Source organism: Pseudopipra pipra, chromosome 2, assembly GCF_036250125.1.
Source record: "Pseudopipra pipra isolate bDixPip1 chromosome 2, bDixPip1.hap1, whole genome shotgun sequence".
Taxonomy (NCBI): Eukaryota; Metazoa; Chordata; class Aves; order Passeriformes; family Pipridae; genus Pseudopipra; species Pseudopipra pipra.
In genome coordinates, this window is record NC_087550.1 from 108,275,162 (window position 1) to 108,419,340 (window position 144,179).

Sequence of the window (144,179 nt, forward strand, 5' to 3'; positions counted from 1 at the left end):
TTTGGGATCTCAGCAGTGGGACCAGCAGCTGGCCCTAAACTCACACCCAAGGTGCAGCATAAGATGGTACTTTTGTGGGGACTTCAGAGACTTTGAGGAATAATTTTGCACCATGCTCTCAACTCACCTGGGGTCACACCAGGAGTCTGGGATGCTTTTGCTCGGGGCTGTCATCGCAGGACCTAGACAGATACATGCAGTTTGATCAAATTCCAACTCCTTAACCAGGATGGCAGTTGTGGTCGGCTCCCTCTCAGCCATTCACTTCATGTCAGATTTGCCCAGGGGACATTTAGAAACCTGCCAGGAATCTTGGAAAAAATAAAACCAATTTAAAAATCCAGAATGTTGCAATTGCACGTGTTTATCAAGTTTCTCAATTAAATTGTGTAGAGGAAGTGGACTTAAAACACTACAAAAGTTTTAATTAAAATTTATTTCAATCTGTAGAAGGAACCCACCAACTTTTATAATTAAATCTTGGCAAAAGTGTTTTAATGGAAAATGCCAGTGCGCAAATTGCAGTAGTTCTGTAAAGCTACTCAATACGTCTTTCTCTGCTGCTGTTCTGACGAAGTAGGAAGGAGAATTAAAAAACCATGCCAAAACCTCTCTGCACAAGAGTGGATACTAGTCACTTCAAATTCTTTCCTGTTTAATAGAATGCATTAGCTTAACTTTCAGAGGGAGGAAAGTAATATTCTCAGTGGTGAAAAACAGCTGGGTATCATTAACAGCTTCAAAGGGGAGGTGGTGCTTTCATCAATTCCGTTTCGCTTCCCTCCCTCCTCCCTTCTGCCCCCTTTTCAGAGCCATAGCTTTCTTTTCCCTGTTCCCACTTAAATGACTCCCAGTTATAGCTTTCTGGGAAAATGTAGCTGGATTTTTTGAGATTTCCTTCCGTATTTTGACAAGCAAGGCACTGGTGTACAATGGTTAACAAATTTTCTTTTCCTTTGAATTATGTTCCTTTCCTTTGTCTGAACCACCTGTGCAAAAAACAACACAGTGAGAGAAGCCACCTACACCATGTGTGCCTGAGCCCCCTTTCTCCTGGCTCCTCCACAAGTGGAGATGCAATTTTGATATCAAAAGGACGTACAACTTTTATTATGTTCCCTCCTTTTTCCGTACACAGCTCTTGTCTCCACAACTGTGGCTGCCGCATGCTGTGCATTCTGCTCTGGAGAGCCCCTGTTCTCCCCTTGACCTTCTGGAGCAGAAGGCAGGCTGTGTGCTGGCCTGGCTCTGCCACATCCAAGCTGTCAAAGCTGCATAATTTGAAAAATAATCTGATTTTTAGGGTACCTATGAGAAGGTGGTGGTGGCCAAGCACATTAAAATTTCACAAAAGGCTTGTTTTTCTGCAAGTGCACTCTGACCTCCACCCAGACCAAATACCACTGGTCACTCAGTGGTCACCATTGGTCTCATCCCTTGGCATAACGTGGCAGAAGTTGTCTGGCACTGCTCTGGGAAGCACACAAGCTGCACCTGACTAAGGGCCTGGAGTACATATTTATTAGGCTTAACCCCCTGCTGGTCTGTGATATGTCACTGATAGGGCAGGCAGAAACGGGAGATCAGGGGATAATGGTGCCTTGGGGATAATGCCCTCCACAGTGAGGACCCCTCTTGGGCTCACCAGGTTGCGGATAAAGTGTTGCACTGGGTTTATTTACAGACATAGCAGGGAAAGGGAAGAAGCAGCTCCCCATTTAACATGCTGGGTTTAACAATCCATCTCTAATGCTTCCTTTTTAATGCACAATTTATACAAGACTGGCATCATTTCTTTCTAGGCAAAGAACCTGATTTAATGCAATTAGCTCTGTCTTGGGTGGAGAGGGCAGGTGTGACGAGGTGGGTGGCCACTCACATCCAGCTTCTGCAGGGACCATGGCACACTGACAGCTGCCCTCCAGTCCAGACCCTTCTTTGCTTTTTCACTCAGTCTCAAGAATGGTCAAAAACCCCCCAACAAATCCAAGGGGACATTTTCCTCTTCTTAGCCCAAATCTTCCCCTCTGTGTTCTGTCGGCAGGAGGAAGGACAAATAGAAATGGTTTTTCTGTGGTCTTGCTTTTCTCCCTACTGCTTTTCTGTTGTTGCCTTTGCAGACAAAGAAATTTTGGTGGTTTCTGAGAAATAAGAAAGGCTCTGCCTTTTGCAACTGCTGCTGCCTGTTGCTTTCCCCAGGAAAGAGATGTTGGCAAGCCAAGAGGAATTTATTTGGGGCAGTCCGGTAGCTGAAGATCAGATTTTGCAGGATTAGCTCCAGTCAGAGACAAAGTGCCATCATTAAGGATATGTCTGGAAAAGGTCACTAAACAGAATTGTTAACCTGTTTCTATTTCTTCCCTCATATGGTCAGGACCCAGTGTTACCTGTTCTCCCATACTCCATCATCCAATGCACATATTTTTCTCCTGACTCCTGCTTATCTATTTGGCAATACAAGACCCTGTTCTTTATTCATGCATTAGGAAAAGCCCCAGTGGCACAGTGGCACTTCTGGATGGTCAGTAAATGAGTTACAGCTAGTGGCATTTGATTACTTACATCTATACCCAAACAGGTTTCAGTGATTCAGCCGTGGGTCTGTGGTGGAAGGTAAAGCTCTTCTTTAGTAAATTGCTCTTCCCAGGGGGTCAGGGGTGGATGTTTTTCACTGCCACCAGCCCCCCTGTTACTCCCAGCATTTTAGCACATAAGAAAAGCCATTACATCTCACCACTGCCCCAGGGACGGTGTGTTTACCAAATGAGGAAGGTGCACATCCTAAGGAGCACGGGCAATAATCAAGATTTATCCCCTTCCTGCAGGGGACTACAGCTGGTTTCACAGCTACTGGTTTTTTGCTTTTCCACTTTCTCCCTCCCTGGGGATCACTTTTCCACCTAATGGGATTGCCATTGTTAACTTTAATTATTTTAATACAAGTTTCTCTATGCTTAGAGCCCTGGATTAAAAACATTACTTCCAGGTATGGTTGTGTGTATATATATATATATGCATATTTTAAAGCTTCTAGTTTTCATCTCTTCTTAAGTTCAAGGAGAAGATAAAAATAATTTTTTTTTTTCAAATCATGTAATGTTTGAGTCGTTGGACTTGGCAGTATGTTTATGTCCTCTAACTGGAGTTTGGAAGACAACTCTCATATAGGTCTGTTGGGTCTACTAAAGATTATACATCTTTTTTTTTTTTTCTCTGTGATGTAGAGTAGTGTGAGTACATCAGGATTATTCCACTTGGAGTTAATTATTTTTCCATTACCTCCCTTCATGAAGTGTTACAAGAGAAACGCTATAGGGCTTCATACATTTATAATATGTCAAATAGCTCACTTTTATTTTTTACTCCCTTTTTTAAATGAAATGGTATTTTCTGCTTTTTAGGATTTGATCTGTAACATGATGAATCATTGTCTTAATTGTAGTTTGATATTTTTTTCTGATGGGAGCAGAGGAAAGTGAATATGGCAGTTTCATTATTAGAATGCAAGAAGGTCACAAACTATTCTAAAATCAAAATGTTGAGTAGGTGGATGAATATATAAAATCCTTGTAATTATTGTGCTTTCCAGACTGGATGGTGGAACTTGTATTATTTATATTCTGTCACAGATCTATTACATATTAACTGTGATGAGCCATCAGCTCCAGATCAAGTTTTGAGCCAGTGTGTTTGTTTCCTTGCGTGATCATTTTAGTTTCAAAATAACCTTCATTCTCTTTCTGCTGCTCTTGATGGGGGTAATGAGCAGAGCTTGTATGAAATACCCCAAAGGCAGTTAAAACCCCAGAATTTAATTGCTGGTGAAAAACTACTTTTGCTGGAAACATTTCTATTCCAAGCCCTGACTAGTCATTGAAGATCACCCAAGTGATGTTTATGTAACTCCTCAGGATAAATATTTTGTAGTGGGCTGTTGATTGAGTCTCTAAATGTCTTTGGGGTTTGCTCAGGTCTTCTTTGCTCGTTAATAATGTTTTCAAACACTGAAATTTCATTGGAGAGAGCAGGAATAAGTGAAGAAGTTTTGGGGCTGTGGGCACATCCTTAGATGTTGACTGGACCATGACTAGATCTAATGAGATGTTTACTCCAGCAGTTACCAAGACTATGAATTGGGATTGAGGGAGGACAGGATGCTTTCTCCTTATTTTCATCAACAGTAGGACCAGTTTAGCAGCACCCAAGGACATCTTTTTTATCCTTCCCATAACTAAAAAATAGACAATTGAGTGCAAACAATGGAAATAGAAGTGACAAGGCTATCCATTGGGGGTTTAGTAGCTCAAGGGAAGCTGTTGCCAGCGGCCACAGGCACAAGATCTGCTGTGTGGCTTTTGCCCAGCACACGAGTCACTCCTGGGCTGCTGGGACCTGGCATGACTGATTCCCTTGGCACTTCCCACTGCCTGGCATCCTACAGGCTCCATCAGGCTGAGGAGAGCAGGCTGTGGGGGTGTCACAGGATGTGCACACCCTGTTTCACCATTTGCTTTAGAAGTCTTGGCAAAACAGAGTTGAGGGCTGCTGGGGAGAGTAAGGTAATGGTTTGATGACTATGAAATGAAGAAGCCATCAGTCCCTCTCTCCAGTTACCCTTTCTGCCTGACATGGACCTCTCCCAGCAGCAGTGCAGACAGGATTTACCCTGCTCCTGCCTGAGCACAAACCTCACAAAATTGCTACAAATTCTGCACATATCAGGCAATACTTTTATTCTTGTATTAACTTGCACAGGGAAAATGTTTGCTTGCTGTGTTCTTAGTAAATGCCATGTGAAGGATTGGTATTTTGATTTTAAGAAAAGGAAAGGTACTGGCATTTCATCATGGAGAAGGATCAGGGAGACCTCTGTGTGGCCTTCCAGTACCTTCAGTGGGCTTTGAAAATGGAGGGAGAGTGATTTTTTTATACAGGCAGTAGTGACAGGACAAGGAGCAATGGTTTTGAACTGAAAGAGGGCAGGTTTAGGTTAGATATTAGGAATAAACTCTTTACTCAGAGGGTGGCGAGGCACTGGAACAGGTTGCCAAGAGGAGTTATGGATGTCCCATCCCTGGAAGTGTTCAAGGCCAGGTTGGATGGGGCCCTGAGCAACCTGGTCCTAGTGAGTGACATCCCTGCCCATGGCAGGGGGAGTTGGAACAGGATGATCTTTAAGGTCCCTTCTAATCCAAACCATTCTACAATTCTATTACTTTAAATTCTACAAGATACATCAACACTTTCCTGACGATATTTAGGCTCCTTTCACCCAGCACTGAAACATGGCTGAGTTTTGCTCTGGAGTGCAGCTGGAGTTTAAAGCCAATGCATCAGTTTGCTGGTATCTGCTTCTGAATCTCTATTTGAAATTGAAAGGAGAGTATAGGTCAGTGTGCTGGGATATCAGCAAATGTGGTCCCTCTCATTTGTAATTGCTACAGAACTTTGACATGAACTTTTGGAACTTTCATATAAATCCAAAAATGTACGTGTGGAGTGCAAAATACAGCCTGTCCTTTAAGTTGTTTCTTGTCTACGTAAGCTGACTTTTGTGTAAGTATTTAAAGGGTGAAGTGTCAAAACTAGAGCAGATATCATAATATGCCTTTCTGAGTTGTGAATCCCTGGCACCTTGATTTTGCAACTAAACAAAACTGCCATTTGGTAGCTTAAGAGCCTTGTAATGAAACAATGAAGAAAGAGTTTATCTCTATTTTATTTATAGCTGAACCATGATTTAAGATAAATAAATATTTGTAAAACAAAAAATGTCTAGTCATTACTTTTGTTGCATTTCCTCTTGTGCTTTTCCCATCTTTTAGTTGAAGGACAGGAAAGGGTTTTAGTTTCCCCTGATGGTGGATTTTTTTCTTTGTCTTTCAGGATAGGCAAATGAAAAAAAAGCCACCCAGATCAAAGTGCTGGATGTAATAGCTCTGATCCAGAGAAATGTCTTTGTTCAGAGAAGGTTTTTAACTGTATTTTAGTGAGAAAGAAGTAGATGTGTTCTGTGTTTCCAGAGTAAAAAACCAGCTTTGACCAATTTGCAGCATTAGTCCTTCTCCCCAGGAGGGAGAGGAGGTCTGGGTTCCTTGATGAAGGAGAACAATGAATATGCAGATCCAGTACAGCAGTCTCCTAAAGGATTGTCCTTTCAGGAAACAGTAAAATGAACAGAACAAATTGAAATAAGGGAAATCTTGGTTTGTATCTCACATCACAGACTTTGAAATACAGGGTGCCTGAACCAAAGTGAAACCACTAAATGTAGGGACAGGACAGCAACACTGGATTAAGAATTTTTCAGTGGAAAAAAAAAGGAGTTAGAAAATTAATAAATGTTTCATTGTATTTAAATCTAACAGGAGCTGAATCAATAATGGGAAAGGTACCAAAAATTTCTGTATCTCAGTATTGATTTTTATGTTATATTTATCCTTTGAAAGTCACTAGCACGTCATTACTGAATTGGATAGAAGAGCCCTGGAAAGTTAAGGGCTTTTACCAGCCTCAAGGTATTTGTTACTCAAGGTTACAGTGACCCTTTATTTTTGGAAAACCATTAGTTCCACATAGTATGCAAGGAAGAACAGTCCCAGCTGTCAGACAACAAACCTGAAGTCTCTGTTGCTGTCTGTGAGGGTTCATACATCATCCTTCATGTTTGGAAAGAAGGAGTTTATTTTTCTAGCCTAACAAATAATTTATTAAGTTTGGCTTTTCAGTTAATCATTACCCAGCATTGCACCATTACCTGATTTGTGACCCTCATTATTATGATTTTCTGTTAAACCTGTGGCATTTACAGGTTGGACCCCTGTATAAATAAATTCTGGACTAACCAAGATTCTGTAAAAGAAAACAAATACCAGATCAATGCCTAAAAATTCCCCCCTCCCCTGAGGACACCTGACAACCTCTGCATTTGTATGCGTGTTTTCAGGGCTTGGGCCGTTCACTCCCGAGTTTCCCACACAGACCCTCCAGCCAAAGGACAACGTGCAGCCCTGTTGTAGCAGCAGTAGCCAAAATTCCCACTGTGCTATGCTTATTTTACAACTTATCTATATGAGATTGCCAGTCAGCCTTCTGTTTAATTACAGTTTAAATTTAAATGCATGCTTTTACAGTCAGAAAAAAAATTTCTCTATCCTTTTTCTCTTTCAATATCTCGTTTCAGTGCCAGCTTTTCATTTCCCCCTCTGCTTGATGATTACACTTTCTCTTATAGTTAGCTCTTTTTTTTCTTCTGTTGCTTCATGAAGAAGATATCTTCTTTGAATACTAAACATACAGTAGGACATAAAGAACCAGGAAACCCCCAAGTTAATCCTTCTATGTAGTTATGCTTTACAGTTTCATTTCAGTTTTTCCTTTAACAGACTACCAGCATCATAATAAACTGCTCCAGGTAACCCTTTTTCCTCAACAGAAATTAAATGCTTTTGTTGGGGTAAAAAAGGGAATTGTTCAGGGAATTTTAAATTAAAGCCTTGACATTTCATAATAAATTTACTAGAAATGCTGACTGTGAATGAGATTAAGGGGAACATGGCAGGAAGGGCTGTGCAAACCCCTGACACTGCTTGGCTTCATCCAGTGAGGTACCAGTAAATAGCTCCACCTGGATCCTGTGCATAAAGCAAGACTAAATTGACTAAATTAATTCTGTGTTGTTTTGGGGAGTTGTGAAGATTAGGGGAAAAAAAAAAGCAAACCCCAAACCCCCTGCCACCAGTGGTTTATTCCTCACTGATTCTCCTTTTCAGCAGGTAAAGGATGATCGGGATGTTAAAAATAGCATGGTATTTATAATTTATTCAGTTGTTTTTCTTTCAGGTTTTGGTGCCCCAGTTAATAGAAGTGGTGTTCAGGCTTTCTTTGAAGAAAAATAATTTCAAACTTTTCCTACAGTTAGGGATTTTTTGACAAGGGCTTTGTGCTGAGTGTCTGCTTCAATAATTCTGTAAACTGCAGTAAAAGAGAGTTACACTGAGCCTGAAACTCAACTGCAGCATCTTTTATATTCTTCCAGTGTGTAATGTCTATAATTTACAAAGAATCTGCTGTGAAGTTTTTTTTCCTCTTTGTGAAAAAAAAATGCTTCTTTTGCTCTTTTAATCAGAGAACTCTTTGCTGTTTCTTATGTAAATTGATGGGTTTTGCCAGACAGAATGGGAAAAATTTAATTTCTACAGTTTCATTTCTTCTCAATTTTGAAGGATGTGATTATTTCTGTTTATCTTTTCTGAAGATTGTAGGTCTTCAGGCAGGGATCTTTAAACAGTAATTATTGCTGTCAGAAGGAAAGGGAGAATAAATGGACTGCTAGGTATTTGCTATTACCTTTGAGGATATTCAGCCTTGTTCTAAATGCCTTGTCATTATGTTTACCAGACAAAGTAACCTCTGTGTTTTGGCACCAAATTCTGCTGCCTTTCTTAATGTACATAGTCTGAGCTGCCAAAACAAGAACCAAATAGATTGAAAAGGATGCACTGAGATCTGTGGAACACGTGGACAAAAAAATGCTTTTTCTTATTGAAAAGAGAACTGAGGACATGAACCAAAGAGACTTTTTCTATTAATACTCTTCACTAAGTTCCCATTTTTGCAAAGGTGTTTTAGTGCTGAAAATCAGAAATTGCACTAATATTAGAGCTGTTTTATTCCATATTTTCCTGTGAAATAAAATTGACTTCTATAAATAGATAAAACTGCATGTTCCAGGCTAATACATTTTTACTCCACGTTGTAATGTCTGTAAGTACTACAGTTCAGATGTTTCAAGAACCCACATCAAACACTGAATGCTGGACGCCACAGATATTGAATTCTCCTAAATATTCCTGTAAAGTACGTTAAGAGAGGGTGTACAAGTATGGGGTGAGCAGTGACACTGCTACTGGCAGAGGATGTTGGCTTCAATGCTTCCTCTTGGGAAGAAATTCTTTCCTGTGCGGGAGGTGAGACACTGGAACAGGTTGACAGAGAAGTTGTGGATTCCCCATCCCTGGAAGTGTCCAAGGCCAGGCTCAATGAGGCTTTGAGCAACCTGGTCCTAGAGAAAAATGTCCCTGCACACAGCAGGGTGGTTGGAACTAGATGATTTTTAAGGTCCCTTCCAACCCACAGAATCATCCTGTGATTCTATGATTCCCTAGTCACAAAACTTGGAGTGGTAATAGGAAAAAGGCCAGCTTTGGCTACATTTTTGTATAATTCATAAGATGCTGATTTTTCAATATAACTGAGAAAGATATTATAACATTCAGTAATTTTGGAGTTTGTCAATATGAGAAAAAAATAAATTAGTACAATTGGAGCAAAATAGAAAGCTAAAAACAGTGAGGTTCAAACTGATAAACATTGGTTAGGCCTTCCAAATAAATGGGTAAGAAAAGCACAGAAAACTGTGCTTTCATATAACTGTTGTGTATGATCAGTATTGCACCTCTCTAATGTTGTCAAGAGGAAGATGCTTGTATTTCAAATTTCCTTACTCTCTTCTTTTTGAGAGGAGTGGCTTGAACCATGAAGGATAACCACTACCAGCAAAATGTTAGTTGCAACGCCTTGAATACAGTATTTCATGTAAATAACTACACAAAGGTAAGAACATTTCTTTCTCTTGTTTTCCTCACTATCATCTCACTCTTCTCACACCTAAATGCTGAATATTGTAAATAAAAAAAGCAAGTGGCTGTACTTTCTCACAAATTCTGTCACTAAAGTCTTAATCTGCCAGAACACTCTTACTTAAGCACACACACATAGAGGATCCTGTTTTGCTTCAGCAGTACCTATAGTGTGCACAGCTATAGAACTGAGCTCCCAAATACACCCTTCTGACCAGGTATGGAAAACAGGCAGCAGTCAGCTACACAGCACTACACAGGCAGTACCTGACATTCAGATGTCTTTAGTGAGAACATGCTGCACTTTGTGCAGTTTCAAAATGGGTACTTCAGACTGGTTGCCCCAAAGTCAGAGACAGAAGGACAGAGGCTCCGAGAAGTGACCAAGATCATGACAGGACCCTGTGTCCGAGGTGGTGCTGGGATTTCTGAATCCTAGTGCAACAGCACAAGTGGGGATGTCTTTCCCTAGGAAAGTGGCATGACAGGTGTATCAAACACATCCAGATCACACGTGTCCGTGTGTCTGTCACACACTGAGTCTGCAGCATCAGTGACCTGCAGGAGCCCAGCGAGGCCTTTGCCTGCAACTGCCAAAGGCAGGTGGAAAAACATGACAGCTGAAGTGCATGACCTGAAAACAACCTGGATGAATGCAGAAGTTAAAAAAAAACCAAAACAAACCCTGACAAAACAAAATTTATCTCTGGGAGACAGTAAGTTATTCCTCTGGATATGGAACAGGTCCCTCATTTGTCAGGGCAGAGAATTTCTTTCAAAGCAGTTTCTCTTGTAGAACAAATCTGATGTCAGTAGAATTTGTGAGCTGGAAAAATAGCAAAGTGGTTATCTTTCACTTTCAGTTTTAAGGAACAGCTTTGAAAACCACTGGGAGACATTTACACACTCTGCATTTATTGCTGTAATAAACATGCTTTCCTTTTTAAAGCCAAGTTTCACCATGTGGGAATTCCACACACTTGGTGATTTCTAAAGCTCATGAAAACATCTCTATTTCCCTCCGTGGTGGATAGATGATCTGAGTCACAACCAGAACACATTTAAACAGTGTAGCCATATTTAGCATAACACCTTGCCATTACCCTGTTGTCACTGGTATCATTCTGGCCCTTCCTGGGTTTACGTGCTCCATTCTCCTCAACAACTGCACCTTCCCAAGTGCCCTTCTGTGGCTACACACACCAGTGGTGTGGAGTTGCCAAACCCTGCAGTCTGCGCCCCTAGGGCAGATCAGGAAAAGGTCTGATCCCATGTTCCCCACAGGCACGTGGACACAGGCAGGTGGGATACACAGGTATGGATACGTGTGGCTGGGCACAGATCCATGCAGGGAACACACTTCACAAACACAGATAGTACCAGGGGTCTTGTCCCAGTCCCCTCCAGTGGGCCAGGATGGAGGTCTGTCAGTGGGAGCACACACAGATACACCTCCCGTGTGGATCCCCTGGCAGCTGGGCTGACACAGGGTGTCTCTGGGATCTGCCCCAGCTCCTCACCCTCCCCAGCTGCTGGTCCCTGTGCTTGTGTGCACTTGTGTTTTCCTCCAAAGGCTTCTCAGTCTCTTTGGCAGAGGTAGGGGATCCATCCATCCTGATCTAGAAGAACAGCCTGGATCCCAATAATCTTAACCGCTGCAGTGTGGATACCTTGTCAGTGCAATAAGCCAATTCCATTTCATTCCCAGTGAGAGAGAGTATATTTGGAGGGCACCAGGACATGGCAGAGATCGATGACCTGAGTGACTGGAGTCTCAGCATTACCAATGATCCAGGCAGATCAGAAAGATAAGAAGGCACAGTGACTATTGCTTCTCAGTTCTACATATCAAAAACGCAGAGCTGGGATTGTCAGCCTGTCATGACACAGAGTTGAATTCCTACTAAGAATTTATCAGAAAAAACAGACACTATAACAAATCAGAAATTCTCAGACTTTGCACCTCAGTTTCAGTGAAGGGTTTCCCCCCATATTTAGGGATTAACCAACAGACTAGGAAAGAGTAAATAAAAAAAAATATATTGATACAGTTAACACATTTCTTCCCTAATATTAAATTCAGAGAGAACTTGAAGTTCTACATGAACAGTAGCACCTACAAATTGCATCAGCCACCATTCCAGATAGAATAACATCTCAGAATACTGTTTCAATAACGGTTATTTTTCATGACACATCCTGCATGCATACAGCTGTTCAACACTCAGAGTTGACTTTAAACATTCGTAGTTAACCTATTTCACTTCTAAGAGTCTCCTTCGTTTACAGAAGTGCTGCTGGAGAGAGGGCAGTGCTCACTCAGTGAACATCCACACCAAGAACTGTTGTTCGTTCAGAAAAATTTTGCTATCCATCAGATAACCTCAGCTAAGGAACCATCAAATACCTGGGGAACCTCCTTGGGTTAGGATATATTTCATCTTGGACTAGAAGTGGAAAACAAGCAACTGGGAAAACATGATAGAATATTTAAAGGGCATGTTTGGCAAGTTTAATAGTGCTGAAGTTGAAAATAAAAAGGATCTTGTTATCCCTCTCTTGAATGATGGCCCTTAGTTTTAACACCGTAATACATGGACTTCTAAATGGGTGCTGTGCATACAAATCACTTCATCATGGCTAGGCTTCACAAACAAAGATTTGGGAAGGGCTCTACCCACGTTATACAAATCACTTGTCACGTGAATAAAAAGCTAAGTCCAACATACACATTTTAAAAATAAGCCTATTTCAAATATCTCACTTCACCATACAACACAAGGTATGCAAATTTTGCTGGCAGTTGCTGTTTTACCAGAGATAACAATTCTTCCCATCAGCATTGGCCTGAGTTTCCTAAAAGGGCACCAGAGTCAAGGTAGCCAGTCTGCTTCTCAGTTACATTAAAAAGCAACGGTAAAGCCTGCAGTAAGTTTCAAAATTACATGTGTTAAGATCTGCTTTACAGATTAATAAAGTATTTATGTGGTTCTTTGTCTGTGATACAACACTGACCTGAGGTACCAGTGTTGTGAAGAAGAATGTGAACGTACACACAGCTTGTTACCCACTGACTGCAGCTTCGAAGTTTTCAGAGGCTGAAGGATGATCAGGGGCAGCTTTGTGGTCATACATTAGTCATCATTATTAGCCAAAAAAAAAAAAAAAGGAAAAAGGATAAAGGAACATCTGCTTGGCTTACGAACAATCAGTCTTGAGACAAATGGAGCAGGGGAATTTAAAATCAGTTACCTGGAACAGCAACCAAGCCATCAGGCTTCAGTATCTGCAGTGGTGAAAGACGACTAAGGCTTTTGGCCACCACAGCTGTTCATCATAAAGAAAGCAAATCATGTACACAAACTTAATTAGAGGAAAGGATTCACAAGCTTCCCTAAAACCACAAGTCATTGCCTGCAAAGTTCTCTCAGACCCTGCTTACTCTAAACTCACGTATATGCCTGGAAAGTGCATTTGACTGTCATTCTCTGCCTCTTTGGGGGGTCAGAGGGCTACACATGGATCTGGATTGTGGGCGGACACTGGGCCCTCTCCAAATTACACAGGGTAATTTGCAAAGAGACTCACTTATATTGCCAAAAGCAATTCCTGCTTTGCCAAGTCATTAGAATTAATTGAATAGGCTCAAAAGTAGAGAAGAGTAATTTCAGGTGAAATGAAATATAACCCCCCCATGTCGGGAATATGCAAGACTGGCTCAGGACACTCAAGAACAATCCAGCAGAGTCCTTGAGAGCTTGGGATGAATATTTATCAAGCTGTGACTTACATCTTTGATGCAGGGCAGGGAAGCCCCAACTTTCTCCGACTCAAACCCACAACGTTCAGGCATCTCCCAAACCACCTTGTTCACAAGGGTGGGGAGTGTTTGGTCCTGATTTTTGGTTGGTGTTTATTCTTTCCCAAAAGGCCAAGGATCTTTCCTGCTGTGGTAACACCTACCCCTCGGATGCCTCACCTGCAAGCAGGCCCTGTGAAGCAATGGCCAGTGGGCCAGTGCACCAGTGGGCCGTACCAGTCTGCAGCCAGAATTATCGTTTTCAAACCTATGGAAACCTCCCTCAACTAGCTATTTTTTTTTCCTGAAGTAGTCCATATTTTTCCTAAAAATATTGCCACATGCCTAAACTTCTTTTCCTAAAACACTTCCAAAAAAATAAGAAGCCTTTAAGTCAAAAGCAAAGCAGCACCTGTGTTGCAGGTCTTTCATTCACAGGCTTTGTTCCTTTGTTTCTAAAGCAGTAACAGAAGCCTATCTACTTTTTTTTAAGCAAACCTGGCAAGAGAGCTTTTAACTTCAACACAGTCCCAATGGTTTGGAAATAAAAGAAAATTAATTTGTCAATATTTTCGAAATGGAACTCGTAAAAGCAGCAAACAGATGCCAAGTTTTAAGCCTTGCCTATCCAGAAAGAAAGTATCTGCAGAGTAGAGTTTTTATGAATGTATTTTCACTTTATAATTTATTCTTTTTAATCAATACATACTGTTTTCTAGAGACAGAACATTTTGTGAAACAAAGAGGCGCTCCTGCAAAACAACACGCTACAATCAGAGACCCTCCAGCTAAAAATAACAGAGCCCCTTCTCTAACAATTTCACAAGGTTCCCACAAAACATCAGGTAACCTATTCAGAATGTAACACTTGGAGTCCACCTGTTCAATCAGGTATCTAAATCACCTCCTTCCAAAAAGTGCACTTACAATCAGAGAAGGTGCAATTAAAGAATTTAAAGCACTTACCCACCACACCACAGATCATCTTGACTGATCAGAAGCAGCAGCACTTAATTCCAGGAATACTTACCAGATCACAGGGCAAATCATCTCTCAATGAGCCACAGGTTTAAGACATGGTCCACTACTGTCAAAATCAAGCAATTCTGAGGAATAAATCAACTAGTTTTATGCAATTCAGGCACACCCTCCTCCTCCTCATGACTTCAGGGAAAAAACAGTGAGCACTCAGCTGTTAGACTAGCACCTTTTAGCTTTGCGTGGTCTCCATCAGCACAATACACTTTACAAGTACCTTAACTTCTTCACAGTTTTTTTAAAAAATTGACTTTCAACTGCAATGATTTCTAAAGAATCAATGATTTCTAAAAGAATCAAATGCCTGATTAAAATATAAACCTGTCCTGAAATTGTGATAAATCCAATTCAGCAGAAGGTATGCAGAACTAAATTCTTACCTATGTTTACTGACCAAAGCCCAAACCCGAGGCTGCAGCAGATTTGTTAGACGAGAACGTGGTGAATGACAAACTGTGTGAGCAAAACAGGGCTGCAGCACAGCTGTGGAGCTTCCAAGGTTTAGATCATGCTGAGCTGATACAATCGAGGTAACTGAGAAGACAGACCAATGAAGTGTCTATTTGTGCATTTCCAGTTCTCCACCCTCTCCCAGAGCAGCGCCCTTCTGTGGAGGTTAGAGCAGGAGATGAACTTCTGTAATCCAGATACTCAATATCACTGCTAATAAGCAGGAAAGTCTGTCAGCCAGGCTACAACCCAAAGCAGGTAAGGTGACTTCTTTAATAACAACTTTACATTCAAATATAAGAGAGAAGTGGTAAGCTCAACTTCACACTCTGGACATCCCAACTGTTTCCATACCAGAAGCCGCACAGAATATCCATCATCTAAAAGGGGCTCCTGCTTATCCACATCCATGGGAACAGGATTTGGACCCCAGTTCATTATTCAGCAAACGCCTAATGAGCACCTAAACAAAAATCCCAAAAAAGCCCTGAAACAAATGTTCAAGTGGGAGACAAGAAACAAATCAGGCTATGAATGCCAAAAATGGCTGTATTTTTTAAATGTTTCCAACTACATACAAGAACAAATGCAGGATGTGATGTTTGCTTAGTTTTATTAATTTATTTTTGCAGGAATCTGCAACTTGGAGTATGCACTTTCTGGAGGTACCATGCATGCATAGCCTCTGAATGCTTTTATACAATTGCATCTCTTAGTAATAAGTTCATTCACAGCATACACAAATCTAGAATGTAGACACCATATATACAGGATTAAACAAGATCGTGTCTCCTTTCTTTAATGAAAAAATTTAACAGGGTTTCACACAGCAGGAAGTATGGATTAGATACACTGGTGCCACCATAAATAAATAAGTTTCAAGAACACAGTTTTTTAAAATTGGTTTCAAAGGTACTGGAAATCCAGGATTATAATATTGCATTAATGCCACTGATTTCTGATTATTCAAATCCAAGAAAAATATTTGCATTTATGGACATGAACAGCAATGAAAGGCCCAACTGAAGAAATGTGGCAAAATTCAGTTATGTCTGGGTTCACATAATATTGACATTTTGAAATGAAAACAAATGCAGCAGCACATAGAGACAGTACTGACTACAACATGTGATATCTGTGCCTTCTTTCCTTGTGGGATTTGGAGTCATGAAGTATAGAGCACGTAAATTCTGGGGTACCAAACGAGCTCTTGAATGGTTTGTGTCCAACTGTCCACGTCAGGATAGTCATTTTCACATTCTAAGGTACACCACTGAATTCTAAAACAAAAACTATCATCCTGAGGACAAGCTTGTTTTTAACATATTTAATATTCTCACATTCTTTTTAAAACATTCTTTATTGGGTTTATTTTGTCCCCATTTCAACTCAAGTATTTCTATTTCCGTTTCAAGGGATTTTACAATCAATAAAAAAAGTATTTAGGAATTGAAGTGAGAGATGTATAGCTGGGACAGAAAAAGTAACTGAAAGAAAAATTGGATTTTTTTAAAAAAAATGTGATTCAGTAGCATATCATAATCAGAAAGTACTGAGACCAGCTCTTTTAAGAATTATTACACCTTTTCACCACACCTCCCATTTTTCAAGGGAAACACACACATACCACAGACACACAGATACACAATTCAATCTGATCTAAGACTACATTTTACAAAGTACTTCCTTTTGCTTGACTTCCCACCCCTTTCCTCTTCACCCAAACAAGACTAATAATTACATCAAATGAAAAGCAGATCCAAAGTTCAGGATTTCTTTTGGTTTACTATGTTCTGAATAGTTTTCCACAAGCCCCACTCTAAATAAACTTTTAAAGAACTACAGTAGTATCCTATAATTAAAGGGAATTCATCTTAATAGCACAGTAAATATAAAATAAGCTTTATAAAATTTCAATGAACAGTGAGATCATTTTGAATAACTGAATGTCCAAGTCAGTTACAAACTCTACCAATCTAGTAGCATGGTTGAGGGAAAGCTCAGTCATTAAGGAAAAAAGAAAACACAAGTAGTGCATTAACTCAACACAACAGCATCAGCATCCCACCATTCTCACACACACACAGGTTGTATACAATACAGTGCATTTTGTATGCCAGCTGACATTAGGGTTTTATGTGCATTCAATAAATATTACATAAACCAATCTTTTTGGTATAATCTACAATTCAGTTGGGATGTGAATGGCATCACCTGCTTTCAGAAGGAAAATGGATCTTCCCATATTCAAAATACAATTTACATTCTAACAAACCAGCAATATTGAAGCACCATGTAAAGTCTACTATTCATGTTTGAGCATGGGCATTTACAAGTAAAAGAATACAACTGAGAGGTGTGGGTGTTGGTTTTTTTCTTCTTTTTTTGTACAAGCAACAAATGAGAGTAATTGAAAAACTGGGGTAAAATTATTGGTACAAAGGAATTCTTTTTCAATTTCGCAGTGCTTGCTCACTCTTCCAAAAAATATCTTGCTGTCGTGGCAGCCCTTCCTTCTCTTCCTCTGGTGAAGCTGGACTAAGATTTGCAAGTCTCCACATATGGTTATTGCAGCTTAGGGAATTAGTGGACTGGAGGTATATTTTCACAGCCCCCCCCTTCAAAAGTAGCATCTATTCTGTCTGAAAATGGCACAACTATATTTTTGCTTGACGCACCTACTCTCATTTGCTGACTGTCACTTCAGTTGCTATCTTTTTGTAATTCCAGCAAAAACAAATGGTTCTAGAACTTCAACAGAAGTACAAATGAACATAAAATTGAAATAATACAAAGGCAAAGGCATCAGGATAGAAAAGTCATGAAGTTACTGGTATTGTTTTGGGTAATTCATTATACAGCTGATAACTAGAAAACAGATGAGCCAGAAGCATTGCTGTTATCTCAGTTTTGTCAGACTGCCCACTGACATGCACAAAATTGGTATCTGCCTTCTGATTTCATTTGACAGTAATTTTTTTACTGCTTTCCACATGTGATGAGCTCCCCTCAGAGAATTATAAATTATCAGGAAGGAAGGAAAGCTATCTCTGATGCCTTTGACTTTGTTTTGCTCATCAGTGGTGCACACTGATTGCTGGATCTCTCAGCTTATTTAAAATTATCCTGAAGATTTAATTAGTGCAAGAACATATTGAAAAACGCCAGATAAAATATTGGTTCCTCTTCTAAAATCAATAGTTTGGTTATTGTTGTTTTTATAGACTGTGGGGAGAGAAGACACCAGATTGAGCAATGCAGTCAAGATGAGTTTTCCTCCACCCACCCCTTGGCAAATACTGCTTTATTTTAAATAAGGATTCAGACACATGATTGTTCTACCACAGCTTAACATGTTATCACACATCAAGTGAACTGTGGTAATTGACCATATGGATGTGGCTGCCATGAACTAAGAACAGCTTAAAAGGTAGTAATTTAAAACTGCCCTGGCAAGGTTTAGCTGGCAAACTTTGCCTTACAGTCAGAAAGTCAATTACCATAACTCAGCTGAGGTGCTTGGTCACGTCTGAATTGTGATGAAGTTACACCATAAAAACTCAAATGCACTGTACCAGTCTCTGACCAGTACACAGGAACATCTCACTCAGTCACACAGTTCTGTCACAGTCATTCAGCTGCCCAAACCCAAGTTTGAGTTCACAAGTATCGAGTGTTTTATTACAGCAACCTGAAGCATTCAAACAGATTGAACATCACCTTTATAATACAGTATATCATATGCAGAAAAGTACCAATATGATTTTCAGTTGCAAGTCTCGTGTTCTTCAACCTACGACAAGTATTTCCTGACCACAATAAAGAGAATGCAGTGTGTAACTTTTCAGGATCTGGCATCTGCTATTTTGTACAGGCTGGTTTATTACTAATGTGCAAATAAATCTTTACTGAAGAGCTGATTAATTATTTTTCAGCTAACTTTGATCTGGGGCACAAAGTACCTTCTGTGCTGTAAACATCATGAATTCTTCACAAATTGGAGGCTGAAAAGGCCTAAGGAACTCTTAGGTACAAACTCTTCTCATACACAACCATGGCTGAGCTCAAGTCTTGCAAACAGAATTTGGGGTAGCCTGTGTTTGGCATATGTCCCCGTGCTGTTACACAGCACAGGCTTAGAAGATTGTTGTATATAAAAGCATACTTTTAGCTTTGAAACACGACGGCCCAATGAAAGCATGCAGCAGTATTTTCATCTGTAATGTGGTAGAATTCATTCTCGGTTTATTACCAGTGTTGACACAGCCAGGTGAGCACTGTACAAGCAAACAGGATTGTAAAAAATTACCTCTGATTAAACTCTCTGTAACACTCATACGGTTTCTCATTTAGTCACCTCAGGTTACTATTTCAAACAGCAATTTTTTGTAGACATAAGTTACCCTGAAAAAAAGCAGCAATTACAAATACCCTTCTCCTTGTTTTTTTTTTTGTTTGTTTGTTTGTTTAAACATTGCAAATTTTATCATTGCATTTACCTGTCTTCTTTTTCAGTAGCTTACAATCTAGAAGCACAGGGAGCCTTTGTTTTCCAGCTAGCTGGGGCCAGGATAAGTCAGCTCTGGCTCTTCAGTTTTTCTGATTAAGTGTAACACTTCACACCATTACTAAGAGTCCTATAATTTTTTTAAAAAAAACAGTAGTTTTGGGTTGGTTTTTTTTTTAGAGCCACTAAGCAGTAACTATAACCACAGGACTAAACACCAGTAGTTATTTGCTTTCCTGCATACATTCTTCTCAAAATTAATCCTTGTACATTTTCAGGTTTCATTTTCTGCTCCGCTCACTGCAATGGGAAAGAATTTAACCCTTAATTTATTTATCTTTTAGTGTAGCAGAAGCAGAAACATCTTAACACATTACTCCCACCCCTTGCAATATAAAGATTGTTGACTGGCAAAGGCCGGGCAGATGGACTGAAAGGTTCCCCATGTTTCCTTCTCCTACAGCTGTCGGCTTGAGAGCCTGTTTTCAACCCAATGCAGCCCCTTCCTGAATTTCAGGTGTATCGTGGCATCTCACACTGTTCACAGCGATTCAGTGCTGGGTGATTTAGAAAGGTGCAGCTACCACAATTCCATGGAGCCCCTTCAAAGTCTTCATCTCTTGGCTGAGTCCGTGGAGTCTGTTTGGAGCTATTTTGATGCTCTAAAGAAAAGCCAAAAGAAAACATCTTATTTCAGAAGAGAAGGATTATTGTCAAGATCATACCTCTGGTTGGTCATCTAATTAAACAGTCTATTTTAAAATGAACATGGAAACCTTAACATTAAAGGTCTTTTCCTAAAGCACTTCTAATTCAGTTTGTGAAATCTGAATATTTAAAGTATTTCACTTCTGTAAAGAGTCACCTAACCATAACATCTTAAAAACAAAAAGAGCACTGCTGGGTCACTGATACTGCTCAAGGTTTACTGGCTTAACACATACAATGTTTGTTACGGGCACTGCAACACCAACCTGTTAAGGAATGACTTCACAGGTTTACATAGAGCAGTCCATTACCAAATTTTAAATTCCAATAGCCCTACTTTACCTGAAGAGAAAAACTACTTCTAACTTAGATTCTTCAAACAGTCTGATAGATGACACTTTTTCTGCATCTTTTCTAGCATTTATCCAAGCTGAAAAAAACACAATATAAAACGATAGGCCTGTTTCAAAATAAGACAACTACTTTTCTTCCTAATGGCTTTGCAGCAGGAATGTGTGTATGGGAAACAGCATTTAAGTCTGCTTTCACTCATAAAATCGGCATGTATGCAAATCATACATGAGGTCTTAACCCACAGAAAGACTTGGTTTTCCACATCTCCTACCACCACTTCAAGACCTCAGGTTATCTACTAAAAGCGACAAGTACTCCCAGGACGTAAGAGCACAATGTTGCACAAACTGTTAATATTCAAAACAATATTAACACATACCTAGAAGGTAAGGTTAAGACACTCATCTGCTAAACAAACATCTGTAGAGCAGCTTTATTATTATTAAAAGAGAACTTATGTACAACAAAGGTCTGCGATTTGCAGTTGCACACAAATTTGCAGCTGCACACAAGGAGCACATGTTGCTGCCTCATCTGCTAAAAATGCAGCAGACAGCTGACGACAACCTCAGTGGAAATAGTACTTAGGTTTGTCTTGATGCCTCAGAGCTTTTTGGATTTTTTTTTTTAAATTTTGCAGATTTTAGTAGTAGCTGTGTAGTGAGACAAAGGAAATAAAAGTGACCTCCTCACTCAGATGCAAGCACTCTCCAGCCCAGACGCTGTGCAGTCACATTAACAGTGCCCGACCTCAAACTCCTCCTAAGCAAGGGGCAGTGTGGGCACTTGACTGGCCAGATGGCAGCACAGAGCAGACCCTTGTCTGCCCACACTCGTCTGCCCGCCCACTTTCAACAGTTGAATGTTAAAGAATACTTGTTATGTAAGAAAAAAAAACAAACATCTTTTTAATGTCATCATGTTAAAAGCCAAACTCAGAATACAGTAGGCCAACCCTAAAACTGATCTCTAATAAGCTAACAGGCAAAACTGGGAAGGTAGTTGTACAAATCCTTACAAGGCATTATCTTTCCAACTGCCAAATACAATTAATTTGATGCAGGTTTTGCACATTAGTTTGCTTTGAAATAATAAATCAAATAGGTTAGTGTGGTAAGAGAATCCCTTCAAGTATCACAGCATAACAGCTCCTTAAATCAACCACATGATCTCTGCAATTTAACATGAATCCAGGCAGTTGCCTTCACACCATGGCTCACCTGCTGCTCTCCCAGCTTTCCTGGACACTACCACCAATGCAGGTAACTCATCCCAGTATTATCTTTTCTCTGAACCACAAACAGCAGTTCTGGGCCTTTTCTTTCTTTCAAAATTTCCACGCAATAATAATTTTATTACATTGAGGGGTAAAATACTTGCTTCAAAAGAGGGGGAAAGTTTTGTTACTTGAATTCAAAATTCAACTACAGAAACCTTTGTGAAGTGCTCATCAGCAACCAGAACTTATTTACAAAATTCATAGTGTCAAGAAGTCTATATAATTACTGATTCAGAAGAGTTACTTCTTTTCCACTAAGGAGTGCAGTACATGCTAGTTACAGTAAGAGGAGACACAGTACTATGAACCTTATCACACAACATTTTCAGAGAAAAGAAAATGTGTCAGAGTATAGAATCCCAGGATGGCAACTTCAGCAGAGAGATACAACATGTCTAAAAACTTCCACTAATCTTTGAAACCATTCTTTTAACAGATTTCAGGAAGAAAAATGGTCAAAAAATATCTGAGACAAAAGGTAGAGTTCTGATCTGAAATCACCACTAAACAGAGTTGAATTCAGAGAGTTACTGAGCTACACAGTGACTGTGTGTCTGCTTGGGATGTGTTGAGTCACTCTGGTACGTATTGACTGAATCTCCACTGGACAAGAAGTGAGACTAAATTACGTAGCTCTTATGCTTACATAAAACTGAAGTGTCCTGAGCTGGATATGAATCCTGATACTACATAATTAGCACTGAAAATTAATGAACCTATACAAGTGGGACACATCTCTTTTGACCAATGTGAGGAAGTGTCCTTCTTGGTCCTTAAAAATATCTGAAGCTCTTGCTGTGCTAAAACTTCAGGGCTACTGTGAAATTCATACTGTGCACAAAAATATAGGTATAAAGTGAGACCAGGTAAGTTAAAATATAATTAAGGATATAAACAAAAATTTAAAAAGCTGCTGTGACCAACTAAACTTGTATAAAAGACTCCAATTAAACTATAAAATCCTAACAGCACATATTAGAGGACAACTAAACAAACCTGACATAGAGCTTTTAACCTAGAAGTATTTAAAAAAGAAAAAACATTAGGAAGCTCAAGTAAACATGTAAAAATTTGTATATTTTCAACTCTTTTTCTAACAGTGAATAACAGTATTTATAGTCAAGGTTTTAACACAACATTAATTTGCAACAATCTGTCTGAGGAAAACAAGTTGTTGTCAAGATTAGTGCACTTATATAAAAGTGTTCTCATTTGATTTATATAGAAAGAAAAGTTAAATAAGTAGAATTACTTCCTGTCACCAAAGAGATTTTTTTAAAAACAAAAAAATTCGCTCAATGCAGATTAGGTAACTGGATGCATGTTTGTTAACCTACCCTTTTTATATGGCTTTGGTGGCACAACAGGACCAGGCTCTATGTTATCATAGAAGTTACACGTAGCTTTCGGATCAAAGTTTCCTGTCAGAAAAGTAAGAAAGTGTAACTTGAAGGTTATTTGAATTCCTATACCCATGATATGAACATCTAGAGGCTTCTGATTTTATACATCTTTTTATTATGACATTATATCTTAGCTTTTTCACAAGTTTTGACACATATTTTCAGTTTTGTGTCAATCCTAGTAATTTTTAGCAGGGTAATCCCATATTGAAGAATCAGCTCCAGCTCAACGTTTCGTATTGTTCTATGAAATGTAAATCTTTCTATAGGATACTTCCTTGATAAAAAAAGGAAGACTGTGCATATCCTAATCTATTTGATTCTATTTATGACAAGTTTCTGTTGCAAAAAAGATTTTGCAACAGATTTTTGTTGGCCAATTTGTTGGTTGCAACCTCCAGTTCTGTTCGGTATTACTTGGCCACAGCCTCTGTCAGCAAAAAGTTTAAATTTTAAGTAAAGGATCTTCACAAAGGAGTAATTTTTTTTTCAATATGGTCCTGACAAAGTCTCCACTTTCTTGGTAATGTAATTTAACTTGGCCAATGGAAATACTAGCAAGTCAAGTTTATTAAGTTGCAACTGAAAAAAACCCCACCTTTTAGAGGTAAGTTGTCATTGCTAATACAAATCGAAAAAAACTCCCAAGTATTCACATTTAAGCACATACCATATGAGAATCATAGGATCACTTAAGCTGGAAAGGACCTATAAGATCACTGAGTCCAACCATTACTCCAGCACTGTCAAGTCCAGCAACAAACCATGTTCCCAAGCACCACATCAATGGGATTTTTAAATACCTCCAGGGATGGCAACTCCACCACTTTCCTGGAGAGCTTGTTCCAGTGCTTGACAATGCTCTCCCAGAAGACATTTTCCCTAATATTTAAACTAAACCTTCCCTGACACAACTTGAAGCCATTCCCTCTCATCCTGTCACTTGTTACTTGGGAGAAGAGACCAACCCCCACCTGGATACAGCCTCCTTTCAGGTAGTTGTAGTGAGCAACAGAATCTCCCAAGCCTCCTTTTCTCCAGGCTAAACACCCCCAGCTCCCTCAGTCCCTCCTCACATGACTTGTGCTCCAGACCCTCCACCAGCTCCACTCCCCTTCTCTGGACACGTTCCAGCACCTCAGTGTCTTTCTTGCAGTGAGGGGCCCAAAACTGAACACAGGATTCAAGGTGTGGCCTCACCAGTGCCGAGTACAGAGGGACAATCATTGTCCTGGTCCTGCTGGCCACACTAGTGCTGATAAAGGCCAGGATGTCATTCGTCTTCTTGGCCACCTGGGCACACTGCTGGCTCATGGTCAGCCACTGTGAACCAGCACCCCCAGGTCCTTTTCCTCTGGGCGGCTTTCCAGCCACTCTGCCCCCAGCCTGGAGCATTGCACGGGATTGTTGTGATTGATGTGCAGAACCCAGGACTTGATCTTTTTGAACCTCCCACCACTGACCTCGTCCCATCGCTCCAGTCTGTCCAGATCCCTCTGCAGAGCCTTCCTACCCTCCAGCAGATCAACATTCCTGACCATATCCAAATTATCTTTTTTTTAAAAGTATCAAGTCAATACCTCTAGATTGAAGGAGATCAACTTCTTTCAGTGTACAGTCAACATTTATTTGGAGTTGTCTGTTGAGGCTTCTCAATCTGGTCATTTCCTCAGGCTAGAAAGAAACAACCCAAAATAGTCATTGTGGGAAAATCAGCATCTTATTTGAAACAGAAATAACATTGCTATATCTTTGTTAACAGCTTTATTAGAAACTGAGTATAGATAAGGCACTGAAAAAAGCCAATTTGCCCTCAAAAAACATTCTATTGGCATGTGAGGAGGAAAACAAACAAGTTACTTAATACTAAAATTGGTTAGTAAGACAACATAGCTGAGATCAAGTTTATAAAACCACACACCTTATAAAACTCTATAAATTGATGGCTTGCTACCTGAGTTTGCATCAAGATAATTAGAAAACAGAATACAAACTGCAGCCCACCTTAACTATTACTTGATTAAAACTAAGGTCAAAAGTTTATTTATTTGCATCACCCCAAGGAGCTTCAACAAGCCAAAACTTCTAGCTCAGTATATTTAAGTCATTTGATGCTGAAGGATGGTAATTATCCTTAACAGTAATCAGTTAAGTCCATATATTTACATATCATTAAGAACCCCTAAGTTACTGGAATATAAAGCATTCTTAATACTAGCAGCATTGATTACTAACACATATGTAGGAATAACTCTCTTATCTCAGGATGCATTCTGGCATCAGAGTCACAAAATCACAAAATGTCTGAGGTCAAAAGGAACCTCTGGAGGACACCTGGTCCAATCCCTCTGCGAAGATTCCAACCAGACTTTGTGCCACTGACAAACACTCTTGGCCTGGCTGTTCATCCAGTTTTCAATCAACCTCACTGCTCACTTGGCCCACACTTCATCAGCTTCTCTATGAAGATCTTATAGGAGACAATGTTGAAAGCCTTATCAAAGTCTAGACAGACAGTAATCACTGTCTATCTAGGTCATCAGGACAGACTTTTCATCCTAGAAGTTTATCAAATTGGTCAAGCTTGACTTCACCGTGGTGAATCCATGTTGATGACTTTCTTGTCCTTCATGTGCCTGGGAATGGTCTGCAGGATTAGCTGCTCAATCACATTCCCAAAGATCAAGGTGAGGCCGACCAGTCTGTAGTCCCCTGGGTCTTACCCTTCTTGAGAACAGAAGTACTATTTGCTCTCCTCTAGTCTTCAGGCACTTTCCCACACACCATTAATCAATCAAAGATTATCTAGAGTGGCCTTGCAATGACATCTGCCAGCTCCCTCAGCACTTACTGGCACATCTCATCCAGGATTATGACTTCATGTATGTCTGCTTTGCTTAAGTATTCCCTGACCTGATTATCTTAACTAAGGGTATACCTTCTCTGCCTCACACTTTTCCCAGGGTCTCTGGGACTTGGGATTCCTGAAGGACTGTAAAGACTGAGGCAAGGAAGTCATTCAGTATCTCAAGCCTTTTCCATGTTCTGTGTAACCAGGTCCCCATCTTGCTGAGCCCATGTTTTCACTGGGTTTCCTGTAACAAAAGCCCTTCCTTTTGTCTTTGACATCCCATGCCAGATCCAACTCCAGCTGGGCTTTGGCTTTCCCAACCTCATCCTTGCACACTCAGTGCCTCTGCATTTCTCCCAAGGATATACCTGCGAAATGCTGCCCTGACACAGGTGAGACATATAGCAGTCAGCAGCTCCTACTGTGCCTTCCAACCCACACCAGTGTGCACTGCTTATGTCAACATAGTGAGTAAGTCTGAACTGATTTGGTTAACAACTGCACACAGTGGAAGCTGTTTTTCAGCCACATAAACTCCCTTATCAGAGCCATACAGTTGTTTGAGCTAGAGTCACTTGCAGGTGGAAGTCACACAGATAAGAAGAATCAACAAGGAAAACAGGAGAGGGAGGTGCCAACTATTTGAGCCAACACTGCCAGTGAGAAGTCACTTGGCACATCCTGCACATACCAGATGAGAAATACCATCTATGAGATGCAACTACTGCAACAAATAAAATACCTTTAAAAAAAAAGTTAAACCCTCCTGCATGAACATCAAGCACTACCATGGCTCAGGCTCATTGAGTAGACCTGGATATACTTTTATAGGTTGTTAGGAAAGCAACTATATTCAGTTCTGTAGTCCACAAAAGCACATGCATACAACTTTCAGAAGTTCTGTTGTGAACACTAAGAAAGCTGGACACGTTTCATAAATTACAAGATTTACCTTATGGCAAGTCAAGAACTTACAATAAATTATCACCAAAACCTCAAGATTTTATACTCAAAAGTTTTTGTACAGTACTTCATTAGAAAATAAAAAATAAATCTGTATGTTGAATTAAAATACTAACAAATTGCTTACTGTTGGAATTGCAGTTGTACAGCTCACTCTTCGAAGCCGCCTCTGCATTAGATCATGCTCCATACCATTGACTTCGGTTTTCAGGCGTTCAAGCTCTTCTTTCTCAATCTTCAGTTCCTTTGCTAATCTCTCCATCCTTGCTCGTTGATGTAACAGCAAGGCTAACGTTTTACATAGATGAAATAGTTACTAACACATAAAAACTTTGAAAACTGAATTCTTAATTTATGCATAAGATTCATGAGTGACCTTTCTGGGAAAAAAAAGTGATTGTAAACATGCAGCCAAGTATCAGTGTGAAGATGCTTTCATGCCAAATGAACTACAATTTAGAACACAGTTCTTCCAGAATTAAAAATACATTTTTAGACAGTAACTTGAAGTTGATATTACCATTTTGGTCAAAGCTTCTTTTTTTGCATTTGGTCTTTCTCGTCTCAAAAATACAAAGGCACCTGTACAAGGAGACAGCTTCTCAGGATGAAACAGCAACCTAGTCATTTTAATACTCTACTGACAAAAAAAAAAATAATAAAAATACCAGAGGTAAGATCAGAAGGTAACACACACTTCATACCTGCTGCTCAACAGCAGCTGATACATCAGCCTTGAGACATCAGCCAAATGTCAGTCCTAAATTGGTTTTTTCCCATTGCTATTACAGAGTATGCTATAGCAACTTTAAGTAGTCTTAGCTTTTCAGGAATCCTTTAAGTTCAGGAATACTTTAAGTTCCCCAGAGTTCAAAGGCAAAACTATAGAACTTCAACAAAATAGCCTAGAGAATCCAGGAAATAAAAAGTGGGGTCAGCCTAGGTGCTTCAAACTCTAATTCTACAACAGAGCTGATTCCTCTCACCTCTCTCTGCTGTTAGTCATGCTCTCATTTTTGTCTTGGTACTGAAATTTATGATTGTCACAAGTTGAAGTTGGGCTCCCAGAGAACCAAAGAAAGCATTCTGACTACCTAAAAGATAATACTCAGTTTCCTCAGGAAGAGCATTTCTCAGTATTTCATCCTGATGTAGAACTGGCCAAGTTAGTGTGATGCTTAATCCTTTCTGATCTGGCTGGTTTTACCTGATTGAAGTCTGCTAGGATAGAGAAAAATAAGACATTTGATGTGGGTATTCAGACAAACAAGCAGCTCATGTAACAGTGTTCCAGCAAACTGTTCAAAATAAAGATGTTGTTGAACCTTCAAAATGCAGTTTTATAAAAGGCTCCAGCCAGCACTTGCTCTTTTCTTCATCCCTATCCAACAAAGGCAAAGTACATAATATCACAAGAGTATTTGCACGTGAGCCAAAAAGTAGTTAGAAAAATAAACCACATGACAACTTATTGCAGAACAACAAAAAAAACCTCAACCAGGAGCTTTTAAGGGGTTTTTGTCAGATGTCAGTATTCTGCACAAAAATGTACCACTATACTTTGGATTTTATATGGATCTACCAATTCACAGCCAAAGAATAAACACTGAACATCCCATCCAAGAATAACATCAGGTGTTTTTATACTACAGGCACCAGTACTACTGAACAAAATTGTTCTCTCCTTTTTTTAAAGTAGCATAGTCATGCAAACAGAATTAAGAAAAGACAGTGCAGATACCAGGCTGTGTGATTTTCTACTATTATTACCAAACCTTGTCTTTGTGTGATTCCTCCAACTTAACATGGTATGACTACATTTCATAGCTTCACATTATACTCTCAAAGTACAACTCAAACATGACTCATACTACAGAGAAACAGCACAAGTACAGAGAGCAGAAGGAATTTTTGGTAACGCTTTTCACAATGATTCGCATGAAAGAGAAAATTATACAAACTTGTTCTACGTATTAAGCTGTTAAATATACTCTTCTTTAGGATTCCTTTTGTTGCAGTAAAGAACATAATGTTTATTCTTCTACAACTTATTTCTGTCAAGACTTCGCAGTGCAGCAATACCAAAGGCTCTGGTAGGTATTGCCCCAAATGCAAATGGCCCAGAAAGCATATACTAACTAGTTCTATTTAGTTTGTTTTTCAAATACAAAAAACTAGTCAAAGGCACAAAGGTAAAACCCGATTTTTACATTTCAGAACATGTTTTTCAAAGCTATGTGAAGCTACTTGTAGCTTTCTCACATAAATGACAATGTTCACTGAAGCTGTAATAGGAACATTACCAAACGTGTTTGGTTACAGATCTACTGGCAATCTTTCTTACTGAAGAACTGGGTCTAAAGAATTTCTAATTGGGTCTGCCAGGTACAAACCAGCACTATTTCAGCTTTCTAAAGTTAAAAATGGATAGAAGAAACAAGAGAGGAATAAACTCTCTTTTCAAAACACAAATTTGGAAAATAATTGTTGCTGGTTGTCATTCTGTCATTATCCCAAATGACTTGCAGACTGATTAATTTGCTCAGTTTAAAACTTTTCAAATCTACAAAGCAGAAGACTCCAAGAGAAGTAGTTTTCAGCTAAAATTTCAGTTAAATTTCACCTTTTTTTTCTTTACTGATTTACTGAATTCTTCATTTATGTACAGCATTAAAATTATGTTCTATCCCTACACAGCAGAACACACATCTTAAAATTTGTCTGCCAATCTCTTCCTCCTCTTTGAAAACTCCAAGTGGGAGAAGCAAACTTTGGATTAAGTTCTTCAAAATAATTATTTTCATACCTTTCAAAACTAAATTATTATTGGTATTGACAAGGTTTTTTTAGCTGCAATCCTACCTCCTGCCTCTTGCACTTAATATTCTTCAATCTTCACCAAATAAATTGGATTTAAATGCCAGTGCTTCAGGTCTTATAACACATTTGAATAAAGAACAAATACAAAAAATTTTAAAAATGCACATGGAAATTTATGACAATTCTTCAAGGCAGAATTTACAAACCAGACACACAGTGTATGAAGACCACTTACTTTTAGCTGCAGTGTTTTGTTTTAAGGAAGTCCTCTAACACCAAAAGCATAGCAACTTTTAAGATACTCAGAAATTCTTTATGCATTAGACTGAAAATTAGCAATTTTTAAAAAAAATCAGAATAAACTCATTCCATGATTTTTGGTGCAATTTCTACTTTTCTCTGTACAGGTTCCAAAATTCTCACTTCGTAAGTAGTAAAATCAAGCTGAAAATGCATTTTACAACACCACGATTCGCAGGGTTAAACATTTACCTTGAGTGTAAGCATAGTCATCCGATCCAGAACTAGAACTTCTCTGATATTTATGGCTTCCTTTTTCTCCTCCAGATCCTGGGATTACAGAAATAGGCTGAATAGGTTCTGGTGCTGCAGAACGCTCTTCTTGGTCCACTAAATTTAAAAGATTCTCAGTCGGTGCTCGACCTACTGTGATTTTAAAAATGGTTGGGTTTGGCTGAGATACCATTACCCGAGGAGACTGTGTTGGTGCACCTGTAGGTCCAGTTGGTTGAGTGTAGGTAATATATACTGGATTAACACTAAATGGAGGTTTGGGTTGCCCCGACATACCTCTTGACGGAGAGCTTGAAGGAGGAGTAGTGGGTGCATACAGCGGGTGCTGGTTTCGTTGAGATGGTTGATTACTTATTGGTGAAGGGCTTCTGTTCATTGCAGTCCCAGGTCTTTGCGGTGGCTCAACTGTAATTTCTATTTTATTCATGGAACCTTTGGATAAACTAGGTCCAGCAAAAGGAGGAAGGTACGACACAGAGTGACTGCCTTGTTTTTGAAAAGTCTGGGATGCTTGCTGATATGGATGGGGTGGGACAGTTGAAGGGCTAGGAGGCATGAAAACATGTGAACTCTGATGACTCAGCTGAGGAGGCTGAACTTGGTGTTGAGGAGAGCCAAAGGGAGAGGGACACTGGGATGCCGGTGGCGATCGAAAAGCCGACTGAGGGATCTGGGGCTGTTTCGGAGAATACTGAGAAGGTTGGTAGTTCTGTTGATGTGGATATACAGGTAGAGGACGGGGAGTATAATGTGGAACTGGGCCCTGTGGCGATGAATGCCACTGTGTATTCTGAGGAGTCTGTCGTCCTGAAGAACTTTGAGATGTTTGTCTTATATAAATAGAGCCAGGAGTCCCATAAAGATTGCTTGGAATCTGTGGAAGAATTTGTAGAGCTCTGGGTACGCTCTGTCCAGAGGGGAGGTTTTGTGATACTGTAACAGTAATGGGATTTGTACTGTACCGAGGTATGTGCATATACGTGGGAGGAGGGCCTTGCATAGCAGACGTGTTCATTCCTGGTTGTATGGAAGATGGCTGTGGAGGTGGCTGTGGAGGAGGAGTAGCTGCATTTCTATTCTGGTCATTCATGAAAAATGGATTGTAACTAGGAGAAGCTGCCACAACAGCGGGAGCAGAATGTGGTTCTTGAACTAAGCAGATGAGCTGTTTACCTGCTGTGCGCTGAGGGTCAATGTGTCCATCGCTTGAGCTGTGTACCAGTGTACGACCACCATTAAGTTGAGCTCCATCCCCCGCGTGATAGCTGGTATGAGGATGAATACCCAGATTAATGTGCAAAAGGCTATTTCTGTTCATTCTGGTGTCATCAGGGCTGTGGTACTCCATGTACAAGTATTTGTTGCTCTCCTGTGCAAGGGCTCGACAACAGGCATCGAGGTTGTTGTTGTTCTAGGAGTAAGAAGAGACATCTATTACTGTCACATAGCACAAGGAAAAGCCACTGCTCAGTGTTCAACAAGCCTTCAGCTGATGCCACAACCAAGCCCCAGCTTGAACACAACTAGGGAGAACATTTGATACATAGGAATTTTGAAATAAAGGTAGTACCTGCTAAGTCACGGTATGCAAGTCGTACATAGCTCACGTTGCATCTGGAAAAATGCTCTGGTAACACGAGCTACACTATGACATATTAAAAAAAAAATCAAGTCCACTTTTGGGGAAAACAATGGTTAGAATTCTTCACATGTTCTTCAAGGACCAAGTCGGTACAATTAGATACTTCTAGTAACAACACAAATCAAATTAAACTAGATCAAAATTGGAAACTCTGGAAAAGCAAAACAAAAATGCAGATGACATTTTAATGTTTACCCAAGTGGTTACTGTTTTCATTTTTCTTTTACTACTTGAATATTTCTCTTTACCTGAAATTTTAAAAGCCCAACATTTTAGGCCAGCTTTTATTGATAGAACAGTATTTAATGACTTAAAGAAGCAGTCCAAGTCAGTACTGCTTAAAGAAGTACTGCCAATTCCATAAAGCACCTTAAAATTCTAACAAAATTTCAACTGCCTTTAAGAATTTCAAGCTTAAGGCTAAAAAAGGTTTATTCACACATCAGTGAGGAAACCAAATAACCCCATAAATGTTTGATTTGTTCTTCAGTGCTAGCAGTTGAAACTATACAGACAATAAATTATGAATCAAATGAGAAATCTAACGGGGAATTCCCTTTCCCTTCTTGCCCTCTCCCCTCATTTTAGCTTAACCTCGTCTTATTAGAAGAACAACACAAATGATGGCTTTTCCAAAGGAATAAAATCACTAGAAGGCATTCCAGATGGTGGATTTTTTTTCTCTCCACTTTCTCATATAACAGCCTGTATCAGCCGTGGTTCAGATTTTAATTTAAACAGTAGTTAAAGAAAACAAATTTCACCTTAAATTCAACTCAATCTGATCCTCAGCACCCAACCTTTGTTACCTATAATCCAAGACTGGTGCCTTCTGTGACAGAGCACCTTCTTCCAGAACAAGTGTGTACATATTTATAGACACATACACCCCCACCTTCCTCAGTGTGCTAAAATTACCATTCTAAGGAATATACATTAATAATGGTTTCACTTCTACTTTAAACACTATCCCTATATAAAGTTTTATACATAATAATACACATATAGCCTTGCAATACAATTTTCATGTTACATTTCTTTTCTAAGGGACCAATAGCTAATTAGTCTTAATACTAGAGTGAAGATAAATTTCATGATTTCACTAACAGATGAATACACGTAATTCAGCACTTTGTCATATGAAGACTTACTACTGAAGATAACAGAAGACAGAAGAGTCCAGCACTTAAATATGAATGGCTCTCACTCTATGGATACTTCTCTCTGACAACTTCCCTTCACGTTAAGCTCTCCTTCTAGATCCCAATGGTCAGTGGGAATATCCAGATATATCACCAAAAATTTAAGATCAGAATACGTGGGCACCAGATCCTGTAATAACAATCAGCACCACAGTGCTAAGACAGCAACCTCAAAGTTCACCACTACCATCAGCCACTTGCCATCTGAACAGAACTTCATAAACAGAGTCCTCAGCTTCCTCAGGTCACTTGGTCAGGGCGCAGGTAGAAAGAATGTAGACAGGACAGGCCCTAACCTGATTTGATCAGGGTATGGAATATATTTGTCGTTTCAAAGGACCTTCAATTTTTGACAGGTCTAAAACTCAACCTAATTTAAATCTTGAGTATTTATTGGAAAAAGTTAAAGAAAACCAGCTCGTGCATCCTTAAATAAAAAGTGGGTTTGGAAACAAAATCTACACTTTAAAAAATAACAACTATTTGCCATGTAATGTTAACCAGCTACCCAGAATGCCCTATTACAGATACAGAACACCATATGCTTCTGCAGCATTAGGGGTTCTTTAATTTTATTGTTTAAAGACGACTATGACAAACACAGTTCATCAAAATGATCATGTACTTAACAGTGCAGAAGAAATGACTGTCAGGACAAATAAAGCTTTAAATTACTGGGCTTCCCCTGCTTTACATTTGTGTGAAAGCAATTAATTTGTATTTGTATGGTTTAGAAGACACATAAGGCAAAAATTACAGCCACTGTTCTAAGCAAGCCTGCTCATCTGCCAGGGACAGGGAGGATGCAAATACAGTTTTGTTATGTTAGCCATGGCTACAAGAAGGCCAAACCAGATCTTGTATGTTTCTGTTCCATTCCTGAATCTTCCCATCAACTGAAGGTATTCCCAGATGACCACTACTTTGCAAAATGATTTATATGTGATTTTAGATGAAGAATGGAAGGACAAAATGGAAAGGAAAAGGTAGGGAGAGGAGGAGGGGGGAGAAGAACCATCACCACCTGACTTGGAAACAGAGAAGTAAAACTAAACCTTTGGAGAGCCCTGGCAGAAAGATGACATGAAGATGAAAAATCTTAAGATTCCTAGCTAAGGCCAGCTCCTCATCTTCCAAGGAGAGTCACTGTTTGCTAAAATCTTCTTCACTATGTTATTTATGTAGCCATCATCAATAAATATCCCATTAACCACTTCCCTTATTCCCCATATGCATAACCGTCGCAGGTTGCACAGACAAGGAAAAACTATCAGTGGAAAAAAAAAAAATCACAAGCCTAAATGAAGAATGACAAAAAGTTTTATCCCTAAAACACAGGACAGAAATGCAATTAGTGGAATCTTCCAATCTTTGAAAATAAAACCAGGGGAATGGAAATCTGTGCTCCACGTACACTACTGAAAAGGGTTTTCATGCTAAAGCACAATCCCCAGACTGTACCGTACCTGAAGCATGCACTGAGATACCACCCCTTCGGGTATCTCAGGGAAACGCTGCCGGAGATCATGGAGTACCTGCACGTCAAGTTGTTGACTGCCCTGCGCCATGCCAGATGGATGATGTTCCAGATTACCAAAGAATGGAAGTCAACAGGCTTTCCAGTGATTATGGTCTTCTGAGGCTTCTGGCATTTTCTGTAAGAAACAAAACAATTATCTTTTAAGCCATCATAACTTTTCCTCCTTCCCAAACTGCATGTGTAGAAAAACTACTGCATTCGATTTTTAGATCTAGCTATCAAGAGAGACAACAGGTTAAACACAGGAGTAGGAATAATCATGTCTCACAGTTTTAAATTAGAACACTCATTGTTCCACAGGTAGGTCCTATATGACATTTCACTGGAATGTGCTACTTCAGGTCTTTACTCAGTCTCATTGTCGCACCACATACACATAACTTTAATTCATTTGACCCACATAAAATGGAACTGTTACATATTTACTCCCAGTGATACCCTGAACAGTTTGCAGGAAAGTCTGAAGTTATCACAAAGCACAGATGTCTGTTATTTACAACATGTTAGAAATAACAGGTTGGAAAACTAAGTAGCACAATTATCCAAAATACTCCTCTACTAATAGGGCTTAAACTCTTTTGTCTTTACATCACTAGAAATCCAAGAGGTCAGAAGCAAATTTTGTGAAACATAACAAGAATTAAACAGAATTTAAAGAGTTCTTGTTAAGATTATGGGGAGAATCTATTTAATATTTTTGTAAAGCACCTGTTAAATTCATGCTACTGTGATTAGTGACAAAAATAACCCTCTTTCCATTTCAGGATTCTTGCATTCAACATCAAAAAGATTCTATCTGAATTTTAATACCCACAGACTACTAGAAGGCAAATACAGTCTGAGTCAACAAATGCTTTTCTCGCTTGTGGCTCATCATCACAGCAGTAATCAAAAGGCAGCTGCAATCTAAGCAAAGATTCACAAAAACTTTGCATGAAGGTGGTGTATGACACAGCCCTTCTAACACATCCATCATTGCTAAGCTTCAAAAGCCTTTCCAACAATACTGCTCAGCTGAATTCTTAACTGCAAGAATGCAGTGCTGTGTTCAAAAAGGAAATGAGAGTCAGATACCAGCAGAGTCGGTGTTCAAGTAATATATTAGCTACCCAAAATCCCAAGCTTAAATCATGCTTATCTCAACCTCAGTGCAACTGTGGTGGCACACAACACAGGTATTCCAACCAGCTTTCCACCTGAGCTCAACTTCCAGCAGCAGTCCAGAGCAGCACAAAAGATTAGCAATCATATACATCTCTGTGCACTAATAGATTCCAACAGCTTCCCATGTCTTTCCTTTGAAAATCTCTTAGTTTTCAGAGGCAAGAAAACAGAACACAGTTCTTCAAAGAAAAGTAAAATGTCAGGTTTAGGGTAAAAAAAAAACCAAATCAACTTTGGTAAAAGCTTTTAGAGGTAAGAACAGCAGAAGTCCACTCCCGTCCACCATCTGGGTGTTTCGTATGTGGACAACTCTCAGCTGCCACCAGCACTCATTAAACACCACATGTGCTCAGGGTTCCTCCCTGTCCTACCTCATATTCCAGTATCCAATATTACACCTGTCACATCACAAACCTTTTCAAGATAAATGAGACAAGTTTAAAGAACAGTGAGATATGTGAATCATCTTGCTGTGACTTAAGAAATACTGCAATAAACTTACATTGTATAATCACAATGCATTTTTGTCCACTGCAGTAATGCTGCAGACTCCTTTCATTTTAAAAGGAAATGAGCTTCCACTGACTATAAGAGCCAGCTGAAAATTCCTATCTACACTCACAGTAGGGATTTTTTATAAAACTTAGTTTTTTTGTAAGTGACAAACAAACATCATAATCTGAAAGGCAGACCATCAGCACAATACTCAAAGAAAACCCGACAGCAAGCAAGGTCTATGTGGTTCTAGACAACCCTCCTTTTCCCAGGAGGAAGAGGCTGAAATGTAGTAATGGAGGGGTACCCTACCAGAATCAATTGCAGTTAAAACCCCTTTAGAATAACAAATGACAGTATCTGAAACAGAAGACAATAATTTTAAGAATTTCATTTGCATGAGCAAGAGCTTTTGCATCACTTCTCTCTTCAAATAAAAATTCCAACATAACATGGGTGAGCAGACTGGAGATCCATCGTCAATACGTGCGATGTTTTTCTACAATGGTTTTAAAATAAAGTTCAATTTTTTTAATGTTTTCCAACACTTCCTGAATATGTGTGGTGAGCAGAGGCATAATACAAAGTAATTGGCAGTTACTGGCGAACTACGAATTTTATCAGACTTCCCAATGCAATGCACAACAAATTTCCATTTTCATTCTGAAGAGTTGAAGCTTCCAGCCTTTACAGTTACACATAGAGCCTTGAAAAGAAACTCAAAACAACTGCTGAGAAGCATGAACAAACACACAATCATTCAGAACTCCTTGGATTACAAGGCTGAACTACTGTGGAAATTTGTCAGGTTTTTTTCCCAGTCAATACCACAAAATTCACTACTGTCATTATCTAGCAGCCCAGCCTTTTGTCCTGTGTATTGTCCAGCATTTTGTACTGCAAATTCTGCTTGACCTGCCTACAACTGCACATTTTCCACTCTAAGCAGGCACAAACTGGCTGGAATACAATACCCACTTCCCATGTTGCTCCACAGCACGTGGCAGGCGGAGAAGCAAGTTATTCAGAGCCAAGAGCTTACAGCACAGGCCACACAGCTAAGATGCTTGGACAAGAACTCCTGCTGAGCCACAACAGACTAAGAAAGCAATCCTTCAAAGACTTTCTTCCACAGCATCCACAGGCTAAGGGACACACTGAGGTGCATTATATTACCAGCCTTATAATTACTGAAAGTTCAATGCGTCAAAAACCAACCCAAAGTCACAATGAAAGCAAGATCTGTAATTTTCAGAAATGAGCTGAAGGTGCCCAAACTCCAAATGGAAAGTATTTCATGAGGATGGAATAAATTAACACTGCCACAGACATGGCAATTCTAAAGGCAAAACCAAAGCACATTGTCACAGAATTGGTCCTGCTGTGTTAACACACAGACGAACTCAAGAGCCACTAGTGAATCTTGTGGATTATGCAAACCATGACTCAAGTCCTAAACAAGTATAACAATCAGTTTTTCACACCTTTTACATGCCCAAATTAGATGTACAGGAAAACACTATCTTTAAATTTAATCTTCTTTCCTTAAGCCATTTGTGTACCTTCCAAGTTAAGAAAACAACTAACAATTCCATCTATCAACCAATGCCACTTCTCTGAAAGATTGAAAAAATAAAAAAAAGTAGAATTACTGTAGTCTTGCTACACCCCACAGATGTGTCCAGATATGTACAGAAGGAAATTTATTTCACTACTGACATTTTTTAAGCGTTAAATCACCTCAAATGAAGATATAGAAATCATCAGGAATTAAATTCAATTGAAAACTAAATTAGATCAATATACACTATCTGAAAATTTATAAATTGTACTGATATGCACTTATGCAATTACAATGTATGGAGCAACTACAATAATTCCTGAGTGAATTTCCAGAAAACAGGTTACCTGAAGATAGTTTCTCAGGCCTCATCAATTTAAAGTTGATTGTTAAGAGTTTTATAACAACAATCAGGCAGTGAAGTGTTAAGAGATAAAACACAACAAGACAAAACACAGCAACAAAAAAAAAAAAAAAATCACTTTAGAGAATCATAAATATTCTGAGTTCAAAAGGACCCACAAGGATCAAAGTCCATCTCCTCGCCCTGCACAGGACACCCCAGGAATCACACCATATGCCTGAGAGTGTTGTCCAAATGCTTCTTGAACTCTGGCAGGTTTGGGGCTGTGACCACTTCCCTGAAGAGCCTGTTCCAGCACCCAACCACCCTCTGGGTGAAGAATATTTTCCTGATATCCAACCTAAACATCCCGTGACACAGCTTCATGCTGTTCCCTAAAGTCTGGAAGATGACCCAGAGGGCTGGGCAATCACCACCCACATGAAGTTTAACAGAGACAGTGCTGGATTCTGCACCTGAGACGAAGCAACCCCAGATGTACAGACTGGGGAATGAGATGCTGAAAAGCAGTCTGCAGAAAGGGACCTGGGGGTCCTGGTCGATGGCAAGTTGAATGTGAGTCAGCAGTGCCCTGGCAGCCAGGAGGGCCAACTGTGTCCTGGCAGCATCAGGCAAAGCATCTCTGGCTGGTTGACAGAGGGGATTGTCCCGCTCTGCTCTGCACTAGGGCAGCCTCACTTTGAACATTGTGGCAGTTTTGGGCACTGCAATATAAGAAAGATATTAAGTTATTAGAAAGCATCCTAAAAAGGGCAACAAAGATGGTGAAGGGCCTTGAGGAAAATCCATACAGGGAGTGGCTGAGGTCACTTAGCTTGTTCAGCCCGGAGAAGAGGAGACTGAGGAGAGAAATCATTGCAGCTACAACTTCCTCATGAGGGGAAGAGGAGGGGCAGGCACTGATCTCTTCTCTGTGGTGACCAGTGACAGAACCCAAGGGAATGGTCTGGTGTTGTGTCAGGGAAGGTTTAGGTTGGATATCAGGAAAAGGTTCTTCACCCAGAAAGGTGGTTGGGCACTGGAACAGGCTCCCCAGGGAAGTGGTCATGGCCCCAAACCCACTTGAGTTCAAGAACGTTTGGACAATGCTATCAGGCACATGGTGTGATTCTTGAGGTGTCCTGTGCAGGGCCACAAGTTGGACTTTGAGGATCCTCGTGGCTCCCTGTCAACTCAGGATATTCTATGATTCCATTATATACACTTCTATAAATTGAAAACCATTCAGTAAATTACATTTTTGGTAATTTCTGGAATGACATTATCCCTTCATAAAGGGCTGCTTTAGGGTAGATGTCAATTTAGCTGTAGAAAAATAGATGTAGACAAACTTCCATCTGGACACAGGGCTACAGTCCTACAAGGATGCCCAGAGTCATGGCATAAGAGGCAGCATGAAATAAAAGTGAGATCAATAGTAGTTACCACTCATATACAACTAAACAGCTTTCTGAATCTTTCTTCCCACTCGACTCAGCCAAACTAATTCAACCTGCTAGAACAATTTAAAAACAAAACCCAACACTTTTTACTAGCTTAGTAAGCTTACCCTGCACAACACATACCCACTGAACATCACACTGCTGTAGAAAGGAAGAAGAAAGGTCCAGAGAAGAGCGACAAGGCTGGTGAAGGGACTTGAGCACAAGTCCTATGAGGAGAGGCTGAGGGAGCTGGGGTTGTTCAGCCTGGAGAAGAGGAGGCTCAGGGGAGACCTCATCACTCTCTACAACTACCTGAAAGGAGATTGGAGCCAGGTGGGGGTTGCTCTCTTCTCCCAGGCAGCTATCAGCAAGACAAGAGGGCATGGTCTTAAGCTCTGCCAGGGGAGGTTTAGGTTAGATATTAGGAAGAAATTCTTTACAGAGAGGGTAATCAGGCATTGGAATGGGCTGCCTAGGGAAGTGGTGGAATTCTCTGTCCCTGGAGATTTTTAAGCTGAGACTGGATGTGGCACTTAGTGCCATGGTCCGGTAACCACGGCAGTGTTGGATCAAGGGTTGGACTTGATGATCTCAGAGGTCTTTTCCAACCCAGCTGATTCTATGATTCTATGAAGAAAGGTAGAGGTTAAGGTGTGTAATTATTGTGGTACTTCCTACAATGACTGCAAGCACATAGCAGAAAAGCTCTTAAATAGCAACAATTTTTTAAAAATTTGCATAAAACCGTGACATTTGAAGATGAAGATTCGAACTGAGTTTCTTCGCACAAATCATTAACTACACAAAAACATGTTTTTTAACATCTCATCCCACACATACCTGCTATTTAATAGGCATCAATTATAACCCTGTAAACATGCCCAGCACATGACCTGGCTGCAGATGCAATCACGTAATCCCACCTCTAATCCTTGAGCAGCCTCTGGAACCACTGCTACCTTAAACTCAAAGGGGCCTGCCTGCAGTAGAACATTAAACTGGCTGTAATTGCTTTAAAGGCATCACAACATATTAATTCCAAAACTGGAAATAATGAAGAGAACAATTTTGTACACTAAGTTTCCATTTATTTAACCGTTAAACAAAACCAACTAACCCATCCCACAAATGTCAGAATACTCACATCAATCCAGCTAAAACTTTAGATTGCTCCTTAAACAAAGGCAAGCAAATGCTTTTATGGTATCGTGACACCTTTATAATGATTTGCTAGCTAGATGATCTTAAAATCTCAGAAACACAAGAAACTAAGAGTGGTATAACAGCGCCAAGAGCAATTTTTCCTCACAATCATCTTCAGTCACACGCTCACTCTGTTTAAACACGAAATATATGACAGAAAAACAAGGATTACTTTTCCCTGCAATAGTCAAACTAAAATAATTTTTAGGATTACAAAGAGCTAAGAACAACTCTCCCACCTCAGAAATCACAATGCCCATTTCCTGGAGTTTTCTTTATTTACAGGGTGATCCATCCCACAGCTTTGGGACTGTATTGCTTCACAGGATAAGAAAGAAACAACAGAATTTAAAGACACTTTGTCAGTTCATACAGACATAAAGTTCAACTAAGCAAAAGAAAAGCAGTCAATATTTAAAGTTGAGCTCAGCATGCTGCTGGCACTTCTCTGAATGACTGGCTACGTCACTAAAACCACAACTTCATGGTTTGGCAAGCTGTCTGCTGATGAACAGTCTTGTGTAAGTGATCACAAGATTCATAAAGCCCCTGGGTGGTAGGAAGGTGATGTGAACCACAATAAAGAGGTATACAGCAGAATGAAACTAAAAGTAAAGCTGATAAGCAGCTTCATCTAAGTCTCTGCGAGGCTGCATCACATTCTAGTAAATACTTCTCTAGGAATTTATGATTCTCTCACTCCAATGAGCAACAAGAAGCGTGTCTTACTACAGAACAAAGTCACAAAAGAGTAAGTTTTCCAGGCAGTGGGATAGCTCAGGAATGATGCTACTATGCCTCGAGTACCAGTTTCCAAAAGGGCTCTGCAGAACAGCAGGTGAACCCAAAGCTGCAAACACAAGTGAGTTTGTACTGCTCACAGGTAATCCTGAGGTTACCACAAGTATCATGACAGTGCCCAGAGCTATGAGGACAATGAACTGGCTTTCTTACCAGGGCATATGATCTATGATTTTTGACTGTTTGTGAAATACTGTCTGTGACTGGGAAAAATCCTGCAGTGAACAGTGCACTGTCAGATTTCCTAATTCATCAACTTCAGCATTGGCCCTGCTAAAAGCAGTTTTATGACGATGCAAAAATTTTTTGGCAGTTACATCCTATTTTGGGAATCAAAATGAGCCAGAAAGGATACAAGAAAACATGAAACTGAGTACACACTACAAAGTATTGGAAAACGTCTACTGCAAATCCACCGATCATAAACTTCAGCTTTTTCTTCATTTTAAAGTAGAGTCTGCTATTCATATTTCCAGGTTTAACAACTACTAGAAACTGAGGTTTACACTAGAGGGAAACTGAGCAAACCAACTGCAAAAATACTGGATTATTGCTTAATACATAATTTGTTCCAGAAAGAGAGCTTCCTTCTCAGAAGCATGAGATTAACATTTCTTGAAGAAGAAATATCTCCAAGTATTTCTATGGATGGAGAGTTATCTGCAGGTCACCAGTATGAATCTCGACCAGCTCAACAGGAATTTATTACTGATCCAGCCTAACATATGTTTGATAGCTCCCACAAAAGTGATCCTCAGCATTAGCTCCTGCTCCAGCATCACGAATTCATTGCCATGCACTGAATTTGCTTGAGGTACATTTGGAACAGGCTTTGTTCCCAAGATATATTTATATTGGCCAAAACACAATCAGTCCTTCCACGAGACAATTCTACAAAACAAAACACTGTATGTACTTTTGCAGGAGTTCAGATCAGTAGGAATTCACTAAAGCCACAAGTTTCAAAATGCCTGAAGACCTATTAAAAAAAAAAAAAAAAAGAACCAAATTGTAATTTGGATTACCCACACAGAACTTGTGATGGCTCACTGTAGCAGTGTTGTAAACAAGTTTTAAATAAACAGACTAGTACAATTTCTCTGTTAAGCCTCTGATGAGTTTTTCTATGACAAACCCTGAAAATATTCTATATTCAATGAACTGACTGAATCAAAGATCCCTATTTTATTGAAAACTGTATATATGGAAGAGCTTTACAGGATGCAGATGATTTTTGTAACACACCTCATCATCACCATTTACATTTTTCTGCATCGAGAAAATGACCCCAAAGCATATTTACACCTGTAAAGAAGCAGCATTCCTTTTCCTGCAGAGATCAAAGGAGACTCTAACTAGCACTAGTTTCAAGTTAAGTGACCTGCCTAAGTTTATCAACATCCCATGTAACTGATAACTCTACAAAGTCTATTGCACAGACTGCCCACATACTGTATTCACATCTTCTGCACCCAGTATGACCAGTTGAAATAGGAGAGAAAATGGGAGGTGTGAACACCCATGCAACACTGGCCTGATGACTACCAGCCTCTCCTCACTTTGGCCATCTTGAACTAGAAGAAAAACCCTAGATTAGAAAGAAGTGGAGTGAGGGGATAACAAAACCTCCTTTCAGGATCCCCAGCAAACACAAACTGATGGAAGATATGACTCCACACAGAGGAAACAGAGGAGGGAAGCAGACAGGCACATGTAAACGGGAACAAAAAGTAGAGACACACGTAAGCAGAAAAGAGAAAAACAAGAAACAGCCAGGAGTCAGGGGAGAACAACAGCAGAGAGAAACATGAAACCACACTCCCTACACACCAGAAAGCATCAACTTCCATTTCTGAAATTTTGAGTTAAGCTTTGGTGTCCTGACTGTGTAAATTTCTTTGACATGACTAATTGCTATAAAATACAGTGAACACGTTATGCAGCGTGCCTGTCTTTTCTATCATTCCAGAAGAATTTGTTAAGATAAGGAAATGTAACACAAACCTTGCTGATTCTGTGATATCTTCTGACAAGTCTCTGCATGAATACCCACTCACAAGGGTGCCACAAAAAAGTCATATCAAGAGGTTACACACCTCATTAATGTTATTTATGTTTTTCCAATATAACACATTGAAGTTATCTGTAATCATAAGGGTACATGTATAGATGATTGAGTATCTGCTATAGTTGAGGAACTGCTGTGCCCAATTTCCTAGCAAGACAGAAGACACCTTAAAATAAAAACATTATCTGCAAACAATATATACACATGTACATAGCTATATATATATGTATGTACAGAGATGTCATATAAACCCTAGTTTACCCTTTTTATATCTTTTTCTTTTGAGGGCAGACTGCCTTAAAATTAGATTTTTGTTTCTGCAACATATTTTATTTTCTTTTAAGACCACAATCATCTTCTACTAACATCATTTTATCTCAGCTTAGCCCCAGACTGACTTTCCAGGGAGATGTGCCTTAGATACTATACAAGGCAGACATTTTAAAATGTCTTCATTCTACACTCAGTTTAGTATTCCCTATTAAAAAATATTAATAGGACACCAAAAAAAGGCCTGGTGGAAGGAAAGCTGGGAGTTTCCCCTCCTTCCATAAGCAAAGCCTATGTTACAACTGTTGCAGCAAGAAACGTTGGTCTGTAAGGTGATGATTAAACAATCAACACTCAGATAAAGCTGTAGCTGTCCTGTCTGTGGAACTGCTGGAACAGCAAATCTCCATAAGGAAGTCTAGATATTTCAGATTCACTTGCTCCATAATCTTGGACCAGAAATAGGACAAGCCAAAAGAGATAATGGAAAGACTAGAATACAATTGTTCATCCTAAAATGCACTGATGCATTCCTGCCAAAATTCTTTTACAGCTTTAAAGGACTTGAATGGTATCCAATACCTTTACTTGATCAAAGCTTTAGAGTATCCTCTTCCTTACAGAGAGCTCCAAACCAGGTGGGTTTAACAGCAGAGAGTGTAGGCTGAGAAACTACAGATAACAGCAGGAGAATTGCTGTCATCTACACTGAACTTTTCCATGAACAAAATGAATTTCTGCTTTGAGTCAAAGAATGGTTTGGGTTAGAAGGGATCTTAAAGATCATCTAATTCCAACCCCACTGCCATGGGCAGGGACACCTTTTTATTGGTTTTCTTGAATTAAAAGTCTACTTTTAATAGCTTCTCAGTAAATTCCTCTGTTTCCAACTCAATGTAGTATTCAAAGTCTGTACATTTGAAAAACCAATACTTACAGCTAATGAATATTCTACTCTAACAATGCAGCATTCTTAGTATTGTCAAATTACTTTCCTGCTCTTCAGTGTGCTCTGGGCAGAAGACACAATTGGAAACTGATTTTTTCTAACAATTTAATACTTAATTGTAAGCTCAATGATTCATTTGTAGGTTAGTCATAGCTATGTAACAGCACAAACTCCTCTTAAAAATAAAACACACTTTACCTCTTCTCTGAGGCTTTAAAGTCATGACTTTGGTAGGTTAACCAAAGCTGTGTCTGCAGTCTGGACACCTTGGTTACTCAACTCAGTGACACTGTCTGCAAATGCAGGCTGTCGGTATTCAGGTCATCAGTCTTAACATTTGTTTATTTTTGTTGGTCTGACACCAGAAAATTTCAAATTCAAGTGATGAGATTAATGCAATTCCTGGCTGGAGCATGCATGACTTTTTACATACAGCTGAGTATAAAAAAAAAATAAATTCAATTTTGTGATGGTGGAGCTGGATGCCCCTTTCACAGAGCCTGTGATTGCACTATATTCCTCTAACAGGAAAATGTTAAACAACTCTTTGGCTTTATAGAATCAGCTTTACAGTATAGAAAGTAAAGAGACAAAAATCGTGCCAGTCTCTCCACAGTTGACACTGCATGGCTGTCTGACAGTGAAGTTATAATCAAATTTCACTTTCATCAGTTACAGCTACAGGAAAAAAAAAGCTATAAATCTGAATATGAGACAAAATGAATGAAGCACGCTCTATGAAACTTTCAGGAATAAGTAGTATTTGGCTTTTCAATGCATTTCACCCAAAAGTCTCTATTCACAATTTCAGTTTTTAGAATACCTTATTTTTATTCTACATGACAAATAACCTTCCAGATGTAAGTCAAACATGCATATTAAACACTTTAAGCAATCAGTATGTCTTTAAAGCCAAATCATTTCCACAGTGATCTGCCTTACTGTACTCCATTTAAGGTTGGTAGGATAAACTGCACTGATTTCATTTCCCTTTTAGGAAGCTATCCTCATAATCCTGCTTTAGAAGAAGAAAAAAAACTAGGGCTCAAAGGCAGCTTCAACTTAAAAGTTACTAACTAATTCTACTTTCTAAGAGGTTTGGATTATTTCAGTTCTCAAAAACAAAAAGATGCTGTCCAGCAGCTCAAAGCAGGTGCATCCTCCAAAATCAATGTTCTCCTTCACCTTCACAGACCTTTGTTCTCATCAGATTTATGGGGTCTTATGGATAACTTTGTAAAGCAGTAGCAAAAGAACTTGAAACATTCTCTACACTACACTGAACTTGCCCTGTTATTTGTGCTGTGCTCAGGGCTCTTCACCTCCACCAGAAGAGTGGAACTGACAGCCACTCAACAGTCTGAGTGGCTGCAGATGTGCTGCCAGGAATGCAAAAGCCTTCCTTTCACCTGATGTGACACAGTGCTTTCTTTGCTTAGATGCTGCAGCACAGGAGGAAATGTGATATTAAGTTAGTTCTTTAACCAATCTCCCAACTTCTTTACTGTTAAGAAGTGGCAATGTCCATATGTTTTGTAGAAAGGAACAATATGGAGCATGCCCAGCTCTTCAATTAGAAACCAAGAATTTCAATCTGAAACACAGATCTTTTGGGTTAACTCCCTGCAGTCTTAAAAGAGCATCATTTACTGAGAACACAGAGGGGGGGAAAAAAATAAATCAAGGTCATGTATCTTCCCATAAATCTAGTGCAGTCTGGTACACAACAGGAGGTTAGACAGCAGAAAAATCCAAAGTTTAAAATAATTTGCAGTCACCCCCCCGGGCCAGCCAAACACAACTGCCACCAGAGCATTCCCCTGAGGCCAATAACTGACACACGGAGCCTGCCCTGGGCAGGCAGCACAGAGGGAGACACTTCTACATTTCTGAACCACAGAAGCAGTTGAAAGAAAAAATACATCAAAATGACATTGTAATCTGATGCCTCGATTCCAAAATCACAGCACAAGTCACATCCTCTGCTTAACCAAACCAATGACTTGAGAATTCTCTCAACATTAACACAGACAAACTCACAGCTCTCAGCATTTACATGATCCGGACTCAAGTGCACACTTCGAGTTCTCTCTGCTTTTAGAGGAGAGGGAGAAGGAAGGACATGAAAGTCTTTGACATTTTTAGTGTTGTTTAAAGCACAAGCTTTATTCTATGCTGTTCTGTGTCATTCTTCCCCTACAGGATGGGAAGCAATGCTACACAAACAAACACTATTATTTTATTTAGAAACAGAATTCAAACCTATATGAAAATTAGATATTAACATACTTCTAAAATGTTGTGAATAAGCACATTTTAAGAATAGCTTTGCTAAACAGCCTTGTGTATTTAAAACTTTGTTTTCAATACCTTAATGACCTGACGAATACTGTAACAGGTCTGTCACTTGTTAGACTATATATCATATACAGTTCTCTATTCCTCCCAATTGCTGGAGAAATATGCAAATTAAGTAGTTAGATACTTCTAAGAAGCCTGTTCTTTGTTTCAGCATCAGCTTTAAAAAATCAAAGGTAATTTATCTTTTAAAAAAACTCTGATAATACAAAAATAATTGTATTTTATTTTCACGACTACTTCAGATCACCAGTTTTCCACTATGGTGAACTAAACTCAGTACTGTTTAAAGACTGGATTTCTTCTTGGCTGAAAAAGACTGGACTCTTCTTATTAAATACTTACTCAAGAAGCACAATCAGAAGAACCCCCCGTTACCTGATTTACATATATGTTTTAGCCAACTTCTGCCAAGAACAGTTACTGGGAATTCAGGGTATACACGAAACCTTGAATCCTTGAGGGCCACTAATTCTCCATCACTGTCTACATAGTTTAACCTAAGGAGTTACTCTTAGTTCAAATATCTTACTACATATTTTGTCTAATTGTCAAATGGATTAAAAATAAATTCACACCAATTTGAAGACTTGTAAAAGAAAATGTACATTCAACTCTCTGTACCTATTGTCTCACATACAGGATCTCTATTGCTTTATTTGTCAGATTTCCATACCCAACTTAGATGAGAAGTGCAACTTACTACATATTTGAAAACTAAATTAACTGGACACAGACAAAACAGTCTAATGAGAAAATGCCTTTAATAAACACATTTCCAAGTATGTGTAAGAGTAAATACATTCTTTCTGTAGTTATACATGCTCAATTCAACTGAACTGAGTCCAGAACAAACAGAAACTACAGAAAAAAAACCAACCAAAATAAACAACAATAAAAACACAAAAACACCCCAACCAACCAAACAAAAAACAAACAAACAAAACAAACAAATAAAAACAAACAAACCAAAAACCAACTCACAAAACCAGGCACACAATTAAGCTACAAGTTAATACACTGTAGTATTGACTTTCTACTTATTATTGTCCAAGTATTCACTATGAAAAGCAAACTTCCAATAACTGAACAACATGAATCATAATAAGCATGCCTAAATTGTATTAAAAATTCTCAACCTGCATAATTTATTACAAAAAGTGACTTTTAAAACTCAAATTATTATTTTCAAATAAGAACCAAATATTTAAAGGAAATATCAGTACTAGAAATTGAAATTACATGTGCCAAATGCCCAGAACTGTTCACACAACTGCTTTTACATCAATAAAACTGAACTCCAAATGTATTTTACATTTTAAGTCAGTTTTTAAATGACTAATGTAAAACAAACATCTCTAGTGAAGACTATATAACAGACAATCTAGACTAGTCTAGGAGTCAGTAGAAAGACAACTTACTACTGAATTTTGTAATATTAGAACTGCTTATTAAGATGCTGTTGAATGTTATTTTTGGGGGGGGAAGAAAATAAATTCTTAAACATCAGAAATGCAAAATAATTAACAGAAGGAAAAAAAAATCACCAAAAATTACAAATATAACCACACCCAAATATCAAGCTTCTTACAAACTTTTTTAACAAGGAATACAGGGCTGCAATCTAATTCCCTTCTATGCAGAGACACAGAAATACAGTTACAAGGGAAAAGAAATACTGAACATCCCAATCCACCCATTTTCTTGTCCAGCAGACAGTGTCACAACTGAAAACACCAAACAAACAGCATTTCCAGAAAAAGAGCATTTTGTTATTGTTGTTGAATTCTGAAAAAAAAACCCCCAAAACATTAAAAATCAAAACAAGTCAGCATTAGGCACTAGACATTAACTTCAGGAAATAAGTTGTGGAGGGGGAAAAAAAATAAATCTTTGTTCAGGGAAGTATTTATCATCATAAAATGCTTAGCGACAGCACACAGTCTGCGTACTTTCACAAGAGAAAACTGTCACAAAGGAAGTCTCATCTATTTCATAATCACCTTAAAACAGTAAAAATACAGTATTTCTGAAGAAAGAATTTGCTTCTCCTTTCCTTTGAATGCTTGCTCCTCCCAGCACGCCACCACAAATTTAGAGACAGCAAAGTGGACATTACTAAAGTTAAACTTTGATTTGCCAACACTAAATACTGGCCCAGTCTGGATCAGCTCCATGATTCACCTCAAAACTCCACAAAACCTTGTGTCACAGTCAGACACAACACTGAGACAGCAGCAGGCAGCCAAGATGAGAGAGAAGAGTTAGATCCAAGTGTCACGATAGGATTTGACCAGGAAGATCTCAAAGCAGACTCTCCCTTCAGGTAAGACAGAAAAAACTATTAGAAATTAGACTTTCCCATTACAAAAGCAGTCCAAGTCATAACTCTTCAATTACATTTAGCAGATTTCCTTCTGTGACACGGGCACCTCAATAGTTGCAACAAACCATGCAACCAACAGCTGTGGCTGCAACCAGTATATCCAGTTGGTCACTCTTTACTTAGTGATTTAGATGCTGAAGAACAGGTAACATTCCTACAAGTCTTCTTTCCCAGGTTAAATGATAGTATCCCTGTGAAATCCAAATGATCTACAATCAAGCAAGCCAGAAACCTAAACCTTGGAGAAGCAATGATTGTTCTGAACTCTGTGTTTGAGTCTTTGAGTCTTCATTTTCTTTTTTATTTGGAAGAATTGGGAGAAGCTCTTAACCTTGACCACAGGAAAAACAGCAATCAAACCAGAATAGTTATGAATTTTGGGGATTAGCAAATAAGAATAATCACAGAACAGAGAAAATAACCCAAAAAGTAGGCCAAACTATACAAAATACCTACACTGAAAAATGTTAGTATTTTGAGATGCATACAAGTGATAAGTTTAATCTAGTGTTAACAAAGAATTAAAACACACACTTAAAGAGAAGTTTGCAATCCTCACAGATCCCTCCTGAAAAGTTACTCTGCAGAAAGATTTACAATGACATGAATAAACTCAGAAGTTACTAATCTTTGACTATCTGTAACTATTTCATAAAACTAATACAGATTACATGTACTCAAATATATGCATAATAAAAACTTATTTGAATCCCACCTTGGGGTTTGCACCTTAGTAAACTCATTTAATTTTTAAGCATTCTTTTTTTCATAGCTAGTAACATCATTAACCATTAAAGGAATTGCAGTTAAATACTGCTTCATACAAATGCAATATAGCTATTTTACTGATTTTCAAGAAGACATTATTCAAACAATCACCACTACTTCCTGCATATTGGGGAAAAAAAAAATCTACCAATTTTTTGGTAGAGTATTTGTCTGCTGGAGTCTTCTAAGAGGATTCTGTCATGCTGTACTTACTATCAGGTAACCAAACAACCAAGATGATAATACTATATAACATGGTATCATAACATGGGATCATCACTACTACTGAACAAATAATCCAAACCACCAAGTTTTTCTGATTGCTTGACATTTATTATAACTTAATAAAAATTAAGATTATTTATGGTTACGTAACAAATTCTGGTATACACAGAAATAACTCACCCTACAAGTCTATCACACACTTGCTGGGAACACAAAACAAACACCATCCTCATCCCCGGAAACAAAACCAACTGTGGTTAAAAAAAATCAAAACAAAACCAAACTCAGAAAAGCAGACAAAAGAAAGGTCTACGCAAGTCTAAATGCATTCCCCTTAAGCATAGAGAGTTTTCATTTTCTGAACAGACTAAATAGCCTGTACCATAAATAGTTTCACTTAAAAATGAGTGCAGCTTACATAAGCATGTGGCATTCAACCATTTTTACTGATGGCAATACAACCAACAGTGGCAAAAAAGTAGTACATTAAACATGCTCAGTTCAGCAAATAGCATTCAGGAAGCAATTCAAAATAGTTGTAGCCTTTACTCTAAGGCTAACTAACTAAGGCTAGTAACAAAGCTTAAACTCAAATATTCCATGAATGGACAAGTGGATACAGTAGTCCAATGACTATGCTCAGGAAAAGTTATTCAGAATAGCCCCAAAGCAGAAATTTGCCATGCTCATGAGGGCACAACTCTTCCCATAAGACAAATTCGTACTTTCTGGAATCTGTGTTTTAGCACACAATCAAAACATAAGAACAAAAGATACCAAAATGTCAATGTCATAACTACTTTCTTCCCTCTTGAATCAGACTATAAATCAGATAGAAACACTTAAACCTTTTGTGCTTTTTTTCCTCTTCTTCTAGCACTCTAAGTACTTATAAAAGCCTTACTTTTCAAAACTTCCAAAACCAAGAGACATTAAGAGAATTCTTTAGACTTCTTTACAGAAAAATGGACCACACAATGACCTATGGGGTAGATTTTAACAAGACTCAATGGGGGCGAAGCAGATAAGGACTGTTTGGTTTTGTGGGAGTTTTTTTTACACTCAATTCACAGAAAACAGTCAAACTTCTGCTGCTGTCCTGTCAGCTCCCTGACACCACTTCCCTTTCATCTAGTTCCTGAGCCATTAAGTCCAGGAACTGCAATCCCCACAGGGACGGATGGCTTCAGTAAGCAATACAAAACTTATTCCACCTCCCCCAACCACCAGAAGAGTGAGCAGAATTTTCTTTTTCAGGAGATATGGATTCCTTAAGAGAAGTAGGAGCTCTTCCTTCATCTTTGCTGAGTTTCCAGGAGGGGAATCTTCCATCAGACAGAAGACACCAGTCCACTAATGCTGTGTTTTGAGCTCTCAGTAACAGATGTATATGAGAACAAACTGCACTGGGACTTCTGAAGACAAAACCCTAAAACTGAACTGCACAGATAAGAACCAAACAGAACAAGCCTCCATGCCCTGATCACATCTTGGGTAACATATGCTCTTAGGAGATGTGTCATGAATTTTTGCTACAACTTTTGCAGAAAGATGTCTCAGTTAAAGAAAAGCAGCTTTCAAGTGTCTGGTGTTCCTCCAGAAATAGAAGTACTGTTTATCACAGTACCAGGAACGTCTGTGTTGTTGGTACTAGTGCCTTACTGAGTAACAACAACAAGGATCAGTGAAGATGCCTCAATGTCCACATTACTATAGAAACATGTCATCCAGCTGATGGGACTAAAACCATCAAGACCTGCTGTACAGAGTTGCTGAGAGGACTCTTTCTTGTCTTTGGAAATCTTAAAGTTGTCCTCTACAGTAGCCATGGATTCATCTCCCTCTCACAGACCACTTACTGTCAGATAAAGGAACTATTTCAGCACTTTGGTGATTTTTTTTGACTCTTTTTCTCTCTCTAATTTTTTTACTTTTTTTCTTTTTTTAATACAGTAGATCAGCATTTCTAAAGACAGAGCAAAATAGCTGATCTTACTTAGGTCTCTCTTAGGCCTAAGGGTACCTTCAGCCTCATTTACCTCAACTCCCAAATCTTGAAAAGGATTGGCAGGTAGAACATTTACTCGACTTGGAAATTTCTTTAAAGGAAAAGCAGCATTTACTGTATTTAGAGACATGGCTTCAGAAGCAAAGAGGCAAATTTCATTTAAGAGGGGTCTACATTCTGCCATTTATAAACTTATAAAATTCAACTGCAACACATGTGATAGAAACTGCTTTCTTTGTCTGGCCTCTCTTACTTTAAGCTGGATATTCCAAGAAAATAATAATAAAAGAAAATATTTGTTACAGGAAGTGTTAATAAACTCACATTGACACAGAAGGAAGCTGAATGTGAACAGGGATAATTATCTCACTGTCACTGCCTGCTACTGAACCCAGTACATGGGTATCGAAGGCCAACATCTCCAGTCCAGAGTCAAGACAAAGTACAGAACTGCAAACATTCCTGAAAAATTACTCAGAGAATTTCTAAACTCACAACCCATGAAGCACTTTCAGACCAACAATGAGATTAATTTTTGAAACACCTGTGTAAGCCACTGATGTTCATGAAGAAGGAACAGCATGCAAACTTTTATAACCGCATTTTCAGGATGTTACCCAAACAGCGGGACATGAAGCACAGACAGACTAAAATAACTGCGACCCCATGCTGCCCATTTGAAACTTAATGAGTTGCAAAACCCACGATAATGTACAAAATCAAATTGTATTTTAAAAATGACATTTTTGTCAGTGCATAATCTTATGCACTTTGTTCTTACAATCTCATATAAGTGTTCCCAGTCCAGCTGCAACACTTACTTAGCAATTACTGAAGTCACATTTGCACACCACCAGATCAGCCAGCAACTAAAACTTGATTTTTACCAGGAAAAGACAAACTGGCATTTCAGCAGAATACCCAGAAAATAACAAAAAGTTTTTAACACCTTCAAGTCAGCAGTGGGAAGAAAGATGATATTTGATGTAACACTTGCTAGCAGAAATTTACCCTATTAACATTTTTTTTGAGCAAGTATGAAGCAACAGAGTGAAATTATACCAAATTAATACTTTGCCTTATCTAGACACATCATTTCTGATCCAACATTTAGCAGGATTGTGAGAATTACTATTCCATCAAGATAATCTTAAGAATTTCAGGAAAAAAGGCAAATACACTTCAAGGCAATGCTCTGAAGAAGACCTAGCGTCTGGTTTACGATTTCTGCAAGCTGATCTTCAAGAACATCAGCATGAAAACCAAGCTCTACATTTCTTTCATAACTTGCACAACACCCAGGTAAAAAAAAAACCCAAACAACCACCCCCTATTTATCAAGTATTACTAGTCCTATGCCCAATGACAAAAAAACAAAGAACAAAACAAATCCACAACTCTTTCAAGTGCTAGGAAAAAAATGTCCACATTTTAAGTCAAGCCAAAGTATACAAACTCCCCACAGAACAAAAAGAATTATACTTGAGGATTTATACCAATGCAACAAATGACACACATAGAACAAACCAAGCCTTTCCCCAGCCATTGTCCACCGAGGCTGTGACACTGTAAACCAGTAAGAATTGTTCAAACAGATGAGTCTTCGGGGCAAATCACCTTAGAACATAACCAAGCAAGGGAAAAATGAAAGCTTAAAGCTGCAACAAGATTAAAATACTGGCACTGCTACCAAATCTGATAAGAAACAGTCAACACTGAATAGAATTTAGAAAATCATTCAAGATTTTTCTGCCACAACATCCAAGACAAATACTGATAGTAACAGATTTTTTTCCTAAAAATTCCATTTGTTCTTAGATAAACCATGATTTCACAGAAACTGATCCACTTTTCAAATTAATACACACTTCAGTGGATATGCAATTTCCTTTGAAAGCAAGTATTTCATTATGAATGTGGAACACAACTGATTGAATGCAACCTGCTGAAAAGTGTTTTTAAGAAAACACCCTCAATGATCCCCCAGCAAATCCACAAGCAGACAGAAAAACATCTGTATTTCAGCTGTGACAGCCAGGTTACTGAACACCACTGTAGCAGAATGACCTCTTTCTATCTAGTCTGTGACTTTTCTGTTTGCTTACAAAGCCCCCTGTTTTAAACAACTCTCTGAAAAGAGCAAAAGTAGAAGTAATTTTCCTTACAATACAGTTAGATTAGGATAAAACCTGATAATTCATTGAAGATGCTTTTATAATACAGCTACTTTGAATTCAGACTCTGAATAAAAGGAAACCCACCTGAATTTCAAGAACTAATGCTTCTTGAGAACACAAAGCTGTATATAATCTTAACAGAGGTGGCATTTTTCCCTTTAGTGTTATGCTGGCTATTGTGAAACAATACTTGAAAAGAGAGAAACATTTAATGTAGTAATCAATGGGGTGTAAGAATATTGAAATGTTAGTTCTACTCTGACATTAAACTGAGACATGCAGACAGTGTGATCTATCTAGTATAATTAATCTTCAAAAAGAGATAAAGAACAAGAAAAATGCTAAACAGTGATAACTCACTGCACAACCTGAGCTGTATGGTTTATTAGTAACACTGTGGTTTTTATATACTGAATTTTGTGAGATGTATTTCAGCTTTTCATGTTGATAAAAAAAAGCCTCAGTGATGTTTCTGCTGGAAGTTGTGCACATGAGTCTCCTGGATACTAATACCACAGTGCACTGACTGACACAGCACAGAAGTTGTTGACCAACTCTCCATCTCACACAGGATGAGAGATACTCAGTACCAGAGAACCAACTACACTGTCAGGTTGAACTCACATCATCTGTCTGAAGCTGGAGAGATGTATCTGCTAAGTACTACCAGCACATTCATAATGTGAAAGCCTTTCAAAGGACAACTTTGACTGACACTTCCAGGTTTGGCAGAGTACAAGAACCTATTCCAGCAATGTTTTCAACCAACACCTTCAACATTTGCATACACGAGTCTAAACAAGTATTTCAAAACTCTCATCTTTCCATTTAGGAAGAATGTTTCTCACATGGGAACTGGCACCACGACATGACCACACATTTAATCTCAACAAAATGATTCTTGGTCTTTCAGGAGAACAAGACAGCCAATATCACCCCTCAGACAATATTTTACTCTACTGTGCCCATACATAAATAGCAGTCTGCAGAAAATTTGTATTATCTACATAGCTGAAGAAAAGCTTCAACTTGCAAGAAAAAAGACAAAAACAGAAAAGTTTGTCAGGGATTTGAAAGTAAATCCCTAATACCAGTTTACTGTACTATGCAGCACCAACACTTTTCAGTTTGGCTTTTTTTTTCTGTTTGAGTAAGGGCAGCAACATGGACAGGAAAAAATGTTGCAAACCCACAAGCCACAGATATTTCTACTGTGTAATTTAAAACACTTGCAGTCAAAAGTAGTCCAAAAGGTGCTTATGAAACTGTTTCAGGCTTTGTATGAACTGTCTCTTAATTTCACACTCCATTTGTCACTTGCCTTTTTAACCATGAACATACCATGTAACAGAAGTGACTCCTTCACTGCAAATCCCCGTACTTGCACTTTAATTGACCTTCTGTGTGCACACACAGGTACAAACACAGCAGGCACTGCTCCTACTTCAGCTCCCAGCAGTGGGAACAGCAGCATCATACAGATGCTCCTGGAGCAAAATGTGTCATACCATAGTTCAGGTGGATGACTAAGCACACAAGACAGACTTGACATTACCCAAAATTTACTAGATTTGATCATTTACTCAATGTTTCAATCACCTCAAAAACACCTTTGGTGTCAAAGAAGTAAATCAAAGGCTTTTGCTTGTGTTTTTAATGATTTTGCTGAAACACTGCAGCTGTGGAAGTAAAGATGTGAGCTATCATCCCACATGGAGATACAGCTCTTTGAAAAATAACTCAATAAAACATCTGAGTTTCCTATACTTCAGTACACAACTCTTGCCCTAACCAAGAATACTTTTGCAGGTCATACTTTGAGGCTACTTATGCTATTTAAAAATACATACAAAATGAATCATCACAGGTTTGAAGTCAGGAGGAAGCGACTACAGACCAGTGCAAACAAAAACTGAACTTCATTTCATTGCTACATAAATTTTGAGAGGGGACAGAAGGAGACAAGCTACTATGGGATAACCTTAAGAATCACATTAATGTATTCTCTTGGATGACTTCAAAGGAATCCTTTTCCATTAGGATGACTCTTTACTCTGCAACTCAACTGACAGACATCAGCACAGACATATCACCAAAGCTGAGTGGAAAAGAAGACACGTTTTCACCACATCTATTCAAGTTCTCTTGTCTTCCTCAAGATGACAACTAATGGAAGGAAAAAAGAACCTCAGTGAGATCCAGGAAAGAACAAGAATGGCCACAGATCTCACAATACTCTCTTTACAATTATCTGCAATCACTTATAGCAAAGGTTATGACCCAAGCCAGACGAAAATACATCACAAAAGTATAAAATCATAGCAAGAATTCCTCACACTTATTCAACTCACTGTACCTAAACCAAAATATTTAACATTAAAGGGAGACCTATATGCTGATCTTATTATCCTTTGATAAAGTGTGTAAAATTTGACACCTTGGTAGTTTTATGAACTGAGACAGTCCATATATATATTAACACAGGCTGTTATGGCATTCTTCAGATTGCTGCTATCAAGAGACACCATTCACAACATAGGACAAAGGGCAAGCTTTAACAAACGTTGTGAAACACTTTATTTTTAAAAATCCTGTTCCTCTCTCTCTACAAGGAGGAAATGAATTTAACATTTCTTCTTTTTAAAAGAAATATGATAACTGAAAATATACTTTCAGAGAGGCAGAATAAAGTATTGCTTTTCTCACAGATCTGGAAAACAAAATTAAAGTTACCAGAACAGTGACTGGTCTTTGACCACAGAAGCTTTACCTGTAACTTTTAAGAGTTCTGTTAGACAGAGCGCTCTGAAAACAGAAATGGTCAAGTGGACCTGCCACAGAACATGAGCCCATAAAGAAATACTACTCGACTTTGTCACAGCAAACACCTGGACTAAAAATAACAGACACATATCAATACATCAGCAGGATGGGTTGACCTGACCACTCTCAGTATTTACTCAGAACACAATAAGAGGGGAAAAGGAAAAGCTACTCTGTAACATCGAGCTTAAACATCTTGAAATGTACTTATTATAAAAGCAACCACAAATAGCCTTTAGCCAATTTATTTAACTAATATTTACTGCATTCATTAGCTATAAAGGTATCAATAGACCACTAATAACATCTTCAAATTGGTTACCACTGAGACCTTCCAAGACAGTTTAATGCATGTTTACCTGAACATAGTGTCTTGCTTTAAGTTTTCCCACTACTTTCCAACTCTGCCTTATCTGAGCCACTCCACTTTTTTGGAGGCAGGGAATCTCTACCAAACCCTGAAGTACTGTTACTCCCAAGCCACCAAAGCAATTGCCTTTCCTCTCCTTGTTTTCTCCTTGCTAAAGTAAGGGAAACAAGAGCCAATATCACGTTACAAGTCATGTCTGAACAAGGGGAAAGCACAGTGACTGCAGCCAAATGTTAACACTGAGCAGTATCAAGCCCTAAATACAAGGTGCATCCTTCCATCACATCCACCTATATTAGAAAAACAAACCAAAATGAAACCTGAGCTCTTTTTCCCCGGTGCCAATACAAACAAGTGATAAGATCTCAAACCCGACCCGAAGCCAAGACTCTGGACAGAGCAAAACCGAGGCCTCGCTACCTCTGGGGGCCTCTCTATCCCCGGAGCCAAGGCTCGGCAGCAGCATCATGCTGCTGCAGTCACGTCCGAGAGGCAGGGGCAGCCTTTACCTGTGAATCTACTTGCCTTTTATTAATTTATTTTTTTTTTAAACTGCAAGAGCAGCATCGGTGGCCCAGCAGACACCACGGGGGACACCTCGCACAGGAGGAATCCCCGGGCTCCAAAAACAAAGACCAAAGTTTTCCCTGCTCGGCGCTGCGTGGGAGTGCGGCAGCAAAACAGGAGCCAGGATCAACACGAGCCGCCTCCCGGCACCACACCCGGGCCCACGCAGGGCAGGACACCCCCCGCTCCCGGGGCTGGGAACACCTCCCGCTCCCGGGGCAGCTCCAGCCGCTCCCTCCCGGGCAGGAAGGGGACACGGCGACACTCCCCGCCCGGCGGGACGGGGGGAGCGCGGGGTGTCCCCCTGAGCGCCCCTTCCCGACCCCCTGCCCGCCCCCACAACCCCACCCGCTCCCTCACCGCCCCCCCCTCACCGTGCTGCGCTGGGGGCTCGGCTGCGGCTCCGGCGGCTGCATTCCCGCCCCTCGGCTGTGCCCCGGGGCCGCGGCGCAGGGTCCTCCCCGTTGCTCCTGAGGGGAGGGAAGGGGCGCCGGGCAGGGCCGGGAGCAGGACGGGGCTCCCGGGACAGGGGTCCCGGCGCGCGCGGCCGGGCGGCGCTTCCGGGCTCGGGGCGGCGCGCGGGGGCCGCCGGGCGGGGGGCGGGGCCCCGGCTGCGCGAGCGGCCCTACGACACCGCGCGGCCCGCGCGCGCCGGGCGGATCCGCTCTCGCGAGACTTGGCGAGGGCGGGAGGCAGGGGCGGGGGAGGAGGAGGTTTGAACGAGTAGGGGCGTGGTCACGGCTAATGGGGCGTGGCCAGGGAAGGGGGCGGGGCCGGTGTGAGGGGGGGTTCGGGCTCCCGCGTTCCAGGTGTCTGCCGTTCCTGTGTTCCGGCGTTCCCGGGCTCTGGTGTTCCCGGACTCCGAGATTCCCGGGCCCTGACATTCCTGGGTTCTGGGATCCCGGGCTCTAGGATTCCTGGGCTCTGGCGTTCCCGGGCTCTGAGATTCCCATGTTCTGGCATTCCCGCACTCTAGGATTCCCGGCATCTGGCATTCCCGCGCTCTGGCATTCCCGGGTTCTGGGATCTCGGGCTCAGTTTCCCGCATTCTGGCAATCCCGGGCTATAGGATTCCCGGGCTCTGGCGTTCCCAGGCTCTGAGATTCCCATGTTCTGGCGTTCCCGGGCTCTAGGATTCCAGGGCTCTGGCATTCCGGGTTTTGGGATCCCGGGCTCAGTTTCCTGCATTCTGGCAATCCCGGGCTATAGGATTCCCGGGCTCTGAGATTCCCAAGTTCTGGCATTCCTGCACTCTAGGATTCCCGGGCTCTAGCATTCCTGGGTTCTGGGATCCCAGGCTCAGTTTCCCACATTCTGGCAATCCCAGACTATAGGATTCCAGGGCTCTGGTGTTCCCGGGCTCTGATATTCCCTTGTGTCCCCTCTGCAGCATCACACCGCAAGTTTTTCCTCAGCTCCTTTAAAACAAAGGTTTCCAGGAGCCGGCGGGACACAGCACTGGGTGTTCGGGGGATGTGGACCCGCGGTCCGGCCTTCCCCCTGTCCAGAGGAACCTCCTGAGCAAGGTTGGGTGGTGGATAAAACTCATGGGTTGTTTTCTGAGTACTGGCAGCGACAGTAAAGTGTGCGGACACAAAGGTTCCAGGACAGTTCACAGTCAGCGGTTCAGATTGGAGGGGACCACAGTGGGTCATCTGGCCCAACCTCCCTGCCCAAGCAGAGAATCACAGAATCAATTGGGTTGGAAAAGACCTCTGAGGTCATTGAGTCCAACACTTGACCCAACACCACCTTGTCTACTAGACCATGGCACCAAGTGCCACATCCAATCTCTTCTTAAACACCTCCAGGGACACCTACCATCTCCCTGGGTAGCCCATTCCAGGGTCATCCCAGAACACATAGCATGGGATTGTGCCCAGACAGCTCTGGGATATCTCCAGTGAGGGAGACTCCACAGCCTCTTGGGCAGTCTGTTGCACTGTGAGTTCTCACACAGCACGGGATGTCTGTGAGCAGGAAAATGCCCTTGTGCTGTGCTCCTGCCTAAAGGGCTCATGATCCTGTGCCATTCCCAGTAGAGTTTTTGTGTCCCTCAGTTGGCAGGATACACTTGAGGCTGTGATTATACGAATTGATCCAATGTGAACTTTTCCTTGACATCCACGGGGGCTGAAATATTCCTGTTGAGGCAGAGCCTTGCAGATGGTTTAGTGGGTGTACATTGATTTTTCATCCACAGACTGGGCCTTCACTTGAGATTATGTTCTGTTTGTGTGCCCATGTAAGCTGGTCTAAAGCATCTTTTCCCAAGTGATAAAGACCGTGATTTGTGTTTTTCAGGGGGGAGGCGGTGGTGGTGGTGTGTTTATATGCTTTTCTTTGTTTAGTTAGCATCTATCTTGTGTAGATTTTTTTTCTTTCTTTCTTATCACATTTCGCCAGAGCCACAGAAACACCATTGCACTGATACCAATGAGAGCAGATGCAGAGTTCTGTAACCACCTTCTGTTTCTCTCTGGTAAGGAACTGGAAGTGCAGGGAGGATGTGTATCTTGTATTGTCATTACTGATTCTCCACGTCATCTTCCATGTGCAGAGGCCTCAGGTCCTGTGTCAGAGGTTGTGTGAAGTTAATTAAGGAATTCCTGTATTCTAATCTCTGCATCGGAAACAAGCCAAGCCTTCTGGAGAGGCCAGATGCAAAACTGGGAGTAAACAGGATCTCAGTGCAACAATACTGTTATCTAACAGACATCGATTCTTATCCTGTGATTGGAACTGTTATCAAGATGCTGAATTGCAAAAAACCATAATTTCCAAATAAAAACTCATGCTGAATAGTTCCAGCAGCTGTATGTAGTTTCTCTTAAAATGGAAGAAACAGCTCTTGGTACATGGGAGTCTCTGTGCCCTAGGTTACCTGTACTGGCCATTGCTTCTTCAGTGTTTTTTGTGTTGTCCAGCTACTGACTTGATTTGTCCTGTCTTTTGTTGCTTCTAGATTTTTCAAATCAGCATCTGAGTCAAACCTCTCCTCTACTGTTTCTCACTGCCTCTCTGTAAACTCACTGTCCTACAGCTCCAGTGTATCTTGGCAAACCATTGTAGCTTCATATATAAGTGGGCTCCACGGCTCCGTTTCACTTCAGCAGCAGTCAGTGATTTTTGTTTGGAAATTATGCTTTTCCTCCACAATCCTCCGCAATGGACTGTAATGGATGACTATAATCTAGCAGTTGCCTGACTCATATCCCACTTTCAAAGCAGAAGTGTTCCAACAGAAATTGCAGAGGCTCAGAATTTTTCATCTGGTCTCAGCTAGTCATCGGTTTGAGAGCAGGATTGTGATACTAGGAAATTAATCAGTCTTGAAACTTCACAATTAATCACAGCAGAGCCAGTGCTCTGCTCAAGAATTTAGGAGAAAAATCCTTATGGGTATTAGGTGCCTGATTACCCCAGAAATCAAAGATTGTGTGTGTTCTGACTTTGCTGAACACATCTCTGAAAGGAGATCATTTTATTGCTGATCCAGCTTTTTCGTCTCTTATCCATATGACAACTACGAAAATTGATTATACACAAAAGTAATATTAGGAAAGTATTTAATGTATTTTTAGCTGCTCCTAATGGGATTTAGCAGCTGGAAACAAGGAGAGCTGGCACTGAGTAGTAATCAGGTCAGTTCTTAGACAGCTGTGTGAGAACCAGTGTGTCAGACTGGGCTCTGAAATAAGTCTCCATTTTTTTCTGTATTTTAAAAAATGTAGTATATGCTATGAGGAATCTGAAAACTAGGCCTCAATACTTGCAGCTCAGACAGTTAACTCGAAGTCAAATGGAATTCATTGTTAAATCCAGGCCTGTAATAACTTCTAGATGAAAATGCCTCTGGGTTCTGTGTGACGTTTTTATTTTTAATTTAATGCTTATGGCACTTATTACTATCCATCTTTGAAAGGCCTCAGGTTTGGATTTAAATTCCATGCTGCATTCATTTTTAAGCAGAACAAAAATGTAGTTATTTCTGCTCCCCTTTTCTCTTTATGAGCCACAGTCCAAGAGACCCATTTTCCTATTTTGGAAGAAAGCAATTTTCTGCATGTTTGTGCCAAGGGATTGCAATCAGAAAAGTAGCTTGAGAAAATGGCCCTTCCATAGGTTTTCTGTCTGAATAATTCCTATACTCAGTTAGTTCCATTTACAAATCAAAAGCATAATTTTCCAATGTAAGCACTGTAAACAGACTCTTGAATCTAAAAAAGGCTGAGTTCTTTCTCACTATTACATCATGGGCAGTGTGTTGTTACTGAAACACACCAAAAGGTTTATAAGTCCCCCTCACTTTTTTGTGTTTCATTACATTTAAGGCCTTTCCTCATCTTACAGTGAATTCTATGCCCTGAAAACAATTTCTAGAGCACTATTCATCTACTAGATTCCAAATTTAGTTTTGGACCTATACATAACCCTTTGTACTTTTCCTTTTGCTAAAGGTATTGTGAAGCTGTTTTGACTCTGCTGGGTACCCTGGCTGTTTTTCGATTTCATACTGGTGTCAGCCATGTCACTTTGAGAGAGCAGTATAAAATGATTATTGTTTTAGCAAGGATCATGGATCAAGAAGTTGAGTTCAAAATGAAGATGTCTTGGAACTTATCAGTAAGCACAGCAATACTGAAGTTGAGAAGTCAAAATAAACCTCTGAGGAAATTGCAAATATTCCCAAGAGCAGCCAAAAATGTTACTACTTTGTGTTAAGGTGGAATCTTTGCTGCCTTATAAGGTGCAGATCTAAGCAACTGCAAGAGTTTACACCCTCTGAAGGGCCACCTAACACAGTTTGGGGAACCTGTTGGTGTATGTGTAAATGTGTGTGTATTTCCAGGAAATGACAAGGCATAATCCCTCACTATTACCTTTTCTGTCTCTTGTGTTCTCCACTTCTGACATACAACACTGGGATCTGTACATGTTCCAGAACATTTTCAAGGTGTGCCTTTGTACTCTCAAGTTATGTGAGTGAGTCCAACAGGCGGGAACAGAGCTCTGCTGCAATTTGGGAATAGTCTTCTCACCCACAGAACAGCACAGGCACTGGGAAGAGCAGTAGAGCTCTGCTGGCCTGCACCTCTTAGTTGGCTTGCACACAGCAGTTCCCATTTTTATTTTGCAGCTTCCGTAATTAAGTTTGCTGCTTTGCAGATTAGTCTGTAAATTGGAAGACCAAGATTCTACAGAAACACAGGTTCTCCATAAGCACACTTAAAGACTGAAAATGTTCCTTCGCAAGGTCTTCTTAACAGCTGCAGTCCTGGCATAGCTGTTGTCACTAGAGCTATTTAGTTGGTGCTGAAAGACTGATGAATTGAATCAGTAATAACATATAAAATGTTGTGATTTTTGAATGTTTGAATGGGATATTTAGTGTGACGAAAGCGAAAAGACATCCTTGTATGCATGCCTTCATGAGCATGCATTTTTGTTGTTAGGGTTCAAAGGCTTTAGTAATATAATTCAGAGGAAATTTGTGTTTTTTTGTTTTCCTAACGTGATATGAAGACTGTGCTTCTCTCTTGGATGATATATAAATACAATTGATTCCCTTGGGGTTATTTTTTCATTGCTATTAGCTGTGGCCCTCTGGTCAGATCCAGTTTCTGAATACCTCGAGTTCCCCTGTGGTAGCAGGAATTTAAATGAATGATGTCACTTGCTCCTTCTGTGCCAGTGCTATTGTGTGGAACTACTGTATTCTGTAAAATGAGCTTCTTATTTTATCTTAGGTGGGGCTGCCCTTCTACAGTGCACACAATGCCTGTGGTTTAAGTCCATCGTACCGTTTATGTGTCATGTAGATGCACCTAGACTGGGGAGTCTCTGATTTTTAATATTGTTTTTAAGAATTTTTAAAACTCTTAAGGATAAAAGAAACACATTTGTAAATTATCTTGATAGACGATTGTGTGTACTTTCCTTAAGATGATTTGGTGGTTTGCAGTTTGCTCAGGATGAGAGTGACATTTTTGCCACAATTCCTGTTGTCAGATCTAATGGTAACAGGGTGTTTTTTCCAGTTCCCAGATTTTTCACTCAAGTGTGACGTTTGAAAAGGAGATAGTGCTTTTGAGTTGAACTGACTGCTTGTCTAAACTCATCATCACATGCTGGCAGTGGCCCAGTCATTGCTTAGTGCCAGCTTATCCTGTGAGCAGGAATACGGGCAGATAGCAGATCACCACATCACATCAGATATTGCTGCTAGTAAAAGCTATCAGAATGATTGGGTCAGAAAAACCCAATCTGTAGAAATGAAATACCCATGCTTATGGGAATGCAAGAGAGTTCTGTGCAGCATATAGAAAGCACTACTGCCTGAGGATCAAATGTTCCTTACACTCTTTCTTGCTTTCCTGCTCATCTATTGGGCAAGAGAGACGCAAAGGGTGTTACAGCTGTGTGAGTTGTTCCAGAGGGAAGGAACAGTGTGTTTTGACTGTGATGCAAATACTTCCCTTTTGATATCTGTTGTTATATTCCTGGAAAGATGTAATAGAAAATGATTTTCAAACCATGCTCTGTAATACCACGCAAAGGTGCAACCGTGCTGAAGGATATGAATAAAAACCAAGTACTTACATGAGGTTTAGGGTGGTCCAACTCGTTATATAAAATACTGTTTTTATATAAAAACTGTGACTGTTTTGATTGTTTTATAGGCTCCTATGGAATGTTTAGTTTCGTCTCTACTAAAATATTTTGGGGCAGAAGTAAGACTGCTTTAGTAGGCAGTCTTTTAAGTGTGGAAAACACTTAAAATTCAGTCTATTGAGCCAGCACTTACAGTATCTTTACTCAGTAAATGGTGGTGCATAACCAAACTAGGTTTAATCTAGCTAGCATGGAGTTCAACAATCATATAAATACAGCACTGTAGGTTTTAGTGAGGGTTCATAAACTTAATATGTATTTTATGTAGGGTTTTCTGCAGGTTTGTACAGTCATTGATGAAGTGTGGGCTGCTGAGTCTGTATTACTCCTGTTGGTGTTTCTAGCTAAATAAAAGTTAATGTGAGTGTGCCCACTACACTGGAACCAGCTCTTGTGGCAGAGGCACCTGCACAGAGGCTGCAGTGGTGTCATAGTACAGACTGGGTTAGAGGCCAGAGATGAATGTAATTTATGACCTACATGTGTTGCTAACTAGTAATGGAGAATTTTATCTCAAGTCACTGGGCAAAGCATGTAACTTCTTGGACCTTGAAAAGGAAGCTTTAAGGTAGATCTCTATAGTTAAGTAGTTGAAAGTGTCTTGACTGTTGATTTCCAGTTTACTACTATCTTGCTAGTCCTGCAGAACACCTTATAGACAGGGTGCTTCTGTAACTCAGCAGCACCACTTCAAGAGGAAGGGTGGGGTTGTTGAAGGGCACTGATACAGTAGAGTTGGGACCAAGACATTTTTTAAAACTCAGCTTGTGCTGCAACACTTCATTGAAATAGTTTCCCTCAGAAGGCATCTGTGACTGCATTTCCTGTTCCAATCTCTCACCCCGGGGCAATAATCAGTAAAGTCCCAGCAGTCTGGAATGTCTGTGAGCTTTGCAAAGGTCTAATGATAATCTAAGGCCAGGGCAGAGCACAGGACAGTGTTGGTGGCTCACAAGGGCTGTGCACAATGTGACCTCGGTGCTTCTGCAGCCGTGGCACTACGGGCTGTTTTAGCAGGAATGAGATTTTACAGTCACTCACAGACATGTCTCATGTGGAACTGGGCACACACAGCTTCTATTTTCAAAGTCATACTGGGTAATATGTGGTGTTTGAGATGTTATTAAATTTGCTTGCTGAGTTGCACCAGTTTCCAAGCACGGCACTTCTCTCGTCTCTAGCCAGCTGAAAAGCACCATCCCTTCTTCCGACCTGATGCTGGGGTCAATACTAGCAGGGACTTCAACACTTCTGGTGTGGTTTACTCTCATGGAAGTGAAATGTAAGAACAACTAAGGAAAAAACCTAAAAACTTCTTACATGTGTCTCTCTGTTCACTTTCTTTTGCTTTCAACTACGTATTCCCTGGTAATAACTTTAAATTAATTAAAGTATCAAGCCATAAGCATAAAGTATCTATGATTGTCTTTTGATCCTCAGACCACTGTTTTTTGAGGGAAAAGCTAAATACAGGACCTAATATAAAGCATATGAGAACTGGAAACAAACCCTGTTGTCATCAGGCAGAGTTAGATAAAGGTTAGACAAGACCCTTTTTGGGAAATTCCAGATGGTCTATGGAAAAGTCTTTTCACTGAGGTACTCACAGTAAAGATTCAACACCTTCCACTCTGCTTAAAACTATATACTCCTGAAACTCATTCCACCATTTTTCTCCTTAATGAATAGAAGTAGATTTCTCTGAAGACAAGGAAGAACTTCCTACTGCTGGTTTTGTATGGAAGACTTAAATTTTATTGAATTGGGCAACTATCCTAAAATGCATAGCTTACATACATTTGTTCTGTACTATTCAAGGCTTTCACAGTCCAGCCTTTTGTGTTTTTCTCTACACAGGTTAGCAGAGCATGGAAACAGGTTCTTATTAACCTTCTGTCAGGTACTGCAGGAATAAGAGCAAGCAAAAGGACAGAAATTCTAGCAATTCTCCTGAATTATACGACCAGACAAAGTCAGGGTGGGTGTTTTCCTGCAGGTCAGTAGTTTGAAAAACTAGGCAAAGTTCACAGCACAGAGGGGAAAAAAATAACAACAAACAAACAAACAAAAAAAGGAAAGTATGAATGCTGAGTTTTAGAGAGACATAGCTCAAGGAACTAACACCTTTTTAATAAGCCTTTAATCTGACATGCAGCTTTCTACCACAGAAATTGAATGTCCTTTCCAAGCAATGTATTTTCCTCCCCGTCAAATCTGTGCCAACACAATGGTAAACACAGTGAATGCAAGTCAAAAAGAATGAAAATATCCATTATTACAATGAAATTATTGGAGAAGAGAAAGTGAATGCTTCATATTTCAGACAAATAATAGGAGGGGACTAGGTGAAACTGTAAACAAATACGGGAAATATTTTGCTTTTCATTAATGATAGTGTGACTATCAAGAATCATGTTTTTCAGCCTCTACTGACAATTAATTTCTTCACCCACACTTTCAATTATATGTAAAATGAGGTAGCTAATCATTTTGAAAGACAGGTAACTATGTATTTTTAATTTATGTTGCCACAAGGGGGTCACACAATCCCTTATTGCAGTAAAACACAAAGCGTGTTCTTGGCATGGGTTACATTTTTCACATCAGACAGCAGCTGATGGCACTATTATTGCAGAGTGTGCTTTAAATGGTCTGCAGCTATGGAAAGTTACTTTTTTGTCTGCCTTGTCCCCAAGGGAATGTTTTGTTTCAGAGTCTGCATATGCCTTTGAAAATGTACTTTCAGCAATATAATAGCTGGAATAGTGTTATTCATCCTTGGACAGAAGGATTCTGCTCCAAAACTGTTACCCGAATTTAACAGGCTATGTTGCATGTGGTTTCAAGTGAAAGCCATTCAGTTTTACAGTAATTAGAAAGTGAAGTCTAAAGAAATAGCTGCTCTTTAAAACAACCTTCCAAACCTCACTCACAGAGGGTCTGCTACTTGTTGACATTCAAGTCAAGGCAAAATTATTTGCGCTTCCTTTGGCACAGAAGTTAATCCTCCTGCATCGTTTGCATGGGAAGGCAGCCAGATCCAAAGCCTAGACAAAACTCCAGGAGTATCCCTGGAGCAGAGGGTTTGCAGGACTCCTGGCCCTGCGCCTTTCTCAGCAACACCATAAATCTTCTGGAAGCCATTAACATAGGGGGGTGGCTGAGGCTGATCTTTGCCGCTTCTATTTCCTATCTCATTGCAGTCTTTCAGCCAGAAGATGTGTCTGCCAAGGTGTACATAGAGGGAGCTGGTGTAGTTCCAGGAGCGAGTTTGCGCTATTGAATTCTGTCAGCCCTGCAGCTTCACTCAGATAAAAATGTTAGTGAAGTCAATAAGCTTGCAAGGACTTGCAAAAAGCTGTGTGATTTGTTGTTTGGTTTTGTTTAAGGATGAGGCAGGTTTTAGGACAATATTCGAATAGGACCAGCATTGATTATTTTTCAGGTAACAGTAGAAAAATTGCATCATGTGCAGAAATTAACTCTTAAACCCATCATAGCTGGTTTTATTTTTAGGCTTTTAAGGAGCACACTTGAACCTAACACAGCTGAAAGATTTCCCACTGAGTTTGTGTGCATAGGCTCAGATCCTTAATATCTGAGAAGAGAATCAAGAGGAAGACATACTTATTTGAAAGAGAATTAAACATGAATATCTTTCTTCCTGGAGGTAAATTATTTTTTTCTGGACTTTCTTCTCCATGACTTATGGCCATGTGCAAATTTTCACTTCTGTGTGTGTTTCAGTTATTAATGGCAGGATCAAGGACATCAGAGAAACCCATACTGTCAATTTGTATTTCCATTTCAGCCCTCTCAGTTGTCAGTGGAAGCTGAGAGTTTTATCTATATTTTAATGTGGCAGGCTAATACCCCTGAAACCAAGTGACCACCCAGAATCTCTTACAAGAGCAATACACTCATTAAAGATTGTTAATAGACCAAAGCAGCAGTTGCTTTCCAGGTCAAGGTCACCAGAGGCTAAATTGTTTGAAGTTTGATTCCACGTAGCCTGAGAACAGGAAAAGTCTATAATTATGTCTGTTTAGATCCCTGTCCTTTTGCCATTGTGGGTGCAGTGTGGAAACCTGGAGTCCTAATAGAAATGAAGGATTTTTCAGCTCGGTCGAGGTCAGTGTTTACAGGATGAGCTTTGTAATTAAAATTCAAATCATAGTTCTAGTCTAATATTTTATATATATATATAAATTTTGTCAAATTCTTGGTTTCCACCTGAATTATGTCTTCATCTCTCTCATCTTTGACCATTTATGTTTTCTATGTTACACTGCTCCCATGGTGCAGAAATCCCCTCACCTGTGCAAACTTGTTCCTGCTGATTTCTGTGAGGCCTTAGCATCTCACTAAGTTTTGTTAGATGCCAGTTCTGTTTGTTCTGCAACTATTTCTAAGATAAATGGAATGGTTTATTAACATTGATGTGCATGTAAGCACTTATAACCTTGCACCACATCTCATGTTTTGTAATGGTGAAGAGCACAGTGAAAGTGTGTTAGGGAACACTCTGGGCTGGAATAGTAGCATTTCATAGCCATTTAATGCTGACAGAAATTGATACACAGGTTTTTTTTCTTTAGTGTGCAAAGTACCTGCCTCAGTTACATCTCTGCGTCTTCCATGGCACCAGAACATTCATAATACATGACACCAAGTCCTGAACTTGGCCTAGAAATTGAGAAGCAGTTTAAATTTTTTCTTGCTTGTGATTTTGCCAGTACAGTTAGATATAGTTTTATTGAGACATTTGCTCTCCAAAATACAAACCACCTTTTTTTGGTTCTCCAAGTGTTCATTTAAAACAGACAGTTTAGCTCATACACCATGATGGCTTCCTGAACAATGGAAATATACTTCCCTAACAGATCTCCTATTCATTTATCCTTCCCAAAGTATTTTACATAGATAATTAACATGGGGTAATTAGAAGTATCTTCAGTCTGTGTAATTGTACAGTCTATAATTTTTCATAGTAATGTGATTCATTTTATCTGAAGTTGTTCAACACATATCTTTGTAACAATTTAATTTGCATGCCTGGTTGGTACCGCCTTCCCTCGGTTGCCTTCATTTTGTGAGATGCTCAATTAGTCACAAGGCTAAAGAGACAGATTCAGGCAGATTCACAGCTTTGAGTACCCTTTGCTCACTCACATCCTTTGTAGGACTTAGAAAACACACTATCCTTAGGGCTAAACCTCCAGCATAGCAACACAACCTTCAATTTATAGATAGCACACCAAAAGGGAGCAATTCCATGGCCATTACTTCCTAGGAAAAGGAGGCAAGCATCCGTGAAGATGGAGGGATCTGTTAACCATGTGTATCTTTTTCCACAGCTTTACAGAAAGCTCAGGATATTGACATTTCTGTTCTCCCCATCATGTGCTTCTGTGCATTCTCTGGAAAAACCCTGCCTCTCACCACCCCTGCTAAGATTGGGTCTGCTTGCTCTGGGCCACAAAGCTCAAAGGTCTAAAGCCATAACTGCATAAAATTCAGAATCCGTGTAAGAAAAATAAAACTTAGCAGAGCTTGGCAGTAATGTACAATGCTTTAGTCATGGGGTCAAAAATCACTTTTGATTTTATTTTTGGTAACTCATTGCGATGAACTGTGTTACCCAAAGAGAAGAAAGGTCCATTCATGCATGTGAAAACAAAACTGTTTCAGCCGTGACTTTCTAAAAATGTCTTATATTCTGTGCCAGCTCCTGCATATGAGATGATTCCCCAGGCCTTTCATACTCATGAATCATTTCAGTAAACCTTATTCTTTCTGGCTTTATTTGATTTTTCTTTCTTAGGATGTATCATAGTAGATAAATGTGCCATTCTTTGTCCAGTGATCATTTCCTCTCTGCTTTAGAAAATCTTTGAATTTGGTTTTCTCTTCCATTAGATCGTGTAGTGAAGCATTTGGATCCTTCTTAAGCATCATAATTACATCTTTTCAAAGTTTCTCCATCACATTATCTCCTACACACACGTGTTTCTTTCCATGTTATTGCTAATCCACTGTATCTGAATGACCAAAGCTTAAAGTGTCAATGAAGGAGGTGTTGCGGAGGATTGAGAGGAACAGTAGCCAAGAAACTAGCTAGACTTCCACTAAAAAGGAAGAGACTGAAATACCAGCCTCCAGTGTAGAAAGAGAGACATCTCTCGTGGAGATCTTAAATGTTTGCAGGGAAAAAAGATTGGTTTTTGTTTATTTGTCATCTCTGTCAGCCTCTTGGCAACTAGATGTCCTTCATTTTGTTTATAACAGCTCATGACTATTCTGACAAAGACTGGAGACATAATTAAGAATAAAATATAAGGTTCTTTTTTATAGTGCATTTTGTCCACAAGAAGGGATGCCATGGACTGAACATCCTAAGGCTGCCTATGATGAGTTTTATAAAAAATCTGTGGCATGGACAAGAAGCAGACTGAGCACATTGTTTCTTTGGCTTTCTCTTCCTTTTGGCAAGGGCTGTGTGAAATTTTCACTTGATAGAGATCCAACAAAAGGTGAGCATTTTTGCTAATTTGCTACCATTTGCTAGTGATTAACAAAAAGGTAAATGTAAGCGGCTGAAGTGTTCATTTCCCAAGCCAGATTGGGTGGCTTTACTAAATCAGAGGACTGCATTTTTGTGAGGTCTACAATGTGGACAGAGTTTAATAGAACTTTTTACTCTCAAGTGCTGATAATACTTCTGACAGAGTCCAGAAACAAATTCAGAACATGTTTTGATGCAACGTCACCACCACCAAAATAACCCAAACTTCCAACAGAATGCATCTGAGTGGCACTGTGACTTACACACCCATGACTGTCAACAGATTTGAGTCAAATTTCATTCTCAGTTACTCAGCTGAACTTAGAGATTTGGTATACACCCGTTTGGACCCGTTCCTGCCAGCAGTCTCTCCCAGTTCCAGAAACACACAGTTATAATTTCCTCTTGTTGTAGGGAGACTTCAGGTTGTGGATGCGGGGCCATTTTTAGGGACTGAATCTGTAGCAATCAGCTGACTACTTTCTGATCCTTTCATTGATATAACAGTCCAATGCACATGGCATCACATCCACATGACAAATCTGGAACAGAGCTGGCTTCCCTGCTATCATTAACTTTGGTTCATCACGATGCTTCAGCAACCTGCCAAGCGCTCCAGTAGTAATGAGATAAATATAACCGGCTGAAGCAACAACACGAGTGTAAGCAGCAACTTTATCTTACCATTTCAACTTTGCACTTGGAAAAAAGAATCATTGTTCTGAACAACTATCACGGCAGTTGCTGATATTAGCCTGAGCTGTTGATGGTGACAAGGTTGCCAAAGGAGACTTACAACGTCCCAGTGGATTCACGTTTTATATACGTCAGCTTGTAAATGGTCAGAACTTCCTCTTGGCGTTACAAGGGATCAGCAGTAAAGAAGCTACATAAGCCAAATTCTCTCTTGTTGTAATTGATGCAATTGACTTTTCAGACAGCCTGGCCCCGATTACACATTTAATGCTTTCAGCACTGGGGTTTTTTTTGTTCATTTCAGTGGAAAGGCTTTCTCTGGTTTGCCCAGGATTTATATGGATATAAATGTACAAAGGATACCAAATCTGGTTCCTGAAAGTGACCATCAAAGAGCTCAGTACTGCAGAAGAAGGGCTAAAATTTTATCTCATCTACACTGTTGTAAACCCAAATTAATACCAACAAATCAAAATAATTTAACTTGACAGGAAACTATGATACCTAATACAGAATGTATATATCCTTCAGCATCCACTGTGATAAATCTGTGCTAGCAAACAGTCCACCTGTATTGATGAGACACTCACTTCCCCCTTTAGTATACAGGGGAAGGAGGAACAACCAAAAAACCTGGTTCTAACAAAAGAGTACAGGAAACACACCTGCAAAGCAAAGGGAAGTGAGTGAGGGTAGATTACAGTCATTGTCCAGCTTGAGCAATTCTACTGACTTCACTAGTGGAACTGAGAGCAAAATGTGTCCACTATATCTTTAAGAGGCCAGCAGCCTTAGAACAGCAAATGAACCTTAGTCTGCAGTCTGTATTTTAAATCAGTCTGACTGTTTAACATATTTCCTCTGAGAGTGCAGCTGCACATAGTGTGGGTGTATCTGTGCTTCTCGTTACTCCTTCAAGGATGACACCTCCTATGCTATGCTTGCTACTGTTGTACATTAATCTGCTTTAGAGTTTTATGTCAAATACTTTTTTGAAATCCAAGTAGATTATGTCCATTAATCACTTTGCCCAGTCTGTGTTCCTTGTGATCTCATCTCTTATTAATATCTTTAGGATCTTGCCTACCACCAAGGTCAAACTGGTCTATAATTTCCTAGCTCTACTCCTGGCCTTTTTAAAGAGGGTTATGTTTGTGTAACTATGTCCTTCAGTAGCTGCTGCCTTTTCAGAAGGCTGTGAAGAATCTTTCACCTGGTTTGTACGGTTTTGATTTCTAAAGTTTTCTAGAAATCCTGAAAATGTTTCTTTGTTTTAGTTGTGTTAGTTTGCCCTAGTGGTGCTTAGGGGTATGTCTGGACTATTCAGTCCTAGAATCTTTGAACATTTGGTATCACTTCATCTTCTTATATAGAAAGTAGCTCACTTTATTTTTCATTTATCTCTTTATAGTGCAAGCTTTCTAATTGCAAATTGAAATGTCTTCATCTTTTTTTTTTCACTTTTGTGAACATAGCGATTCTTTTTGCTGTCAAAGTGTGGGCAATATACAGGATTGCTTGGGCCACACAAATGTTCTTGATTAGATTCTATTTTTCATGGGTGAAAATCCAAAAGAATTCCTAGGAAAGCAGTAAAACTTTTACTAATCCACTGAGGTCATAATCATGCCTGCCTGGCTCTCATTGTATCTTGTCTTCTCTGTATATATCTTCCTAAATATCCTGTATATATTCTCTTTTATATGTATATATATAAGTAAGAAAGAAGGGTTTTGGAGGGAGGACCATTTTATTTTGTAGCCTTGAACATGTCCAAGCGTAGTAATGGAATTTAATAAACAAAATGAAAGAGAAATCACGGAACAGTAAAGAGTGATATACAGATTACAGGCTAAAGACTTCTGATGAAGAAAAATTAACAGACAGAAGTAATGTTTTAGTACATTCTGCAGGTAAAGACTTTGTCCAGATTGAAGTAATTACAGTTGTGTGGATGAAAATGATCTCTAGAAAGTTAATTAAATAAATAACATCCTCGCCAGTGGCTTTAACAGAAATCTAAATAGACAAATAGACTTATCAGCAGCAAGTACCATACCTTTGATAATTAGAACAAATGCCTTTGGTGTGGCTTGGCAACAGTAATGAGACACAGAAAGAAGTTTTGACTTCCTTTTGTCAAGTGTATGTGTGACATGAGAGTAAGCAGGAGATTTCACTGGAAATTCTAGTTAGGAGTCCTTCAAGAGAACGTTAAAATACGTTAAAAAATAAATCATGGGAATTTGTTTTTTTGATTTTGAAGGCAAACCTCTTGCTGCTTTAAAGTTTTCCTACCCTGATAATTTAAATCAGTGATATGACTAGAAACATGTTTTCCTTGTTTTTGGTTTGGATTCTCTGTCTGAGTGAGATTGCCCATTCATTCTCTATGCAGAGCAGTGCAGATGAGAGCACAGAACATGCCACGTACATGGTGTCAGCATTCTCAGCATGTAGCATAGCTTCAAAGGCATGTCACAAATTAAGATCATGTTTAAGGTACTGTTGTCTTTGCTGATGCTTATGAAATTTGCCACTAGTGTTACAGCTTTCTTTGTTTTTTTGTTTTAGAGCCCAGCCTCTCCTGAAGGAGTTTACATACGTGACTTGGTTAAGGATGCAGCATAATGGATGTACCTTTTGAAAAAAAAAACTTTTTTTACCAGCAGTAATTAGCAGCATGACGTGAGAGGGACCATGAGTGGTGTTCCCAGTCCTTCCAGGGAGAGGGAAAGGTCTGGGCACAAATAGATGCCTTCAGTGGATTGACACTTTGTGCATGGCTGGTATTGCAGACAGGAGTTTGGCTCCTGCACATGCACAATTAGGAGGAGCAAGGACTTTAAAGCAGGAGCAAGGCCCACCTGACAAGGTGTGGCAAAATGAGTGCCTTTGGGAGTCTTCAAACAACCAACAGGTTGTAGGTAAGCTGATGAAAGTTAAAGAGAAGTTAAGGCACAAGGAGCAGTGGGGAAGTGACAGCACAGTGGGGAGTGTCTGGCACGTCTCTGTGACGGGGCTCATTTCAAGTGCCCGCAGGCCAACACCTCCTGCAAATAAAGACAAGAAATTAGAAGTCTATGCACAGTTGGAAAGCTGGGCCTTCTTTGGGACACAATGTGGTGAGATAGTTTATAGGACTGGAGTGCTGCATAGGTGGGTATAGGATCTTCAGGAAAGACAAGCTAGGAAGCAATGAGGAAGGCTGTGCAAGGGGATGGCTGGTGATGGACTCATTGGGAGCTCATTGATAATACTCAGAGGATGTTTTCACTGGCAGGGTGGTCAAGCACTGGAACAGATGACCTGAAGAGTGGTGGGATCTCCAACAAGAATGTACTGGACAAAACATTTTTGAACATGCTTCAAGCAGGGGCTTGGACCAGGATGACCTCCAGAAAGTCAGTCCAGTATAAGTTATTCTATGATCTTGTGGAGAGCAAGCATACAGTGTTTAACCTCCTGATACTCCATGTTTAGACTGATTTCAGAGAGATCACACACTTACTTTAGCTGAAGAATTAGTAAGAACCAACCATACCAAAAATTAAACCTAAAATCCTTTTTTTTCTGCTTAAAGAGTAGCTATATTTTTTTTCCTTCCCTTTACACAAATACAAATAACCACCTGGAAAGAGGGCATAAACAGAAATTTATGTATTCACATAGTATTCACTGGAGGAGCAGAAAGAGGGGGTTAAAACCCTCACACTGAGCAAGGATAACACAATAAAATCAGTGAGTTCCAAGAGCTGTTCTAACATTGCACCCGTCAGAGGGCAGCAGAACCTGCAGAACAGGCTGCTTCCTTACTTTTAATTTCACATTCAGGAAGAGCCAGAAAAGAAAAGAAACACTTTAGAAAAAGAAACACTTTAGAAACACTTCTGGTAAAAGCTAGCTTGATGCCTAATTTTAATAACCTTGAAGTGGTCTAATATAATTCTGAGCACAGCAATTTTCAACAAAGCGATGTACCTCAAATTACCTGTTGGTGAGAACAGCTATTCTGCATATATTGTGGTAGAAGAAAACCAGACTGTTTAGGAAATTAATGTTTGGTAGCATGGAATTTTGGATGAATGTTTTCAAATAAGAAACAGAAAAATGTATTGCAATTTGCTACAGGGATATAGAGCTTTGTAGCAATATTTTATTCAAATAACACCTCGTAGAAAACAAAAGGGTTATTCCCTAATTTACAGCAATGTAGGGATTTCCCACACTAATGCATTTTCAGAGATTGTATCCACAGTAATAAATGAATGACACTCAGCAACAATGAAAAGCTAGAATTAACATGGGATACAGAGAAGATAGTCAGCATAATGATCTCTCTAAACGTCTACTGTGTCATACAGAAGGATTGAAATTAATGGCAATAGTTTTTATCTGTAGATGACACCTTGAATTATGTTGGGAGTAGCAAGTGAGTATAAATAAAGGATGCATTTTTCTCTCTCCTTATAAGTTATTAACAGTATTTTGAAGTGCTTCATGTAATTGTTGGAAAGTAAATAAATCCACGAAGGTTACACTGAAATAAACAATAAAAGTATTTATTTGAGTAAAATGTTGTTACTATGCCAAAGGAGGACCCTTGCAGAAAGGGATGGAAACAGGAGCAGAACCCACTTTCCATACCTCTGTGGATTACACAGACATTTGGACACCTAGTTTATCCATTTATTGGAAATTCATGCAAAGTCTCACTCAAATCTCATCTGCTTTCCCATTCAAAGAATTTTCAGTGTATAATATAATACATACAGGCTGAGTCCTGGTAATGGCACAGAAGACTGTTCAGGCAGCTCAAAAACATGGAAACCAGTGAGTTGAAATCATTCAAGCAGCCTGCTCTTCACTTCTTCCCCCAAGCAAAACCACAAATCAGAGCTCAAGGAGAAAAAAGCAAGAGATCCTTCCTCTGAGACAAAAAAGATCTGTTTGCAGAGGGTTTCCAGTCCATCCTGCTTCAGGAGTATGCAGCACACTCGTGGCTTAGCTGACCTTGTTTCTTTTGAATATCACATCCATCACTGTAAAGCCTTGCATGCTCTTTGCGTTGGATCAGGCAGGTGAATTCACCCTTCCATCAAAGACACATCGCAGTGATCTCTCAAACTAAGAAAAATGCAGAATATTTTGACAAGGGGCAAGGTTTTGGTGAAAAAACCACTAAGGCATGCCAACTGTAGAGTTTCTGAATTGAGCTTTTTCTTTGGATTTTTTTTTAAATATATATTGAGAATGTGTAATACTTGGGGTTGAGGCAGAAGTGCATCTAAACCCAATTTAGCAGAAACTGGATTTCCACAAGAAATGCTATTAATTCTTACAGAAGCTGTCCAGATTCTGTGAATTTAGAGGGAGGGAGATTTCTGCGTGTGGGGATTTTGCTTCTGGTGAAAGGCAGGAGCTGTCAGTTCGCTCTTCCATCTGACTGCTTACATCAGTGAGAACTAGGTGACAATTGACCTTGTTAACCATAAAAGCAAGATCCACTTCAAAGACAGCTGCCAATAAACAGTTAATTCAGTTTGGCTGATGCTTTTTTGCCTCACACAGTGGTACATCACACTGCTTTGAATATTTATTGCCTTCATTTTCAGCCCTGAATAAATGAATACACCAGTTTTCACTCTCTGTAATTCATGTAATTACCTTTGTCATTTGCATAAGATTTAAGCAGATAAAAGGTTTGAAGAGAGGATAAGTTTTTTTTTCCTTAAAGTTTTAACAGAAAAAGTCAACCTATGATTTTAGTAAAAGAAAACAACAAACATCTTTTGTCACACTTGTGGGAAGCTGCTACAGTGCTTTTCACCGGACACTGGAAGCAGAACTAGCAAGTCTTCAGTGCTGTCATGAGTGGCAGAAAGAGGAGCTCGTGGAATTATTATTCCCCTGAAGTCACAGAACACAAATTAGTTCAAAGCTGATTATGCTTAAGTTTTTTTCTCAAGAGGGTCTGAAAAATAAATAGAAAGCAGGCCTTGGGAGGCAGCATTTGTTCCACAAATGACAAGACACGTGTGGTAGATATTGGTAAAGCATCTGTTTTACAAATGTCTTCTTACACTGAACTAGTGCCTTTTGCATCCAGTGATGATTTTGCATGCTTCTAGGGCCATCTAAAATCAGGTTTGTATCATTTCACCTATTTCTACTATAAAAACTCGAATAGCTATAGTAAGTAGCCTCCAGTGTAAATACTTTTTTAAACGAATAACAGTGATTAGATTAGCATAAACAATTCTCTCATGGAAGAATATTGCTAACTCAGCACAGCTAAACTAATATGAATTTTCTGTAGTGGAAAAAGCATCGAGGAGTGAAAGGAGGTACCTGAGGCAGTGGTACCTTCAATCCTTCTGCAGTCCCCCTCAGGGACTATTTTACTGCCAATCCTCACTCAGTGTCTGTCTTCCCTCAGTTTACTGTGAAACCTGTTGAGTTCACTGACCCAAGTACTCCTGGCAAAGAATTCAATATGCAATTTGCTTTATCCAGATCTTAGTCATAATAAAGCTGGTTGTGGGATGCTAAACATCTCTGCTACCCTTCTCTCAGCATCTTTCATCAGAACCTTCTGATCAGTCAGTCGCTGGACACAGCAATGTAAGGCAAAAAACAGTGGGGAAGGGGATGAATCAGAGAACTAAAGGAAAGAAGTGAGAATGAAGAAAGAGAACAACTGTAGCTTGTGAATTTGTTAACTTTGCTGCCTAGACCTTAAAACTTAAAACTGAATGTATTTTACATCCAATACCTAACAAATGTATTCCTTTTACTGCCTTGTCATGTTCCCTTATTTTCTCACAGGTCCCAAAGCTTTGCTCCTGAAGAAACTTGCCTCTCACTTTTAAATAACTTTGTAAATCACTAACTACTTCATAGATCAAAAGTTGGTAGGGGTTCGAAAATGTGTACCAAGGCCTTTAATTTCTTCATGGTTAAATGAGCAGTAATTCATTCAGAGGCTAAAAATGCAACATCAAAGGAGTCATCACTTCAGTGGAAGGGTGTTTAGTCATGCAACAGATACACAAATACAAAGCCTATGACAGTTTTTTCTCTTAGGTTCTCAGGAAAAGCATTTTAAAAGTGAATACTGCTTATGACAGAAAAGGGAGCAGGTTAATTTTTTTTTTCTGTAATATCAATTCTCTGCTTTCAACACAGGCAAATATTGCTGTTGATCCTGTAGTTCTGAGTTCACTAGAAAAGGTAATAACAGGGAATTAACCCATAAGACTCACAGGCACAGATTTTCTGGCTTTTTATTAATTCTCCAATTGAAAATTTTTCTGGAGTTGTTGTTCTATGAAATTGCGTTGTCTCCCTCTAGTGACTGATTCTGTCTCTCAGCTCAGGTTTAGCATGGCATTTTCAGAGACAGGACATCTTTTACACTTTGTGTTGCAGTCTGTTACTGCCCCATCAATGCCCAAGCACTCGTATTGTGGCTGTTTGGTTTGCAGTATTGCTACCGCAGCTGTTAGCGGGGCCAAATCAGCTGTAAACTTCAAAAATTCCACCTCAGCAAAATCCAGCACTATGGTACACTAGCAAACCTTGAGGGAGGGGGTGCAGGTGCCACATGGAGCAGGTGCTCTGAAGTCTCTGGATTTCTTTTAGGGTTAGGGTTAATGTTTGATATAAAGGACCACACACTGCCGTCCAGCAGACACCAGATTCTGTAGTTCAGAACATGGAAACCCAAAATGTTTTCATTGTGATCTTTAATTGCAAAGCGAGTGTTTGACATCTGCTTCTCACACAAGAGCCATAAATTAACGTTGGCATTTCAGCAGGTAACACTTGCTCTTTTTACTCCAATGATTTTAACTCTTCACCCTCTGGGTCTCACGCCCAGCTTCTTGGTATCTTGCTGCATTAATATTGGTGGTTGTGCTCCCATATCTATCAGAAATTTTATTAATCGTCGATGAGAACCAACTGGAATCTGAATGTATAGGCCATTATTATGTCTGCATTGATAGAATTCCACTTGCTGGATTTCAGTCTTGCCTGACTTATGGCCATAATGCCCTTGCAAATCAGCCATCTGAATTGGATCGAATTAGGTCGTTTTCTGGGTGTGGTCTCTCTGACCACCCTGAGCTTTTGTAGAGGATCGGGCTTTATGCACAGGGGGATTTGAAAGAGATAAAGAATCGTTTTCCTCTAGTTCATTATCACAGGGATCACCCCTTATATTTCCATCCTCTTCTTCAGGGGATGCAATTAATTTTCTAATCCGTAGAATGCCGAGTGGATTAGCAGCCTGCTTAAGCATCATCTCCACCTTTTCTTCCAATTTTTGTTTTTTCTGCTTTTCTTCCTGTAACTGTTTCTGCAGTTGCTTCATAACAGTAATAATTCAGCTACTGTCCTCCCTTCTGTTTCCTCTTCAGATCTTCTTTCTCTCTACTATGCATTTTCCTACCTAAATTCTCCAGTAATTGTCTTTCTGTGCCCTCTGCTGAAGCAAGTAGAGTCCTAAGAGGATCATTCTCAGTCATAAGCTTATCAATTTGGATTCCCATTTTTTACTCCTACCTCCCTTTCTTGATTTAACTGATCCTGCAGTCCTTTCACCAAATCGTCAGAGATCTAATAATTTCTCCCTCTGCCTGTTTGTTAGTATAACCTCTCGTTTTGTGTGGCAATTAAAGCTCCTCCCAAAATTGCACATAAAATTGCTTTTCTTTTTCCCTTTCCTATCTTTTGTTCATCTTTATCCAATTAACCACCACTTCAGGGCTCTACCATTTTTCATTTGCCAGTTCTGTGCCTGGTGCTGACGGGAAGGGGTCATATACTCTCAATTTCTCCAAAATGAGGGAGCAGTCAAGCACTGACAATTCTCAGTCGTGATTTGCTGCTGCTCAGATCCCTCCCAACTTAGAGATGAAGGATCACTTCACACCATTCCCTGCCCATCATTCATGGGTGCAGTGATGGTATCCCGTACAGACTCTTTCGACCGCACTTGCATACTGTCCATGTCACGTCCCATTCCTAAGAGGAAGGGGTGCCCAAGATTCGTAAATGCCTGTGGTTGAAAAGGAACAACAAATGTCAGAGAGTCCAAAAAAAACTTAGAAACCTCTTATATTTGTAGCACTAAGTCTGATGAGAAACTTGTTTGAACATGTCTTAGGATGGCTCTTTGTGGTCTCTTTGTAAACACGTGTTTCTTCTTCCCAACACCCCCCACAGCAACTGTTATCTCCCATGCAGGAATGTCCTGGGAAAGGTGTCCTGAGGTGTCCCATTGGTCCTTTTGTTAACCCCTTCCTATTAGCTGTTGACCCTTTACCTGATGTTTTTTTCTGTGTGACCCTGAACTTGTGATTGGTTTCCCTTTGACCCTCCTAAAAGCTTTATAAACCCCTTCCCAACAATAAACTCTCTCTTGCCTCCTCTCCACGCCCGGTGTGCTGTCTCTGTACCAGCCATGGGACCATGTGGGTGGTGGGGGGAGGGGAGGGCACCTCTCCCCTCCAGGCTCGGGGCCTGAAAATCCCTGTCGCTGGAGTCCCCTTTCCCCGTCCCCTCAAGACGTCGGAATGGCTCTTCAGATGGAGATGGAACTAGAACTCGGCTCCCCCACGTTGTAGGTGGGGAAAGGGATCCAGATATATTGAATTACACATTTGGCATAGAAATTGGTGCAAGCTACTACCTTATCTTCTAGTAGGAAGAGAAATAATGAAAGAAGGAATAGAGAGAGAGAGAGAAAGAGATCAGACGGGAGAGGAAAGGAGGTCATCAGTTCTGGGTACAATGCTGATCTAGTCAAGAGGGTGTCCAAAGTCCAGGGGGGCACCACACAGGCTCTGTGAGGGTATCTTTTTAATCATAGGTTTTCCTCAATGTTGGGCTAAGTTTCTCACTTCTCCTGCAAATGAGTTTGCATGTGCAGTCCGTTCTTCTAGACCTTTCTGGAACTGAGTCACAGGGATTTAGGGATATTTGGTGGTCTTGACTCCCCCTTCTACTAGATTGACCTTGGCCCACTTTTGTGGTGACCCTGTCTTTTGTTTGCATGTCTCCATGGACCCAAAAGAGGAGGCTGTTGCAAGAGAAGTGCTGCCCTATCTCCACATGCCCCCCCCTTCCAGCCACATTCTACCCTGTTCCTTTGTTATCGGTCTTTGAGACATATCAGAGAATTAACTCCTTGTTGACAGAGTAAAAGTCACACAGGGGTGTCCCCAGATGCCCCATCTGACAGTGTCCCCACTGCATGCAGCCTGAGGCAGCAGTGAGGGACAGGCTGGGTGAAGATTGCATCGAGCAGGGGCCAAGGCAGAAGCACCAGCCCTTGGAGAGCAATTTCTAAGACTAGGGAGAGGGTGCAGGGGCTGTGGGGAGTGTCTTGGGCAGGGCAGGTGCTGTCCTTGGGGCAAATGAGCTCAGGGCTGCAGGGATGCCCCCATCCCTGCAGCGCTCCCCAACCTTCTCCTTGCTGCCTCCAGGCTCCTTCATCTCCCTTCACTCCAACTCATCCCCCGGCCCCTGCATCTCCTGCCCCAGCTGTCCCAGCCACCGTCTCCTTGCCATCCAGCCCCACTAAGCCCCTTCTCTCCCACCCACTCCTCAAGGCCATGGCTTGGAGTATCACCCAAATCATGACTGTGGATAAAACATATGATGGAAATCGAGTTAGAATCAATTTAGAATGAATTAGAGACCAAAGATGTTAAAGGGTACAGGAGACCATCCCATTGGGTTACCAAGTTGCTGAACAGACTCCCTTTCTTTTTAAACTCCTGACAGAGCTTAGCTGGAGAGAGGTCCAATCTTAGTCACAGATCAGGACAATGGTGTGTGTCTAATGGAATTAACTACATGGATCCCATTGGTATTGATTTAGCATGCTATCAGCCACTTACCGAGGATCCATTGCCCAAGCAGCCTACTCTTCACTTCTTTCCTTGAACAAAACCACAAATAGACACTGACATGAAATTAGTGTGCCAGTTGCTCTCAAAATCCCACAAAGACAGAATAATGTCATGGTGTTACGCTGGTTTACATGGATGTAACTGGATGAACGCAAGGAATTGTGGATGAAAGCAAGGAAATGAAAGAGGTACAGTCCCTCCTGTGGGCTCCTGTGCTAAAAAGACAACTCTGAAGGTGCTCCAGCCCTGCAGTGGCAGTCGGGGTGGAAAAGAAGACACAGAGCTGTAACCTCACTGGCATTTCTCCATTTTTAACCTGTGCTCAGCGCTCCAAACCTACCTAGCTCTGAAGAGCAGAAGGAATGTGCAGTGTTGATGAGCTGACCTTTTTGAGTTCAGGTGTGTACAAAAACAAATTAGAAAATCAAAAAGGCGACAGGAAGCACTGGATTATTGGTTGTGTATTGTTGTGATCTCCACTGATTACTTCAGTGTATTGGAAGAGGAGAAAAGTAAATGTCAGATATTGAAAAAGAATATCCTTGCCTTATCTTTAGAAAGTTCATTTTAGTGAAAGGAGTCATGAACTGAAAGGCATTAGAATTCATGGATAGTTCAGTAGTCTGAGGTTTCATTGAGCAAATCCCCCTCCCAGGGGCAGCACTAAGCCAGCAGTGACTCTCAGCACTAGCTGTGTGCTGCAGGCATGAAAACAGAGTTTGGATGACTGCCTTAGCTGCTTTCATAGCTTTTGTACTACTTTTTAAGAAGCATATGATTCTTGAATTACTAAATAGAAAGACATTAAGCAAAAAAATAATTTGGCATGTGTTATCTGATACTGTCTTCATTTTACCTTTTTTTTATTTCTTTTTTGTTCGATTTGGCTGTCTTGCACATGGTCTCATCTGAAAACTGTATTAGAAGACAGTTTTAACTTCCTTTGTTAAACTGGTGCTATTTATTTTGCAATACATGTCAGTACAATGCAGTATCACATACATCACCATCTTCTGCCACCTAGGTGCTTCTGACCAGAATGTGTTCAAAATGGTGGCATGCAGTGACATTTTTCAGACACTTTTAATAAAGGTGTGTAAATCATTTGTATATCTTTTCTTTCAGAACAAGATTAAGGAAAAAACCTAACACAGGAAAGCATTTTTACTTCGAGGTCCAGATTTGTGCATGTTAACAGTAGTTATATTTCTAGCATGTATCCAGTTCTGAATATTTGGGGACAGAGTAGTATTTTTGGAACAGTTCCACTCATTTGTGGAAATTCAGTTCTGAAAATTGTCTCACAGAATTAACAGAGATTAAGGCTGAGGCCAGTTGCCACATAGACTCTTTTTGAACTGTAGGATGAGTGTGTTTGGCCATGCCTTCCCCCATGTGATGGGTGGAGGCCCAAACAGGGTGCACTGTTGCTTTCTCCTTGGCCACACATCCATGTGTTCATTTCTCAGGTTCCCCAGTTCAGGTATATCAACTGTGAGTGTCAATAAATAATAATAACTTGCTCTTACACAGCAGTTTCACGTGGAAAGCACTTTGCCAAAAGGCAGTACTGCCCCAGTTTCACAGGTAAAAAGCCAGTGAGGGCAGAGACAGGCCAGTGAGAGTACGGTCTGGATTTCCTGAGCAAGGCAAGAGATTCACTCCCCAGTCCTAATGTGCTGTCTGTGTTTTTCTATGAAAAGGTGCTGGCAATGCCTTCTGTGCTACACAGGGTCTGATGTACACTGCTGAAAATCTTCACATCTGCTCACCTCTAAGCAATCTCTTGACAGAAGCCAGAATGCCAAGCTCTGGAAAGCTTTGTGAGTCACTGGTGCTATCTGGCTGCCTCGTCCTGCTGGACCACATCAGTATGTTGGATTAGCTTCTGGAGCAAGAATTCTTCCCTTTATGAGGAATCATACGAGTAGTTTCAAGAGTTCTTTCCCTTTTCTCTGACACCTTGAGGCTAAGTTTGTGAGTCTGTAGCACAGTTTCCCACGAATTGAAGTGAAATACAAGGCAAGACCTGAAGCATTTATACAGTCTGTATGTTCCCCAACTCTCTTCTGTGTTTATAGTTTTCCTGTCAGGTTTACTTGGTGCTTCTGACTCTTTGTGAAAAATAGTTTCTCTCCAATAAGAGAAAATCTGGCACCAGACTGAGACTCGGGAGTTCTCAGCTATGTGGTGGCAAGTGCCATTGGACACACTGGATGATTGTGAATGGGCTTCATGTGAGAGACTGAAAACCTGAAGGAACTTATGTAAACCTGGAAGAGTTAATGCTTCAAACACTGAGCAGAAGAGAAAGGGAATGTTGCTATACCAGTGAGACAAAGCAAGGTTAGAAGAGAGGGTCTTGTGGAGGAGGCAGGATAGCGCTTTTTTAGGGCTAGCTTCCTTATCTTGGCTGACTATCTCTAAAAACAAGTTTGAGACAGCACTGTACTTGCATCTCTGATGGGGGGGAGGGGGTGGAATTTAAACCACGACACACCCCAGCCCCACTCTGAAAAGTTCAAGAATAACAAAATGCACACATGTAGGACTATTCTATGAATAGCACTGCTGAGAGGGGCTCTGTGCCATCTGTGCATCCACCATCCAGAAGAACTGGACCAGACACAGCACTGGAACCCTGAGCGGTGACCCAGATTCTTTTCTCTACCTCTATTTTCCCATCTTTCCTTCTTCCTTTCTTCCTCTTTTTAAAAATTTAAATTGCTGCTGCCACAGGCTGTTCAGCCTGTCTATCACAAGGTTAAAAGTTTAATTCACTGCTGCCACGGGCTGTTCAGAAATGTTTAAATTGTTTACGCCACAGGCCGTTCAACCTACCATAAAGTTTAAATTGTTGCTGCCATAAATAAAACTTTCTAATTAATCTTTTGGTGCTGTTTCACCTTAATTTAGCCCAAGAGTATCCCAAACATAGGCTACCACAGAGTAGGCAGTCCAGGATTTCCCTCTTGGGACCTGACATTTTGGGGCTATCCAGGTGGCCCAGGACCTCCATCTCAGGGCCCAACAGTATGTCACCTCCCTGTGCTGCCACTTCTCCTTTTGTGGAAAAAGGGGATGATGATCCTGACCTTAGTTAGGAAAGTATTTCAATCTGGCAATGTTAAATGCTATAAAAGAATGAGACATTATCAATTTAAGCAAGAAAGCATTTTACCTTGTCATACCAAGGTCTTAAGCTTCACTGTCCTAATTTGCAGCTGGCAACCTTAATGGCTAACCAAGGCTCTTTGACACTCATAATTAATAAGAGGAAGATCTGGGGGTCTGCTGAGGCAGGTTGTCACTTCTGACACAGAGAGACTTAATTCTGCATAGGCAAACCTCTGTCTTTACTAGCACAGGAATATTTCTTGCATTTAGCAGAAATTAAAATCCTTAAATTTTTATCTCTAATAATCAACCTATCAGAATAATAGTGGCTTTCCCCTTCCTAAGAGCACCTCTACTGATGATTAACACTTCATCTTCCTAGTATCCATCTGTTCAGCTAGAATGGGAGTTATGAAGTTGATTTCCAGCTTCCAGCTTCAGAATACCAACCTCAAAAGTGCACAGGACACTTTTCAGCTCTCATCCATCTGCAGAGAATCCAGGCTGCCCTGTTTGCCAGCACGTGGGCAAGGAAACTGGTGATGGTTCTAGAGAGTAAATCATATGAGGAGTGGCTGAGGGAGCTGGGGTTGTTTAGCCTGGAGAAAAAGAGGCTCAAGGGAAACTTTAGTGTTCTTTACAGCTACCTGAAAGGAGGTAAAGGGGAAGTTGGCTTCTTCTCCCAGGTAACTAGTGACAGGACAAGAGGAAATGGCCTCAAGCTGTGCCAGGGGAGGTTCTGGTTGGACATTAGGAGGAATTTTTTCACTGAAAGCGTTGTCAGGCATGGGAAGGAACAACTGAACCTGTCACTTAGTGCTATGGTTTGGTTGACATGGTAGTGTTCAAAGGCTGGATGTGATAATCTTGGAGGTGTTTTCCAACCTTAATGATTCCACGTCTGATTTAGAAAAGTGCTTGTCCAGAATCCACTTGAGGGGGTATCTTGCCAAAACTGGGACGAATATCCTATTGGCAGAGATCAGTGGGATTTCAGAGGTAGACATGATGGGGATGGCAGTAAGTAAAGTTGTTCAACATTTTCAAGTGCTCTTCATTCAAGTGTCCCCTCTCTGTTAGGCATTTTATCCTTGTCTTTTCCCTGACTTTCTGCCAATCTGGGTCCTCATAAGTTGTGTTTCCAATGGGTGACCTTTGCTTTCACCTGAATCCCTGAGTGGCAGCAGAGGCATCAAGGGCACCACATGGCAGCTGGAGGGAGGACGAGCGCTGGAGCATTTCTTGTGCCTCTCTGACTTTGGGTGGCCAGAGGAAGCAATCAAGCTGTAAACTGGTTTAGCCTTGTCACTTGGTGGGAAAACGTGGTCAGTTCCTCGCTGAGGAGGGTAAGTAGGTAAGCACAAAGCTGTGAGATGCTGAAGTTCATTTAGAACCATAGAATCACAGAACAGTTTGGACTGGAAGGGATTTTAAAGGTCATCTTCCAACCCCTCTGCCATGGACAAGAACACCTGCCACTGGATCAGGTTGCTTGAAGCCTCATCCAACCTGGCCTTGAACACCTCCATGGATGAGGCATCCACAACTTCTCTGGGCAGCCTGTTCCACTGTCTTACCACCCTCACAGTGAAGAATTTCTTCTAAACATCTATGAAATTCTTAGGTACTCTTCTGAAAATTCACTGTTAACCCTCTAGCAAGTCTTACTAACTATGAACAAACCCTGCTTTTTTGATGCTCATAGGACTTAGGACACTTGAGTGGGTAGATTTTCCTGACGGTGGTCAGGACACACTGCTGACAGCAGCATGATCCCCCTCCCTCTGTTATACTGCATTTTTTTCACTACCAACACTTTCCCTTAATTCCCTGAAACAGCTGGAGCACTTTGACTTAAAATCAACAAGGACAACTCAAAGCAAGCCTCAAGTCTGGAAAGTTTTGGTGCAAATGCTAAAGCTTACTAAATGCATCTGAAAACAAGACAATTAAGTCTGGCAACATTAGCTAGAGGAAGGACTACCAGGCACAGTGATGACCTTGGGTTTCAGTACCCAATTCATACTTTAAAAAACAGCAGTTGCAATGAACTTGTAGTAATTAGCCTATTCATTACACCACCAGTGGAAACAGCTGGGGCAGAATGAAATGGGAAAGACCAAGGAGAGTGTTAAGCCTGAGAGCTCAGTACTATTTATCACTTTTGGATCCCTGCTTGGTGATCTTTTCACAGAGACAAGTTTCCTTTGAAAAAATGTATTAAAAATGGAGGAGAAATGGGGTTGGGCATTTTGCATCAGGGAGTGTGGTCCTGGATAAGTAACTTAAACCAAATGCAGATAAGTGATTAGAAAGACCTCTGACCAAAACAGTTATTATTCTGTGAGCACAAGGAGAATAAATTAAGCTTCCTCAGGCAGCCACAGTAAATACAAGTTATGCATAGATTAATGTGCTAATGATTTATGTACCTGCCCTTTACCTGTGACTCCTTTTCTCTGGGATTAACTCAAATTTTCAAGGACTCAGCACATATAAACAGACTTTCTTCATTACTGATTTTACATTTTTTTCTCTTTCTCTCATACCAGCCTCTTTCCTCACATTTAAAAAGGCAATATTCAGTCTGTCACTATTCAAAATTTTAAAACTCAATGCTTTTCAATGCACAATGTTTGAAGTACAAGCACCAGAACAGGGATATTTTCACTTTCTCTCTGTAATAGATAGCGTTTATTTCTAGGTCTAAAAATGTCTGTGTAGATCTTAATGTCATCAGACTCTTGTGCTCAAAAAACCTGTTTCCATCCCCTTTAGGCTAGATTCAGTAAGTAAAGGGTGGTTAGGACCATGCCCTGAAGATCCAGTGTCAGAGGGACACTTCTGCCTGTGCACATTGGCCTCCCCAAACTTCTTGCTCCTGGTCAGGCATCTATGAACAGCTGGACAAAGCTGGTGCCATGGGTTTTGCCAGTGGGCTGAGATAAGGTTGCACCTCAATGTCAGCCTGTACTCACAATAGTATAGTAAAGCACCAGGGGATATTTTGCTTTCTATCACTTAGATTTCCTTTACTGGAGACCCTCCTTTGGCATTTTGCATGGCCGGGACAACAAGGCCTGGGACAAATAGAAGTATTTGCTTTCTAGGCAGAGAGATAAAAATTTATTTCAAAAATAACTTCAACACATTATTAGCATTTTGCTTTGGTACCTCCTTTTGGCTGCTTCGAGGGTAGTAGTACCCAAAACATCTGAAATAGGCACAGAATCATGGCAGTGTGATGCAGCAAGGCACGTGGATGCTACATGGTTCTTGACTAGCACTGAGATGAGAGCATCATCTAAGTACTCAGAAAGAGTACATAAAAGTTTTATTGGCACTAATTTGAGATGACCTGAATGCTGTATTTCTCCTGGCATGTCATAGCATGAAAGCTCAAATAAAAACTTTATATCCTGCTATCCCCTCAAGACTCGGATACGTATTTTCAGTTAAAGATGAGGAACCAAGTGTCAGTAGAATAGAGAGAGCAAAGGTCACATTGTCAAGTATTACTAAGATGCTGATTTATTCTGTCCTTTTGTCTATATTCCTTCTCTGCTTTAACCTGTACAATGTTTACCCTACAGAGATTTTTTCTATAATAAGTATCAGTGAGACCGGGCTTCACATCTGTGACACGAAATTCCTCTGCTGCACTACGGGTTATATTAGATTTGTTCTTACTGTTCTGAGCAGCAATAGTGTAGTAAAAAGTATATGTTTGAGTAAGCATAGCTTTGCATAGGATGTGCCAAAAGGCAAGTTCATAAAGCTTACTTCCACAAGGAAGTATTTTGGGGAATGCAGATTCAGAAGGGAGCACTGTCACTGCTGCAAACTATTCCAGGGGCTGCTAACATGTAATGGGAATGGGGTTTGCATTATACTGCAAACACCTAAGCATTGCAGGGCACAAAATATTTGCCAGTACTTCCTATTTGGGAGCCAAATATAACCAAAGCAGGTGTAATGTGTCCAGAAAAAGAACAGGTCCCTTGCTAGGTCCCTGACATAGCAAGGCATGTGTTAGATGACACAGAAAACCCACAGAGGTGTGGCAGCTTCTCCTGCAATAAAGAAAGAAAAAAACCTCATCATATAAAAGTTTTTTCCATTTTTTGTTTGTTTGTTTGTTTTTGTTTTAGTTTTAATTAAAACCTCTTAAGTTTTACCTACATCTAAACATTTTGGGGCATTTGATCTAACCTCTCAGTAAAGATTTGGACACAGTTAGTGGGTGCTCCTGCTACTGTTATAACCACCAGGGGACACCTCAGAGCTGGCATAAACCAGCAGAGCTGCATGGAGAGCTGCAAAGCAACACTGCCTTCAGGCTTCCTTAATTTCAGTGAGTGCTTTAAAGTGTCCTTTCTTTTATTTATGGCAACTTTGATAAATAGGGATTCAACATCGGGAATTGCTTCTTGTGCCCTAAATTGATTAATATGAAGTTTATGCAATGTTTAGTGTAATTATTTGCATCATAATTAAATATAAGGTTATTACAAAGAGTAATCAGGTCAGTCAGAAGGGACCGTAAGGGATGTAAGATTTTTCTTATGTTTTGTTTATGCTTGCTCGAATGCTCAAAGTTTTATTTTCATGCTTTCAGAATAGTCAAATTGCAGTGAAACAAAATAGGAAAATTTTTGTATTCTCATGGTATATACACATGTAATAAATTTGGTGTTCTGTCCTAAGCTGAGAATACAGTTGCTGTACTCATTTATCTGCAGAGCAAGTGATTTCAACAAACATTAATATATTTACATTGTATAAAGAACAAATTATCACAAGTTTTATTTAAGACTGGTCTTTTGATTTTCCTACAGCTTTTGAAATAAAATAAGAAAAATAGAAAGTAAAAAACTAAAAATAAAGGAAGGTAGGTTAATTCAAATCAGAAAGAGGACACATTATAACTCACAACACGTCTGGTTTTTTACCTCAGAGTTTTGAACAGGGGTGTATCACAAACCAGTTGAGCTCTCTAAGAGAACTCCAGTTCCTTCAGATCTGTCCAAGAAATGGACATAGCTGCACTTCACTGTGGGAAACTCTCAGTAGGAAACCTCTAAGTTAGTGTAAAAGGGGTTTGGAAGTTTTACTTTGCTCTCTGCAACCAACCACCGGGTTGGTGTTTCATGGGATATATTCTGCTGCCTTGAAAAAAAATTGTCATTCTGGCCATATTTCCTTGTAACAATATTATCATTGCCAAGGCATAAGCCCATCTCCTGAGCCATTGCCTGTGGAAGGTGATGGGAAGTCCCTGCCAGTCTCACTGGCTTCTCATCAGGCCCTCAGGGCTCTGCAGAACCACCACAGTCAGAGCTCCCAATGTCGGAGTATCACTCTTGTTTCTGCAGTGAAGTCGATAATATTTTATACCTTTTTTTTTCACATTAAGTGTATTATACTCAGACAGATAAATAAACATCAGCATGGCCTCATGTAACCCCATTTCCATTACACACACACAGAGGTTGTAATTGAATTTATTATTCAGATGTATTCAACTATTGAAAGCAAGCTAATTGGCATAACATGTGCCTTGGGGATTTTTCAATGTTGTTAAGTCAAAATGTATTAAATGACAAAAGTAACAGCATTTGGCATGTTTTTCCAATGCGAAACTTGATTTAAGGGCCAGATGAGTAAACAGGTCCTAAATTCGCAAAATTTGTAATTGCCAAGTATTTTTATTCACAGGACACCCCATCAATCTCAATAGTTCTGGTGCTTGGAGAGCTGTGTCTGTCACAGCATAGTCACTGGTGAGTTCAGTGCTGCACCTCCTTGTAATGCTGAGAGGTCTGCTGTCAATCCTGCAGTGCCCTCTGAGGCTACAGGGAGCTGCGTTGGGGTTCACGTGGTTTTGCACCTGGTGAGATAAGTACATACACAGAAAAAGAAATTTCAGCCTTTTGATTCAAAAAGAAGAGTCAAGTCAACTTCTTGCTTCACAGTGTCTGTCTGAAGAAGAATGGGTAACCAAGGCAACTTCCCCGAATTTTAGAAAAAAAATAATGCAAAGCCTTTTGTCCTGGCATTCTATTGTTGTATACCAAGAATCAGATGAAATCCAAGTGACTTTAGTCCCCTCTCAACTGTCTTTCCACAAGTTCCTTCTTAATCTCAAAACACTGCTGCTCTAAGTAGACCAACTGCAGAGCTGCCATGTGGAAAAAGATGTATCCTCTGCCACACTCTTACCTCCTCCAGTACTGCAGTAGTTCAGCAGGAGCTCTTTAGTGTCTCCGCTTGAAAAGGAAACCATTATTTTGGTGCTTTAAGCATCAAGATTTGATGTGCAGTTCACATATTTTGATGTTATCCCTCCCCCAATTAGTGTGTCATCACATACCTGCAGAGAGGGAGTCAGCTGAGTAATATTCAGATGGGTGTGTATGAGCATGAGGTATGGCATAAATGTATGGCAACATTTACATACCTGATGCTGAGCCACTACCTCTGCTCATGGTGGTCACATATCAGAAACCCAGTGTCCAATGAAATTGTAGTGAACCTTATCAAAACTGCTGTCCTTTTCAAGCAGCAAGATCTTTAGCTGATTTCTGCTGGTACCCTCTCATGAAAGGAATCACTCAGCTGGATGAAGAACAAATCAAACAGTACTAAAAATGCTTGAAAACCATTAATCTTGCACAGAAGGGCACTTACAGTCATTTGGAAGTGGGACTTACGTGACACAATTGCTTTTCAGATTAAAATGGTTTCTTTCTAAAGATTTTCTCCCTGTATTAAGTTCATATAACTGGATTGTGTTTGTACAAAGACCCATAATGATTGTTTTTCCCCTACCAAACTGCTGCTATAGCTTCTGTTGTCAGTTTGATTAGCCTGCCTGCTTCTTTGAAGTACTGTCAAGGAGTTTTAGTCTTAAACATCATTATAAATAGCCTAAGAAATATTTAAAGCACAGTGGACATAAAAATGTGGACTCATATTTTCCCTAGATCTTTTCGACATTCTTTGTCTGCTTTTTAAACAAGATTTTCTTTTTCAATTTAAATAAATGCTGAGCATCCAATATTTCACTTCTATTCTTCTTTCAGCATACATTATTCAGCACCCCATCATCTGCCCCTGTGTTGCTCAGCTACTAGGAGTGCTCTGTGCTTTCCTCATGTTCAATCTTTGATATCAAACTGTCCACAAACACAGTCACCTGCAGAGCAAAGTTGGGGCTGATCTCTGCTGTGACAGTAAGGAAAGGTTTGATTTCTGCAGGGCAGAAATATTCCCTTCCCTTTTGTTTTTCTAGGGTACAGAATAGGTCAAAATTAAGAGCATGTGTAGGCACTTTGTTGAATTTGAGCCACTGAAATCATTGGAGGTTTTGTGGAAAACTGTCATACGTATTTTTTTTCCAGCACTGGTTCTGTAAAGAACCATTTCTCTATCTGTTGCCTGTCAGCCAGGGTTTTGTCCTAAACCCCATCACAGCAGTACCTGAGCCTGAGGGCTGTGATCAGCAAGCAGGGCTTGGGGGATGCTCTGCAGTGGGGAGGGAGGATGCAGATGCATTGCTTTGGGAAGGACTGTTTCCCTGTATTTCCTCTTTTAGCTGGTCGGTGCCATGAGTGTTGTTGCTGCAGTGGGAGGCATCAATAAGGATGAGATTTAGGAAGCACATCCCAGACCAGCCCTGCTTAGAACTCACCTCCTGCCCCTCCTGTGCTGCAGCTGCTGGTGGAAGGAGACTGTTGATGCTCACAAAACTCATCCTGGACTTATTGATTTGAGCTTATCTGGGAATTAACTATCTCCATCAGATATTTGCTGTTATCACAGGGGTTACTGTGATGTTTTAGACAAAGCCCTCTTTTGAGATTTACTGCTTGGCTTCTGCTCATCTGAGTTCCCTTTGAAGCAGGGAGAAAAAACATCAGCTTTTTAAACTTCTTAATGACAACAGTGTCAGCTGGTGGCAGGTATTCTTGTGACAGTGTGTGCACAGATACGTAATGTCTGCACAACTGGTTCAGCCCAGTTTAGTAGGACTAAAATATTTCTCTATGATTTTCAGTAAAACACAATGAAACCATTTGAAAGTGTTGTGAGGTTTTTTCCCTAAAGAGTAGTTTTGAAGGTATTCACCACCTCAGAAAGCAGAAAACCTGTCTTTTAATTGAAGATTCATGGGAGGCAGTAACATAAAATAAATAAAATAAAATTATATTAAGTAAAATAAAGTCTGGGACTCAGTATTAATGAGTTTGGATGTGTCGTTGAGTGAAGTAGTGACAAACCCTCTATAGAGAGTGCAAACACTTAAGGAAAACAAGAGCAAAGTGCTGTGGAGCACCTGGAGGCTTCCATTGCTGTAAATAGCAGCAGGGAATAAAAGGGTGCATGTGACACCAGGTTTGCTGTAAGCAACTAGAAAAGAACCTTAGAAACAAATGGCCGCTTGCTGCTAGAAAATCTGCTGGAGCATGTATGAACTGTTACTCCTTTCCTTCAGTGTATTTGATTTTTTCTGCCCGTTCCCTGCCAGCAGCCAAGAAATGACTCTGAAACTGCCTCTCGCCCGCTCCACGGTGACGCCTCTGTGCACACAAGGGTGCAAGGGAACAGAAGGACAATTTGTACTAAGTATGATAAAAATTTACGAGACGTGTGCATGTGCATGTGCTGATGGACGTGCCGGAGGTGAGGCAGCCGCGTGTCCGTCGGTGTTACCAGCCACAAGCATAGACATGGATGTCAGCAGAGCTCTTGCTGCTGTGTTTTAAGTATTTTGCCACGGTTTTGCTGCCTTCCTATCACATCCTGGCTTGTTTTTAGGTCTTTGAAAATGTGCTGGTACCCTTTGTATCTTTGTGTTTAAGAAATGCTCAGTTCCTTATCTGGGAATTTGTTCACCTCAGAATTTAGTGGGCATTACACACAAATGTGGTGCCTAGTGAGTTGCTTCAACTTCTGGACTCTGTCTTCACTCTGTATGTAAGAAAAAAAGCCATTCAGCAAACAGCCTTTTTAAAGCTCAAAGTGCTCTCTTTTGGGCAATTCTTGTGCAATACTTTAGAGCAGTAAAACGCCATGGCTAACCTGTGCTTCAGGGTGAATGCTGTATAACCTGTGACCACTGAAAGGCATTATAGACCTGTGGACTGCTTCATCCAGCCTTACCAATAAACATAACCAAAATAATGTAAACTTGGCTTCCCTAGATAAAAGAATCTTATGTGTAAAATACAGTAAAAAAGTAAAGTCAAATTAAGGAAACATAAAAACCTAAGAGATTAATTAGGTTTAGGGTTTTATCCAAATCCTCTTATTCTTTCCCAGGACGAGGTTCAAACAAAGCAAAAGCTAAGTGTAATAATTGCTATTACCAGTTGATTTTGAGAAGTGATTACTCTGAGGCAGGCTGCTGCACAGCTCCAGGAAAAGAAGTTCTAACATCTTCTTGTATTTCCCTGCTTACCCACAACATTTATTCATGCTGATGTTCCAAAGTAATGTCTTCACAGTCTGTATTGTCAGAAATTTCAGGCATCTGTGCAGATATTGGTTATACTTGATTTCACCATCAGCCTCTGTCATCGGGAAGCCTTGCAAGGTCTTGCCAGCAGCATGGGATGTGCCCAGATGGGAGTACAAGGAAAGGGCAGGGGGATGAGGCTGGGCAGCCTGGAGAGTCCCAGGAAAGATTAATAACCCCATGGGCCATTTATAGCACTTGCCACTTACAAATCTGCATCAGGCGAGAACTGGCTGGGTAAAAGCACAAACATTGCATAACTGTATTATAACACCTTTCGTTCCTTTAACTGTGAATTGTGCAATATTGCTTTGAGGAAGACTTACTTTTTCACTGCAGCAAACAGCAACAATGGAGATAGTCATGATTTACTGCAGTGTTCCTCAGCAGTTGCAGTCAGAGGGTATCTTTCAGCTGTCATTACACACTTGAAGATAGCAAGAAGCTAGAATGGTAGGCATATTCATTAGCAATTTTTTTGTTGTTCTGAGGGATTTGCTACAGGTACCATAGGTGCACTGGAATTCACTTTATCCACACTTTAGTTGGGTTAGGACAGCAAAACAAGTAAGGACAAAATGACCTCAGAAATTTGTCCCTCTGAGTAAGAGGATTTTAATTAACCCTGTGTTGAAGGAAGTCTGTATCCAGTCACAGTTAAAGGGCATTCTGGCCATCTTGCCTTTTGAATGAATTTCTGCGTGGGGAGAGAGCAGAAGGGCAAGAAAGGAGGAGTCCTTTAGAAACAGGAGGAGGAACAAAACCTCATCCTGATCTTTGGGGAAGTTCATATATTGGAGCACACCAAAGCTACCTGACACAGAAATCAGAAATATTAGAGCTTATTCCTGCTGCTTCTGTGTACACTGTGAGCTATCAGGTTAAGAATACTTTTAAGCACATTAAAATATAATATCTGAGGCACTTCCCTCTTCTTGTATTCATTTCATTCTACCACCTAACATTCCAATATATTCTCCTGCTGCGTAGAAACAGAAGAGATTTTCTCTGTAGATGCCCCAGTGCATGTCCAGTGCTGAAAATGAGTGAGCTAGTCAGCAAGGGGTATTGGTGACACTTTAAAACACTGTACTCTGAGTGTGAAAAGGGGGCAGTGGTGGGGCTGCCTTCGATGCAGCTGCAGCTTCTCCTTCCTCGTTCACTCAGTCACACTCCTGGCCCAGTTTGTCAGGAGTGGGAGGGCTTGGGAGGGCTTGGGAGGGCTGGCTTGGGAGGTTTGGCTGACCTACTACTGCAGAAAGGGGGAAAACAATAAATAAGTGGGTGAGGGAGAGAAAAGAAAATCATAGAGTCACAGAATCATAAAATGTTTGGGGTTGGAAGGGACCTTAAAAATCATCCAGTTCCAATCTCCCTGCTATGGACAGGGACACCTTCCACTGGACCAGGTTGCTCAGAGCCTCATTGAGCCTGGCCTTGAACTCTTCCAGGGTTGGGGCATCCACAGCTTCTCTGGGCAACCTTAGAATTTCCAGTATCTCACTACCCTTTGAGTAAAGGCTTTCTTCCTAATCTCTAATCTAAATCTCTCCTCTTCTAGTTTAAAAACATTCCCCCTTGTCCTATCACTATCTGCCCATGTAAAAAGTCACCTTTTTTATAAGCCCCTTTCAAGTACTGAAGGCTGCTGTGAGGTCTCCCTGGAGCCTTCTCTACTCCAGCTCCCCAGCTATCTTCTAAAAACCCTTACCATACTTCTCAGGATGCATCAGCCCCAGGCATTACTCTGCTCCACACAGTGACCCTCTTATTCACAATTCTTTGTGACAGAATTGCCCTTTGCTTTTCTCAAGAGGATGATGAACCAAAGCTGATAAGGTCATAAACCAATATTGCAGTCCCTCAATGGTGAAAGTGAGAGGATCTTGCGTCACAGCTTCAGGCACACCAAGATCATGGAAAGCCCCAAAATCACATTCTATGTATAAATGTATCAGAGTTCTGCAATCAGAGGTGTTAATTAACAAATAAAAAAAAAAATAACATCTATGACTCTTAGGAAACACACAAACATAAGCAACCAAAGCAGCAGTTTGGTTTTAACATCTTCCTTGGCCCATGTCCGCTTGAGCCAGCCTCTTTTCACACTGTGGGTCTGAGGGGATCCTGGCCCCAAAAATTTAGAATGCAAGTGAGCATGTGCAAGTTTCAGGGTCTTTAGAAGGTCTCTTTTGGGTGAAAATAAAGGCTCATTTGCCAAATTAGAGCAGGAATGGATTAGCTCATATAGAAGGCGGGATGCCTCTTTGGGGAGAGACAGTTTTAAATATCTGTCTACCAAGATACACTTCCCAGCTATTAATTTGGATATTAAAGAACATCATAGACGTGACAAGGATTCCATCAGCCTTTTTAATTTCTGCTCAGGGACTTTCTATGTACTATTGTTATACACAGCATTACTCAAGTAGATGGAAAAGACTGGAAAGAATGCAGTTTCTCTGATTTCAATCCCTTCTCTCCTCAATTCCTTTCAGCTTTTTGCAACCACTGTATCTGGTTTGCAGTCAGTGCACACCACAGGGGACATCAGTGATCTGTCCCTCTAGCTCCTGCATCCTGCGTTTGATCCACTGAGAGTTTGGTGTTGTGCTGCTGCTCAAGGAGCAGAGATCTCTGTGTTTCACATGTCTCTCCCAGCACAGTAGCCATCCTATAGGGCCTGGAGGGGGTGTATGATGGTTTCTCACCCTCTGTGGATAAAGGAAAGGAGCAGAGGAGGGATGCATATTGCAACAGGGACTGGGCATTATATCTATCTATCTATCTATCTATCTATCTATCTATCTATCTATCTATCTATCTATCTATCTATCTCTTTCACAAAAAAGGCAAAGAACCCAATGACTTTGTTGCACTAACAGAGCAGGGGCTTCCTCGGGTTGTGCAAAAGCTACTTGGAAGTCAGCAGAGCACTGAAACAGAGAGAACAGCTTTTTATGTCTAGAGGAGAAGTCACACCAAGCACCTACAGACTTTTTTTCTCAGAATTGTTGTCTGCTCTGCATAAAATACTCTTTTCTAATATCAACTAGAGAGTCCTTTTTTTTTAAAATAACATTTTAATGAAGCTGCTGCTAATGAGAGCTCTGTCAAAAACTTCCAATTATTACCACAATATCCCTTGATGTTTGTGGGGAAATGGAGCATTGGAGTATTAATTGACCTCCTGATAGTAAAGAAGACCCCTCTAGCAGAATGAGAATTAAAACTGAAAAGCTTTTGGAGTCCAGTGTTACGATATGGGGAAAAAAAGCTCTGACGGTTTTGGGAAGGTCATCATGATGATCCAAAAAAAAACTCCTCTGCAGGGAAGGGAAAACAATTGGATTAGCAAAATACTTGCATGCAAAATGCAGAGTTTATGCAGAAGTCAAAAGGAGTTTTCCTTCACACAGAAAAATATGAAACCTGGGTAAAAAAGGAAGAACTCCTTCTTGCTCACCATAAATACCATAAATACCTATGGGTCCATCAATGCAGTTGTAGACTGTGGACTAATGTACACCATATTGCCAAGAAAAGATCTTTGAGAGCTGTTTTTAGTCAGCTTTTTGTTGAAAAAACAACCAATCAATCTAACCAACCTAGACAGCACAGGCATCACTAGTCACTGTGGCTGCTACCCTCATATCTCTCAGTCTTCCCTGGACAGAGTAAATCATTCGAAAAAGGTGAAAAAATTTCACAAGGGAAAACAGGAGAAACACTCATCTGAGAAAAGTAAAAGCCTGAGAGAGTAAAATTTACCTTACAGACTGAGATGAAATACCTATGCCTAGAAAAGTATGTGACAGAGACTCCATAAACCTGTGCAACCAGGGAGATGTTGATGTGCTTTATCTACAAATGTCAAGTTTAATTCATCTATTTCACATAGTTAAGGGCTTACATACACTGTAATGATTGCACATCAAACTTGCAATGTGACAGAGAGCTGTGAAAATACACTACATGCCTTGAAGAACTGAAGGAAATCTCTGAGCACTGCATGAATTAGACTTCCCTCATGTCTGGGAAAGGGTTAAGCTTTCAGTGGGATCCCAGAAAAATGTGCTGAAAAGAACCCTCACCACTGTCGTGCTTTCTCCCAAGTCGAGAGCAGTCCCAGTGTCCACACCACCCCTGTACTGCTCACAAAACCTCCCTGGGTATGAGGGCTGCACTGGACCTGACTGTGAATCAAGAGCCAGGAAAGAGCTGCATTGCTCTGGTTTCTATCATTTTGTGTGAGGGATGTAATCCAATTCAGATAGCTCCCTCCAAACCTCTGGAAGTTTATGTGAGCTGTTTGAGTTTCACAAATAGAAATCTTGAATTGGTGGTCTCAGAGAAAAAAGATTGGTTTTCCTTGTTGCTTTACTTGTTGATAGCTTTCTGCCTACAAGACCCGATTCACCTCTCACTGATGGGAATATTCTTTCCTCATTCTACCTGGAAAATAGGCTGTCTCATTCATTTCTGTGACCTGGGCTGCTGTAGAAAACATTAGAAGAGTATATATAAGTGACCTGCTAAAGTGACCATCACTTCAACGGGACTAGCTGGCTACATCTCTGCTAGTAAATCTAATGTGCTGAGGACCACAGTCTTCTGACAGAAGAATCTGTATCCACACTGTTGGTCCTTCTTGGCCTCCCAAGAAGGGTAGTCACACACAAGCTGTGACACGAGCATATGGAGTACAGAGAGAACGAGTTACCTGAGGCCAAAATTGTCCCAGAGGCCTTTTAAAAGCCTACCTGCTTAAGTTGCAATGCCCAGGAATGTCTTATGATGTTAAATAGTACAGATATAACATCTGTCTGCTTGAGCCCCAAGCATAAGTATTGAATACAAGCTTAATTTATTACTTTTTTTACTTTATACTGATGGAAATTCTTACTAGATATTACATCACAGTCTTTTGAAGTAAGGTCTTATCCTGAAAGAAAGGTCAGCCCGCATGTTAATCTAAGCTCCCCGTTTACTGTGTTTCACTGTTAACCGGCTTCTTCAGGTTTAAAAAAAAAATAAAAAATGAAGATGCCTGTGCTTTTTGCATATCTTTAATTCTGTTTAACTTGGAACATGCCACAGGACAGAAAACTGCAAATTTGCCCATGATGAATAGAAACAGAAACAGTGTGGCTGGCAAATTCAATCTGTTAATTCATGCAGGGTGTTGCTGGAAATGATTTGGTGATGATGAAAGTGTTTATAGTTCTGATGAGGATGTAGGAGCCACAAAGGCATCTGAAAAAAATACTGGAAAAAACCCACCCCAACAGAATGTAAATAAGCCCCACAAATACTCTAAATATCCTGAGAGTTATTCTATCATTATTCATTTAAATAACACAGCTGAAGTAATTCAGACTTTTTGGATAGGATAAAATTTTGTTTGACACAGCCAATGACTGTAACCAGACGTGATATATTGTTCTGCATCACCTTTGGTTCAGTGATTTATAGGGGCATTGTTGAAACAGCAGATTATTAGAGAAGTTAGAAGCACTATAAAAGGCAGTCAGATAATGCCAGATTTGTGTTCCCAAGCTACGTGACAGAATGAGTACAATTTTGAAAGCTTCAACATCAACTAGAATAGAAACGCAGCTTTTAGTATTTTAGTAATAGTGTTATTAACAAACTATCTCTAACCCATGTCAAAGGACTTAATGCGCTATAATAATGTCAATTAAAATACAATAATGGGCTTAATAATGTAGCCCATAATGGAAAAAAATATTCATGTGGATTATCTCTTCATACCCAAGGGAGAAATTCTAATAAAAGATGCTGTAATGAACATAACACTAAACAGCCTTAATATAATATGAGTTAGAAATATGCCAAGATAGAAAATAGTGTGGATAAAGTCAAAATCATGTCCAGAATGTTCATCAGCTGCTTTGGCTGTTGTTTTGAATTCATGGATCTTCAAAGGCACCAGTAGCAAAAGCCAGTCATTGGCCCAGGTCAGTTTGAGCTGCGCTTCTGAGAAAAAATTCCATCAAATTCAGTCTTTCCTAGGGCAGGTCACCTTGGTGGCTTCTCCCAGGACTTGCCTCTCCCAGCAGCTACACTCACATCAATCAGTACGGGCATAGCAGTGCCATTCTGAGTAGAATGGTAGTATTGGCACTCCAGGATGAGGTTTCTTACTGCTGGCTTCACTCCACTGCTCTGGTTTGTGTCACCTCAGAACTTTAGAGCCCAAGTCCATTTTGTTTAGCCCTGGGCTTTCTGCTGGAGACACCTCTTCATAAGGCAGATATAAGAAGCAGTGGTCAAACAGCATATTTGGGATCCAGCAGCCTGGTGGCCTGTTGCACATGCAGAGGCTTTCTGTGTATGTCAGACCCATGCTGTTGGCTTGGGGGCAGGTGGTGTGCCTTGAATTCTGCATTTGGGAATGTCCCAGGCTGCATGTCTGCACCACACAACACTGGAGTGCTCCCGTGCAGATGTTTGTTATCCCTCTCACAGACTACATATATCCAATTCATTAGTCCCTTCCTTGTTAAATCATGTGCAAGCTGCCCGTTTATTTGTTAGGCATCATTCAGTTAATGCATAGCTACTTTTGCTTACTGGCCTTTCCTGAGCGTATTTGAACATCCAGCTGCAGGCAAATGTTGCTGTACAGGATGACTTAGTTCATGTTTTACCAGGGTCCATTTATGCCCACCAGGACCATGCTCCCAGCATGGGAAGCTGTGACAGTGCCTGTCAGGTACCACCCATGACCAGTCACGTGAGTGAGGATTGGGCCAGAAACAGCTACAGGAGATGCAGCCCCAGCTTTGGTGAAATAATGAAGCAGGCAAGATCTAAACCTTACCAAGCAGACACTGCAATTGGTGAGTTACTGAATCTAAAAATCAAATGACTAGTTGTAAAATATGCTGGGGAAATGACAGGAAGGAAAGTGGTGGAAACAAGAACATGTCTGCGAGGTGTGGAGTCCTCTCCACTTAAGGAACCTTGTTTCCCACTTTGCTGAGCACTGTGTCAGAGTCACTCAGTACCTCATCAGGTACAAACCTCATCAAGCGGCTTTCAGGTATCTAAGAGGCGGCAGGACTTCAGGCTTTAGTGAAGTAATGAATGATTCAAGGAGATGAGATAGAGAATCTTGTCTGGTCAGGTCGTGATCTCAAAGACATGGTGCTGGGGAGGAGGGAATAGATAAAATGAGAGCTAACTGGTTATTGAAGTACCCATGGCCACATGTGTACTGCAAGTGGAGGCATAACTAACTCAGACAAGATAATTGCCAAAGCTCCCTGCTCTCCCCTCTCCTCTCCCCTGGCTGCTTTCCTGTTAGATGATTTGGGAAATCAAAAATCTCAGCAGCTAATCTATACCACCAGATTTCTGTCACCCCAGCAGTTTCTTTTCTAATGAATATTGAATGTATGCTGACCCTGAGATGATGATGGTGCAGAATATTTACAGATTCTTGAAGGTCACAATAAATTTTGGGAAGCATTGTCAGCATAAAAAGGCTTTGGTGTTCTTTCACCTAAAGCTAGATACAAATGTGCTGTGACCTTTATTTGACTCATATCAACATTTGTGAGTGATGTACAGCTCAAATGAAGAGACCAGCACCAGCACCTCTTGCTCAGTTTGCTGCTGTGTTACAGTTGGTTGGCTGATACCTGTGCAGCTGCTACTGGGCAGAAAGCCTCAAAAAATAGGCTGTCAAGTTTAATTGCCTGGTAAATATATTGATACTAATAAGATGTGCTTTTGTGTGACACTGAACCACTCTCCTTGGGCTTACTGGGGGCCTGCAGTAGCTCAGTACTTCCCGGGATGAGACTCAAGGTGTCTGCTCTTGCTCCCATCAAATACAATTGCAATTTCATCATTGATGTTATTACAACAGGACTAAGCCTCGAAACTTGTGGAAGGCTTTTGAACTTCTTTTGATCTGTGCATGACATAATTGGTGAGTCTGTCCAACGCTGTTAAGTGCGTCTTGTAGGAGACTGTAATAGCCGGTACAGACTGTGACAATGCAGCCAAACGAGCCGCGTTCCTGAGTGTTTGTTTTCTCAGAGCCCTGGAGATGGGTAGTTACGGGAAAATCTTGAGTTCATTAAAATCAAAGGAGCTCCTGGTGTGCGTGACTGCTGAGAAAGGTGACTGGGAGTGTTCCCTGGGCAGACAACAGTGTGCGTGTGTAAGTGCATGTGCCTATGTGATAATATGCCCATTGTGCTTTTTAAGGCAATTTAATGAATTCTAACAGCCCGACTTAATGCTTTCTGAATGCTGCACGGCGGTGAGATGTGGTTGTTTGTTAGTAGGTAAAATATTTTGCTGATGGTTGAAGTGGGAATTTTTAGGAGACTTATTTATTTAATGATAAAAAATGTTATTGAGTCAAATGTGCTGATTCTACTTCTGTAAGCTAGCCTGTCTGCTTGGTCTGATAGCCCGAGTGCACATACATGAATGATGCCAGCCTTAAGAAAAAAGGAGTGTCAGCATCCCTTCCTGATTATGACAAATGCTATTTACTCCAGAAAGGCAGTTATTTGGAGAGGAGAAGGAATAATTTCAGGTTTATACAAGGCAGCAGGGGAGAGGGAGTCCCTCTCTCCTGGAATCAGTCACACAGCCAGCTCTGGAGCCTTCTTGGTCAAGCTTGCCTGAGGCTGTTCATTTCACAGTCCTCTGGTTCAGATAAGTTAAGCAATCAGAAAAGCATCTGATTTCTACCCTTCAAATTGCATTTCCTGTTGCTTTTTCTTCAAATGTTAGTTTGAAAAGCTGCGTTAAAAAAATAACTGACTCTGCAGTCTGCTTTGTTTTACCATTACACCTGTCTGGAACTGAAGACAGCCTGAAATAAGCAAAGCCAGCGGAGTTTTTCTCCTTCTGGGCCCAGGTACCCGGGGCTTGCAGATGCCCCTGGGACATTTAGGGGAAGTGCTCACAGACGCCAGGACTGGAAAATTTACCGATTTGCTGCAAAAGGCCGGAGAAGGAGGAGCATGGAAAATGTTCCCTGTAGCAGACAAGCAGCCGATTATCACCCCTGCTCCCGAGGGTCTGTGAGTGAGAGAAGGGCCACTGCTTCAGGCAAACCCGGTCTCACACTGGGGCTTTGTGGGCTTCAAATGCTGCTGTGTTGTACAGCACAGCTTCCAGGGAGTGTTGTCCTTATTTCCAGCATCTTGCCTGAAGGGAAACGCATATCCGTAGTAATAACACCAGCAAATAAAGCCAACCTAGTTTTACCATTCAAATATACCTAGAAATAATTGCATTAATCAACATAATGTGGATGCCCCGTCCCTGGGAGTGTCCAAGGCCAAGTTGGACAGGTCTCTGAGCAACCTGGTCTAGTGAAAGTTGTTCCTGCCCATGGCAGAGGGCTTGGAACTGTATAATCTTTAAGGTCCCTTTCAACCCAAGCCATTCTATGACTCTGTGATAATAGAATTGAGGAGAAAAATTACTTTTCTATTTTACCTAATGCGAGACACTTCATAGCACATTTGACATCATCTCCCAGCTAATGAGAGTAAATTCAGCAGTGTCTTTTTGAGAAATGCATCTTTGCTAGTACGAAGCAGCTACTTCAGCTGGAAGAGGTCAGATTCAGGCATCATTAGGTAGTAGTGCTGCATGCAATCTTTGAAGCCCTCACTTCTGGGCAGGTGGGTTCTAGCTGACCACAGCTACAGCAGTGAGGAAGATACTTGACAACTTTATGTCTTCTTCTGTCACTCTGACTGCTGGAGCCACTTGTCTGTACATTATAAAACATCAGACATCTTCCCTCCATTATCTGACAGTGAGATGAATCTTACCTGCTGGTGTGATTGCTGCTTTCTGGCCAGGAATATACTCATTTACTGAACACATCATGTTCAAAACTGACTGAGCTCCAAAAGAAATCTCTCATCTCTTTACAGCTCCCATGCTGGAGTTAGGGAAGAATGGACGAAATTGCATGATGAAGTAAAATAACACAATCAAATTACCATATAGCAACCAGGAAGAAACTAAAATAGAAACGCAGTCCTGTCTCATTCTGGAGCTGGACCACAGCCAGTTTGCAGTCTCCTTTTCTCTGGTGCACCCCTACTGTAATAGAAAACTTGTTATCCAAGGGTACCCTGGAAAACCACCTGTAACAGATTCCCAAGTTGTAAATACAAGAGGAGTTAGTTATATGGAAAGGTTGACTTTACATACATGTTACAACTCAAAAGATTTTTTGGAGACAGCTTTGCCACTAGTGAAAATGTATTTAAGAAGCCAGACATATTTTCATGGTAAGCTTATTTTATGATTCTAATAAATACAAATAATAAAAATTATTGTTACTCATGGACAAAAAAAAATATCTGCTTTGTTGTGTAAAACATGGAAGGAGACATCATCTCCTCTAGTTCAAGAGGTCTCAAATCTGCTGAACACTTGAAAATTTTGGACAGAGAAATTCCTAGTACATGCAGCGTTTTTCAAAGTTTCTCAGTGGGGTCATTCTTCACAGAAATCTCCTTTTCCTGAAGGGCAGAGCTGATTCCCCACTCTCTCCTTGGGTGCTTGCTTTGCTCAGGCACCTGGTAAGAAAAGCTGGACCAGAATTCAGGAACTTCCCTGCCCTAATGAACTATAACAACTGCATGACCAGAAAGGGAAAACAGAAAAGCAAGTGAAAAACCACCCTGCCCAAACCCCTAAGTAGTTCAAACGAGTGCTGACAGAACTAATTAGTTGCTTCTGATTTGCTGAATCCAGTCCAATAAACTCAGCCAATTGGTTAAAGTCTTTGCTCCAGGATCAGACAAGCATCCATCATCCAGACTGGGTGCTCTTAGACAGCTCATTACATTTGAGCGACTATCGATTGGCAAAACCCTTGGCCCACAGTTTGCAAAACTCTGAAATTTGTCACCTGGCTTTCAGAGGCACCAGCTAGTCTGTGCTGTTCCCCTCAGGGGAATCTGGAAGTGGCTTAGCACTTCTGAGATTTGGGCCATTTACTTAGCTGAGTAAATGTGGATTTACTTCCTTTTCAAATTTGCAGGGGTTTAAATGCTTGCTAAATCCATGCCATTTCATGAAAATAAGAGATTGAAATTGTAAGATAGGCTAATGCACTTTAGAGAGCTGTGCTCAACACATTTTCTTCTGGCTGTGCTAGTCCTGGTCCCTCCCTCTATGTAGTCCATCTACCTCAGCAGGGCATAGGAAGATTTATGCACTGACAAAGGTGGCTCGACCTGCTAGTACCTGCTTCACTCCTTGGTGAATTAATTTTAGGAAGGGTTGTGGATCCTTCTGAGGCTCTCCCCTCTCTCCTTTCCTCCCTCCTTCTCTATCTTCCTCCCTCCCTCCCTGCAGTGCTGGCTGGCTACAGCATGACCCTGCAGACCACAGTGCCTCCAGCCCAGCCCCAGGGCACTCTGCATCACGGCTGGGTGCCATGGTCAGACCATGACCCGATTCCTCCCATAAATTGCATAGAACTCTCCTCTCCCCCAAAGGGGAGGATGCAAACCATGAGTTTTCTTCACTGAAGAATAGAAAAGGAGGCTGTATCAGAATAACTAATTATTTTTGCTAATAAAATCTGAGAAAGAGTATGACTGTCTCTCTTGAGCAAATATTATCTTCCATGGACAGAGGAAGATAAATTGTGATGACTGTGGTGGTACCAGCACTCTAGCAATGCTTTTGTCTTCTGCTTGCAAATTGCTCTGCTTTCAGAAAACACTGCCAGTACTGGTGCTGTCAAAACCAACTCTGTGTTACAGGGTTTTTCCCCTTTTCTGTGACCTTGGTGGTAATTAAGTGTCTCATTCTCACAGGGAAAAAATGTGAAGCATGAATTGGACCTGCTGGCCTGGCTGCTGATTTATGGGTCAAGTCTCTAGCTGTTACAGACAAAATTTTCAAGTCTCTGATTAAGAAACCCTGCTGATTTAAGGATCTCACAAGAAATGTGTGCATAATGAATTATCTACAGATGATAATTCAAATTATTCCTTGATGATTCATATCACCTTCCTTTATTAAATTACCATTTTAGAAGTCTAACAAGGGCAATGCAAGCTGACAGGTGGTGACATTACAACGTATATAACAGGTCAGCCAAGCAACATGCTGTGAGTTTGGGTAAGTGGTATTTGATTCTAATCAGAGATGCCAACAGAAAGCAAAGGCTGAAGGAGATACAAAAGTCAAACTGGTATCATTAATGGTTAAATGTTTCTCAACATCCAGCATGTCTGCCTTTTATTCGTCTGAACCTGTGGTAACTTTTTTCCTCACTTGAGTAAAAGTGTCCAGCTAACAGTCTGCAGTAATGTTCTGCTCCATTATTAGTTGCTATATTAGCATAAGGTATTAATATTAGTACCAATTGCAGTATTATTTGCTAGTAATAGAATGGCAATATCTGTTCTTGCTTAGGGAACACTGAGAGCTACCTACATCACCAAAATCTATACATACGTGGGTAACGTGTTACAAGGACATGTAAAAATGTGCAGCAGATGACCAATATTTTTCCTTTCTGGATTCAGGATTAGCAGAGGTTTTTTAGATCTCAAACCTACATGCTTGGGAACCTAGAAATACCTGCCCTGTGTCCTCTGGAAGGGGTGTATAGAAAATCAGTGCTGCAGACATCACGTGTCTCTTATGGTCTAATGGCAGAAGGAAACAGTGAGCCTGAGCAGTGGGAACTGGGAAATGCAAATGCACTGAATCTGACATTGCTTTAGTGTCGTGTAATATTTTTCTCCAAGCAAACACATGATAGCAATCACTGTCTCTACATCTGACACACATCAGGAAAGTACTAGAAAATGCAATTAGCCGGTGTTAGTCTTCACCATGACATGTCCCTGTAAGAAGGCTCCTCTTATTTCTGTGCTTCATAAGCTGATGTGAGAAGGGTCTCAGAAGGAGCCCTGTACCTTCAACCTTCTCCAGCAGTGCCATTTTCTCATGGTGGGTGCCACTCAGCGAACACAGAGCAGGTGGCAGGGGATGGCCTGGACCACAGAAGTCAGGTCACTGCAGCTCTGGCAGAGTTGAAGGATCTGCTCCCTGTCACCATGTGAGCATCATCCCAGGTGGGGATCAACCAAGCACACAAGGGAAATCAGAAACTGTGTCTGCGTTTTGAAGGTGCAAAATAAGTGGCAAAGGCAAGACACAGTTCCATATCTGCAGCAGTTTCACAAAGAGATTGTGCTGTTCCTGTGAAACATTAGCTCTGCAATTGCTTAAACCCTGGGGTTTTGTATTATCTGGCCAATACATATGCTAAAAATGAACAAAACCATATTCTGGACTTCGATAATTTTTATATTCCATTGGCTGTAACAAGTGTCTTCCTGGCAATAACTTAGTAAACCCAGCAAAAGAAGACTTCAGCAAATGCATTTAAAATGTAATTAATATACAGAAAACCAGACCATAACAGCTTGTGCAAGAGAAATTACTTTCAGCAGGATGATTTCCATATTTTCCACAGGGAAATCCTGAGAGAATTCTGTGTGTATGCTTATGAAGTGCATGCACAGTAAAATCCAGTGTCTTCTGGACACCCTGGGCTTTGCTGAGCTTCCTGAAATGCTATTCAGCACACAGAGTTCAGCCTGACCCTTGGCACACAGAAGTCAATGCACCTTCACTTCACAGCACATGTACTTTGGCTTGGAGTCTGTCAAATCTTGGGCTAGAACCAACCCCCCAGGTAAGTCCTCAGATGCCCTAAAATCCTGAACAACTGCCCCAAACAGTTTCTGGCTGGAATAAAATGCTCTGTTGAGGCAATAGGGGTGGTGGCTGCTCTTGGAGCTTGAGAACATACACTCCAAAACAGAATAAGCAGACAAATCAAGCCCCAATGATGCCTGTCTTCAGAGGACGCTAAAAAGTATTTGTGAATTGCTTTTTCTTAATTTGTGACTTTTCTTAATTTATGAACTAATTGCTTTATAGCCCATATGAAAATGCCGTTGAACCATAAAATCGTATTAGCACATCTCTGTGCTTGGGAGAGGGGCATAATTTATCTATGAGACTGGCTTTTCCATAGCCAAAAACCTTCTGTAACACTAACTCCTTCAGTCATAGCAACAAACTGGTACTTGTCACCATCCAATCTCATTACGTTCCCCTTCACTTGATCCTAATTATTCTGCTATATTCTTACCTCAAAATTCTTCTCCAGTAAGCCCTAACCTCTTCTCAAGTACCATTTTTATTTGAAAAGCATCTCCAATTTAATTCCAAACCCCACTTCTTCTCTAAGCTGCTTTATCCCTCCAGACCTCTTAATGTCTTTCCAGTCTCTCCCCATCTGTCTCTCTTATTTTTACTGTATTATCAGGGACATTCCTGTATATGTGTGTGTGTAAGCATGGATGCAGTTACCATGATCCTTCTCAAAAGCTTTCATTAATTTTCAAGAGCTCTGGACTTACTTCTGGGATATTACTAAGACAAAATACACAAGTAATTTCCAAAGCTCCCCAGAAGCACCCAAAGGAGTCAGCCATGTCAGGCCACTGAGGTGGTGCTTGCCAAAGACAAAAAGACAATGCTTGTTTTGGATGGTTTTGTTGCAGATAAACCAGTGGGCTAATATTAGGGCAAGCACTATCAACAGGTTTTGTGATAAAGCCAATCAAAGACCTACAGCCACTGGAAAATCTCCAAAGGTGGAAGAGAAAGCAGGTAAATCTGTGGATCAGAGAAACAGTGAGCGTGGCTTCAGCTGGGGACAGGTTCATGGAGGAGTTGTGGTGCCTGACCCAGGCACAGGCAGAGCTGTGTAGGTATGGTGTGGGGAGAGGCTTTAAATCATGCTGAGGGGGACTGTGGGTCCAAGTATCCAGACAGAAGAAATGAAGTGTGGCAATTGAAGCCATTAAGACAGCATTTCCTAAAGTGTTTTTAAGGATGAATTGCAATTCGGTTCTCTGCTTACTTAAAGAAAAAAAATATTCTTCCATTAGCCAGCAGCGTAATCTTAGTGGTTTCAGACAGTTCTGCTTAGTCACAGACACTTTTTGCATGAAAAAATTGTGCAGCCTATAAACACTTGTATCTAATTTTTATATTTTTTTCCTGCACTTCTAGAGGTGAAGTCAACCCAAATCAGTCTCATAATTAATTGCATCTCTCTATGAATGTAAGCTGTTTTACAATAATTTTCTAAATTTCTCATGTGGATCCTTTAGCATCTAGTTCTCTTCTTAATGTCTATTCTAAAAATGTAGCATTCTTGTAAAACAACTGTTAGTATTTCTCTAATAGGTCTCTTAGATTCTCTCTCAGCAGGAGTATTATCTTCCAGTCTATCATGCTTTTCTTTTTACCTCTCGAGGTCTGTTTGTTATGAAAATTATTCAGTTGTAAGTTGAGCTTCTCTCCTTTTTTTAGTGAGATCTGAAGGAGAAGATGAGAGAGAATTATTTTCAAGGGTGCAGCTGGAAGAATGAAAATAAAAGCTAAGAGTTAAAAAATTCATGTTACTTATTAAAAAGCTTAAATGCTAGAACCCAGGCTATGAAGTACAGAGAACAGTTGTTTACCAGCTCTTCATTTTAATGGCTGCCAAAGATTAAAGTGGTTAACAAAGTGAGGTTTCAGAGCAGAAAGAGCAATGCTCCGTCCCTGGAAGTATTCAAGACCAGGTTGGATGGGGCTTTAAACAACTTGATCTGGTTGAAGATGTCCCTGCCCTTGGCAGGGTTTGGGAAGGGTGGAAGTAGCTGGTCTTTGAAGGTCCCTTATGACCCAAACCATCCTGTGACTCCATGATCACAGGATTCTTGTGAAAGTATTCCATGCTAGTAATTAAAATTATCTTAGTGCCTCGCTGATGGTGTTTTGGCAGAGAGGCAGGAAGGGCACAGGTTTGCCCACCTGGTCCTCCTGGCTGCCCACATCCCTTTCTGTACCAGTCACCTCCTGCACTGCTCTGAAAGAGGGGCAGAGCTCCTGGCTGCACGGCCCCGAGCATTTCTACCAGTATTTCTACCAAACCCTGCAGTGTGGATATAACATTGCACCTCTTGCAGAAAATTTTCCAACTACATGACTTCCCAAAAAAAGGTTGCTTTTCAATTGGCATTCAGAAAACTGGAGTCACACAGAGGTTTTCATAAGTTATGCTTCTTCATGTACAGTTCTAGTAGTCTCTGAATTCCTGGAAATTTATTTTGGCGTAATCAGACTATTTGACACGGGTCCTCTCAGTTCTGCGCTGTCGTGTTTCCATGTTTGAATGCACCCACTTGTTTAAAATGTATTTCTTTTTCCACTTTCTTATTTTTCACATTATCCTTCGCTGCATTTATCCATGTATTTGCAGATGAAAAATTAGCCTTGCCGACCACTTCACTCTCCTTGTCAGAAGATTTGCTCTGCTGCTGTAGTGCTTCCCTGTCCTTTCTCTGCCCTGTCCTAATCCTCTGCCTCCTTTCTGCAAGCAGCAGGTGGAGGGCACCCATCTCCAAGATTGTCTCTGCCTTCTGCTTATATTCTCTCTCCTCACACCTCTTTCATCATTCCTCTTTTGCTTTAGAAATCTTTACTTGCCCTCATCCCAGATGTGGGAATGACTCTCTGAAGGACACATTGGTGGCAGGTGATGGCAATTGCTGAAGGTGATGTTACCTCACCTCAACATGTCACCTCTCCTTCCATTAGAGAACCATTATGTTTATTGCTTATGGCATTTCCAAAATCTCATAAGAACTTCGGAGCAACTGGATAGGGTTGAGTTATGTTGAATGAAGGACAAGAACTTGGTAGTGTTGGAAGAAGAACTGGTGTTCTCACACACAGAAGGAATAAAAATTCATGAAGGAATAAAAAGAGAAGCTGTAACATAAGTAAGCCTGCTATTGCTCAGTGTTTAATATTGGCTTTGTAGATAAAAGTGTTTGCAATCAATAGCTTTAAATTCTATTTCTGCCTAGGTCCCTTTAAGTAAGAAATAACTAAGATCCCAGTTTTGGACCAAACTATGAGAAAGAGTCATTAATAGTTCATAATACTCAATCTCTATGCCCTTGGATTACAATTTTAATACAGCATGCCTCGCTGCTGGGTGTTCTAACTCACATGTAATCAGCCATTCCACGTGCATGGCAGAACAGGGAGGTGTTTCCCCTCAAAGGAGTTGAAAGAAAACAGACATTCAGGCAACCCTGGAGATTTGTCATACATAAAGGCCACGAGACTTTGCACCTTCAATAAAGTGAGGAGAAGATAAAGCCAAATGGACTATAATCCCTCTGAAGTAGATACCTATTATGCTTCCTACGTTCCTGCCTCTTAGGAGAGGAGGGGAACTGGAGTATCCCCAGCTTCCTACCATCTAAGGAGTCTTTCTGCTGTGCCTTTTGCAACCAGACATGCCTATCTCATATTGGCCTTTTTAGCCACCAACGCACCTGCAACAAACGTGGGTAGAGCCCTTCCCAAATTGTTCGCAAAGCCCAGCCATGAATGAAAATCCCTAGCTTCCATAAAGAAGTATGGAGAGGTTTTAACAGAACACTGTGCCAGAGCGAAAGCAACAACCTCATCTAATTTTACTTGGGCTCTGACAGGTTACAGGGAAAAGAATGAAGTCAGGGTGTGGCAGTTTTATTTTCTGCAGCTCTGAGCCCCACATGCACTTTCTCAGGGATAGTGAGTCTCTCTGACCACTTACTTCTGCCTGAGTGGCAGCTGCAGCCACCAGCTGCAGCACACCAACAGGTGTGCCACAAGTTGTCAGGAACTTCTGCCTCTTTCTGTGCTTTTTTGCTCTTTTTTCACCTTACTTTTTCTTTGCCTCAATGTTTTCATTCTTCTCCCCACATTATTGTTTTCTTCCCTTCCTTGCTTCATCCCTTGCCTCTCCATCATCTCTCTGCTCTCAGCTGTGCCCTTGGTCCCTGGTAGTTCTCCTTTTATTCCCTGACTGACCTTGTCGTCTCTTTCTCCTCCCTAACTCCTTTTTTGTTAATATGTTGAGGTATAGCACAGCAGTATTTTGGCTGGAAGCAGCGTCTTCCCAAGGAAATTTCTTTCCCTGGGCCATTTTGTGTCCCTTTGTGCATGGAGTTGAATGTCACATCAGAAACAGTGACTTTGCACATATTATCTTTCCCTTTCTTTCTCTCTCTGTCTCTCTTCTCTTCTGTTTCTTTCTGCTGTATCCTTCATATTCTGTGTGCACTTGAGCAGTGTCATAGCCTCAGTCTGATTACAAATTAGTGCAGCTCTGTCAAAGCCAGCAGACAGGGTTGAATTAAAGGCTCATATCAATGCAAAGTGAAAAAGGAAGCATCTTTTTTTTAGTAGGAGACAGACTTGATACAGAATGATGAAAAAGTAGAGTGGATTAATAAAGAGGACAAGGAAATGGTAGCAAGAGCGCACTTCATAAGCCTACCACTCTTCCATGGCTTTTATGAATTCCTGCAATATTTGCAAGAATAATAGAAAGGAGCAGCTGCAGGGAGAGGCACAGACAAATTACAACCCACTAGTAATATCTGTATTCAGGACAGGTCTGAAACATACTCAGATAGTGGTCTGTGATATATTAAATGATAGTGTATATTGCATTAACCTGTGGTTAGTTACTGCTCTGTCACAAACACTGCACTGTCTGGAGCACTTACTTTGCATGAGGCTTTCAAGGACAGTAGGATCTGCACAGCTTCAGACAGGTCTATATGGCTGGATATAGATGGACCTGTGCTCCCTCCAGCCATGCTCAAAGTTGTTTGGGCAGAGAAAGAGCACGCCCAGGGCTATGTATGTGTGGCTGTATGCATGCATATATGTACTATATGTATGTAAAAATATAAATTTTGGCATAGAAAAAAAAATCCTACTTCAGGACAGACTTAAATATTGGATGTTCTGGGTTTTTTTCTTATGAAAAAACAATCAGTGAGTAAGTTCACACCTCAGAGTGCTGCACAGGCCCTGATTTGCAAATACTTTTTTTCTTTTTGGATTTTGAGTAATGATTGCAGTTCACTTTTTCTCTCCTCCCCCTGCTGTGTCCTGTGCACAAACCCATTGGCTGATAGAGACATTAGGAGTGGTTTGCCTCCCTGTCTGTGTCTGAGCAGCAGTTCCACCCTGGACTTTGCAGAACACCAGCCTGTCCCTCACACTGAAGAAATTCACAAAAAATCATACTGAGAATTCAATTTTCTGCCAGCTTAATGACACTTAAATATCTGCTTTCTAAGGCATCATGGAGACTCTGACACTGTGTACACCTGAACGTGTTACCTTCAGTCTGCTTTGTGTCCCTGCCTCCTTTGCCTTTCACAGGAGACACTGTCAGGATTGAAGATCATATGAGATGAGATACATCCTGTGTAGGCAACAGCTGCTCACAGGCTTCATTGACCTGAATAGAAAAAGAATCCTGGACTGAGAAGGAGATTAACAAAAGCAAGGTTTGATTTGCTATCAAGCACCAGGAGCAGGAGAAAAATGTCTGTCCATTCCACATTTTAATGGCAGTAGTTGCAGCTATGGTCACTGGTAGAGAGGGTACAGAGGACACATGGAAGGTAAGAGCTATGAGAAGTTTGTCCCTCTGCCCTCTCTGGCCCCAAAGCCTTGGAGGTGATGGTGGCAGCAGCCAAAGGGAGCAGACAGCAGCCTAGGATCTGTCCTTGGCTGTTTTAGGTATAAACTCCCTTGTCATCAATCAGGAACAGGATGCAGCATTCAAAGAACTCTCCTTGTTTAGGAGCTTTGAAATAAATCAAAATGACTTTACATGGTCAAGGCTGCTGCAAGCTTACATATGCTTGAAGTATCTCTTTTTTACATTAAAAGAGCTGTGTCTTCTTTTTTTTTTATTTCTTTTTCTCCTGCCATACAGCCCCCATCTTCTCTCACTCTCCTTTCTTCTTCACATCCATTCTTCCCTTCTTCTTCCCCTTGGCTCCCATCTGAATGTAAAAAGTCGAGAGGATGGCAGCATGAAGCTCTCAGTGAGGCCACTGCCTGTTGGTAATGGACAGTAGGTGGAGCACATCCACTGTTTTAAGTACCGGTGGGTTTCATCACTTTTTTACCTCCTGTAAAACTATCTATCATTTCTACTTAAGTGAATCAGTAGTTGCAAGGTAGCACAGCTCTATACAAATCAGCTAATCTTGGTTAGACCTCAGCAGAGAGCATCACGACTCACGTTGAACCACACGGGGCCAAACACTGGCTGATCTAGACAAGAAATAAAAATCTAAAAAGGAGCAATCTCTTAACAGTTTCCAGTTCTGGGTGCTGCTCTTCTTTTTTTTTTATTTGTTTGGGTTTGTTTGTTTGTTTTGTTTTGTTTTATTTTTTTTCACTTAAGAAAAATCTATTCCACAAGTGAGCGCCAGCCTGGGGTCCATCCCTTCCCACTTTCCTGTCTTTCTGTGCCTGGTCTGCAGCTTCATGACTGTTTTGCACCACTGCAGAAGCTGCAGCTGCTGAGGGACCCCAGAGTGGCTGAAGCAGCATCTGAGGGCTCAGCATCAAGCTGCCAACAAGCACATGGGACCTCCCTTCCAAACCAGCACTGGGCATAGGGAAAATCTTTAGACATCCATCATTTCTGTCTGATGTTTCACTTTTTGTCTCCCGTGCATTTTTCATGAGTCTGGGGAAAAAACTAACAATAGCAACAGGCACAGACTAGCTTTTAGTTAAGCGAGCCTAGAAGTCATGTTTGCCTGCAATCTTGCCTTTTTTTTCCAGCTAGATCAGATGCTGTGATGAGGGAGATTGCAAATCTTGCTTTGCTTATGTGCTTGAATCATCATGGCTACAACATCATTCCTGTCACACCACTTCAGGTCATCTCACCACTGCAGGCTTTTGTGTCTCCCTGCCAGCCCTTGCTCCGTGGAACCTGCTGTGACACGGCTCTTGCAGAAAAGCAAACCCAGTCATTTCCAAACAGCCCAGCTGCAGAGGTTCATGGCTGGTCTCAGACAGCCCTCCTGGCATTGCTCCTGGTCTCCTAAACCAGCATCTCTTCACCAGCAATATCTGGTCTCCTCTGCTGAGCCTCGGGGAGTGGTGGGCTTTGAAGCAAATATTCATCTTTCATTTTCAGAGTGTTTTTCTATTAGTGGTGAGTGGTGAAAAGGTGACCTTTCCAATCGGGCTACCTGATACTTAACACTTCTAAGTGCATCTCCCCTTGTAGGCACCGTGCAAATGTCCACTGGTGGTTCAGAAAGGGTGTGAGGAAGGTGCAAAGAAGGATGAGGAGTCCTGGGATGAACTCATTTGACCTGCCCATTCCTGCAGTGTTCGGTGGAGACTGGCAGATTTACACAAGACATCATCTGCCTGATTTGTATCTTTGTTTGAACAGATCGATTTTTTTCGCTGCCTCTCTTGGTTTTAGACCCATTTTTGTGGTCCCCAGCCCAGCATTCCCTTGGGACATGTGCCTAGTGGGAGCTGCCCAGAGCCTAGTGAGGGCAAGGACAGCTTCATCAGGCTGGCCCTCTGCCTGTCTTGACTGTGGCTGCAGCACGTTCCCTCACCTCAGGGCTTCACTGTAAGCTGGCATGTGCCACCAGAGATGGGATTTAAGGGGCCTCCCTTCAGCAGTTGTGTAATAGTGGTGTAGACAAGGGGACAATTTTGATCTCAGTTACACTGGCAAACCCCAAGAGGCTTTTTGCTAAAAGCATCTTTCATCCTCCTCCTCTCCCCCCTCTTCAGGATCCCCTCAGGGTTTCTCACTCTTTCCCTCCTCCTTGCAGTCACAGTGGAGGGAGGTGGATGCTTCATCTCATGCCTTACTGTTCCAGACAATGCCTTATCCACGCTGGTTTTGGGATGGGACATTGAGGTACTGCTGCTCATGAGGCCAGAGGTGGGGAGTCAAAGGGTCTCTGGAGAGGGGCCAAGCATTGCTGCTGCTGCTGCCCCACTGCACTGCCAGTGCCCCTCTTCAGTGTGCTCTCTCCACCAGCTGTGCCAGAGCAGGAGAGGCGAAGCAGGGCTGCATCCTGTGCAGGGTGCTCAGCACCGTGTGCCTGGGGCATGGCCTGGCTGGCACTCCCTGGCTGGCACCTCCTGGGAGTAGCCTGGTAGGGCTGTTGGGGGCTCAGTCCATTCTTCACATGCGAGACCACTGTCTCTGGCACAGCAGCCAGCCGGGAAAAATAACAGGCGCTCCTGAAGGTAATGGATTACGACCAGCGGTCATTGCTGTGTGTGTTTTCCAAGGCTCATTTTATTCCCTGCTGTAGTCCTTCAAATTAACAGTGGTCTAGTTATTTACATTTGAAAATTGGATGATATGCTGGACTGCTATTTCTCTATTGACTCTGTGCCGCTAATACATTTGGAAATTGTCTGCCTGCTGCAGATAGGCACTGCCTGCTTGGAAACATTTGGAGTCCCACTATCAGCGTCGCAGAGGGAGACACAGAAAATAGGAAAGGACATCTGATTTTTTGCGCTTACCTTCACCCAGCGGTAATAGAACAGCGTTTGTGTTTGATACATCCCCTGCTGTGCACCGACAACCTGTGCTCTGCCTGCCTGAAGAAGGCAAAACCTGGCCGACATTTCTGCCCCATCCTTTTTTGAGCTGCAGAGGCTGTAATCAGCTCACCCAACCTTGTGTGCATCCACAGGAGCCACTGGCTGGAAAATCTACGTGGTGCAAGAGCTGCACCAGGGCCTGTGAGCCAGTGGGACCTTGCACTGCCCTCAAAGCCCAAGGACAATGTGGGCAGAATCTGAGGGTGTCCTGCTTCCCACCATCCCTTCCCACTGTGCCAGCAGTGCCTCATCACCACCCACTGGATCATGATGGCTCGTCTTATTGCTTTAAGTTTCTGGGTGGAATGCAGAGCAGGTGCTGCTTTCCCATGGGCTTGGCAGCTGTAGGTGTTGGGAACACAGTGGCTGAGAGCTGGCAGGGCTTGGCAGGGGGATTCCTGTTCTCCAGGTATGGTAGATGCCAGCAAAAGGTGTGTGGGAACAGGAGGAGGTGGCCAGGGGATGGGGCAGAGCCCCTGGCAACTTTAAGGAGATAAAGAGAAGGCCTGATGACAAAATAGATGGAGGGGGAGCAAGGTAGCCAGAGAGAGAGAGAAAGCTGGGTAAAAGCCTTCTGAAAAAGCCAGACAACCAGGAGCAGGATGGCACAAACAGCAGCAAGCCAGGAAATGCTGTGCTGTAGCTGAAGTGAGGTCTGCAGCAGAAAGATTCCTGCTCCTCTGTGAGCCACCACTTCCAAGGGAATGGTGTGAGACCCTGCAGTGCCTGCTGTCACAAACTCACCTCTGTGCAGGGCTGAAGTCAAATGAAGCTTTCATTTTCTCTCTCACCCCTTCAGTCTGGTTTTGCTGCCTCACAGACCAGATGCTTGTTGCTGCTCTAAGCAGGATGGCTGAGAATGTCTTCATGCCTCCAGGTGCTCGGCCCTTCCCTCCACTTTCGCTCCCCTGGAATAAACCTTGCTGTGTTCCTTCTGGTCCTCAGCTCCTCCATCTCCTACTGCCACGGCCATGGTGGCTCCGGTCTGGCCCTGCTGCCTCCAGGGAAGCCACCGCTCCTTTGGCAGCAGAGTTGCCATGCCATGCCCCTCAGGAGAGAAGGAGGAAGCTGCTGCCTTCCCCATGGCACCCCAATGGCACCACGGCATGGTGATGGGAGAGGGGAAAACAGAGCTGGAGTGATCCCAGGACAGAGAGGGGAGCTGGGAGGGTGAATAAGAAGCAGTTCCTGGGGCAGGTGGGACTGGGCTGGGACAGGGTGAATGAGGGATAATTTGCAAACGTGAGTTGGAGCAGCTGGGGCAGCTTTTGGGGATTATATGTGAACTACTAAATAATACAGAACAGAAATATTTTTGGAAATCTGAAAGTCTCAGGATTTTTGTACAGCTGGCTAATATTTGGGCCACAGTGTTGCTTATTGCTTGCTTGTTTAAGAAAGAAAAGGCTTCTCTATTTCTGTTTTTACCACTGGGATGTTTGATCCAGCATTCCAGCCTGGCAGCAGGAGCAATAAGCCCTGGTTTCAGAGGACGCTCCCACTACAAGGTGGCATGAGCGTGCTGCAGGCTGCAAGGTGTCAGGGGCTATCCTCCCCCTGGCTGGGCACCTTGCTGAGCTGAAATGGAATTAAAAGCCACTTCAATCACACAAAGCAAGGACTTCCAGCTGGAGCTGGAGGGGTTAGTGTGGGTAATGAAGGTGCTGCACAGCCCTGGATACCCGGTCCCACTGCCACCCCTGACCATCCCCTCCTGGCAGCAAACAGTGAGCAGCCCTCAAAGCTGCCCAAGGCCCTCTGGTAAATGCTGGCACATCATGAAATCCCTTGCAGAGAATCAGAAGTACTTTGCAAATGATTTTCCACTCAGTCCAGAGGCTGAAGCTGTTGCAAATCATGGCTGGTTCGATCGTGTCTTTTTTGAGCTGGAAGGCCACGGGTTAATAAAAGTTTGATTAGATATATATATTTCTATATAACCCCTGCTGCTTTCAGACACATCTGTGCCCCCAACTGCTTTGCAGACTGCAGTGCAATCACCAAAGTGTAGTAAAGGCACTTGTCTGGCTGCAGAAGAGAGAAAGATTTGTTGTTTGCTTAGCTGTGACTGAAGAGAATATTCACTGTGTGCAGACAGGTTTGATTGTCATGTACGGCTGCATTTAGTGTGCTCAGTCAGGGATTCACACTTTAGACTGGTACAGCATCCTACCCATACATCATATTAAATATTAACTGGAGGGGAGCAGAGATATTTTATGCCTATTTTGTTTCATAGAGTTTTTATCTTTCTTTTCTTTCTTTCTTTCTTTCTCTTTCTCTCTCTCTTTCTTTTTTATTTTTCTTTCTTTCTCACTTTCTTTCTTTTCTTTCTTTCCTCTCTTTCCTCTCTTTTCCCCTCTTTTCCTCTCTCTTCCTTTCTCCCTTTCTCTCTTTCTTTCCTTTGTATTACAGGAGAAATGTCAGTCTCCAGGTTGTTTCCTCCTTATATTGCTATTTGCTGCCTTCACCAGAGGGCAGCGTAAAACCTGGGGTCTTGCTGCACGTTAGAACAACTGAAGTGAAACCCATGACACTGTCAAGTGCTTAAAATTAAAATGCTGGTTTGTGCTTACAGAAACAATGTGCACCAGAGCTTAGCAGAGGGCTGTAGAGTTCAGGGAGGGATGGTGAAATCGCCTGTTAATGGATGACTGCCTTGGAAAACATCAGTTGCCTTGTGCTTCTGCCTCAGCCAGGAAAGCTCCACATGAGCCTTTCATAAATTAAAATATTTCTGCCTTAAAGAAGCCCCTTCTGCAAGCATAGTGCTGAACAAGGTGCCCCACCACATGTGCCACCTCGAAATTATCTTCTGAAACACCTGGAGCCACGTGTAAACGAAATCACCTCAACTGATGAACTGTTCTCTCTCTGCTTTGCTGCCCCTGTGCATCCTCCTCATCCCTCACTTGTGCCAGGAACTGCCAGGAAGAATAGATTTGAATTCCACTGTGCAAATGCCTGACCTGGTTCCATGGATGCCCGAAGTCTCATCCCCCCCAGGAAGTAACCCCAGCCCTACTGTGCCATCTCCCTGAGGTATGTCTAATCACATGGAGGCACCTCTGCCAGGGGCTTCCCAAAGTTAGGCATGCACTGGCACACATGCACACCCCTCCAGCACCCATTTGAACACAAAGGTATTCCCCTATTCTATCTTTCCTATATTTGTATTCACACTACATGGGAGGATGGAGACTGCAGTAAACAAATATCCTGGGGCTGAGGGAAAAGCCCAGCCTGGGGAAAATGTGAGGTGGCTTTGCTTCGAGCCTGCTGTCTCCCCTGTGCTTCTGCAAATTGTGATTTGATATAACCCTTTCCTCAGCCCCTTCATAAGGGCTGTAACTGCATCAATATTTCTGATAGCATCATGCACGTGTTCATCCTAAGTAGGTTATCCTTCACGCTGCGCAACTTCCAACCTGCTTGCTGCAATTTATCAGTGGGGAAGGATATTTTGGGAATGATCCCGTGTCTCTTCTCCATGTCACAGGATAATGTGCTGCACATAATGAATCCCACCCGCAGGATTTGTCAGTTTCTTATGCAGTAACGACACAAAAAAAAATACATCCAGGTCTCCATTCCTCTGGATGTTACAGCTTGTTAAGTGACTGTCCAGTTCACAGCATTCAGCACTTCCCTGAGTGTTTGTTACACCCATCCATTAAAGTGCTCACCAGAGCCATGTGGAATTGCAAATGGGAGCTGCAGGACATCAGGACAGACGTACAGACACCTCTCCTCTGCACTATGTTTGAGACCGTCTGTCTGCACACTCTTGTGCCATCGTTTGAGATCTGCTGGAGGCACAGCTTGCTCATGGTGGCACTTTGTGCAAACATAACAGATTTTATGAAGCTGAGCTATTTGGTGTCACACGCTCGTCCTGACAGCGCCAAGAAAGCCGCATATAGTGCTCAGGGATGTGGGTGATGGTGCTATTCCAGCTCAGGATCAAAGTTCTCACAGCTCCAGGTTGATCCAGAAGGGACAACAGGGAGAGGGAAGGAAAAAGGGAAAGAAGTAAGAGCAGGAGCACTAACTTCAATAACCTTCCTTTTGTAGGTGAGACTATTAGGTGCCCAGACTTAGAAAATGCCAAATTTAGGTGGCATCATTAACTTAGGTTAAGGCTCCTTCCCCAGAAAGAAGGAGCAAAGTTTCTGAAGGCCAGAAGCCTCACTCTACCCAGAGGCTAAAGGTCCCGTTATCATCCCATACACATTATCCCTTAAAATGTTACAGGAGAGGGCAGAACAGTCCAGGGCAAGTGCAAACTCTTGGCTCTAGGATATGGCATGGGATAAATGAGGGAAGTGAGGGGCTTTCCACTGAGCCTCCCCTGGTCCACAGGGCCTTTTGAAATGACTCACTTCTGTGCTGTTCTTTTCCTAAATAGAGCAGTGCAAAGGTGAGGAAGAGGTGAGGAGGAACAAGGCGGCTCTTGAACAGCCCTGACCCAACAGAGAAGTCTATTCTGGTATTTAGGTTCCTGAGAGGTGAAGCACTTGCGTGCATGAAGCACATACCTCACTGTGCAGCTGCAGCCAGGTCATAGGAGTAACTCCCAGGTGAAAAGAAGCTGCAGGAAAGGGAAGGAAAGGCAAGATCCCAACCAGCAATGCTATCACCTGGCACTGGCAGCTCAGAAGCTGTAGGGCAATGTGTCTTTGTTAATGTAAACCCTGACTCAACAGGCATTCCAATGCACTGTTCCTTCTGTGGGATGCTGGCAGGCTGTGCCACACCCAGCTGGCTCTTTGTGGAACGTTGAGTGATTTGTGACTGAAGGCAAAAGGAAAAGGTCATAATTTGTATAAATCAGATGGAAGTCAGGAAAGTTATCCTGCAGGTGCTGGGCAAGGATCAAAATGCTGGGATCACTTAGAGCCTAGCTGGAGAAAAACTCTGTGCAGGGGAGCTGAGCAAATGTCTCCTTTTCCATTGGGGCTGGGGGGAATGGGTGGGAAGGCCATCCGAGCGCAATAGCCAACAGTCTGGAAAATATAATACCAAGTAATGCATGCCATAATGAAACAGCTACCTTAGCAATAGCTGATGTGAATTCCTTCATGGCCATGATTTCTATTCTCATACAAAAGCAAAAAAAATCCCTTTCCTGGCAGGCAAAATCAAAGGTGTCTCTTGCAGCCCTCTGCTCAAGGAGTTTTCTTCTAAACCACAGAACCATCACCATTACTTTGTTCACAGGTAATTACTCCCTGCAGCTAATTTGGAGCCATATTTGAAAGTGAAATGGAGATATCCTGTGTTACCCTTTTCCCCTCAGTCTGCCTTGGCATTATCATCGTTCTCTGCTCTGGTGCCCGTAGCAACAGTCACGGCCGTCCCCACGTGCCCCGAGCAAGCAAGACCTGCTGATGCCTGACATTTATCCAGCTGGGCTCTTCACCATGGGCTTTGCCTGCTGGAGATCACACCTCCTAAACCCCTCAGTGCTGAGGGATGGGTGTAAGTAAGCTGCAAAATGAGATGCATTTAGTGCCTAATTCCCTAAGTAACTTATTTCAGGTTTGGCTGCTTGATCTGCAGTAAGCTGTTCTAATGACTTTGAGTGTTTATCTCTTTAAAAACAAAAAGAAAATAGGCCACTCGAGTGAATTGCCTTCACAGGACATGAGCAGACCCCTTTGGAAGCAGAGTCCTTTGGGCTGCCTTTGGGGGTCTCGGTTCATGGGGGTTATGCAGCATATTGGTCATGTGGCCAACACAAATTCCACCAGCAATCAAGGTGACAACTCCTGTTCTCAAAAAAAAGTCCCCCCGAACTTTTAAAGAAACAAAAGAAGCGAAAAACCCACCCAAACAATCAAAGGAGAATCGGTATACCTTCCTGTAGGGACTGTAATAGTCTTCTGCACTGGTGCATTAAAAAAGAGATTCTCACTGAAAGTCTTCAGTGTTAGAGATGTCAAGAGTAAGAAAAGACAGAAAATCCAGTCCAAGGTTGCAAGGCATATATGGGACCCCAGGCCTACCTGGTCCCTACACACGTTCCTAAGTGTATGGAGAGAAGTGGGGAGCCCAAGCAGGAATGGGAGATGGGGGCTGGAGGTGGAGAGCCTGCTCTGTAAGTAAAGCTGTGTATTAGAAGTGGCACAAAGGAAAATGTTAATGGAGCATGAAAAAATGAGACTCAGTAGGGAAATTAGTAGAGGGGAATAAAAACCTCATCAGGAGGAAAGACAACACAGAGTGTTGAGCAAACGCATTGCCCTGGAAGGGAAGATCAGGTTTGTGGTCAGATGTCATTCACGGGGTTTGTTAAAAACATGAGGGGAAAGGGGTGTAATGAGGCTGAGGTGTGCACAGCCCCATAGGTGTCAGTGCCTGATGGGGAACTTGGGGTGACTTCAATTGTGGGACATTTTGGCAGCTGCTTGTGCAGGAAGGGGACAGGAGTGGGGCATTCCTTACACCGAGGGGGGACGAAGCTGGTGGGAGGTGGGGTTGGCGCTGGGGCTCCATTCCATTCTGCTGCACTTGAGTCTGAAGCATGGGGGCAGTGTGGGATGGGATTGGAGGTGAGGATGCGTATAGGCAGTCTGGGCGGGAGAGGGAAGTGCCTGAGGGTACAGCCAGGGCTGGCTTCAGTCATCCAGCACCTCAGAGGAGGGGTTGCCAGGGACTGTGGGGAAACAGGTCAGGACATCAGAAGCAAAAAATGACTGCAAAGTGACTGCACAGTAGAAGTCAACATATTTTTGTTGGGAGAGGACGAGCATCCTAAGGATTAGAGAACTTTTAAGGAATCCTTATATACTGAAAAAACTGCGGAGTAGAGACTTCCGTGTACTGTGCTCACAGCGTCTGATAAAAGCCTACAGGCACTAACAGTGTTGCAGCTTTGCAGTATAAAAAATACGAAAATAGGGAACTCTGGGGTTTCATGTGGGTACTTGCAGTTAAAAGACTTAAAGATGCAAATGGTCTTTTCCCCTCATGTACTGTTTTGACTTATAAGTTTTCTTAATGTAGGAGAGGAAGCCAGCAAAAAATGGGTAGAAAAAAACACCTGTACAATAAGTCATTGAAAGACTTAGTGGCATTTGTCTGCCTGCAAGGTTTTGCTGAAGGAAGGCTTTGAGTGAAAAAAAAAGATGAAAGAAGCTAAGTTATAGGCTTGATGCCTTTATTACCTTCTGCCAAGGCTTAAAGGCCATGCCAGCTCTGCCAGGTGTTTCAGAAGAACAACAAAAGAAGAAGTTACACAGATCCAATATGCTTACAGCCACTTCCCTTAGGAATCAAAATTCCTGAAGAAACTTCAGCAACTGCTGAACAAAATACTGCTCTGATGCTGCAAACCACAGGCTGTTACAATTTAAAATAAAGCTGAAATAATGCACATTGTCAGGCTTTATCTATTTTGACACAACCGAATGATTCACAGGCTTAGCACAGCAAAGGGCTTGTGCGTGCATGTCGGGGTGTGCGTGTGTGTCACACAGGAAGATGTGTGTTTCATGCCTCTGTCTGTCTGTGTGCATATTGGTATATATTCATGTATCTAGAATTTATTCTAACATACCTAATATTTTCCTGAGACCATGAATTTCTAAGCACATATTTGTGGTTGGTAGGAAAAACCCCAGTAGTTTCATGTCTTATCACCTGCAGCTGGCTGCAGCCTTTATCTAAACATTCACTGTGGGATGCAGCAGGGAATTATGCTGGCAACTGCCATTAATCTTCTGAGCAAAAAGAAGCATCTCCTACATCAGTGTTAAAATAAACCCATTTGTCTGGTGAATGAGGCACAACTAAAAATTACCCTGATGCAGAAGTAAAAATCCTCTTATGATGATATTTTTGATTATGTACTAGTCCACCATAGATCATCAGGAAGGGCATCTTTATGTAATGCAGACTGAACAGCAAGGAGTTTGAACAGTTTTAATTCAACAGTTTTATTCTTATTTTGGGACATGGTACCTGTTTTGAAATTGCTCTAACCTGACATTGTGTTGCAACACCACCAGTGGATAAAAATACTCTTATGGGTATCTCCCTGTATGCACAACACTTGACTCTGTTCCCACAAATACCTTGGGGTTTCACTGTGCCTCTCTTGTCCCCTGAACGACCATGCAAGGCCTGACCTGGTGTGGTCCTCAACCTCACCAGAAACCTTTGCCACTGCCGTGCTCCTCAGCTGCCTCACAGGTCAGCTGCTCGTCAGTTTGCTTCTGAGCCAGAATGGAAAGAGCTTTCATCTTGCTGAGGTGGGAGCACGACTTTGGAAGTGAGCAGGGGATGCGGCTCTCCCTTGCACACAGCAGAGGGGTGAGCAGAGAGCTGTGTCAGCTGGAAGATGTGGACATGCTGATGGCAGCTTCATGGCAGATAGGCATGAAGAAGTGGGAAGTTCATGTATGCCAGGGGCCAAACAATCTTTTTACAGCCTCATGGAGGTCTAATTGATGTATTTACTGAACTAGTCATTGACTTAATAAAATAATGCATTTTCAAAGAATCTCATCTTATTTAATATTGTTTTTAATGCTCTGAAAGACATTATACATGCAAAACTGCACTCTATGTTGTTGGTTTGGGTCATCAGATAGAATATGTGTGAAGGGAAAAAAATAGGGCAATGCTGAGCAAATTAACATCATTTCCTGGTTTCCTACTATAGAATATAAAAAACTTCCTTTTTTTTTTTTTAGGCACTTGTTGAAAATATGGACATACCAATGAGGATGCTCTTATTCCCGGAGATGATTTTGTGGAGAAAAAACAACCTCTTCCATTCAGCAGGAAAGACAATGAAAGATTGCTTTGTTGTTCTTTCTTTCCTGTATGTTGCATGTGTACCAAGAGGGGTGTGAGAGAGAGGAAAGTCTTAGAAGTAGTGGGTTGCTTATGTCAGCAAACAGGAAGAACTTGCTTGGACACAGCTAGCAAAAGGCATGTGCCAGCTACTGAATAAATGGCATATCCATTGTAATGCACAGATAATAACAGAAAGTCTTTACACCTGCTAAACAATTGCCAAGTGACTAATACAAGCCTTGGGTTGGCAAGCAGTAGGGGTTTAGGAAATAGGCTGAAAGAGCAGTATTTGTGAAGCCCCATGATTCACTTGTACAGCTACAAGATTTCCTTACCTCTCATCCTCCCTTAACCACAGGTGCTTTAAAAACAAGTTTTGGGCTTTATGAGTTACTACCTATGTGCTGCAGTCATCTTCCCCAGCTGGTAAGCAGCATTATCAGCTTATGGGGTTCATGTATGGAAGTGTTACACTTTAGTTGGTCTCAGCAGGTCCATTTTTCTTGCACAGATTTATGGTACTTTCTAGCAAGTTGATATGCTTGCTCTGAGCTGAAACAAATTCCCAGTGAAATCCTCTCAAGAAGAGGGAGATTTATTGGTTTTCGGCCTGACTGCACACATGTGCCCACAGGGAGCCAAAATGGGTCATAGCCAGTGAAATGCCGCCAGTGCCTGAGTGTGAGGCTGGGCACCAGGATGCTCCTGCTGCTCCTGCACCTTTGCAAGGAGGGGTAGATCAGGTCCATGCAGGATGTCAATACTTCATCCCCACCTTGCATAGTTGTTCTTCACTGCAGGGCACCTGATGTAAAACTGACATCAGCTGTAACATAACAGTAGCTTTGAAGCTGCCACTGGGAAAGAAGTGCAAGCAGCTATTGCTGGTTGCATGTGGGTGGGCTTGGAAGCACAAGCACTTCATCCAGCAGTCCATGGCACTTTGCCTGCTGCGCATATCCAGCCAAATGAGGCCGGGGATGCTCTCAGCAGGCACCACCACGGAGTGAATTACACCTTTTCTCCATCTTCTCCACTGCTTTCCCTCTTTTCCCCCATCCTAACTGAAAAGACAAGTTTGCTCTTTTTCCCATGTCAGCTGCTCCCCTCCTTGATTTCTCCTGCCCCATCACTGCAGCAGAGCAGGCACTGCTGCCCACACAGCCCCACAGGGGGGTGCCGGGCTCCTGAACTCTAGCAGGAAGCTGAGGGCTGGGCTGGGCAGCAGTGGTTGGGCTGAGAGGTGGCAATCAGGGGCTGTGCATCAGAAGATGCCCTGCATGTGCTGCCCTGAGCTGTGAAGGTCTTTTACCGTGATGGGCAGTGGGGAGCAGAGGAGATGTTTGGCCTCAGTGGGAAGGGAACATCCCACCCCCAGTATTGCTGACCTGGCTATCAGGACCTCAGGATTTCCATCATCTAGCTATCTATCTAGTGAAAAGGTAGAGAAAAGACTACGGAGTCTATGAGTAAATGGCAGCATGTTAAGAAGGCAGCCAAAATAAAAGAGAACTAGTCTTCCCTTCTGCCCAGAGAGCCAAGGAAACACACTGACCAGTAAACAGCCTTGTCCTTACAATAAGGAGGATATTTCACCTGAACTTATATAAAGAAAACATTCCTAGGAGCCATTCAAAACACCACTTTATTGATGGATGTTAGGAGTTGTAAATAATGGGGGTGTGGGCGTGGGAGAAATGAGAGAAGCTATCCTCCCTCTTGCTTAATTGAATTCAACAGGAGTCATCACTGGGGGCTGCTGTGCTTTGTGGATTGTGTAATCTTCAGGGAAGACTTGAATACAGCAAGACACACTGATTCACTTATGTAGGAGTGAATCCAGAGTAACCTGAGTCTGGGAGAGTAGATGTGGGATGCATATTTATTTCCTCAAGTGAATGAAATGAGGAAATTCTCACCTTCTCCCTCAACATACTATCAAAATCATAGGTAAACATATGCTGGGTTTGCCTTTGTATTTATAATATTTTTCATCATATTATTTCTACCACCAAAAAGTAGATCAAAGAAAGCAATGTGACACAGCTGAGTGGAGTCTGGGTATCAAAACCTACATGTTTCTTAGATATGAGAAAGGAGATGTGTGACCATCCTCTCTGCTGGGAACATACACTTCCCGAAGCCCCAGAGGAGAGGGGTTTCCTAGAATTATGCCTGGTGGCAAGGACACTAACAAATGCTGGACTGAACACTGAAGATCATTCTGGTCTGAAGCTCCTGCCTGTGATGAGGCAGAAAGTGTGGGGCTGGCAAACCCCTAAAAGCTTGGGGAGCATAAAACCAAGACTTCAACACGGGAGAAAAACCTCACAGCTGAGGCACTGAGATGCTGCTGGCAAGGGAATGCACTGGGTGAGTGCTGAACCACAACAAAAACTGCTGCACTTTTTATAACATAATTGCGTGCTTTATTGATATACACAGTAAAGCAGTATATAATACAATAGTAAGGCATATATTTGGTGAAATTTGGTATGTTGTGAAAAAATGCAGTAAAACAGAAGTTTATAAAAATAATTAGTAAATGTTACAGTGTTGGGTGTTAAAACACAATATATTATGATATCCAAGTAATAAACCAGTACTGAGTAACGATGTAATAACATGCCATATGGTATTTATGTTTTCAACTACACTGATTATGTTTTACAGTTTAATATTTTGTCATTATAAGGAATATGAAATAATTCCCAAATTATGCTTAAAAAAGCAGCAATAAAGCTTTCAACTTTTTAAATACTTTTTGACAGACTCACTCCAAAACTAAAGTAAAACAAACAAAACAAAACCCTGATGAAAACAATCGTGCAATCTGTTTTTCCTCCATTTTTTTTCTGAAGAGAAGGTTTAACATATAAGGGGGGAAAAAAAGAAGAAACCCATTTCTCAAATCGCAATTTAAACCTTCTGCTAAAAAAGGCCATGAGAAATAGTGAGGGTTCCTATTTTAATAAAGTGTTAAAAAAAGCTCTTTATTAGGAAAGCAGAGGTTTGGGAGGATTGTACTTATTTTTAAAGATTATTAACGTTGTTATTATTTAAACGATGATACCTGGTCACACAATGGACACGTGGTGAGGATGTAACATTGTCGTACATAATTGTCAGGAACACCACAAAACCAAAGTGAGGTAGAAATAGCATGACTAGCTATGTTCAATGTTAACTAGCATTCAAAATAAAATCTTTCCCAAGTTTAATTACAATTCATACAAGAAGAGGTAACAGATTTTTTATACTCTTGCAATATAAAGTCAGATGGTGTGTTTCTATGTATTCTAAGGTAAAATTAAAAGCTGGTTAAGAAAATGAAGTGGTAAAGCTTTTGCTGACAGCACCTCATACCCAAACCAATCTCTCCCAAGCTGCAGTCAAACTGGTTAATCTGTTTTGCTACCGGTTCCTCTCTTCCTCACGTTATTGTTAATTGTGCAGGATTACTTGTAGAGAGAAAAACAGGGAAGGAGAAAGGACCAGGGCCTTTGTTTTGGTGATAAACACCTCATGGAGCAGTGTGACTACCTTCACCTGATCACCACACGCGCGCGAGAACAGCAGTAACTCTTGTGCAGCCTTTCCCAAAGGTTGCTCACAGCGTTACAGCTCCTTGGGACTGGCTGCTGTAGCAGGCTGAGACACGGGACTGCAGAAAGCTCTGGTTGTACTGTCCAGAGGATCGAGGAGCTTCATGCTCATTAACAGCACTGGGAGCTGGACAATGCTCTGTGATGCTTTGAGGGGGTCAGGAGGGAACTTCTCCCCTGCTGAAGCACAGCCAGCAGGTACCGGACACCGAGCTCCGAAAGTTTAAACCAGTAAGGCAATTTCTACGTTCCTTTACTAACAGCATTCAGGAATTTAGTCAGCAGAGGAAACACTGGCACATAGGATGCTCATTAAATTCTTTCCTTTCTTTCTTTCTTCTGGGTTTTTTCTTTTTCTTTTTTTTTTTTTTTTTTAAATTATTTTTTTTTGCAGGTTCTGTCATGTAATGTGCTCTTTCATTTAATTATTGCAAACTAGCTGTGTAATTGCTAGTTGCTGTCCGAAAGCAGGACAGTAATTCATGTAATTCTTAATTTTATTGGAAAGATATGACATAACTACCTTCATTGGAAGTTCAGTTTTGTGTTTTTTGTGTTTTTTTTTTTTTTAAGCCAGCCCTAGTCAGACAAAACCAATGAGAAATGTAAGTTGGCCATTTTGGTGTCACTTCAGGAAATACTTTTTTTTTACTTTTCATTACGCAAGGAAAAGAACACAGGACATGAATCTCTCTGATGCAGTTACAGAGCTGAAATGAAACTAAACAAATGCACTGCCTCAGTATATTTTTTTTGTGTTTTTTTTAAGGGGGTTTCTATAAACAATTATTTTTATAAAGCACACTTTAGTTTACAATCTTTCATTATAACTGTTATAAATTTTTTTTAAACAACCCGAAATGCGTTCCATATAAAGAAATGGCAAGTTATTTAGCTATCAAGATTTTACATGTAGTTTTCTTATAATTTTTGTACAATTGCATAGACGTGTAAAACCTGCCATTGTTAACAAAACAGTAACAGACTTAGGAAACTACTGAAATCTACAGTATAGTACCACTACCCTTCACAAAAATATAGATTTGTTTTCTTGTAAACTCTTACAGTCTAATCCTCTTTGTAGTATGAATATTATAAAAACCATGCGGAACGCCTGAAGTTGTAAAACACATCTTGCTATTCTAACACCTTGTCGTCGGTCATCACTGTCACTAAGGTTTCCATCGCTCTTCCCAAGTCGTCTGCCATGTGGAAAAGGCTCCCTACATTGTGGCCTGAAAAAGAAATTCAAAGAAGAGGAAATTAAACAAAGAGGACATGGCAGCGTGTTGGTAGGAACATTTTACAGATCCATCACTCTCCATGTGCCGCTCGCCGCCATCCCCAAGGCAGTACACTGAAGAGCACTTTTCCCAAAAAGTGGACTCCCAGATGAGTCCAACAGGCTGTTGTTAGCAAAGGTTGGCAGGTTTGCAGTACACTTCAGCAGCAATACTGGCTTGAATTGCTATGGTAAACCATGATGACAATAAGCCATCACCCCCCATAGTGATAAAGCATCATCATTATCAATGTTCACCAAAAGCAACAATTAAGTCCATTGACATCACAGAAAAGCTTCTGACTGATGCTGAAAGTGTTTGAGCATTCAATGTTCTATCAAGGAGAAAACCAGAAACAAACAGATCAGCAGTAATTAACTAAATCATTAAACCCAAGAGCTCCCAGCAGGATACCTGCACAGACATATAATAATGACCAAACTAAGCAGCTCAGCTCATTCAATAATTTTTAAAATATCTTTTCCTTTTCAGACAGCAGTCCAGCAGAAACAAAGATGCCACAATTATCAACTAACTACTGTGCAGTGATTCATTTATACATTTCTTCTCACCCATAACCACTCTAAAGTCCTAAGATGGTATAACCAAAACCTCCTACACAGAAGTGATAAACAAACATGCAGTACAATTCTGGAGATGAAACCTGCAACTTCTTACATTTGTGTCACCACTGCTTCAATGGAAAAGAAAGGCAGCAACACTGATGGGCAGTAAGGAATGGATTCATCACAATTAGAGACCAAACAGACTTGAAGACAGGGAGATTAAATTGCCAAAAGTTGCCATTTTAGGCCCCTGGCATACCCTGTCTCGTCTCTCACTTCTGTTCAGAAGAGTGTGGGTGTCCTGCAAGTCTTCTGTCAGATTTTCAGCCTTCTATGATTGTCTCAAATACCTTCTGGCACCTCAAATGACAGAAACATCACATTTTAAACAGCTGAATCCCATCTGGAATCTCCCTCCTGAAAAAAGTATGACTGAAGATGGAATATGACACAGATCTAGTCACCATATAAGATGAGCACCGAAATCAAGGACTGAATGCTCAAGATTTCTTGCAAGGACAAAGAGGAATGAGCAGACAGAAGGTCTTAAAACAAGCAGAAGGAAATTATATTCCACACAGCACATAATTGTATTACTGAATTCATCGCCACAGGCTGATGTTGAGGCCAAACACATAAACGAGTTAAAAGAAGAGTTAGAAAATAATTGCTGAAGAAAGATTTTTTTAGATGCAAAGAAGTGCACGTGACCTCCAACTCAAGAAGACCCCTCACTGCAGTGTCAGCAACTGAACATTTATAACAAGTGAGGTATTACTAAACAAACTGTATGTTGCTGTGGCCTGAGGGGGTTTGATTTACTCTCTGAGAGCACTTGTGACAGAGTACTTGTCTGGAAAAACACGGGAGGTGCAATGCCATCTGCCCACAACTCTGCTTCCCAGAAATGCTTTGCAGGAGCCTGGATGCTGAGTCCTCACCATGGTCACTGAGGAAGGAGCACCCAAATGAAGGGAGGACATGACCAGGGCACCCAGGAATACACCTTTCATGCAGTCTCTATCTGTAATGTGCCAGAGCCTGACTGTTACCACTAAACACTTACATCGTGGGTGTCCCTCCTGACACAACTGTCTTCTCTGATAGGAATGAACCTTCACTGTGTGGCAGATCAGACTCACCATCCTTTTCCAAATGCCCATATATTATGGTTTTCATGCACTATTGACATTTCTACAGTAAAAAGAGCTTGGAGTGACATTAGTTCAGCAGCATTTACGGAATAGAATAAAATTACCTGAGAACCATTCAGAGAATCAGAGAATGGTTTGTCTTGGAAGGGACCTTAAAGACCATCTAGTTCCAACCTCCCTGCCACGGGCAGGGATGCTGTTCAATTGATCAGGTTGCTCAGCGCCCCATCCAACCCAGCCTTGAACACTTCAAGGGATGGGACATCCACAACAGGGCAGCCTGTTCCAGTGCTTCACCACCCTCTGAGAGTTTCTTCCTAACCTCTAATCTAAACCTCCCCTCTATTTAAACCATTGCTCCTTGTCCTGTCACTTATCTGCCTGCATAAAAAGTCCCTCTCCCTTCCTTTTTTATAAGCCCCTTACGGTACTGGCACAATGAGGTCTCCCTGAAACCTACTCTTCTCCAGGCTGAACAACCCCAGAGGTTTGTTTCTTCTGGAGAACTACTACCACCTTCTAAATTCAAATACTCTTTTTTAAAGTTGTTAGATTTTTTTTTTTTAAATGTAGCCTTCATTACTCAAAACTGGGCTGGATCTAAATGACAGCTATTCAACAAGCTGTCCATTCAGCAGTGAGCTGTGCTATGTGTGGCACAGTTTGCCAGATATCGATACAAAGCAATACTTGCTTCTAATCTGGTGACAGTTTGCTAATTGCATTAATGCACAGAGAAACAGATGCACCAACAACTAGCAATTTCATCCATAAATCATTAAAGTATAGCCACCCTATTCATCCTAAGCAAAAACTTGTAATTTGCTCATCAGCACGACAAGTAACCGAGTATGAAAAATTCCTGACAAGTTTTGGTCAAAATATAGTTTACTTTAAAATAAATGTATCCTACCACATGTATTTTAGATGTAAGGGATAATCTCTCTCAGTGACATCATGCAGGCTGAGATCAATCCAGCAAATTACACCACAAAAAGTGAGAATCTGACAAAGTCATATGAAAGCAAGAACATATATATGGGAGATGCTTATGCAAACAGGAAGGTAACTGCCCCAGGGCTGCTCCTACTTACCTGAAACTCTGACATGGCTTTATCAGAATAACCCTGGTATAAGCAGAGTGAGGTTATAGCTGGCTTGCCAGCTGTGAGAGACAGGGCTGCTTGTGGGGTTATGGTCTCTCATTCAGATTTGTTGTCATCTGTTGTTTCTAGAAACAACAATGGGACTCTACGGCTCTTCAGGGTTTCCAATACCACTCATTCCCAGCTCAGGAAGAGTGATCATCCTTTCAGAGCAACCCAAACTGCTAAACCCCATCATCAGAAAAAATTAGTATTTGTTAATACTATTCTGTTCTATCAGAAAGAGGCAAGGTGAGAAAGGATAACTTCAACCAAAAACATATAAAAAAAGCCTTTTAAAAGTATGCCACAGTAGATACAAACTGCTAAATTGTTCAGGTAATTGAAACACAAGCCAAGAACTCCTTATGCATCCAGGAATCCCTAGGTACTTTCGGATACACAAAAATTACAGAAATGTCCAGTAATATTTTTTTCTTTGTTAAGTGATGCTGTATTTTTTAAATAACCATGCTTTGAATCCAGTCTCTCCCCTCAAAAGCTGCACAGAGACATGCTGGGTGATTAAGGAGATATGACTTCCTGTTCCCCACAACATCCACACTCCCTCTCCACACAGTTCTTAATTTCCTCTGCACAAAACCTGAACAATTTTGTGTCTTCTCCTGAGCCATCTGAGTTTACAGCTCAGAGCATGACCATAAACCACTGCTGACTGCAGTTTATGTTAATAGCTGGGCTGTAAAGTGCAGTAGCCTGGGGACCACAGTCTCCAGGACAGCCATGGGATGGCAGAATGGGCCAGAGGAGTGGATGATACAGCTGTGCCCCAGCCATACAACTGGTGGACCCTCAGCTGGGTGTCACTGCACTGCCAGCAGCTTTTTTTTGCCTCTATTGGAGAAGAGATTAACAGCCAGGTTAATCCAGACTGCAAACAGCTGAGAACAAAATATACGATAATCTCCTGGTACTGCATGTGCAAGGAATGCACCCCTTTCTGTAATGTCTGTTACCTAAATAAGGGCTCAGAATTCACTGGCTGTTTCCATAGAGCTCTGCTGCTTCTATTGAATGCTGCTTACTGGCTCTCTCCAATACTAAAAACGTAGGACATTGACATTTTTAATTAAGAAGCAAATGAGAAAAATACTGTTCTAAAAGCACTTAGAAAAATACGGATCAGTTCTCCATTATTATTCATATTTCTAAAGTAATGCCATCAAAGAAAGTATTAATTCCTTTTTTTTTTTTTTTTTTTTTTAAACACTAAAGCTGAAAAAGTCTTCTCCATGTTTGGGGCACTAAAAGGTTGAAAAATGCTGCTGTGAAAGAAAAAAACTAGCACACACATTGAAATGCAGCAATAAAGCTCAAAATGGACATGGACAGTATTAACTTCAACATATAAAAACCACAGCTGCATTTGCTTGGAAAGCAGAAGACACCTATTTCTGTAGACATTAACTACATCACTTCTGGTCACACATAGAATGATGTGTTTCACATTTGCTGAATTTGCTTTAGAGATTCTAACAGAATTAAGGCCCGTGGGTGGGGGCACAGTAATGGAATACCAATGTTATCCTACAGCTTGTCAGAGAAATATATGTGGAGCATTCAGACTGGAAAGAGTGGATAGAAAGTAAATTAAGAAACCCCAACACAATGCAGGGCCTTTTTCAGGATCACAGATTTCTAACCCTTCCCTGACAAAAGAAAAATCCTTCCTGTTGGTCGTTTGGATTTTGATACCCTTATTCATACTGAGTAATGATACCAAAGCCATGGGATTACACATGAAGACAATACCTAATGTGAGTAATGAGATCAGAACTTGGCCAGGTGGGTTTAAAACCACATGATCTGCCTTTGCACAAATAAATTCACACATAGTACAAAAGCTGTCCTATACCTTAGCTCATACTTCATAAGTAGGTGGACAATTGAGTTATATATTCAGCTCTGCAAGTTGCTAAGGCTCCTCTGGAACAGTTAGTGAGCACAAACTCAGCTGGAGAGTGATGAGTGATTCACTCAAGTCAGATTTTCAGGGTTAAGCTGCTGGAATCTGACTGGGTAGAACACGCCAATTTTTTTTTTTTAATTAATTGTACAAAGTGCGCCCTCTGCATCAGAAGCTTTTTTTGAATAATAGGCATAAATATGAATGAGGATAGTGGAAATCAATGTCATGTTTTGCTGAATTGGAGAAAAATTCTCAGTGTATGAGCCAAGAAAATGCAGGGCGGAATGTGAAATAATTTACATAAAATTTCTGGACTGGTGCAGTCTGTTGATGTCATCCCAAGCACTCTTTTTTGATCCATATGAGAGGACCTGCCATTTGAAGACAGACTTAATCTGTACCAAAGATCTTACACCTCAAAGTAGCTGGACCTGTCCCAGCTCGTATAGCCAATGCAGAGAACCTCGAGGCATCACATCAGGACAAATCCTGGCTTTACCAGGGTAGCTTGTCAGTGGCTGGGGGTTCACAACAGCTCTGCTAAAAACCCCAGTGCAGTGTGTTTCCATGAGCCCGTCCCTCTGCACCAGCAGAAGTTTGGAAACTGGGTTACCTTTCAATTTCTGCCTCATCCACACAGAACACCTTCTGTGTGGGAAAGGTCATTTCACAGATACTGCAATTGCACTCAGGCAGTCTCTGAATATTTTGTCTTTAATAATAATTTTTGCTAGAAATTAAACTTTCAAACGTTATATCTGGTTGGCAAGTGAAGAGCAGCTCCACAGAGGAAAAATCAAGGCTCTCTGGAAATACTTTCAAAGGTGCTGTGACAACACAGCGCAAAACGTTTCCCTCCATTAATGAGCAGTGACACACAAATTCCAAAACCTATTTTGCATCAAACCAACCATGTCCAAAGTGCACAGTGAAAACCATCAACCATTTGCATTGCTCAATACAACACTGTGGAGCTGGTGAATGTTAGTAGCATTCTTCATTCTGCAACAGTACACCAGGAAATTAAAACACCTGAATCTCTCATACCTCTCAACTCTCACTATTCTAAAGGAAAAGAGAAAAAACTATTTGGTAACTGGAGATGATAGTTGGTACATGGGCACATATATGTAAATAAAACTGTGATTATGTAAGCAGAACAGCAAGAGACATGGGTCTCCCTGTTGCACTTACATACAAGAGCATCAGAATATAAGTCAATGACTGCAGCGTATTTGCTGACAACATTTATCATTCAGAGGCTTAATTTCAATGTATTATTTTCTCTTCCCCATTTCTGATTTTCCACCTCTGTGAGGATGTAAGAAAATGCAGAGCCCTGAGCTGACATTGTTTCCATTGAAAGTTGAGAGGTACACTACTGTCACAGCACACATGGGGAATGCACTCAGCAAAATCAAACAAAATCCAAAGCAAAATAAAACCACCCCCAACCCTCACCAAACCCAAGCAAACCCGTGCTGTGTCACACGCATGCTGGGCACAGAAAGCAAGCTGTGACAAACAGAAGCCATGGCAGTGAGCCTGCGTCTCACTAACCTCTCTCACTGGCTTTCCAGGGGCATTTCTTCCTTTAGGAACAGAGAGAGGAAGTGGAATATATATCAGAAAAGAAAGGGAAAAAACCACACATGAACATATATTTTATACTGTAAGAGACACTTCAATTTCCATTTAGATATTTAATATTAAATAAAAATGCATTTCTGCTTAAAGAAAGACTGAAAGTGCACTGAAATCCACTGATGATTCTGACCTGATTTATTCAACAACAGTTCTGTCACCTGTGGCTTGGTTTAACCTCACAAAACACTTGAGAAAACCACCAGCCCCAACTTATAGGCTTTTCAGTTGAGAATAAGGATTGCAGAGAAGATCTGAATTCACTTTCTGAGCATCCTACTTCCTGAAGTTGAGTATGTTTGGCAATCAGTGTAAGCAGTAAAATAATTTTTCCCAATGTCAAATTAATTTATCCAGGCATTTTACATTGCATTATGTCCTATATACATTGAGGTATCCATTAATAAATATACACATATGTGTACACACACACTTATTTTACACTTAGAGCTGTACACTGGAAAACAACATGCTCACGTTCAAGATAAATATATTCCAAAATATGTTTGGAACATGCTGATCTGCAAGCATGGTAAAACTGGAGGGACAGAGGGAGAGAGAAAAAAAAATCAAGGAAAAAGGGAAAAAAGGGAAAGCATCATCATGTTCAAGAACTGCCAAAATGGAGGAGTCAATAATGGGTTTATCTGAAAAGATATTCCTAAGAAGCCTTCATGGAAGCCACACTTTGATCACGCTGATTCTTCTCAAACACTTCCCATAGCATATTTTTTTTTAAACAAAGAAAGCCAGGTGTCAATCAACAGCAAACACTCCCTTCCCAACACACAGCCAGCAACAGTAAGAGGCTTGCTGTCTCCAGAAGCAGTGTCTCACTGTCACATCACCGCCCGCACTGGCAGGGCCAGACTTGCAGTCTGAGGTGAGAAAGTCACTGTGGTAGATGCTGTTCAAGAAAGAGGGTGATCTTTGTCCCAGAGCTGCTGGAAAAGATGTAATTGTAAGCAATGTATGAGACAACAGGGATAGAGACAGATACCTATGGGAGAACACTGTGGTCACAGTAACCTAATTGCTATCGAGTTTTTCACTAGGTATGGAAGCCTGCAGGAGAAGGGAAGGAAGGCAATAAATAGCTTTGCAGATATTTTACAAGTTGCAGAACAAGGGTCAACAGCAGAACAGAGCTGGGCAGAGGCAGGAAAGCAGAGGAGGAGAGGGCAGAGGAAAGGAATGGCATCACTGACCACCACGGGCCAAAGCCATGGCTCAGCCACAAACTCCAGGCAATGGAAAGGGCTGGGGCAGCCTCTGAAGGCCTGGACAGCTAAGGTTACCATTCCCTTCCTGCCCTTCTCCCTCTCTCCAGCAGCACACTTACGATTAGAAATGACAATAACAGGTTTGATAATAACATGCTCTGCATGTGTGTGGGTTTTTATTCTGCTCCTCAGCGCAGCCTGGACTCTGGTGAAGTCTGTACCAAACGTGCTGGTGGTGCACAGAGGCACCAGGGTTTGATGGCCAGGAGAGGTATCCCTTCACTAAGGACTCCACCTTGTAGACCTGCCTAACTCTCTAGGACTTACACATGTGCCTACAGAGCCTGAGACCTCCTCTGGCACTTTTATCAGGAGTCATGAATTCCCTAAAAAATGCCTTCTGGGAGGGAATCTCTCACCAATATAAATCATGCAACAGTAAATCCTTGAAGATGTAAAATCCACTGCATGCTTTGGTCATCTGAGGAAGAGCCCCAGAGTTTAGGTCAGCAGGTGGTCTAGTTGAGGACTCCAAGGAACTGCAGCCTAGTACAGACTGGTGTGCAAGAGTCCTGGGGTAGGAATGAGATCCAGCAGGTGACTGTTTAGCTTGGGTCAAGAAGAGAGAAGGAACTCTTCACATGTAAAATACTGGATCCTTCTGGAGGTCTTAAGAAATGCCTACCTGCCTGGACAAGCACCACCAGGTGCAGCTACACAGTGTTTAATTTAAATCTACGTGAGACAGAGTGGATTCTGCTTGAAAATGAATGCATTTAAAGGTAACTGGGACAGCTCAGCACCACACAAAACAGCTGGTGAGGACAGTCTGTGGTGAGTAATCAGCCCTAGAATTTGTTAAATGCAAAAAAGAGCAGTGCTACTACGGTAACAGCTAATTTCTACTGGAGGAAGATTAAAAAGGGTTTAATGGATTTTACGTTATTTCCTTCTTTGCATATGAATGAATGTGTGTTTCGAAGTTTTAAGGCAAAGAGTATGGTTTGGCATAAATTGCAGAGGAAAAAGATTGTCTATACTGCTGCAGTTCTGAAAATTTGTGTCCTGTAAGGTATCAAAATACTGATACGTAATCCATGGGTGCCTAATTATCTATTATTCCTGCTCAAATCAAGACTTCCTGCTCCTAAAAAATAGAAGAGTTTTTCTTTCTTCTTCTTTTTTGGAAAGCTGCATGACATTCTATCACAGGCAAAGGTACACATTTGGGCATTATAAAACATGAAAAACCTAGTCCTCCCCCTCACCACCCCATCTGCAGCTCTAGAGGCTCAGCCAGATCAGTACTGTTGTACCACGGAGAGTGATGAGGGATCTCAGTCACGCAGGCTCACTGCTGTGGGATGCAGGACCACAGCACAGACAAGGTGATACAATCCAGAAGGGGCCAGGATATCTCAATTGGAAGAATATTTCCAGAATACCCCACAATATAAACTCCATGGTACTCTTCCACTGATTCAGTAAGGTGTGAAAAGTGTGTATTATTTTGCTGTCACAATAAGAGAAACTGCATTATTTGCAGTGCTGAAAGTTGCTAGTTCCACTTAGGACATTAGTCCCCCTCATAACAGAGCCTGGCTGATGCAAAAGTGAGAGGAGAAAATGTGACTGGTGTGTTTTAATGTGATTGAGATAAAAATAAAAACTTCTAAAAAAATGGCGCTATTCTTAGTGTCACTCATTTATTGCTGTGGGGTCTTGTAATTTCACTGCACAAGACCACATCTGTGTTAAGCAATACCACACTAAACAGTAAGTGAATACTGATCTCTTTCCAAACGTTTTCAAGTTATGTCATGTCCTCTTAGCTCTTTTAAGCCATCATGGTCTCATTTCTAACCACTTCTTGGCTCCCACGTCTTCATTATTCCCCAGCAAGGGCCCTGCTGGGGAAAATCCAGCAGGGCCTGGAATCTGGGAAGTGCTCTCACCAACTTCAGTCAGCTCAAGAACTTCTGCCCCTAAATTCCTCTCTGAATATCATTCACAGAAAGCAGTCACCATGGAACTACAACTGCAAACCTCAGCCTGGTCCACCATGAGATCCACCAGAAGCGGTACAACTTTTCTGTGCTCAGTGCTGCAGGAGAGATGAATTTGGCTTTAAAAATACTAGCCTGCCAATCTTGATTTCTAACTGTGAACCAATTCCCTGGAGATTTAGTAGTTTGGGCACAAATACAGCGTGAAAATGTTTTCCTCTGTGGCCCATTATCAAGCAGGGTCAAATAAACCACTGAGGTGGTATTTAATGGTAGATTTCCACTAAATGTCAGACCTCTGGCTTTGACATCTGTTTTGAGTTAGCACAGCAGCTGTTTGAAGCAGCTGCAGCAGTTGTGAATTTGCTGGGAGCAGCAAAGTAAAAGAGGAATGGATGGGAAACCTTGTAGATTAAAAGGAAAGAAAAATTCCTTAAGGACAGCAATCATCAGGTATTCAGCAGAATTTCTCTCCAGAAATGAAACAGCTTTCGGCTTCAACAGCCAGCTATGCAAGGAGCATGAAGGTCCTGTGCTCCTTAGGAAATGCCAAGAACTGCCAAAAGGTTAAACTGAAGAGACAATAAACAAAACCCCTATAAAAGGTATATAGTACACAAGCTATTGCAGCTGAGATCTAAAATACATTCAAAATGATGCTATGAAGCCTTGATGCCCTTTTAAAAACAACACTACGCAGCAAAAGCTTGGAAAATATCTTAATCATAAGGAATCTATCTCCAGGTGAGTGACAATTAATTGCTACTACATTTTACTGCTTTGTTTCAGAAGTTCAAAATAAGAGCCTGCTTTCCAGCCTGAGCAAATCTTACTCTTCAGGTGCTTTTAACAGTATTTAGACTAAATATTTAGCTGTTAATTTGTATCCTGTGATGCTCAATTACACATCTGTGCACCCAAGCACAGAAATTCAGTCCTCTTCTCTCTTCACTGCTTATTCAACTCTGAACCTTTCTCACAACCAAAGCTTCCAGAGTCCAGTTTGCTCTTGTCACATTGTTCTGCACTCCTCCAAGTTGCTGTTCTCCTACTGGCAATAGGACATCCAGAATCATGTCCCTGATTCAAAAGGCGTGTCACTCTCTATGCTGTGACATGCTGGATATTCAGCTTGAAATTTAACATGCTTGTTGTTACAAGCCACAAAGAAATGACATTTCATAGAATCATTAAGGTTGAAAAAGATTTTTAAGATCACTGAGTCCACCCCAGCACTGCCAATTCCACCACTAAACCATGTCCCACATCTACTCATCTTTTAAATACCTCCATGGTTGTTGACTCCACCCCTTCCCTGGTAAACCTGTTCCAATGCTTCACAACTCTTTCCGTGAAGAAATTTTCACTAATATCCAATCTAAACCTCTCCTGGCACAACTTTAGGCCACTTCCCCTTGTCCTATCACTTGCTATTTGGGAGAAGAGACTGACCCCCACCTCACTACAACCTCCTTTCAGGGAGTTGTAGAGAGCAGTGAGGTCTCTCCTGAGCTTCCTTTACTCCAGGTTAAACAGCCCCAGCTTCCTCAGCTCCTGTATCACAACCCATTTCTGAATGTCACACTCAGATGACTGTGTTTCTTGCATTTGACAGTTTTTTAATTCTACTTAATAAGAAACAATATAATAAAATGTATTCCTTATGGATCTGTGCTCAATGCTTGTTTGGTTTTATTGTTCTGTTTTCAAAATACCTACTTGAGGTAGGTATTCTACCTATACCTTGAGATTCTATCCAATTTGTAATGGAAAGGAACAAAATTTGACTTGCACCACACCTGAGTCCTCACACTCAGCCCTTTTCTCGGGCTGCTTTGCCAAAGTGCTTTCACTCTTTTATCTTAGATTATTATCTTTTATTATAGATTAGGAACCTGAGATACAGATTTGTACCTCTCAACAGCAAAAAGGTTCCTGATTCAGTAGTTTGTTGAGACCAGTCAACTCTGCTTTCTTTTCTTTTTACTGCATCCCTGATGCCTCTGGAATCTGACTGACCTCAACAT

At 41.2% G+C, this 144,179-nt stretch overlaps 2 protein-coding genes and 3 long non-coding RNA genes across 27 annotated transcripts in view; 3 read left to right on the plus strand and 2 right to left on the minus strand.

Annotated features, from left to right (window-relative positions):
- Positions 1-15,524: 15,524 nt before the first annotated feature.
- TAB3 (TGF-beta activated kinase 1 (MAP3K7) binding protein 3) lies at positions 15,525-59,301 on the minus strand. Of its 4 annotated transcripts, none has more exons than XR_010428592.1 (7): positions 59,087-59,300; positions 34,658-34,846; positions 30,306-31,758; positions 27,110-27,281; positions 24,760-24,853; positions 23,114-23,197; positions 15,525-20,097 (listed from the first exon to the last, which is right to left on the minus strand). XR_010428592.1 is itself a non-coding variant. In XM_064646835.1 (7 exons), exons 2-7 carry the CDS (start codon positions 34,757-34,759, stop codon positions 19,949-19,951), a joined length of 2,043 nt encoding a protein of 680 aa, XP_064502905.1. In that variant the 5' UTR covers positions 34,760-34,846; positions 59,087-59,298; the 3' UTR covers positions 15,525-19,948. The 4 variants fall into 4 exon arrangements, 3 of the variants coding, with proteins under 3 accessions (XP_064502905.1, XP_064502906.1, XP_064502907.1); XM_064646835.1 differs by having other exon boundaries at positions 27,121-27,281; positions 59,087-59,298; XM_064646836.1 differs by lacking the exon at positions 59,087-59,300 and adding an exon at positions 31,918-31,992 and having other exon boundaries at positions 27,121-27,281; positions 34,658-34,791.
- A 14,454-nt stretch (positions 59,302-73,755) lies between these two features.
- LOC135410264 (uncharacterized) lies at positions 73,756-77,863 on the plus strand. The gene is made up of 3 exons (XR_010428590.1): positions 73,756-73,864; positions 75,223-75,575; positions 75,932-77,863. It is a non-coding gene; the product is annotated as an uncharacterized LOC135410264 (long non-coding RNA).
- Positions 77,864-109,706: 31,843 nt separating this feature from the next.
- Positions 109,707-111,763, plus strand: LOC135407119 (uncharacterized). Its single transcript, XR_010426708.1, has 4 exons — positions 109,707-109,951; positions 110,829-110,937; positions 111,343-111,394; positions 111,646-111,763. It is a non-coding gene; the product is annotated as an uncharacterized LOC135407119 (long non-coding RNA).
- An 8,471-nt stretch (positions 111,764-120,234) lies between these two features.
- On the plus strand, positions 120,235-132,224 carry LOC135410271 (uncharacterized). The gene is made up of 2 exons (XR_010428594.1): positions 120,235-124,272; positions 127,491-132,224. It is a non-coding gene; the product is annotated as an uncharacterized LOC135410271 (long non-coding RNA).
- Positions 130,003-144,179, minus strand: part of DMD (dystrophin) — a 1,059,271-nt gene continuing 1,045,094 nt past the window's right edge. For 9 of the 20 annotated variants that reach the window (XM_064646820.1, XM_064646824.1, XM_064646821.1 and 6 more), the window contains one exon: positions 131,742-132,436. In XM_064646820.1, the coding sequence (XP_064502890.1) occupies positions 132,339-132,436 (98 nt within the window). In that variant the 3' untranslated portion in view covers positions 131,742-132,338. Of the gene's footprint in view, positions 132,437-138,839; positions 138,872-144,148 lie in introns of those variants that run through there. The other 11 variants (XM_064646828.1, XM_064646832.1, XM_064646831.1 and 8 more) reach the window with 5 other exon arrangements.

Coding starts and splice junctions, on each gene's coding strand:
- TAB3 (XM_064646835.1), bottom strand. CDS start 34,759: ATGGCGCAGGGCAGTCAACAACTTGACGTGCAGGTACTCCATGATCTC. Junction 31,759..34,657: donor TATCTCAGTGCATGCTTCAG/GTACGGTACAGT, acceptor TCTTACTCCTAG/AACAACAACAACCTCGATGC. Junction 23,198..24,759: donor TGATCTCCTTCAATCTAGAG/GTATTGACTTGA, acceptor CTTTTCTGACAG/GAAACTTTGATCCGAAAGCT.